This window comes from Eubalaena glacialis, chromosome 4, assembly GCF_028564815.1.
Source record: "Eubalaena glacialis isolate mEubGla1 chromosome 4, mEubGla1.1.hap2.+ XY, whole genome shotgun sequence".
NCBI lineage: Eukaryota > Metazoa > Chordata > Mammalia > Artiodactyla > Balaenidae > Eubalaena > Eubalaena glacialis.
In genome coordinates, this window is record NC_083719.1 from 31,354,078 (window position 1) to 31,498,256 (window position 144,179).

Genomic DNA, 144,179 nt, shown 5'->3' on the forward strand with positions numbered 1-144,179 from the left:
GGTCATGAGGGTGGAGTCCTCATGAATGGGATTAGTGCCCTTTAGAAGAGTCCCTAGAGAGCTCTTTGGCCATTCTGCCATGTGAGGACACAGTGAGAAGATGGCGCTCTATGAACGAGGAAGCAGGTTCTCACCAAACATCAAATCTGCAGATGCTGTGATATTGGACTTCTCAGCCTCCAGAACTGTGAGAAATAAGTGTCTGTTGTTTGAGCTGCCCAGTTTATTGTATTTCTGTTACAACAGCCTGAACAGACTAAGACAGTCCCTCAAGCTGTGACTCAGGATCTGAGCTTATCCAGCACTGTGAAGGATGGGCATTTTTTTGAGGAATTCCTAGCTAGTGAATTCCAGGTTGACTGACCAAATCTCAGCCTCAGGTGAGCAGGATATCCTCTGGAGTCTGTGACTTCCGCTTTAAGCTCCTTCCTTGTCAGTCTATGTCAAAGGAAAACTGTTGCTTGTTATACTGCTCTTTATTAGGTAGCGGTGTTTTTTTTTGTGTTGTTTTTTTGTTTTTTTTTTACTCTTGTAAATGGATGTAGAGTTCCTTGCTTGTGAATTTAACTTGTCAAATAGGAGTGCTGTCATTATAATTATTATGTTTAGTTGAGATGAGCTGCTGTGGTTCAGAGCTTCATTCCTGGAGTTTCAAAGAAAGACTGTTGTAATGATGAGTATCACCGATTTGGAGAAAGATTTATTACAATCAAACACTAACAGTAATGTGTTTTCTGCAATCTGTAAACCTTGTGTACCACGACATAGGTGGTCATTATTTTTTTCTTTCACTTAAAAAATATCTTGATCATCAGGCCCATGATTCTGATCTGGGTGAAAGGTTATAAGATTAGACTAGCTCCATGGGATAGGAGAGGGAAGAGGAGGGCCAAAGACCTATAAAAAATAACCCCAGGGTAGTAATTTTGTGAAACATTTGTATGAGTAGATGGTGATTCAGCACCAGTCTTTTTTTTTTAGCAAGTGTATATTTTATTTTTGGGTGGGTGAGTGGGAGAAAAAGAAAAAACAATTGATGAGCATGGAATTAAGACATCCTGATGCCTCCTCTGGTCTTTCTCACCTCTGGTCTTTCTTAGAAAGGATCCCTCTGCATTCATTTCCTTGAGGATGTGAATGAATAGGCTGAGATCAATAAACATTTTCCTGCTGGTTGGGAAATCTTGTTGGGTCAGTTCCCCTGAGTGGTCATGAGACAGTGTCCTGCCCAGCAGGTGTGTCCCTGAAGTGCATCTGTCATCAAAAAGGGAATTCCTCCTCATTGCAAATGAGGTGTGATTGCTTGTCAGGTGAGTGAGTGCCCGTGAGCCCTGGATCCCTGCCAAGCTTGTGCGGGTTTGGCTGTTGGAAGTATACTGGGATGTAAGGGAACATACCATTGTAAACCCAGGGAGTGAAATTCACTGTAATGTGATTACTGCCATGATGAAAGATTCATTCACTTCAAATTCTTAGGTTATGCTTTGAACATTCAGAAGAAATGTTAAATTAATTGACTAAAATATGAAAATTCAACAGAAGTTTTTAATGTTCTCCACTATGTCCTGAAGCACTGTCAGAACATGAAATTAATATGGTAAATTTCCTTCTGAGTAACAGCCAGTGAGTATCCACAAAACCGACAAACAGACTTCTTAATTTTTCACTGGTTACCAAATCAAGGTGTTTCTAGAAGAAGAGAACCAGTTTCAAGATCAATGGGTAATAGTGACTTTAGGAGATGCCATGATAATGGTGGTGATGAAGAAAAGAATGGTAATTAACATTTATGGAGTGTTCTTTACATGTATTACTACATTTAATCCTTGAACAACCCAGTGAGGTAGGTGCTATAATCTCATTTCACTGATGAGGAAATTGAGGCTTACAAAGCTTAACAAACTCGCCCAAGGTGACACAGCTAGTGAGTTTCAGAACTGAAATTCAAGCCAATCATTCTGGCTCCAGAAACTGTGCTTTATTTACTATCTCCTCATATTACCAGGAATAAGTTAATTCTTTCTCTCTCTTTCTCCAGACTTCATTCTTTTCCATTCCTGTTCATTTTCTTTATATTATTTAATTTTTCAAGCATTGAATAAGCACTTGCAAGGTGCTAGGCATGATGTTAAGAGGCAAAGATTCAAAGAGGAACAAGGCTCAGATGCTACCTGCAAGAAACTTGCAGGTATCTTGGCTTCTTTGCTGCCACTTTCTCCTCCTCCTCCTCTTCCTCTCTCTCCTTTCTCCTCCTCCTCACCTTCATCCTCAATGGCAGACATAACAGATGACTGGGGCTACTCTACCAACACTTAAGAATTTTTCCTCTGAATGAACGTTAACTGCTGAAGGTAGAAAAAGCTAGAAGGCATCTATCCCTTTGCCAGGGAATTCTGACAGGAGAAAGGCAGATCTGAAGGGAAATGGTGCTAAAAATACCACCAAGATGTGAAGGACAGACTGATAGCCAGAGTCTTCAGAATGAGAGAGTGTGAAGCTGGAGAAGGTGAAAATAACATTTGGTCCATGATCACTCCCAGAGTGATAGTGATCTGCTTGTATGTGTCTACAGGGTGTGTGCACACAGGAAATGAGATGGTTGGGCAGAGTTCTTCAGATTAATCTGCCAGAAAGATTAAGGAGGGCAGGGAGGGGAGGAAGGAAAATGATTGATTGTAATTCCTAAATACATCTTTTTTTTTTTTTGGTAGACCTTACATGCAATTTCATACTCTGGGCCTGCTCATAAAAATCAAGGGAAGGTGTTCTTACTTGAACTATTTTTGGATGTTCCCTTTGCTTTTAAAATGTAGACTTCCCAGGGGTCTAGAGAAACCCCTATGAAATCATATGGCCTCCAGTGGCAGAACACTATTTTTTTCTCCAAATGTTTTATTCCATTTGTCTCAAATGACCAGAATTTAATGAGATTTGAGTTCATGACTTTATTCCCGAGATGTACTGCCAGATCAACTGAAAGCATGCATGTAAAATCACTTTCTAAAGGATTAAAAATGGTCATGAAATCACTTTATGACACTAACCCCCAAAGCCTTACCCTTCCTGCTTGGACATTTTCTTTAAATGATCTATTCTGAGATTGTATTTGTTATTAGAAGCTTTGCAAGGGCCTCTAAAATGAGTGTTAAAATGGGGTTCCTGCATTTGTAGGTTTCTACTTTTTTGGATTGCGATGAATCACCGTGCTCCCGGCCATTTCTTCCAATGAGAGGTCTCCTGAGAATGTGGAGGTTTCTCAGTGGGCCTTGCTCCACTGGAGAGGCTGCAGTTCGCAGATGCTATATTAGTCAATGTTCTCCAGAGAAGAGAATTAATGGGATACATGTGAATCCTATTGATATATATCTCTGTGTGTGTGTGTATGTGTGTGAGAGAGAGAGAGGGATTTATTAATTTATTGTTTTACTGATTTATTAATCATGAGATTGCAGTGGCTAGCAAGTCTGAAATCTGTAGGGAGGCCACCAGGCTAGAAACTCATGCAGAATTTCTATATTGCAGTCTGGAGGCAGAATTTCTTCTTCAGGAAACCTCGATCTTTTCTCTTGAGCCCTTCAACTGATTGGATGAGGCCCACCCACATTATAGAGGGCAGTCTGCTTTACTTAAAGTCTACTGATCTTAAATGTTAATCACATTCTAAAAATACCTCCATAGCAATATCTAGATTAGTGTTTGACCAAACAGTTGGGCACCATAGTTTATTTAAGTTGACACATAAAATCAGCCATCACAGATGTCTAGGCAGAGCCCAGGGTCTCTGGGGATCATGTTCAGAGCAGGAGGATGACAGGGCTTGTCTTAGAACTAAGGTTAAACCCATGTTGTATGGTTGTGACCTCTTACCTAACTAATACACACTGTATGTCATGGCGGATCGATCTAGTTTATATACAGGGCCTGGCCTGAAAGTGAGGGAGATGGAGGATGCCAGGTGGCAGCATAGATTCATGTACCTAAATCACAGAAAGTTAAGGTGAGGGTACTCCGAGGCAGAACCTCTGGTAGCCCATTTGGCATCTTTGTCTAAGTTAGAAAAAGGTCCCCCTTCCTCTGAGTGGGTGTAGCCTCTAACCAAGATGCATGGTGAGTACTGGAAGTCACCCCTCACCAGACACCTTAGCCAGGTGTCCTTTTGTTGTAAGCAACCTTCCCAACCTTAGGTATTGGCTTTGTTCACTGTTTTATAGGTGAGAAACTGACTCCGGATATTGATGATCTTGCCAAAGGGTGTGCCCTTTCTGAATTTAGAATTCTAGATTCTAAACCCTGAATTTAGAATTCTGGATTTGGAATTCTAGATTCTAAAACTAGAGTCTGAGTGGACTGATGACATGTACTTATTCTGTGGGAGAGGGAGCCAGAGGAGGTGTGGACAGGAAAGAACCCTCTTCAAAAGTTCTGTCACCCTACCTATTAACTCACCGATTTCAGATTCACTTAAGTTGACTACAAAATAAAAATGCCCTCTGAGAGTATTGCCTTATTCATGTTTTAGCATTGAATGACTTCACTCGCATGATGATAGTGGTAATTCTTTACATCTAAAAAATACCTAATGGTTTTCAAATACACACAGTATTTTATTCCCAAGGTTGCAAGGATTTCATGGCTGCTGAGGACTTTCTTGAGGAAATTCATAGTTAATGACTCCAAGAAGCATTAAAATTTTTTTTCTAAGCATACTTTCTATTGAAGTATAACACATATCCATAAAAGTATACAAATTGTAGGTGTAGAGCTCAATGAATTTTTATAAACTGAATACAACTATGTAACCCCCACCAGATCAAGAAAGAGAATATCAGCAGTACCCCAGGAATCCCCTTTCTCTACAAATGTCATTGCTAAACTCTTCCTAAAGACCCAGTTCAAAGAGATCATAACTCTAGTATAGGTCTCCAGGTGAAGAAGAAGAATTCAGTCAAATCTGTGCCTCACCCCAGGATTAGGTTAATTTGTGCTCAGCAAGTTAAGGATGAATGAGACAAGTACTAAATAATTCCTGGCTTTAATTGCTTTTAAACCTTCTCTAAACCTTAAAAATGTTTATTTCCTTTGACCCAATGATTTTGTTTCTTGGAATCTATCAGAGACTCAGAGAGATTTCTATACAAGTTGAGAAATAGAATTCAACCTAAGCATTAGTAATAAGGGCTCAGTTAAATCAATTTGTCATTGACTGGTAAATGGAATATTATGCAATGATTAAACAAATAGGAATCTTTGCTTAAATGCTCATGATACAGTGAGAAGTGAAAAGGGCAAGATACAGGAAATGTATGTATATTAGACAATAATTATCTCAATTTTCATTAAAAATGTCTGAACTGTTGGAAGAAAATTACATGAAAACATAAACAATGGTGGTCTCTAGGTGTGAAATTGTAGGCAATTTTATTTTCATGTATTTTGTTTTATATACTTTTTTTATAAATTAAATATTTCTAAATGAGTATATTACTTTAGTAATAAAGTATTTAGAACTTTTTTATAAAACCATTTACCTTTTTAAAAAAAATTTTTATTTTTTTTATTTTTTTTATTAACATTTTCATTGGAGTATGATTGCTTTACAATGGTGTGTTAGTTTCTGCTTTATAACAAAATGAATCAGTTATACATATACATATATCCCCATATCTCTTCCTTCTTGCGTCTCCCTCCCTCCCACCCACCCTCCCTATCCCACCCTTCTAGCTGGTCACAAAGCAACGAGCTGATCTCCCTGTGCTATGTGACTGCTTCCCACTAGCTATCTATTTTACGTTTGGTAGTGTTTATATGTCCATGCCACTCTCTCACTTTGTCCCAGCTTACCCTTCCCCCTCCCTGTGTCCTCAAGTCCATTCTCTAGTAGGTCTGCATCTTTAGTCTTTATTCCTGTCTTGCCCCTAGGTTCTTCATGTCCTTTTTTTTTTTTTTTTTTTAGATTCCATATATATGTGTTAGCATACAGTATTTGTTTTTCTCTTTCTGACTTACTTCACTCTGTATGACAGACTCTAGGTCCATCCACCTCACTACAAATAACTCAATTTCGTTTCTTTTTATGGCTGAGTAATATTCCATTGTATATATATGCCACATCTTCTTTATCCATTCATCTGTGGATGGACACTTAGGTTGCTTCCATGTCCTGGCTATTGTAAATAGAGCTGCAATGAACATTGTGGTACATGACTCTTTTTGAATTATGGTTTTCTCAGGGTATATGCCCAGTAGTGGGATTGCTGGGTCATATGGTAGTTCTATTTTTAGTTTTTTAAGGAACCTCCATACTGTTCTCCATAGTGGCTGTGATACAAACCTTTTGAAAACTGAGACTATAAATGACATGGAGCCAAACCAATGGTAGGCATTCTTAATATTTTTGTCATCTTGAAACACCTTTGGAACCATTAAGAAAATATATACTTATCTGTAGTGTGGGTTTCAAAGTAGGTAGGCTTTTGTTTTCTAATTCTTCAAAAATTGATCATCTATACAGCACATGCTTGGTAATTCTCAGTCAGAATACTCTATCCCCTAACTATTTCCATTAAGTAGGAGAAAGGGTTTAAATTATTTTTCCCTTTGCCCTTGAAACCCCACACCCCATATATAACAAGTGCATGCTCAGGCGTATTTGTCCAGTTGTTCAAGTGAGGCTGGGGTGGAGGTGGGATCATGGACTTGGAATGAGTTTTGTAATTTTGCAACCTTGAGAAAGTGAGCAAATGTCTTTGTGCCTTGGTTTGCCTCTAGGAAATGAAGCCCAGAGACGTGCCGATTTTTAAGAGCTGAACTGAACTGCAAGCTTGTGGGGGTGATCAGCATTAACAGAAGAGGAGAGGGGAAGAGAGGCCTGGCACCTGGAGTGCTGCCCTGGGAGAGCATGGTTGGTTGAGAAGGGAAGAGACCCCTGGGCAGAGCAGACAGTGCTCGTGCCATGGTGGAGGGGGCATGGAAGGTGAGTGATTTTCTTTGCAATTGTAGAATGCTAGGGCTCAAAGAATCCTCAGTGATCATCCCAACCAGCAAACTCATTTTAAGATGGGCAAACTGAATATAAGCCAAGTTAGCCATCTGGCCAGGAGAGGGATCTAATTAGCAACAGAGACAGGATTTAAACCAGGTCTTTGATCTCCTGCTCCAGCATTCTTCTTCCTTTCACAGTCTTATGCCAGGTAACTATATAAATGGAGTGACTCTCCAGGGATACCTGTGGGAAAAGAGTGTCTTTTCCAAACCAGACACTTTATCAAGTGGCACAACCTTTCCTTAAGAGCTGCAGCCCATCTGCTGCCATTTTCAGAAGCCAATATCACTTGCTTATTCCTTGGGTTTCCTAGGCCAGCCCCATGGCTTATTACATAGCCAAAGGGTAGGAGAGACTGGTTGCTGAGAAATACAAGGTCTGAGGAATATTTTATGGTTTGGGTTTGGCCAGAAGCTAAACCGGAAACAGTGATTTGCGGGCAAGTAGTTGGTTTGGGAGGTGATCTGGGAAACACCATTAGGGGAGCAGGAAGTAAGACAGGGAAGGGAAGAAAGCCAGTAAATGGTGTGTGATCACACCAGCTACCACTGTGGGCAACTGGAGCACAGCTCTTTGGGAGACTGTGTAGAATATATTTCCTTAGAGTAGGCTTTCTCAACCTCAGCAGTGTTGACATTTTGGGCTGGATCATTTTTTGTTGTAGGGGGCGTGTTGTCAGATGTTTAAGCAGCATCCCTGGCCTCTACCCACTGAATGCCAGTAGCATCTTCCTGTTCCCACTACCCCCACCCCCCTCCAGGGTTGTGACAACCCAAAAGGTCTCCAGACATTGCCAAATGTCCCCTAGGGGGCAAAATTGCCCAGGGCTGAGAACCATTGCCTAAGAGTTATTCCATTCAAGGGATGAGAAAACTGGTACATATTTATCCTCTGACCCCCATCCAGCTTTGGTAGAGGGTTGTTTCTGGGGACATTATCTCTCTGAAACTCATTGACCAAACATGCTTTCTTGGTCAGAATAAAAGTCCACAGGCAGAGATTTGCCAAGTAAATAGCTCTTGGCATTTATAGTAAGTTCTGAGGGTATATGGGTGGGGCACAGGCAACACCTACTTTTTGTGGCCATCTAGGGATCTGCTTCATCATTCATTCATTTTGTCATCATTTCTTCATTCATTCTATGAACGTTAATCAAAGATCTATTATGTTCTGGGCAGCAGGCAAGACACAGGAGAGCCTATGTTCAATGGTGAGCAAAAAAATGGACACAGTTCCTGTCCTATGTCATTAGAAGTAACAGTCTAGAAGAGCAATGAGCATTAATCAGATAATACAAATGCTTTTAATAACAACTGTGATAAGTGCTAAGACAAGATACACAGCATGGAGATAAATCATAACCTGTGGCTGTTCCTCTGACACTCTACCTTTAGGAACTTGTCACTCATCTTTCCCTCTCCCTGGAACTTTCTTCTTCCAGAAAGCATTGCATGGTCCTTCACTGCATTTGGAGCTTTGTTAGTTGTCTCCTCTTTAGAAGAGAATTCCCTGACTACTTTATCTAAGATAGTGCCCCTGTTCTTTTGCCTTTTACCCTATTTATTTGTGGTCCTTGCACTTATCATACCCATAGAAGATTTATATTTATTGTTTATTGTCCCTGCTGCCATACTGCCTGTTGTGTTTCCTTTATGCTCCCAGCAAGTAGGATAATGCCTGGCACTTAGTAGGTGTTAAAAAAGATTTGTTGTATGAGTAATCTAGAGAGATTGACTTGGTTGGGGAGACCAAGGAAAACTTTCAGAAGAGAACAGCAATAAGCCAAGATCTAAAAAAGGTAGGAATTATCTGGATGAAGAGGGTAGGGAAAAGCATTCCAGAAAGTGGAAGTGGTATGTGGAATGGCTCTGTGGATGGAAGAAGCATGGTCATCTTGAGGAACTAAAGGAAAGCCAGTGTGCCTGGGGCAGAGAGAGCAGGAAACCATTAGTTAAGATTTTAATCTTTAGAGTAAAAATATGAAGAATCTATGGACGTGTGTTGATCAATGGAAAGTTGGGCATGGGAAGGTGGATGACGGGGTGGGAAAATACAACCAGATTTCTCTTTTTTAAAAAAATCTTTATTGGAGTATAATTGCTTTACAATGGTGTGTTAGTTTCTGCTGTATAACAAAGTGAATCAGCTATACATATACATATATCCCCATATCTCTTCCCTCTTGTGTCTCCCTCTCACCCTCCCTATCCCACCCCTCTAGGTGGTCACAAAGCACCGAGCTGACCTCCCTGTGCTATGAGGCTGCTTCCCACCAGCTATCCATTTTACATTTGGTAGTGTATATATGTCCATGCCACTCTCTCACTTCATCCCAGCTTACCCATCCCACTCCCCGTGTCCTCAAGTCCATTCTCTACATCTGCATCCAGATTTCTATTTTAAAAAGATCATTGTGGCTCCAGGGTCTAGAATATTGGAGAGGGACAAGACTGGACGCCATCATGGTGGTATGTTTCATCCTCACAACTTTGTACCCATCTGGTTGAATAGTTGTGTATACATGGAAAATTTCAGGTCATGTGTCAGGGGCTCATGTATGTATGTCCTTGAATTCCCAGGAATGGAAAAAGCATTCTTCTCCCCAAAGAGCTTCCAGAGAACTCTTCCTCCCTGTGCTCCTCATTGGTGTCCATGCCTTCAGGATGTCTCTAGTTTGGGTTGAGGAAGGAAGAGTTGTCATTGCCCCCATTTTAGTGGATGATTCATCTCCTGGGGTCTTAGCTCCTTAACTAGTCTGCGTGAAATCAAGCCTTGTCCTGGATCTCAGGATCTTGTGGAGGACTATCTTATTGTTAACAAATTTGATGGCTTTTCCGGGGGAGGTTAATCTATCCCTGACTATTGCAATTGGCCAGTGACTTGCTTTGTCACATGAAATGTGAGCAGAAAGGATGTGTGCCACTTCTGAGACAGGAGTTTTCAGAGTCAGAGCATGGTTGTCTGTGTTACCTTTTGCCTTTGTAGGCACGCAATAAATGTTTGTTGAGAAAAGATGAATGAAAGGAAAAAGCCCCAGTTAAACTGGGATAGCCAAGGCCTATTACCAGTTTCCACTAACAAGCTGTGGCATAGCTGTTTTGCTATTCTAGTGGCCACACATGTTTCTTAAGGTTCCTTTCATTTCTAAGACCCTGTACAGATACGGTAGAAGTTTAAAATGACAACTTTTGGATGCTTATTGGAAGTGTTGCCCTGCTGGCTAATGGGGAAAAGACTTGAGTGAGGGATGGAAGCACTGGTAGGCAAGTTATTTTGGAAAAAATCGCTCTTCAGGGTGGTCGCCTGAATAGCAGGTTTTCTCTGGAAGCTGTATTCCGTCGCTCTTTCTCAGACTTTACCCCTACTGAGATCAGAAGAAGGGCCAGCGAATATTAATTCACTGAGGAGCCTCAGGACTCTTCCCTGAGACCAGGAAAGGAGGGAAATGTTCCTTCCAATTGCTGTCAAAATTTATTCTTAATAGGTGTTCCTTGTAATCATTGTTTTGGTGACCTCAATCCCTGGAGTCACCTCCTTGGGGCAAAAGGATGCCTTAATCGGGGAGTTGACAGGCCTGGGTTGTGTCTGAGGTTGGTAGGGGGCCGTCGCTGTCTCCACTGGAGCCAGATGTTTCCCAGCCTTTAACCTATGGTGATCTTCAATAAGAGTCTCAGACAACACCCAGTGCCATCTTGCAGATGGGCCCCCATGGGTGCCCCACCTGGAAGAGTCTTGTGCAGAAGAAGAAGTAAACTTCACACTTAATTCAGGTTAAAACTGCGCTGTGGTGAAAGCAATGGGATGGAGTGAAAGGGACCTGCACATGCCCCCAGAAGACCCCAGTGCTCTCTGCCTTTCGCATCTCTTGTGCTTTCTGCAGCTCGTGTCAGATTCCTTGGACCCTCAGCTCTGTGCACATGTACCTGGGCTGCCCCTCCACTGCCAGGGGTGTGTTACCTAAAACCAGGCGCTGACCTGAGGTCAGGAGCTCTTGAGTGTTTAATCTCTCTGCTGTTCATGCCTAGCTGGGTGGCCCCTGAAATATTATTTAAGTTCTCTGGGTTCTGATTTCCCCAATTGTGTGGTACCGAGTGACCTCTCCGTGGTATTTCATTGCCTATGAAAAATGGTGTCATTTGAATGTTTAGTCTTTACCTAGAAGAATATATAGAAGTGTTTCTTGCTGGGGGATGATTCTGTGAATCTAGGGTCACAGTTTATCTTCTCAACTAGGGCAAGAATTATAACCATTGAAGATTATACCTTAAGAAAAAGGAAAGTTTCTCCCTTTCTAAAAATGAAAGTTGTGAAACTTACATTTATAATTTTGCCCTGATTACTCAGAGCCAATATAAATTTAATTGCCAATTGTGTTAACCTGATTGTTAGCGTATTTTCATTTTCCTTTTGCCCTTTAGTCCTACTTTTCTATTTTATTAACCTTATTGATTTGACAGGGTGTAAGTAAATGCAAAAACTAAATGAAATTACGCGTAACTTGAAGGGACCTTATGGATTGTTAAATCCAACTATGCAGTTTACAGACTAAGCAGTAAAGATCTGGACAGAAGGGACTGGAGCAGGTAGCCTCAGCTTGTGAGTTCCAGAGCCCTGACTTCTGATTTGAGGCAAATACTTGTTCCTCTATTCCATGATGACTGCCCTTCTTAGAGAGTGGAGTTTACCTATGACAATGGGGACAAAGCAACAGTCTTTGCTTGAGTTACAGGAGCAGGATTTTTTTTTTCCTTCAGCTAAGACAGCAAAAGAGATGATTTATTGTATACGTGTTACATTCAGCCACAACTGAGAACAGAACTAGTCCAGAAAGTCAGAGGTCCAGGGCAAAGGACCAAAAGGGACTGTTTTGATACCAGCAAGATGGTCAAGGTGATCCAAATGGCCATAGATGTTCTAGATCCATTGAGACAAGTTCTAGACAGTAGGCGTGCAATCCAGCAACTTTTACCAGCGTCCTTGGCCTCTGGCTTCCCTTGTTTCTGCTCCTGTGGCTTCCATGGGTGTACAAGTTTACTTGGACCTTTGTCTCACTTTTCTTCTTTTGTGCTTCAGGCTGTGCATTCACTTCTTCCTCCACTTTGCTCTCATGGCACGGAGGTTTCTCAGAAGATGACGCTAAGGCCCAGGAGCAGGATTTTTAGAATTAAACAGATTCTGGTACATGTTACAGAAAAATCAGTTAATTTGTGCTGATTAGGTCACACTTGGTTATACTTGTGACTCTAGGTTATAGGTTCCTCTGGAGTCTTCTGAACCTGGTGGGCCATTTCTAACTGGATGAAAATTACCAACTGTTTGTCTTCATCCTGATGAAAATTAGCAGTTCATCTTAGTTTCATAGCCACAGTGTACAGCTATGACGGTAAGTATATTTTCATTCATCTAGTTGAAATATTTAGGGAGTACCTATTATAGGTCTAGTATAGGGGCTCAATCAATTTTTACATATAATATATATGTGCTAAATATTTTTACAGGTAAGTGTAATATATTGTGTTTATGCAGGTAAATGTAATATATTCTGGTGAATGTAGAATATATAACAGAGCTATTATCTGTGTATGCATATTTTTTGGAGGAATTCTGTTGCCTGGCTTCCTCATATTCCTTATTTCCTCAATTCCCATATTCTCTTCCTTGACTCACTGTTTTCCTCTAATACTAAAGTAGAATAAAGGAAACCATGTGTGATGGAGAAAGTTGTACACAGCACAGTTCTCAAGGGCTTATTTATACCTGGTCAGCTATAACGAGCAATCTTGCAGTTCAAATCAAGTCACTACCCACCTAATGACATCTTGCCATCCTAAACTGAAGGCATCCTAAAGCTTTAGGTGAAACAAACCATCTTCTGAGTGCTGAATTTGCAAACAAATATATATGAAAAATAACAATAAGATCACAAAGATGAATCAAACAAATTGGTAATTTTTACCTCTAGTGTGGGGCAAAATGATGAGACTGACTCGTCAAGAAAGATGCTTAACTCTCTTTATTGCTGTTGTCTCCTAGGACATACTGTGATGTTGTGGCATGGGAATGCTATGTTATATTGAAATTCTTTCAGTTCTCACTGATACAGAAAGGGTTCTAAGTGTATCTCAGTAGATTATAATATAGCAAGCATCCAGAGTAATTAACTTCTCTATCATTTGGAAAATTAATTGGAAAAGATACTACTAATTTTGTAGATAATCCCTCTCAATGGTAATATTATAAATATTTAAGTATGGTTAACATAATCGTAATACCACATATTTATGTATCATCCTATCTCCAAGGAGCTCTAAGTGATTTACAAATTATTATTATTTTAAAAAAATTTTTTAAATTAATTAATTAATTTATGGCTGTGTTGGGTCTTCGTTTCTGTGCGAGGGCTTTCTCTAGTTGCGGCAAGTGGGGGCCACTCTTCGTCGCGGTGCGCGGGCCTATCACTATCGCGGCCACTCTTGTAGCGGAGCACAGGCTCCAGACGCGCAGGCTCAGTAATTGTGGCTCACGGGCCTAGCTGCTCTGCGACATGTGGGATCTTCCCAGACCAGGGCACGAACCCGTGTCCCCTGCATTGGCAGGCAGATTCTCAACCACTGCTCCACCAGGGAAGCCCTACAAATTATTTTTAAATCCACTTGTAGCTCCCAGATTCTCTGGGAAGCAAGCAGGGACAGGTTCTATGAACACTGTTTAAAGACAAGGAATTTGAGATTCATTGAGTGGCAAATCCAGACTCATCCAGGATGTCAGTGTCTGAGTTAGACCCTCTTGGCACCCATGTCCTTCCTCTTTTGTTGTTTTCAGTGGGGGCCTAGAGCCTTCATTTTTATTTGATCAACTTTCTTCCTTCTAGCTTGCTTCCTAAACACTGTCAGGCCACACTCTATTGCATGAAGTTCAAGGCAAAAATGGAATCTGTGCTCTTTAGTGAGGGATTGAGACTATTTTGTGCTCACAGGGAATTGCCAACAATCACAAACACATTGTTCTGGGTCAGTCTCTTTTTAAATATTTGGTGGATAGCAAGAATAAGGATTCACTGGATTCTAGAATTTTACCAGTGGAAGGGAGGTGATGGGGTAGAGTGGACAGAAGAACACTTACCTGGGATTCAGGGATCTGGGTTCTAGTTTCAGGAGAGATCTGTGAGTTGATCTGGAGCCATGAGAACCTTCCCCAGGAGATGGGGATTCAGGAAATGAACTTGATTTGTAAGGAAAGGCATAACTGGGCCCTTTAGCACTGGATCCTTTCTGTAAACTGATGGTTTTCCCCTCCTCTCTAGCCACTATTACAGGCTTTTGGAATTTTTAAAATACAAAAACAGACCTAGTAATAATTGCTACCATTCTTGAGGCCTTTACTCATGTGCAGTCATTATTCCCTTTTAACCTATGACCTAGGTTTTAGTTGTGTGACCTTGGGCAAGTGATGTAATCATTCTGGGTCTAAGTTCCATTAAATATAAAAAGGAGCAGTTTGACTAGATCTAGTGGTTTTTAACTGGATCCTGTGAGTCTCTAAGCATCAGGGAGACTCCTTAGGAGCTTCTGAGAGCGTCAAAGAAGAAGCTACATCAGCAGATTTCCTCAGGCCATCAATCCTTTACCTCATTTTCAATCATAGGAGCTTTGCTTTTAATTTGTGTTAAATAGGGCATTATTTGAAAAAAGACTTCTCACACAAAAAAAGTTTAGTTTTACTTCGTCAAAATGGATTAAAAGAGATTGGATTTGCCATTCTACCTGAAACAGAGGTATAACATATGAAACAATAGTTTTCAAGACAGTGGACTTCAGCCCATGCATGTGTGGAAATTACCCGAGTCCAGAGAAAGAACCATCCTAAAGGATTAGGAGGAAAAATCTCTGGTGCTGACACAGGACCAGAAATAATGCCTGTTCGCACCAGCCAGATTGGAGAGCCTTACAATTCATGGAGCATTGGGTAAAGTACTCAGAGAAGTCTTGTCTCAGTAGTGGGAAATAACTGGCCCTAGGGTAAGCACTGCTCTGGTGCTGTCTAACAAGTCTTGCAAGCAAGAATAAAAGGCCAAATTGTTTCTGTATAATTTAATTGTATCCCTGAATAAGTGCAAAAATATTTATAGGAATACAAAAATATCTAACACCAAACAAAGTAAAATTCACAATGACTGGAATCCAATAAAAAATTGCCAAGCATGCAAAAAAGCGGGAAAATGCAACCCATAATGAGGAGAAAAAAAAATCAAAACTGACCTAGAACTGGCACAAATGTCAGAACTAGCAGACAAGGACATTAAAACAATTATTATAACTACATTCCACATGTTCAAAAAGTAAACTAGAGACACAGAAGATATTTTTTAAAAGCCCAAATCAAACTTCTAGATATGAAAGCTACTATAATGTCTGAGGTGAAAAATACATTGGATGGAATTAATAGCAGGCCAGACATTGCAGAAGAAAAGACTGGTGAATTTGAAGACATAACAATAGAAACTATCAAAAATGAAACAGAAACACACAGAGAGAAAAGAATTAAAAAAATAAAGAGCATCAGTGAGCTGTGGGGCAACTTCAAGACGATGTGTGTGTGTGTGTGCGTAAGTATATTTGGAGTCTCTGAAGGAGAGGAAGGGGAAGAACAAAAAATATTTGAAGAAACAGTTTGATGAAACCTATAAACCCTAACATATTACTTTTCTCTTGTTGTAATAACTAATTACCACAAACTTAGTGGCTTAAAAATGACATAAATTATCTTATACAGGCACCTTATAGATGTTACAGGTTCAGTTCCAGACCACTGCAATAAAGCAAATATCACAATAAAGTGAGTCACACAAATTTTTCAGTTTCTCAGTGTGTATAAAAGTTATATTTATATTATACTGTCTAAAAAAACAATGTACACACCTTAATTTAAAAATAATGCTGTTAGACAAATGGTGCTGATAGACTTGATCCATCACAAATCTTCAATTTGTAAAAAATGCAGTATCTATGAAGCACAGTAAAATGAGGTATGCCTATAGTTCTAGAGGTCAGAAGTCTGAAATGGATCTTAGGGACTAAAATAGAGGTATCAGCAGAGCCACATTCCTTCTGGAGGCTCTAGAGGAGAACCTGTTACTTGTTTATTCCAGCTTCTAGAGGGTTTGCAATCCTTGGCTTGTGTTTGCATCACTGCAGCTTCTTCCATTGTCACATCTTCTCTGACTCTGGCTCTCCTGTATTCTTCTTATAAGGGCCCTTGTGATTATATCATGTCCACTTGTATCATTCAGGACAATATTCCCATATAAAATCCTTAATTTAATTACCTATGCACGTCCATTTTGCAGTTTACGATTACATAATCACAGGTATTATGGTGTGAATTGTGTCCCTGAAAAAGGTATGTTGAAGTCCTAACCCATGGTAACTCTGAATGTGACCTTATTTGGAAATAGGGTCTTTGAGGGTGTTGATAAGATACAAATTAAAATGAGGTCATACTGGAGTAGGGTGGGCTCTTAATCCAATATGACTTGTAGGTAAGAGAGAAGACAGATGTAAAGAAAGGGGGACACAATGTTAAAACAGACACAGAGGACAGATGACCATGTGAAGACAGGTAGAGATTGGAGTTAAACTGCCACAAGCCAAAGAACACCTGGGGCTACCAGAAGCTGGAAAAGGCAAAGGAGTGTCCTCCCATAGGTTTTGGAGGGAGCATGGCCCTGCCAGCATCTTGATTTTGGGCTTCTAGCCTCCAGAACTATGAAAGAATAAATTTCTGTTGTTTGAGCCACCTAGTCTGTGGCAGCCGTAACAAACTAATACAATAGGTTTCAGGGATTAGAGTGTGGATATTCTTGGGGGGCTATTATTCTACCAGCCATCCAAGAAGCTCAGGAGATCCCAAGCACAAGAAACATGAAGAAAATTACACCAAGGCATATCAGGATTGCATTGTCAAAAATCACTGATAAAGAGAAAAATCTTAAAAGCAGCCAGAGGAAAAAAGACACCTTAAGTACAGAGGAACAAAGATAAAAAAGCAGATTTCTAATCAGAAACAATGTAAGTGAGAAGACAGTGGAACAACATCTTTAAAGTACTGAAAGATAAAATCTGTCAACCTTGACTATACCCAGCAAAAATATCCTTTGACAATGAAGGCAAATAGGCATTTTCAGACCTACAAAAGCTGAAAGCATGCATCACCAGCAGACCATAACTACAAGAAATGTTTAAAGTCCTTCAAGCAGAAAGAGAAAGATCCCAGATGGAAATCCGAATCTACACTAAGGACTGAAGAACAGTAGAAATGGTAACTACATGGGTAAATAGTAAGATTTTGCTCCTTATTAGTAATCTTTTAAAAATATAATTGACTGTCAAAAATAATAGCTATGTAGTTATTACCTTATAAAATATGTAAAAGGAAAATGTGTGATGACAATACCACAAAGACCAGGAAGGGAGAAGTAGAAGCATGCCATTTTCAAGGTTCTTATACTATACATAATGAGGTATAATATAACATGAAGGTAGACTGTGATAAGTTAAAGATATACACAATATCCTAAAGCAACCACTAAAATAACAAAACAAAGAATTATAGCTGAAAGACCAATAAAGAAGATAAAATGGAATCATTAAAAATAATTAATCCAAGTCAGACAAAGAAGAATGAATAAATAAATTGTGGTTTAACTTCACAGTGGAATACTACTCAGCAGTGAACAGGAGTAAACTGGTGACACATATGGATAAATCTTAAAATAATTATGCTGAAGGAAGGACCAGAGAAAAATGTATACATAGTTATGATTCTGTTTATATAAAATTCTAGAAAATGTAAATTAATCAACAGTGACAGAAACCAGATCATCGGTTACTTGGGGATGGGAGAGTGAGGCAGGTAGGAGTGGGAGGGAGAGACTGCCAAAGGGTATTAGGAGATTTTGGGGATCGTTGGGTATGTTTACTCTCTTGATTGTGGTGATGGTTTCACAGGTGGATGCATATGTCAAAACTTATCAAACTATGTACTTTAAATATGTGCACTTTATTGTATGTCAATTAAACCTTTGTAAAGCTGTTTTAAAAAAACTAATCATCAGACTACTTGATATCTAATTTCTCTTTTTGTTCTAAACAATGAACAAAATTTCTAATGAGGGAATTACTGATGGTAGTGTAAATTATTATACTCCTTCTAGAATGCAGTTGGAAATATGTACCAAGGTCTGTAAAAATGTTCATATGCTTTGCCTCAAAATCCCATGTTTGGTAAACTGGCCTAAAGAAATAATGGAAAAGACAGAACAAGTATTATGGAAATCCTTGCAACCTCTCCTTCCCACTCCAAATCTTCAGAAATGGCAAAAATCTTGTTTTAAAAACTATGCTTGAAAACAAGAGTCTTCAACTGGCCAAAATGTACTTGTTGAATTTCAGAAAGATGGAAGATATTTGGGATCAGATTGAAGAAGGAAATTACAGCCCAAAACCTGTGCAGGAGAGAACTCCCGTAAAGGTGCGTGTGGCTCCAAGGATGCTTCTAGCTGAAAATTTGGTGACTTTCAGAGGTCTGGGAAGCAGTCTCCCGGGGCAACTGATAGGGTGATCAGTTGGGGTTCTGCAGCAGAAGCCATCAGGTCTGTTGACCATCTGCAGTCTCCCTCTCCCCTGCCTCTACCACTCCCAGGCAATGAGCAACCCATATGTCTGTCCCCTTAGGCAGGAACAGTGAGTGAGAGGCTGAGTGGGGGCTTTGGTGGCTGTGACATGCAGGTGAATCAGTGAGCTCCCACATCAGGAGATAACTGAACATCTGTCCTGAGGGACAGCACATACTGTTCCTCATCCAGGTCACAGGAGACAGGCTAGAGGTCACACTGCACAGAACGGCATGTCTGGCTCTCTCCCACAAGCAGGCTAAAGACACACAAAGGCTGAAATGAAAAGAATGGAAAAAAAATAACCAAGGTAGATATTATTAAAATAGATATTATTAAAATATTATTCAAGGTAGATATTATTAAAATAGCCAAAGAGAAAAAAAAATAGCCAAGGAGGACTATTTCAGAATAATAAAAGTTATAAAAGTTGTCAAACAAACCTTTATAACCCTGACAACATTGCTTCTAAATATATAAAACAAAAGCAAATAGAAATGATAGGATAAATAGACAGATCCACAATCACAGTAGACTTTAACATACGTTTTTTAGAAATTCAGAAATCAAATACACTAAAAATAAGTGAGGTTATAAAAGATTTGAATAACACAGTGAATAAATTTTACATATATATCTCCAATGAACAGCATTCCCTTTATTCACAAGAACATTAAACTTTCAGAAAAAAGTGACATGGATTAGAAAATGTTAACAAATTAAAAAATAGAAATCACATAGGCCACATTCACTGATCATGATGCATTAAAATTAGAAATTGAGAAGGAAAAACAGCTACCCCCCCAAACCAAAAACCAAACTATATTTCTTAAATATAAAAGCCCATGTCTTTGTAACATCTGAGTTAAAGAGGAAATAAAAACTATTTAGAAATGCAATATAACAAAATACAATGTGTTAAAGCCATTGATATGGCCAAGACAGCACTTGGATAAACATTTGTCATAATTGTACTTATTAGGAAAAACAAGGAAGACCAAAAAATGAATGAACTTATCTTTGAAATCAAGAAGCTGGATACATACGAGAAAAATAAACTCAAAGAATGTGAAGTGAAGGAATTGATAAAGATTAAGGGAGAAATTATTTACAGAGAAATTAACAAATAAGAAGTTAGTAGAGTTGCCCTGTAAAAAACAAAAGCTGATTCTTTGCAAAGGCCTGTGCATTCTGGTCTCATATCCTCATCCCATTGTTCCTCCTTCCACCTCCATCAAACCCAGTGGGCATCCTACTACATCGCTACTCAGAGGCCCTGAATATCGACTATAAAGTACTACTTTACTGTGGCAGGTGGCATTTATCTGTTTGTTCTATTGAAGTCTACAGATGATATGTTAGAAAATTTGAATACAGCCTGTAGAATTGTACACTTGGAAGTGTGTGCAAACCCCAGCACTCTTGAATGTACTGTCAAAAATCTGGTGCTTATAAACCCATGGGTTTCTTTCTTAGGGATGAAATCCTTCTTTTGTGAGCGAGCCCTGCAGGAGGAGAGGAATGTGCATTCACTTCGGAATCTATGAAGCCCTGCCCATGGGGCCGTAAGGGTTTAGGTGAGGTGGGCACTCCTGCTTTTCTTTTGATTCGTGTACTTGGCTTCTCACCTCCACTTCATGCTCTACAAAATGGGTGGCCCTGGGAAAATTTGCAAAGGTCAGTTTTTGCATATGTTGTCACATTCCTAACCCTTTTCAGCACCATCGAAGTACCTAGTGCGTTCCACTTTGGATACCACTGAGCTAGAATGGGACCCTAAATTCTAACCACTTCTTCCTCCATCCAATTTATTAGTCCCCTGTCTCATGCATGACCTTATATCTCTACTATATCCAAAAAGCAGATAACTAATTAGATAAATGATTTGAATTTAGAATTCCGGGATCTAAAAGCAGTCTGAGAAATCGTCACATTCACTGTCCTCAACACTTTAAATCCGTGCTCCCCACAGAGAGCTTTCTGACTTTCATCTTTTGAATATTTCTACCAGCCAAGTGGTTTTTGTTTGCCTTTCATTGTGTAGTATTTGCGATTAAAACAATGAGAACGTTGACTTGCCCCTACCCCCATTCTGATGTGCTTCTCCTATGGAGATGTAGTCTACTAGGGAGAATCACTGATACCTAGTGCACGATTTGGGTTTGCATTTGGCTGCATGTAACAGAAGCGTAAATGCAATGGCCTAACCCAATAAGGTTCTGCTGAATTCCCAAGTAATAAGAAGTCCAGAGGCAGAGAGCCAGGCTGGGGCTGCTGCTCAGGGAAGTCACCAGAGTCAAGTTCCTCACCTGGGTACATGGCTTCCCTGATAAGTAGGAGCTCTGCTAGTACGGGAGACGGGAAGAATAGGAATCTGCATCGGAATCAGCATAGTCCAATCCCCCCATTTCATAGATGAAGAAACTGAGATCCATACAATTTCAGTGACTTGTCCAAGGTCATGAAGCTATTCAGTAACAAAGATTAGATTAGAACTCAAAACCCAAGACTTCTTACTTGATGTTCTCAAAATTCCCCCAAATTGGACATGCTGGCACATGCTTCTGTATTTTGCAGATACCATTCCCCTTTCTTGGGACCACAGGTCAACATGCCTGCCCACTTCAACCATCCTGAAGCATCCCCACCCTCACTCGACCCTACTTATCTGATCTGATGCTTTCCTTGACTTGAAAGTAGCAATTTCAAGAACTTGGGGAAAGTGGTGTTGGGTTTGTGTTTGACCTGAGGGTTAAGTCTTCAAATCATAAAATTTTTTTTATTGAAGTATATTTGGTTTACAATGTTGTTAGTTGCTGGTGTACAGCAAAGTGATTCAGTTATATATATATATTATATATATATTCTTTTAAAGATTCTTTTCCATTATAGGTTATTGTAAGATACTGAATATAGTTCCCTGTGCTATACAGTAGGTCCTTGTTGTTCATCTATTTTATATGTAGGAGTGTGTATTTGTTAATCCCAAGCTCCTAATTTAGCCCCTTCCCCCCAATCATATAATTTTTAAGCCTCTTCATAATCTGCATTAACCTGGTGACAACTCCTCCTCACCCACCTCACTCTCTCCTTCTGTCCATCTACCATTTCCTTCACACTGCTCACCGAGATCTGCTCTGCACTTGAGCTCCATGGGGCAGGGCTGCCTTTGGAGCCCAGTTCCCACTACACTCTCTGTTCTTATACCTCAGCCTCCAGCAGGTGAATTAGAGGAGTTTTGGGGGGTCGTTATTCTTGTGGGACTCACAAGCCTCTCATGGGAATTGAGCATTGCCAGGATAAAGCCCCTCATTTTTCTCATCTTTGGATTTCTCACAGCACTTTGCACAGGTACTCACATGCAGTAATTCCTCAAAAAAAATATTTGCTTGGTGAATGGCTCCTCAGAAAACTTCTAAGAGTGAGATCTGGGGGCTTGTAGAGATGTGCCTTGCCTAGTGCCTGGTACCTGGTAAGCCTCCTGGTGTGATGTCTGCAACTTACTTTCAACTACTTCAGCATTGATATTATGGTATTTTCTGAGTGTTGGTTTAAGCTACAGTCTAGAGATGATCAGTTGCTCTAATCAGGAATATATACTCCGGGGTAGTCAGCTTGTATTTAATCAGAAAAGCCACACTTCAAAGGTCCCTTCAATAAGCCATCTCCTATTAGAAGCATTACTAATTCGCATAATGATTATTATGTTAGTAACGATAGTGGTATTCAAGAGAAGTGGGTGGCCTAAGTATTTTTGATGTATTTCCCTCTCTTGTATAAAGAGGCTATGAGAAATTAGTACGGTCTCAGGGATGGTTTTGTTGGTGTGCTGGTAAATATTTAACAACAGGCTCTTTGGGGAAATGTGTAGTGTTTGCTGATTATTGTGGTATGAATACTCCTACCATGGTCCAACTATCAACATGAAGCCATTAAACAAGGAGTTGGGAAGAGATGTGTTCATCATACATTTGTCTGTCCAGGTTTCAAACAACTGGCCACTTACAAAGACTTTTAACCCAGATATGGCAGCTCTTCAGCTATTCGCATTAACCCAGACATTAAGAGGACCAGTCCCTGAAATCTTTCAACTTCAGGTGCTGCCCCTCTTGTGATAAACTTGACTCAAAACTATGTACTACAAAACTCTGAAAAAGCAAGTCAAAGGGACATTAATGGGTACATTACCTCTGGGGACAGCTAATCCTTTTGCAGACCTTCTGAGAGGCTGGGCAGGACACACCTAAGAATTGTCTCACCAAGGGACATGAAAACTGAGGTATTCATTCATGAGTTGGTGAATGAATACCTCACTGGTTGCAAGGGCCAGGCATGCTCCTGAGTCTAGAGAAAAACCATAGGCAGAGAGAGATGCAGGTCCTTGAGGGAGGAAGGCTTCGGCATATTTGAGAACCATCTGCTGGAGCCACAGATGCCCTCCAAGTAAGCTCAGGGAGTATGGCTGGGGCTGGACTTACAGCAGGGCAGAATGGCCAGCTCGCAGCGGAAGAGCCTCCCCAACATCCTGGCAGAGCACAAGTACTCCACTCCTGCCAGGGCTGTATGGGAGGGAATGAACAGGAGGTCAGCACCCCTACTCTACCCTGTTCTCTGGTGACTGGTCTTGTACTGGAGTGGGGGTGGGAGCTGCAGCCCAGGGTGCGGGGGAACTGAAGGGAAATAGTCTTAACCATTGACTAGTCCCCTGGAATATTGACTAGTGATTTGGGAGACTGTCTGCCTATTGGGTCCTCACCACTGCCCACTTTCACTCCACGAGAAAGAGGGACCCAATTGTGTTCCCAGAAATCTCCCCAAACTCTCACACATTCTTCTTTGAAACAAGGAAGCCGTGTCTCCTCTAAATCCCAAGCATTGCCACTGTAACCCCTTACACCACATCAGCAACAGGAAAGAACGTCAAACTTTACAAGGAGCAGCTCTGTATTTCACGTATCCAGGCTCTTGTCTCTTCAAGGAATATTTGTTTGTTCTGTATCTTAGCTGGCAGTGCCCCCAGGCTGTTGAAGGGCAAGATGCCATCTTTAAAAACTCTGCAGAGTAAAGCAAGACCTCAGCAAACCCAGGAGGCGTTAGCAGTTGCCTGAGGTCAGATTATTTAAATGAACATCAGCTTCTCCATCATGAAGAAGAACCTCCAACTGAAAATTAAATCAACCTAATAATAACCATTTGTTTCTCCCACTGTACACACTAGTTGGTAAAACTGCCTTCTGCTTCCAACCAGTACATTTTACTCATTTCTGGTTGCGTTCTTGTCATCCCAGTTCAATATGGAAATTTTTGTCCTGGAGCTAATTAGTTTCAGCTGATATTTACTCAGCATCACACTTTTTGGAGATAAGTACAAGTAGAGTAGCCAGTTGGTGTGATGGAATCTTTTTTTTTTTCTGTGTAAGTTTATGCCATCCTTACTGTCTTCTTTTTCTACATTTCTTTAAAGATGAGAAAAGAAACCTTAAATCTTATGAAATCTGTCAGTGTAAGAGGACAAGAGCTTCACAGGAAAGACAAGAGGGAAAAAAATCATTTGTCAACCCCCAGGGCAGGTTCTGAAGGAAATGTACAGCTTTATTTCTATTGCAGGAATATGTGAGATAGATGAAAAAAATCCAGCCTTGGCATAATGGGCCCTGTTTGCAGCCGACAGCATGAGGTTTCTGCACCAGGGACCTGAAGAGTTGTTAATAAAAAGTTTTCCTGATAATGGCTTTGGTGCACTTTGTGCAAGCGTGTGCTATTCCTAGTGTTTGGTTAGAAAGAGACTATAATATGGAATGCATTATACAGAAGAGCCAAAAATAACATCTGTCTTGCAAATAAGGGGAACGATCTCATTTCATATCTCTTACTTGACAGCATCTTTTTTTTTCCTTTACTGGAAGATTATAGTTTTGTATAGTTTACAGAAATAGCATTTAAACATTGCATGTGATTTTAGACTGAAATGGGATCTACTTAATAAGACACACAAGCAATTAGAGAACTTGGTTGTAATTACTTCTGAAACCCCAGAAGGTTCACATCGGCTGGGCTGAGTTGCTGCCTTCCTAGGCTTTCTCGTTTCGGAAGCTGAGTAGAGGAAATCACCACTGCCCACATCATGTATACAGATCACCTTTACCTAGCAGTACAGATGTTTTTGAACTTCGTGCTGCTACTGCTTGGGCAGATTTCTCATTTCTAGAATGAAAATTATGTTCGCCGGGGATTGGAGTTTGGTGGACACAGAAGTTAAGCACACTTGGCCGTTCATCTTAGAGATCATCTTAGGGAAGAATGAATGATTAGGAAAGAAACCCCAGTTTTCTGTTTTTAATTTTATGTAGCAGAGGAGTTACCTGTCTCAGCTGTAATCTAAGCCCACCTACTTAACATTCTTAACCTTCCAAATGTAGGAACTCTTCTACAAGTCCAAAATGTGCCGATATGAAGGTACAATTCTGGCAGATGTCTCATGACAGCCATGTTACTGTCATTAGGATTTGCCTTGCTCTTGGATCTCCTTCTGTGCTTTAGCTGTTTTAATCAGTTGAACTCCATATTTCAGAAGAAGCTGGTATTCCCTGCTGTCATGACTGTGCTTGATGAACTACCAGTCTTCACTTCTTATCATCATTATTGTTTGGTTAGTGATCACAGTCTTTGATTTCAGTGCTCGTATCTATTGGCTGAATCATCTCTTGGATGCCCAGGAAGAGTCTAGTTGGATAGATAAATGATCTGTCATTTAAGTAATTCTGATGGTTTATAATGGGCAATATTATGGTGGTAGAGATGGTAGTGGTGTTAGTGATAATTGGTGATGGAGATGGTGGTGTTATTGGAGGTGGTGGTGGCGGAGATAATAGTAGAGGTGATGGTGGCAGTGATGGAGACGATGGAGTTAGTGAAGTGGTGGTGGAGGTGATGGAGAAGGTGGTGATGGGGTGGCGAGACTATTTTGCCAGGCTCAGTCTTTGGAGGGAGTTATATATAAGAGGCACTGAAGGCTTACTATTAATGATGGTGGTCAAATCGTTACTATTTAAGGTGTGGTCCACAGACTTGTGGCAGTGACCACCAGCCAGCTCTTTGTTAGAAATGTAAAAGCTTAGGTTCCATCTCAGACCAACTGAATCAGAATCTGCATTTTAGCAGTACTGCCAGGTGATTTATATGTACATTAAAGTTCCAGAAGCACTGGTCTAAAGGAGAAATAGCTACAAATACCCTTTACTCTCGTGGCCCCGTGTTCCTGCCCTGCCTCCTCCCCCTGAGGGAATCTCAGCCTTTACCTGCATATAAGATAAGAGAGGTCAATGTTTAGCTGACCAGTAGAAGGTTATTTGGCCTATACTTCAGGGTCTAGAGTCAGGTTTAAGTATGGATCCAAAAGAAAGCTGTTCATGCCCTGAAATTTGAGATACCCCGACTAAATATATCTTGTCTAAATTTGCCATGGTGCCTGGAGTGCTCACTGGCTTGACTTTTCAAGAAACACAGCCTTTTAGCAGGAATAAGACATTTGGGTACCACACTGAGGCCTTGATACATTATCTGATTACTGTATTAGAACCTGAGGATCTTGGGACCATGACCTGCTCCATATAGGTTCCTTAGGGAATTCTGTAGAGAGCTTGCCTACCTTACCTGATATATAGTGGAAACCCATGGCACAAGGCACACACACACACACACACATACACATACACACACACACACATACACAATCCAGATTAATTACATTAGCAGAGATTCCTGTGTAGCATTAGTGGGGTGTGCGTGTGTGTGTGTGTGTGTGTGTGTGTGAATTGTGTGAGGAGAGACAGGGTTGATTTCTACACATATGTTATGGTTATGTATTGCTATATAGCAGACTACCCCCAAGATTTAGTGGCTTAAAACAACAATCATTTATTTTTGCTCGTAAATCTATCATTTTAGGCTGTGTTTGGTGAGGACAGCTTGTTTCTGCTCCACATAGCACCAGCTAGGTTGGTCCAGTTGAGACTGAAAGATATGCTTCCAAAATTACTCGCTGCCTGTGAGCAAGTTGGTGCTCAGCTAGGGCTGTCAACTGGTGTCTTGGTACCTCTCCATAGGGGCCCATTTGCTTGGGCTTCCTTACAGTATGGTGTTTGGGTTCCAAGAGTAGATGTTCCCAAAGACTTAGGCAGAAGCTGTAGAACTTCTTATAATCTAGCTTCTGAAGTCTCAGATGCTATTTTTTTTATGATTGCCTTTCTTTTTTGTGGGTGTCCTTTTCATACATATATCCCAGTGCTGGTGTTTTTTTTTTTGGGGGGGGGTAGCACTGGTGTGGCATTAGCTAAATGAATAAATATATTTTTCCAACACTGATGCTATCTGAGAAATTTCTAACCTGGTCTTCCCCAGCTTGCTCAGGTACTGTAAAATGAGAAAAAAAAGCACTGTACAAATGATAAATTAATAGGCTATGTTATAGAGCACTCTAAAAGTAGGACTGGGCTGTGAAGGGCAGGTTAATCTGAGGCCAAGAGGGAAAGAGTCAAGGTGGTCTTTGGTTGAGGTTGAGCTTACGAAGATTAGGACTCTGATTGATTAAACTACACTTGGTCTCACAAGGCAACTGTATATTGAAATAGTGAGTAGAAGTAAGAGTTTAAGTAGAAGTTACCCGTGGAGGGGATCTTCCCTGAATGACGCTTTCACCAGGGCCTTCCCCAGCTTAAGAACCTATCATGGCTTCCTACTCCCATGTTTGGCTTTCAAAGTACCCCATAAATGGACCTCACAGTAACTATCCCGACCATCCTCCCACAAGCCCCCAACATTCTTGGCCTAAGCCAGCACCATCTCTTCAAGGCCCTGACTTATCAAACTGTATCAAGCTTCCTTGCCTTTGCTTAGTCTGTTCCCCCAGCCAGAAAAGCTCTCTGACTTTTTATCTAAGAAAATCATATTCCTTCAAGAAGTCCTCCTTCTCCCACAGAATCTTTTCTGACCACTCTGACCACTATGGAGTAGTTTTTTCTTGGAACTCTGATAGTCTTATCAGTGTAAAAAATAGTCTCAACTTGCCTCAACTTTCCATTTCCCCCACTCGGGGCGGGGCTCCCTTTTCCCGTACCCCTTCTTCTCAGTACTGAGTTTTCATCTCTGTCAGTCCCAATCCAAACACCATTACAAGAAACACCATGCAAATGCAGGTGTTTAATGATACAACAGGCTTATAGTATTGTCTTTCTCAGGGATATTTGCCTTTTAACTTATCTTTGTAAGCTCAACCTAAATCAAATCACTGTATATTTTTTGAGAATCTACCACGCGCAAGGCCGTGTGAGGGCCTGTGGAAGGGCCAAAGCAGTGTTAGACATGACTTGCCCCCAAGGAACTTAAAATTTAGCTGAGCACTATATATAAAATAGATAACTAATAAGGACCTACTGTATAGCACTGGGAACTCTACTCAATACTCTGTAATGGCCTATATGGGAAAAGAATCTAAAAAAGAGTAGATTTATATATATGTATAACTGACTCACTTTGCTGTACACCTGAAACTAACACAACATTGTAAATCAACTATACTCCAATAAAAAATTAGAAAAAAATTTAGCGGGGCAGAGGAGCCTAATATACATTAGAAACAATAAAATACGAGTTTAATGGTAAACTGTTGGTTTTGAACGTAGGGTATCTTATGAAGGTAAACTCACCGCCAAGATGAAATGTTAGGGGTAGCTAGAAGGGCATTTCTCTGCTGCCATGCTCGGCTCTTCCAGGTGCTTCATAAAGATGCTCCATGATTCTGCTGGATGGGGGGAGTGGTCTCAGTGAAGCTGTGACCCAGAGAGATGTGGAGGGTGGCGGAGGTAGTGGTGGTAGGTGGGGAACTCCTGTGGAAATCCTCACTCATGCTTGCAGACGCGGCCAGGGGACTGAGAAAATTATAAAGGAGACGTGAGGACACAACAATGTCGCTGCACTCCATTTTGGTTCCGCAGCCAGGGTTTTCATGTTTCTTCACCATGGTGATATACTTGCTGTCCAAATGATACTGCTGCTGTTTGGAGGAAACCGTTATCACGATTTTCAGAGAATGACAATCTGAATTTGAGCCATGCTCAGAAACCTCCAGAAAGCCTACTTCCCTTTAGCTCTTTAGAGGGAAACAGGATATTTTGTGGTAGGTCAAGAAATGAGGAAAGAAAAATAGTAGGATGGGGAATGGAAATAAGGAAAAACAGACCTACAGAAAATGGAAGAGGGTTAAGCAGGGGAGGCATGTGGCATCCATTGAAATGAGACAAGTTTCCTATCTTTTAAAACAAATTTTCCAACTTTTCATATATACAGGGAGACCACACAGTGTTTGTCATAAAAGTCAGTAGGATAGATTTCTGGACTCCCCCCACTCTCTCTATTCCCATGGACCCCACCCTCTCAAAGAAACAAAAAAGGAAGTGAATCGGGGCGGTGGGAGGCTAAGTGACTACAGAAGAATCCCACTAGCTTCACACACAACTGGAACTGAGACATTTAATGCTAGGCCAGGCTTGCCACCAAGTCCTGCAGAAAGCAAATACACACCCGGTGTCCTAGCCACAAGTTAGCCGTGAACCAGGGCCCATTAGTGACTTGTAAACCATTATTGTTGTTGGTACAGTTACTACTTCGTCTAGAACTAGGTAGAGGCAATTTTAAGGGGGCTTATTTATATCATTAGCTAACTGCTGGTTCGTTCATTCATTCCTTCATTTCATCAGCCACAGTCTTGTCCTTGTGCTAGACAGGTGGTCTGTGTGTGTTTTCCTTACACGTTGTATTGTTAGCTTCTCAAAGGATATGGATGGATGTAGTGTATTCCATATACATGCCTGGCTTATAAGAAAACTTATCACGTGAAATCATCTATGCTGGTTTCCCCTTCCAGCTGGCTGAAAGGGAGATGATGCCCAGTGAAATTTTGTAATTTTCTTTTGTTATAATGTCTTTATTTAGTTTAAGTATTTGGGTTACGCTGGCCTCATAAAATTTTTCAGAAAGTATTCCCTCCTCCTCTGTTTTCTAAAAGAGTTTGTGTAATGCTGTAATTATTACTTCCGTAAATATTTGATAGAATTCACCAGCGAAACCGTCAGGGCCTGGGGTTTTGTTTGGGGCAACGTTTTAAATAATGAATTCAATTTACTTAATAGCAATGGGGCTATTAAAATTTTTTATGTCATTTTGCCTCAGTATTGGTAAGATGTATTTTTCAAGAATTTGTTCATTTTATCTAAGTTATGGAATTTGTTGGCATAAAGTTTTTCATAATGTTCATTTCTTACCCATTTGATGTATTGGATTTGTAGTGATAACGCTTCTTTTATTCTTGATATTGGCAATTTGTGTTCTTAATGAAACTTTAGAGACCAAATGTTGATGATGCTGAAGCCACAAGATGGAATAAACCTTGGTCTTTGAATCACATATTGGTAGAGAGCTGCCAACTAATCAGAAAACCTGCATCATATTGTTACATGAGCAGGAAAGAAACATCTGTCACAGAGATTTGGCGGGTTGGTTTGTTATAGCAACTAGCATTACCTTACCTATTGCAGATCATCGTAACTAGTTTCTGTGTTCATATTCCTTGCTCTACTGTGACCGCTGGAGGATAGGGGCCATGATAATACTGCTTTTGGTATTTTTTCCAGTGCATAGTGCAGTACTTGGTGAATATTAGGTTCTCCATAAATGTTTCTTGAATATACATGAATGACTGAAATTGTTCCTTTGTGTTTGGAGCCTTGAGGTATTCTTTCCCTGGGATGGGTGACTCAACTCCAAGTTGGAGCTTCCAAAAGCACGCAGTATTGGCTGGCTGAATCTTTCCCATCATTCTTCTCCTTTCCCCTCCCTTCTTCTCACTGCTTTCTGTGTCCTGTCTTCTTTATTCCAGAACCACACCTGAGGGTCACTGTCAGAGACTGTTTACGAAGGTAAAATCTCTTCAATTCGGATCCCACTAGAGGGGAATTCAGAATAAAACAGACATGGGCTGGGCTTATGTTTGCTTTTGCTTTCTCACCAAAACATACTGAAAAAAAAATCTACCCAGCAAATAACACCACCACTTAGAACTTTATGCAAATGAATATATAAAAATTGATCCCACTGACTTTGATCTGTTTGTTTGGTGAAGTTTGTTTCAATTTGCATTTTTAATATTTTGATGTGGACCATTAAAAAAATTTTTTTTAAATTTATTTTTAGGCTGCATTGGGTCTTCGTTGCAGTGTGCAGGCTTCTCATTTTTTTTTTTTAACATCTTTATTAGAGTATAATTGCTTTACAATGGTGTGTTACTTTCTGCTGTATAACAAAGTGAATCAGCTATATGCATATTTATATCCCCATATCCCCTCCCTCTTGCATCTCCCTCCCACCCTCCTTATCCCACCCCTCTAGGTGGTCGCAAAGCACGGGAGCTGATCTCCCTGTGCTATGCAGCTGCTTCCCACTAGCTATGGAAAAGATAAAAGAAAATACTCTTAAGTTGATAAAGCCACGGGAAAATGTATACCCACATACACTGCTAGCAGAGTGTTAATTGGGATTGTTTCTTGGAGGGCCACATTATACTAGGAAAATCTTTAAAATGTTTGTACGCTTTGACCCACAATTCCACTTGTAGGAATTGATTCTAAGGAAATAAAGATGTGTATAAAGAAAAAAAAAAAAGTTCCCAGGGAGGGATGTTGAGATTACTTGAAAAAACAAATGTTTGAAGGACTCTTCCAGTGACATCTGCTTAATGCCTTTGCATATGTAATAGACTAATCATAAATTATATTTAAAGTAGATACCAGATTCATTGCTGGAAAAAGCATATTTTGCTGTATCTTAGCATATGTTCCTATAAAATAATTTTATCAAAACATTTTCTCATTCAGACTTTCACCAAATTGGACTAGCCCCTTAAACAACAAGAAGTATTGGCGAGGGGCTTTCTGTGCGAAGTAACTGTTAGCTGAAGGTTGGGTGCCTCCTGCAGATATTCTGCGGTCCTTATAAGTGAGAATGAAAACATTCCAACACATACAGTTTGCTGGGTTCTAGGTAACGTTTTGAGTGTTTTTAAAGTAATAACAAATGCTTAGAGCTACATTTCATTTCAGTGGTGCTTTTTCTTAATTACTTGCTGGCAAGTTTACTACTCTGTTCAAAGCAAATAGGTGCCATACGAATTCTCAAAATATCTTTGTTCTTTGTCTTGCCTCATTTATGCTAAAGAGTTTCTACTGTACTTCTTTTTCGTGCATCATATACATTCTTAGAAAATGTAGGCCTCCTTCAGTATACTCTGCAAAAACATTCTAGCAAACATTTATTATAAAGCAGACATTATTTTCCATTACTACCTGGAGGTTTATTCATCAGGAGAAAATCCTCCCATAGACTGAGTTGAAAAATTCTGGCAGGAAGTGTGTGGAAAGGATGAATGGCACAGGGTGGCATGGTAGGAATTGTGTGATTCCTGGAGTTTGCAGTCTCCACTTAAACCATACCCTTCCCCATTACATCACCTTTCTCAATTCTCCTATGACCCTTCAACTCCCATCCTTTCTTAGCCCATAATACCCCTAGGAATTTACACAATATCTAGAAATTCCCTGATTTCATACTCAGTTCTCTGAAACTCTGCTTCCCTTTTCCTTTAGTTTGCTTATTTAGTGTCCCCTAAAGCTGGGCTGTGATATTGTACCTCTACAGAAGATGTCTGATAAATGAAAGACTCCCATCTGTACATCTCCTTAATTGGAGGCTTTAGATTCTGTGAAATGCAAATACAATTTGGTTAGTTTAAATTCTATATATAATTTACTTAATCAGAGGGAATAATTTAAGAGCAGACAGTGGAGTAAAACCTTGCCATAAACTGTCTTGTTTTAATAATTATGATGATTAAAACTGTTAACTATTATTGAGTGCTTACTATGTTCCAGATGTTATTGGAAATACTTTACAACATATGTTAAATCATTGATCCTCATACCAGCCCTATGAAATAAGCACTATCATTACTCCCATTTTACAGATGAGAACACTAAGGTACAGAGAGGATAAGTAGTAGTTTATCCAAGCCTAAACATCTTGTAGTGGGAAATATTCAAATATTTCTTGTTGAAGAATCTTCCTCTTGCTCAGAGTATGCATATTATATCTGCTTTTGGTGTATAAGAGAAATATTATAATGGTTATTCTTGTCTTTAAATGCCATCTACATAAAAAGTTTCTACTCTGTATTTTAGAGCTATACTCATGTTAACAGCAAAACCATTCTACCTAGTATCCTAAAATACTATCTTGGTTTTTAACCCAGAAATATCAGATCTAAATTCTTAATTTGATGAAATATTTTACAAATTGAATTTGAAGCCATCACAACCATCATTGTGATCACTAGGATTGATTCTCGTTATAACCAGTTTGCTCTCTCTTATTACAAAACCTGCCAGTTTTCACTAGCATAATCTGTGCTGTAAAAGTAACTAAAGGGAACTTGTCTCCTGAAACTCTTTCTGCCCTGTCTTCTCTGTGGTGTATTATGAGGGTAACATGTAAAAATACATGTGGTGTCACTTATGTTAGAGTCCTAATCAAATGTTAATAGTTTAACTTCATATTGTATTTTATTAAGCATTCATAAAACAATTTTAGGCGTGTTTGTTCCTCATGGGTTCATGTAGGTTTCTGATAACATATTTGTTTAAAGAATTCATTTTTCAGGTTTAATTCTGCTGTCTCTATAATTCTGAGTATTTGTGCAGTGGATTAATTGCACTGAAAGCCCCAAGCTTCCACTCCTCCTACTTTGGGAGGGACATTTTTCCCCAGCTCTTGACTCTGTGGTCAGCCACATGATATGCTTTGGCCAATGGGGTCTTAATAAATGTGGTACAAAGTATGCACTCTGGACTCAGTCTTTGCTGCTATTGCATCTTTGCCATAACAATGAGAACATGACCATGCTAGCCCACTAAAAGACTGTAAAAGATGCCTATAAAAGATTCAGGTCATCTGAGGCTATCTAAGACCAGTCAACCTCTAGCCAGCCTGCCAGCTGTCCATAGACTCACAAGTGAGCCTAGCCAAGATCAGCCAAGATCAGCCAAGCATGAGCCGGGTCAGCAGAACTACCCAGCTGACATATAGACTAGGGAGAAATACTAAATTATCATTACTTTAAGACACTATGCATTGGGATGTTTTGTTATATTGCAATAGCTAACAGATTCAACCTTAATTGCAGCAATAATCATTACTATTTAGAAATATTTCCCCATTCGAGTGTATATTGAAGCTGTTCAGAATAGTGAGTTAGGCACTTGTCTTCAGAACCAGGCTGCCTGGGGTTCAAATCCCAGTTTTTAAATTTATTTCACTCATAATAGTGCCTGGCACTAGTAAATATGTTAAATAAAATGCTGTGTGGCCAGATCTGTGGCAAGTGTATGCACAGATGATCTCTTTCTATCCCTTCAGTAACTCTTATGAGGTAGATAATATTACACCCATTTAGTAGACATGGATACCAAGGCTCAGAGAAGTTAAGAAACTTGCACAGTATCACAGTAAGTGGCAGAGCCAAGATTATGAATCTCAGTCTGGCCATGTTTATAATCACTATTATAAATACATTGCCATAGCATCTTACCCATTTTGGCTTTCTTTTGGACTTTTGGTCCAAATTTCAGTCTTGTGCCTCAAGTATAATTTTTAAAAATAAATTTAGAAATCTAAATAATATTAACAGGGAAGGAGAGGATGTAACAGAGAAAATGTAAACTGTGCAAGTGCTGTGTATCCCCTTTTACTTGCCAAGGGTACCTTGACATTAAAATCCTGTTTATATACGTCAGTTTTGGTCATGGGAAATGAAGATAAATGAAAACCACATTGGGTAAATCTAATCTATTAAATACAGTAAACACTTCATTAAACCAGACTTATTGCTGAGTTTGAGGATGGAGTTGGGGAATAAACCTAAATGAACTTACAGTATTTGAATTATAGATTTATTTTTCAAAGAAGTACAGTTTTACTTAGGTAAATAGTGTTTTCATGGCAAATACTGTTGTTTATAGCTTCTGCTGTGCAGTTATATGATAATAATTAATATTTAGCTCTCACTTGTTCCCCATCCCCTGCTGAAGGCTATGGAATTGTAACGGGATAAACTGCTTAAACACAATATCCAGTCATTGCTCATTGTTAATTTCTTTGGAAAGACAATAATGATAGAATGATCCTAAATTCTGGACTCTAGGATCTATATTACTGAGATTTTATAATCCCTCATTCCTCTGGATTTTCCACACAAGTTTTTTTTTAGTTTTAATAATATATCTTCTTTACCCCAATGTCTCCAAAATATTATTACTTCAACATGTAATCAGCATAAAAATTATTAAGAATACTTTACATTTTTATACTAAATCCAGTGTGAATTTAATCTTATAGCGCATCTCGATTTGGACTAGCATTCATTTTTTTTGTTCTTGTTAATTTTATGTTTTTTTTAATTGAAGTATAGTTGATTTACAATGTTGTGTTAGTTTCAGGTGTACGGCAAAGTGATTCAGCTTATAAACAGACACACACATTTATATTCTTTTTCAGATTCTTTTCCATCACAGGTTATTACAAGATAATTGAATATAGTTCCCTATGCTATACAGTAGGTCCTTGTTGTTTATCTATTTGATATATGGTAGTGTGTATCTATTAATCCCATACCCCTAATTTGTCCCTTCCCCCCTTCCCTTTCCTCTTTGGTAACCATAAGTTTGTTTTCTATTTTGTGAGTCTATTTCTGTTTTGTAAATGAGTTCATTAGTATCATTGTTTTATATTCCACATATAAGTGATATCCTATGATATTTATCTTTCTCTGTCTGACTTACTTCACTTAGTATGATAATCTCTAGGTCAATCCATGATGCTGCAGATGGCATTATTTCATATTTTTTGACGGACATTTAGGTTGCTTCCATGTCTTGGCTATTGTGAATAGTGCTGCTATGAACACTGGGGTGCATGTAGCTTTTTGAATTAGAGTTTTCATCTTTTCTGGAAATATGCCCAGGAATAGGATTGCTGGATCATATGGTAACTCTATTTTTAGTTTTTTAGGACCCTCCATACTGTTCTCCATAGTGGCTGCATCAATTTACATTCCCATCAGTAGTGTAGGAGTGTTCCCTTTTCTCCACACCCTCTCCAGCATTTATTATTTGTTGACTTTTTGATGATGGCCATTCTGACCAGTGTGAGGTGATACCTCACTGTAGTTTTGATTTGCATTTCTCTAATAATCAGCAATGTTGAGAATCTTTTCATATGCCCATTGGCCATCTGTCCATACACTTTTGATCATTGTCACCAACAAGCAACAAAATGCTAAACTTGTCCCTTTCTTGTGCACATGCTAACAGTCATAAAAAAAAAAAAACCCACTGGAGTCAATTCTTTGGGATCAGACTTTGGACAAAATGGCCTGCGTAATCCACAGCCTGGATAATTCGCCTCTGGACTCTGGATTCTGTTCTGAATGTACTTTGCAAAGTGTTCAGTTTCTGTTTTCTTTTACTCTGTCCAGTAAAGGAGACTCAGACTGTTGTTTAACAGTTTCTGCGAGGAATCAATCTCAAAGGACCCAGGTTTTTCTGTCTTTTATCCTATACATCAGAATTATAATGCACCTCCACCGAATGTTTGAGAGCTGTAACTCACCCCGGGGAGCTCAATACCAGTCGCTTTGTGTGTATGGTGACAAGTGTGTCAGCTAAGATTGATGGGCAACCTTCTATGTCAGGAGCTTCCTTGCTGAAGATGGGCTGCTGTTACATGCACCCAAATCCCCATCCCTAGGGATAGGCCAGTGCCAAGTCCAGACTCGTGGACAGATAATTATTATCATAGTAAAGTAACTTCAAAGAAAGAGGGGAATTCTGTGGCCGTGAGATCACAGTAGATCTGAGTGCAACTTCTGCAGTGTTTCATTAGTTTTCCCTGCAACAGACCAGGAAGTGGCATGCATGAGGTTTTCTGGCTCAGAGATTTGCCGTGCTTCTGGAAAAACAACAACAACCCCCCCCCCCCCAAAACTGAAGAATTAAGAAATAGGTTTATGGTACCCATATCTTAAGAAGCTTTTACTTGATCTTGGCAGGGCAAGCCATCGTTCTAACAATGGAAAACATCTTTTTAAATGTTTCCAGGAAGCATTTGGAAACATCCCCAAGTAAGGTTACATATTTACAATTCAGCTCTAAGCCTCAATTAAACCTGTTGTTGTATAGCGTTTGCTGCCTCTGATAGCCTGACACCATAATAATATTATACAGTATCCCAAGATAATGAGATGAGTCTCTAACATCTGCTTATACTCAGAAAACAAAGGAGAATTGGAAGGCTGCATCCTGCAATGCTTGTGAAGCACCGCCTTTACTTGCTGGAGACACAGGGTGGCTTTTCCCGTGGATTGTTGTCTGCCATCCCGGGGCAAGAGCAAAATGATCCGGAAGAGGTTGGAGAAAGCTTACCATAGATAGGCTGCTCATTCTGGGGACTTAGCTAGACTGACCTCATTACCTCATTAGGGGAACCATTTGTGAGCTCCTCCAGAATAGTTCAAAATTGTGTTTTTATTTACCATTTCTTTTTTTGTGGCGAGAGCATTTAAGGTTTACTCTTTGAGCAACATTCAAGAATATAATACACTATTATCAGCTGTAATCACCATGCTGTACATTATATACCCAGAGCTTGTTAATCATATAACTGGAAGTTTGTACACTTTGGCCACTATCTCCCTGCCCTCCGCTCCCCTGCCGACTCTGATAATCACTGATCTACTCTCTGTCTCTCTGTGTTTGGCTTTTTTAGAGTCCACATATAAGTAAGATCATACAGCATTTGTCTTTCTCTGACTTATTTCACTTTGTATAATGCCCTCATGGTTCATCCAAGTTGTCGCAAACGGCAGGATTTCCTTCTTTATTGTGGCTGAAAAATATTACATTGTATATGTATACTTCATCTTCTTTATCCATTCATCCACTGATGGAGCTTTAGGTTTTTTCCATATCGTGGCTATTGAGAATAGTGCTGCAGTGAACATGGGAGTGCAGATATCTCTGTGAGATCTTGATTTCAATTTCTTTGGATATATAACCAGAAGTGGGATTGCTGGATCATATGGCAACTCAATTTTTAAATTTTTGAGGAATCTCCATACTGTTTTCCGTGGTGGTTGTACTAATTTACATTCCCACCAACAGTGCACAAGGGTTCCCTTTTCTCCACATCCTTGCCAACACTAGTTATCTCTTGTCTTTTTGATAATAGCCATTCTAACAGGTGTGAGGTGATATCTCATTGTGGTTTTGATTTGCATTTCTCTGATGATTAGTGATGTGGAGGTGTTAGTTAATGCTATGGTGGTAATCCTTTTGTAATATATAAATGTATCAAATCAACATGTCATACACCTTAAACTTACGTAATAGTATATATCAATTACATCTCAATAAAGCTGGAAAAAATCTTAAAAACTTATAAATAATACATAGTTGTATTTTTAAGTTAGTTTATTAAATAAGAGTCAATGATTTCCAAATGGTGGAGAATACTCCAGAGGTAATGCGTTTTTCTGACTTGGATCTTTGCTCTAATCTGCTCTTATCTCGAATGTTGTCCTCCGGAACCGAGTGATAGTGAATGATGTTTTTGTTTGTTTGTTTGTTTTCTTTTTTTTAAGATTTTTTTTTGAAGTGGACCATTTTTTAAAAGTCTTTATTGAATTTGTTACCATATTGCTTCTGTTTTATGTTTTGATTTTTTGTCCGTGAGGCATGAGGGATCTTAACTCCCCAACCAGGCATCGAACCTGCACCCCCTGCATTGGAAGGTGAAGTCTCAACCAGTGGACCACCAGGGAAGTCCCCGGGAATGATGTTTAATATGCCTGTCTGACACTTTTAGCAAGAGACCCACTTGGAAAGAGGTTTAAGATGGATCTACCTTATGCCATGCTCTGCTTTTCTGGGGTCATACTTTATAGGGACAAGGATCATCATTCTCGATCTTCATTAAGTAGGAACTTGAGACATGATGAAGGGAAATTACTTACGAAAAGAAACACAGCAGGTAGGGGAGGGAATAGCAAAAATGGAACCCATTGTGCGTGCTTCCTGATCTGCCAGGCTGTGCTGTGCTCTTATCTGTTTAACAGAACTGTAGGAGAAAACATAGTTGGCTTATTAATTAATTGAAAGAGAGGAAACAGTAATGACTATAGTGGGCATTCATTGGTTGACTTTCTAGTGCTTTCCAGTCTTACCCTTTCTCTTTTCTAATGGAACTCTGAATTTCCTCCCTTGCAGTTTATTGGGACTTATCGTGGTTTAGATATCCCTGCAAGCAAACCTGACACAAAGATTTAAGTAAAAGTGGTTTATTTGGGAGGGATACTCGTGGGGAAGTGGGGAAGTGTGGCAAGGAGGGGGGAAGTCAGTAAAGGGTGTATTAACCAATCACTGTGGGCACCTGGCGCTCAATGCCCCTGGGAACTCTGGAATACTCTGTAGAACACACCTCAGAATCCTTCCAACTGAAGAGTGAGGATGCTGGGATATTTGTCTGCCAATTCCCTGCTAATCCTTAGTTGAGGGCTGCTTCTGGGAGCATTAACTCTGGAGTTTCTAGCTTGTTCTCTGCATGCGCCAAACATTTTCTTGTGGTCAGGGGGGAAAAAAAGCTCTCAAGCAGAAAGTAGTGGGAGTTTGCAGTGAGCAGCCTTGGGTGAGTAGATTGAGAGTTGAGGGGGAGATGTACGGGCACCAACAGTGACTCAGCAGGACCTGACTCCACCCCCATCTCAGGTGGGGGGCCTTGATTGGCTCAAAGCAATTGACACAGTCCCTCCCCTTAGACACTGTCATTGATCTGCTGTTTGGGCACCTGACTCAAATCAGTCTATGTCAGAAATGCAACTCAAATTCCAGACTTTAGTCAGCTGTTGCAAGAGCTGACTCTCTCTTCTCTGTTAAATGTGAAGAAGCAGGAAGCCCTGGAAATTGCTGGTGGCCATCTTGGGAGCAATGAGAAGAACAACCTGAGGCTGAGGATGTGTGGCCAAGACTGGAGGAGAGAAACAGGGTCCCGATCATAGGAACTAACTGAGCCCTGCATTAAGGTTCATACAAAGCTGTATAGGCTGCTAAGGGCTGCTGTGATAAAGTATCAAAAACAAGGTGGCTTAAAACCATAGAATTCTACTATCTCACAGTTCTGGAGGCCACAAGTCTGAGGTCACGGGGTCAGCAGGGCCAAGTGCTCTTGGATTGCTCTGGGGGTGGTGGCGGGTGGGAATCTTTCCTTGCCTCTTCTAGCTTCTGGTATTTGTTGACAATCTTTGGCATTCCTTGGCTTGTAGATGCATTACTCTAGTCACATGGCCATCTTCTCTCTGTGTGTCTTCACATCTTCTTCCCTCTGTGCACCTCTGTGGCTATGTCCATATTTCCCCTTTTTATAAGGACGTCAGTCATATTGGATTAGGGCCCATCCTAATGACCTCATTTTAACTTGATTACCTCTGTAAAGACCCTGTTTCCAAATAAGGTCACATCCTGAGGTAGTGAGGGTTAGGACTTAGACATATATTTCTGGAGGGACATAAAACAACCCATAACAGAAGCCAAATCTATTCATTTATGATAGGAAATAAGTCTGTTTTGGCTTAAGGACATTTGGGTTGAGACTCTATGTTGTCTGCAATGTCATCTTACTTACCAGTTCCTTGATCTGTGGCTATGGATAAAACAAGACAGGACAACCAAAGCAAGTGGGGGACCTGCTGTCTCTGAGCTCATGTGGCTGGCATGATCAGAGGGTGGAGCAAGCAGTAGGATTAGAATATGCACTGCCGAGGTGCTCAGTAAAATGTTCAGAATGGGCCACCATTCATTCATTGATTCAACATGTATTTCCTAACATCCCCTCCTCCCCAATGTGCCAGATACTGTTCTAGGGATTGGGAATATAGCACTAAATAAAAAAGACGTGCTTTCCTGCCCTCAATGGAGTTTATATTCTAGTAAGGGAGACAGATAATAAACAAGAGAAATGGGTAAAATGTAGAGTATGTTGGATAATATTACAAGGAGAGGGAGTATCAGGAGGCCTGGAGTTTTAGATGGAGAGGGCAGACAGGGCCTCAGCAGTCAGATGACATTTGCATAAAGACCCAAAGGAAGTGATGCAGTTCTTCATGTAGTCAGTCCTAATGGGAACATGGTATCCAGTCTGGGTCTAACTGGAAGCACAAATGGGTTAAAAGCCAGAAAAGCTTACCTATAGAGGAGGCTCTCTGTTTCCTGAGGGGGTTATAGCTAGAAGCTTTTGTGTTTGAAAGGAATTTGGTTTATTTCCACCTGGTCCATCTTGGACACCTGGAGAACTCTGCGAACCACTGAATCTGTTTGCAGGAAATGAGTTGTGGCAAAGGTTGAGTCTAACTCACAACAAGCTGAATGTGTCTTTAAAAACTTTAAAAGCTGAGACATTATAAGCTTTATGAGCATTCTCTCTGACTTTGAGGTTTCAGTGCTATGAAAAAGAAAGAGCAGGACCAAGTCTAGTTGTAATGTCCCTTGGGACTTATTATTTTTAACAGCAAAACATTGATTTTCTAAAACATCCAAATATGCAAGGTGTGGCTTGAAGGCTGGATTGATTCCACAAGCACCCTATGAAAATTGGTTGTATTTCTTTTAGTTGTAGCCTCCTAAGGTCTTATGGATGGTAACAAATATTGAACAATGCTTTAGACCTCGTCAAATACACTGATTGTACAAAAGGACTCTCCGTGCTCCGAATTGATGTCGAGAAGGACAATTTGTCACTTTGCCAATTTACATCACTTAGCATGATATTTTTTTACAACTCCAAATTAAGACAGCAGCCATCAGTTAAGTAAACAAAGCATTTACTCTGGTGCAGATGGTAAACATAGTTATATTCTACTAAATTATTTATTGTTCTTAGATAGTAGCTACATGAAGAGCAGATGCTTGTGAGTTTTCAGTATCCATGGTGTTAGTGACAATAGTGCTTGGACATAGGAATAAGAAACTTCAAAAATGTCCCCTTCTCTTGAAAAATTAAGTTATAGAAATTTACAACTAATGTGAGTTATTAAAGGTTCAATTCAAGATGCTAAAAAAAGAGAGAGAGAGAGAGACCAAAATTCAGAGGCATAAACAATAGACAAGATTGCTTCTCTCTGATGTAAGTCTAGAACCAGGTGAGTGGTCCAGGGTGGATAGTGGATCTACTCTCTGAGGTCACCCAGGACTAGGTTTCTTCTGTCTTGTGGTTCTGTCATCCCTTAGGTTGTTGCCCTCATCTCCCTGGCTGAAGCTGTCTCACCACCACTATGTTTGTTTTCCAGGCTGTAGGAAGAGAAAGGAGCAATTAGAAGAGAAGCAGCTATTTTAGCATGACCTGCGTGTTGAACATGCTCTTCAGCTCACGTTCAGGTGGCCAGAGCCTAGCTGCAAGGGAAGCTGGAAACACCTCTAGCTGTGTGGCCTTGTTCCCTGGCAAAACTCCTGGGGTTCAGTTACCCCAAAAAGCAAAAATTAGGATGGCTATCAGGAAACGATTAGCTGAAGTAAAAGTGCTATGGGTTTTCTCAGGAGAAGGAATGAAATTTGGATGTTAAGGGCTGATAAACTTTAGGAGGCATTCATTTACTTAACAGCTGCCATGTACTGAGGAAATGATGTTTTCCTCATGGTCATACAGTCCAGCTGGAAAGATAGGCAATGAAATAGAAATTAATAACCTGTGAAGACATTGTGATTGGGGAGATACAAATATTGTGAGAACACAGAGAAGAAGGACCTATCCTAGTCTAGGGGCAGAAGAATCAGTGATGGTTTCCTGGGGTGATTGATGCTGGGCTGAGACTTCTGTGCAGCGTCCCATTTGGGTAGAAAGTGGATATTGTTATAAGGGTGGGAATCAGAGATACAGTGTAGCTTTAATGAATCTTCCAAAGATGGAAGTCATTTACAAGGCTGCTGCAAGGAATCTTAACCCAAGGCAGGAGCAAAGGGAAAGCTATGTAGAATTTATCCAGAAAGGAAGGAGGATTACTGAGCTTGGAAGAAATTTTCTTGGCACTGGTCTTGTAGCAAAGTATAGAATCATGATGAGCCCCAGATTCTGGGTCATCTGCAGTGGTTTGAAACATGGACCTGGTTATTGTTTGGCTGCAAGCACAAATAAATCGATTAAGCTTTTCAACAATAATTAGAATATTCCTGTAATTCCCCATTTATCACGTCTTTTGGAGAGGTAGGAAGTGGTAGGAATCACAGCTGTTTGGTTGTTTGACACCAAAGTCTAAGCTCTCCTGGTATTTATCTGGTGTTTCTTTACTGAAAAATGTTGTAAGTTTGAATCATGATGAAATCTATTTTATTTGGAGAGTTGTTTTTGAGAATGGATAGCAAATTGTCCTAAAAAAAAAAGGGGAAAAATATTACAAGATAATGGTTGGGTAGGACAGGGGAACTTAAAAGTTTTTGTTAGTTTGGAACAAAACGTCTCATTTTTTCTGTTTTGGAGCAGGATATCTCCTTTTCTCTATATCTCTTTGATTAGGTTTTGGTTTAAGTGCAGGTTCTGAGCTGCTGCATGCTTTGAATTTTACCTTTTTAAAGATCATTTATTTGCAAGCACTTACTGAGTGCCATGGTGAAGTGTTGCTAGATATTGCCAGGAATTGCAGGCTCTGAGTGTTGCTAGGGGCTAGGTGTTTAGGCTATGACAGTGAAAAAGGCAGACTTAATTCATGCCAAAATAGAGCACAGTCCTGGAAATTGAGGCACGCCACTTGTCAGCTTTACTTCTGAAATGCTGTGTGTCTTTGGCCAGTTATTCAACCTCTCTCTTCTATGAAATTCCTGACCTATAATGAGAATGATCATAGTATTGTTTTCCCCCCTTTCACTCTTCATTCCTACCCTCTGGCAAAATTCTACTGTATCCGGTTCTTTCACTGTGGCTAGGACATGATTCATCTTTGACAAAACCAAGCATGAAATATACCAAGAGCTTCTCCTTTCTGAGGCTTCTTGGAGAAGGATGACTCTGAAAGTATTTGCTAGAAGGAGAGATGGCTTCCCCATGGCAGGCACTCCATGTTTTTACTCACAGATGGAAGCTTAGGTATCCCTTAGAATTCCATGCCCAGCTGAGGTCATTTCCATCGTCTACTACACTTTAGAGACATTCTGAATGGAAGAATGGAATGTAGGGAAGTTTTTTCTCCCAGCATTTGGCAGGAGTAGTGGCAAGCAACGGGTCTTAATGAATTGAGTTACGTGCCAGGCACTGTTACATATATTACCTCATTTTGTAAAAGGAGCAAGCCAACAATGAGACATTATTATTCCCATTATAAAGATGAGTAGGTTGAGGTTGGGAGAGGCTAAGTAACAGCTGATAAAATGTAGAGGCAGGATTCAAACCCCTCTCTTAGACTGCCATGTCCATGCTGCCTTCCACCAAAATGTTTTTCCTTGAGCTGATGAAATCCAGACACTAATTAGTGCGGTTGGGTTAGCCCTGCTCCTTTCAGGAATCTAGGTGAGTCTCAGCTGTCTGGAAGAGCAAACTCCTCCAAGGCTGGGGCAAAATGGGACAGATTGGAGCTGAGAAAGGAAGTTGGCTGGAATGTTGTTGCTCAAGCTGCTGTCTTACTGGCAAGAACACACCATTTTTGTTTAGCAAATGATCAAAGTTCATCACCCTGTTTTCCCTTCAGCTGGACCTTAAAGATACCAATAAAACATTAAAAATTAAAAAGAAATTTTCTGTGGTTTTGAAAACTTGTTCCAAATTTATGTCCGGACCAAGTCTACAGAGAATGTGCGTGATTGCCTTACACACAGCAGAAGTTGTTCTTGCCCTGTGTGTTGTACTGTAATTTATCTGACTGTGGGTCTCCAGAGGGCAGGGGGGTACAACTCAGTCATTATAGGATCCCAAGCACCCAGCACAGTATCTGGCACACAGCTCAGCAAATGTCCATTGAAATTAACTGGTATCCCCATTCTTGTCCATGACTAAAGAAATTAAATTTAAATTCAAATAGACTTTCTTTGTTATAAAGCAGACACTAACACACCATTGTAAAGCAATTATACTCCAATAAAGATGTTTAAAAAAAAATTCAAATAGACTAATGCCAATCAAGTCATTTCCAACTTCCTGGGTAAAGTGTGGGCTTGGTTTACTTTGAGTTTTACTTAGTTGTACCTGGAGGGACGGCATTGTCTTTGTGCCATACATACCCCACCTTCTTTAGGGGAAAGCCCTCTAGCGGAGGTACATGGATTCCCAGTGCCATGCCTCATGGTTCACCAAAGAATTTGACAAGTGGGTAGTAACGTTTGTAACATGTTCATTTGGTCTGTGAATGTAACTGCCAAATTTGCCAAGCAAAAAAAAAAAAAAAAAGGAAATTTGGAGAGAAGTTAGGGGAAGGCCATAGCAATATTGAAATATATTGTTTGAAGAGCTGCTTGGGAAAAGGTTAACTTCTCACTAGCACAGGGAGAGCAGAGAGAAGCGCATGAGTGGAGGACAGCTGCTCTGTGGTCTGAGCGGGTCTATTTGCATTTTCGCTGGTAGGGTTCCTGTGGCCTTTTTTACTGATGTTGGTAATGCTCCGGTGGTTAGTTTCAATGATTTTCTTTATTGTGATTTGTAGATCAATCTCTTACATGGTTGTTCCATTTAACCTGTATTCCCTAGGTTATTTCTTAAAGCAATTTACTGAACATTACCTAAATTGAACTGCATTTACTATCCCTTGACCCAATTACTTAAGTGGTCCACGTCCATTTGATTTTGGTTGTCTGCTCTGCCCATTTGCTTTCCCTCTAATTTTACTATCAGTTGCAAAAGAGAATGGTTCTGCTGTCCCTTCCTTCCCACACCACTCTCTGTATGAACAGTGCAACTCATAAAGGCAGCTGTTCTAATTTGAAAAATCCTATTTCTTCCATCTGAGTATGGTTTTATTTGAACAATTCAATTCTACAAAGATTTATGGAGTGCTTACTTTGTGATAGGAATCAGCTAAGAGCTATCTGCTTGCCCCCTTTCTCCTTTGGAGTGAGTTTGCTGGGCAAAGAGGTCTCTGATCTCTGAGCAGGGTGTCTTAGCTCTGGATCCTATCAGATGGTTTTCCAACACCAGTTTCAACTCCTGGGTTCCTTTCCACACGTCTCTCACAATGCACAGCAAATGTGCATCACGTTGGTGGGCTGCCGTCATTCGTGTGTTTGTAACTTCTAATTCATGATCTAGCCCTGTTTCTTCAGGTGTTCTTCAATCATAGTCCTTAGACTAGTTTCTCCTCTTCGTCTCATAACATTTGTATAATGTGCTTGGTCCTGGTTCATGTCTTGAATTATTAAAAAAAAAAATGTCAGTATCAATACAATTTGTCACTTCCCACCCTTAGAATTTCCTCTTTAAACTTCTGAACTCAAGGAAGATTCACTATCTCCCTTCATTTCTCCTAACCCTTGTAAACCAGCACTGTGTTTTTATTGGCCTTCAAACTTGTTTAAGTAGAGCTAGTGGTGGGAATGGAGTTGTCTTTTTCTGGGAAACCTGACTATTTGTACTGCACGAGGAAAGACATCTTTAAACAGGGCTCCCTTCTGGTCTTTTCTGATTTCTCTCCTGGTGTGAAAGTGACATTTTGTTAATCTTTTCCATTATTTGTTAATTCCCATGTCCATCTTGGGAGGTCAATGCCGCTGTCACCAATTTGTTGCTTAAATCCCTTTACAACCAATTCTCCACTAACCCACAGAGAACCCATAGAGCTCTCCTCACTTGCAATGTCCTACCCTATGGAGTCCCAGGCTGTACAAACAGGATTCGACCTGTTCTCATGAGGCAGAGGGAAATCTTGTCTAAAGCCACTTAGGAGCTCAGTAGCTGAAAACCCCGAAATTCCAGATTTGGGAATATTTGATTTGATCACTCAACCATGCCATAGTTCAAGCCTCGGGTTATATTTTGAGTGACAGCAATTTGATTCAACCATGACATTGAACAGGGGATTGAATTACCAAGGTGTTGAGTTTACTGAAGGAAAAGACAAAACAAAGTAGGCGAAGTGGTAGCAATGGAGAGAGGCAGAATTTGGTAGCAGAATGGAAGGAAATGGAATTAGCCTGTTATTTGAAAGAGCCAAGACTGTGGAGGTTATGCTAAGGAACCCATGAAGTGCTTTTTAAAATTTTATGTGCAATTCAGGGCCTTTGTGAAATGCTTTCTTGTGTTACAGCAAAAATAAGGTCCTGTTTCTTAGCCAAAAAGGAAAAAATAAGGCATTTAAAAAAAGAAACTAACCGTTATGTTTTAAAATATGATCTTTATGCTTCTCCTTTTCTTTCTTCTTGGATTTATTCTATGGCAAATGGAAGAGAAGGGTCTGATTACCCTCACCTTTTATCCCTGCCCCTTTTCCTGGTGGTGTCCGGATTCCACTAGACTCTATAATTGGTGTGAGGATATGGCCATTTGGCAAATAACTGGAGGAAATATGATATTTTTTGTTTGCAGGTGTATTGTATTCCAAAAGGAAATGTGGTTCTATTACAAGCTCGATATATAATCTTAAATGTCCGGGCTCTGATACAACTGTGCACTCGTAAAAGGGGGAACCCAGGCTTGGTGTTTTGAACATTAGGTGCTAAATGTTCTTTTTACAAAATATGCTGTTTCTCTCCATTTGAGATTCAAATCTTTGTGTAAAGGATGGCTTTCCTTTCTCTCAAGAACTAAAGAGGAATATCTAATGTAAACACTTAGTCTGGTGTGAAGCATTTCATCCTTGGATATAAGAGACTTTTGAAATAGGTTCATCTGAAGGCTTTAAGTTTATTTTGTGTGCAAAATACGTTTCAGAGTTTCCCAACCCTCGTGTCTGGTAACAGTATATTTGACGATAGGAGATCAATTTTCTCTATTCACTCTGTCAACTAAACATGTTTCCCCTTCAATCTATTTGTCTCAGTAGAATGAAACAGTTACTTTTGGCATTTGGCATTTGTTATAGTAGCTTGTATTTTTTTCCAGATGACTTTAGTGTATATGTCAGCACTATGTACATAGAGCTCTATTTTTTTTTTAAATAAAGCAGAATTCAGTCTAACCCTTTTATACAGAAGAAAATAAAGCCACATGGAAAGATTTCATTTTTCAAATGTACTTTCAGCAGACAGAAAATTTAAATTCGGCTTTTGTGGAGAGCAGGTTGCGTTTGTTTCATGTCGTTCTCACTGTTGACTCTGAGTTTGAAGAGTGTTGCACTGACTCTTGGCTTTGCATCGCGTACAACATACCTCTTGCCCTAGTGTTTGGACAGATGTGAAGAGTAAGGGGGACTTGAGCAGATATTTCGGACAGCCAGACCAAGTCAGACATTCTTGGAAACTGATGCAATCTAGGTTTCAGCAGAGACTGTAAAGCCCCAACGGCATTTATCGGTTCCACAGTGAGGCGTTGGGGGCTCTCAAGCCAAGCAGTGGCATCTGCGGCCCCTGCTGGTTTGACACTTACACGCCAGCTAAAACAGAAACCCCTTTCCCAAGATAGCTGGATTGCCTTCATCTGGAGATCTGACCACTTTGTAGAATTTGAAGAAAACTCTCATAGAATCACGGAATAAAGATGTCTGCCAAGAAATGTCCTGGAAGACATCTGCCCTATGTATGCGTGTAATAATCTTCTGTTTGAAAAACAAAACTCATATACAGTGTAGCTTGTAATCTATATTTTGCTTGAGAAAGAGAATGGTTGTGAATAGAAGTACATCTGGGTCTCTTTAAAATACCAAGCACCTCACTCATTAATAAATGTGTAAACATCGATTGTAATCAGCCATGGTTGGGTGACATCTCTTCTCGCCTAAAGACGGGTTTAGAGCAGGTTGGAGATTCTGAGGACATGTTGCCAGAGATGGAAGCTCTAAGGGGAAAAACAGATTCCAATGTGAAAGGCACAGCCCTAAAGGAGAGCATTAGGGGAGATTTCCTACCCGTGGACTGCTCTTGAGTATTTCATTAAGAAGAGACTAGTGGCTTGGACAGTATGGAAAAAGCCAGGTAAGCATATTCAAAACTGTGTGTTTCTTAACAAGATGATTGGCAGCAAGTGTAGATTAATATGTAAGATTCAATAAAAATTTGAATTGAAAGCAACTGTAAAATTATTAAAAATCAAGTAAGAAGGGACAGTATTTTCTTATTTTTAGCTGTTTCATTTTTTCTGGATTCTTTTTACTTTGGTTGTATCTAGTGGTTCATAAACAAGACTTTTGAGCTTTCTATTTTATTATGAATAACATTTAAATATTTTGATATATCATTGTATGTCTTCCCTTGGTATTCTTGGTATCTAATGTAAGGTATTTTAAATTTCAGGTTGCGAGTGATTAGTGAGTGGGATAATCTAATTTAATGGTGTGTGACCAGTATTTTTTCTTAATGTTTTACGAAGTGTGATTTACATACAGAAAAGTGCACATACAGTTTGATATATCTCCACAAATTGAACACACCCATGTAACCAGCACTGAGATCAAGAGGCACCAGCTCCCTAGAAACACCACCCCCCATAGTGACTCCTTCAAAGCACTACCCCTCCAAAGGTAACCCACTGTCCTGACTTAGAACAGCGTAGATTTTCGTTTTGGCTGGTTTTGAACTTTATATAACTAGAATCATAAAGTATGAACTCTTTTGTATCTAACATTATGTGTGGGAAATTCATTTATATTATTGCAAACAACTGTAGTGCTTTATTGTATGAATACACTAACCTTTATTTATCCATTCTACTGTTGATGAGCCTTTGTGTAGTTTCCGATATTTGGCCTTATGAACATTTCTTCTGTTCATATTCACTTCATGTTCACTTCTGTGAACATTCTAAACAAGTCCAATGGTGGATACATGTATTCATTTCTCCCGAGTATGTACCTAAGAGTGAAATTGTTGGGTCATTGGATATGGTATATTCCACTTTAGTGGACCCTACCAAAGAGTTTCCCAAAGCGGTTGTCCCAACTCAGAATAGAATATCATAGAATAAATAGAAATAGAATAGAATGGAATGGAAAAGAAAATGGAAACCTGCATCACATGCTGTAGTGGTAATTATTGTTTCTTCAAAGTTTCATTTCAATTATATAGATATTTATGTTTGTACTAGATCTTAAGATGAAATGTATTCCTTCTTTTTCTGAGTTTCCATAAAGAAGTTTAAGAAGCACTTGTCTAATCTTAAGGCTCAAGTCCAAACAATTATATTGACTGTACTGCTTTAACAAGCAACAGAAATTGCCCTGGTGTCAGTGAGTAATAGAAAAGGCTCTGTGAAGAGTAGGGAAATCATAAGTTCTTTCAGGATCTGAACCAATTTTCAATAATAATAATATTGAGAAGTATGCTGTGATAAGAGCCGCACAGAGAAATGAAAGCATGAAGTTGAATAATCACTTGTGATTCGGGGGCAGTCAAAACAGCAACCTGGGTAATTTCATGTGATCATTTCTGGTCTTGGGTACTGAGAGTGCTTGTGGAGTGTCCCTTAAAAGGTCTCTCCTCACACACAGCTCCAGCTTACCCAGCTCTCAACCAGGGAAATCAATCACTCCTCAAGTCCAAGGCAAAGGGCTAATTCCATCATAAGAAGGAAGATGTGTAGTTCACATACAAAACATATTTGCCTGCGTTTCCTGATTGATCATCCAGAGTGGTTAAGACTCATTAACAGACATCATGAAGAGTATAGCGTAGTTGACTGCTTGAGATTATATCCTGCTTCTACTACTTACTACCTATGTCTCCCTCCCTCCCGCCCTCCCTCCCAGTTCTGATTACGAGGGTGGCACCTATTGCGTATTGTGGTTCTATCTTTTAGGCTTATGGTTCCATTAAAAGTACAACTCTGATCATGTCATTCCCTTGCTCAATATCCTTCAGTGTTCCCATTGCCTTCAGGGAAAATTCTTCATGTGGCTTACAAAGTCCTGTGCCCTCTGGCCACTCCTTACCTCTCCTTATGTTACCTGTCGACTAACATTGCCCCTTGCTTTCAACCACGTTGAACTCCCTTTGGTTTTCTGAAAGTGCCAAACTCTATCTGTCTTTAAGGACTTACTGTGGGAAGTTCCCTTTCCCTCTTTTGTGCCTGGCTAATTGCTGCTCTTCTTTCAGGGCTCATCTTAGATGACACTTTCTCCAGGAGGCTTTCCCAAGGTGTGAATTATTTGTCCTTGTTCCTATTGATTCTTGCTGTTTACTAAATATGCTGTATTGTATTTGCTTATTTATTTTCTTCCTCAGAGGATGTCTCTCTCATTCATCTTTGTATCTTTAAAAGTGTTCATCAAGTCAATCATGAAACACAGGGTATTCTCTGAAGGGTGGATTTGCAGATGACTTTTCATTTCTTTCTACTTATCTGTTGTGACTTACTTTTGTACAGTGAACAGGAATTATCTGTGTTGCAAAATTGTAAAAGTTTGAAATCAGTTAAATATCAAAAAGTAAATTAAAAAAAAAACCCCAGATGACTGCAGAAAAATGATAAAGTTGGTACCTATTAGTGAGTCTGTTATCTGTGGCTGGTGTTTAAAGGGTGAATGAATTCAGGACCCCTAGCCACCCCTATCCCAAGCTTATATTTGTTAGTAGGATTTAGGGTGTGGAGATTGTAGGGTCCAGCCTATTAAAGACAGGTGGAATCAGAGAGGATATGTGTATGATTAAAGAGGGGAGGGTCATTTAGGAGAAACAGATGGGAACAGCTGTGAAAGGTCTTTGGAAAACTGGAAGAAAATAAAAGGTTTGCAAGTATAAGAAAAAATAGGAGCTACAGAACCAGGAAATACGAGCAGAATCTGGAGGAATAAGAAGTACAAAGTATAATAGAGAGAGAAGAGGGAATAAAGGAAAAAAAAGAAAGGAAGAAAGGAATAGGGCTCAGTAGGGAAAAAATATATCAGAAAGATATGTAGGGAACAAGTCAGGAAGGAATAGAAGTTAAGACTGTTGACATGTCCTACCCAGTGTGGGACATCTGGTCTCCTGCTGGTGGTAGATCTGCCTCATTTTCAGCCCTCCAGGTGCAGCTGTCATAGCCACAAGGTGCTGGAGGGATTTCTGAATAGTACCCTTTGGGTCACTCTTTTCTTTGGGAGGTTTTGTCTTCCAAACTTAAGTGCACTGGGCCTCTGGTGTGAGCCATTTATTTACGTTTTGAAATGTGAGCATTGCCTGTGAACTTTCCCTACCCTGCTGTATCTGTGTGCCTGGGACAAAAGACATGACTTAGCTGTCAGTGCACTGAAGTATGCAGCCTGCCTGCAGGTCAGGTCACAAAGCAAAGCTGTTTAAAAAGTATGGGGCTCCTCTTGGGAGACAGCTGTGTGTCCATGCAGCATTTGTCAGCTGTGCTAAAGATGGAATTGAGGACAGAAAGGAACATCCAGAACACTGTATGAATGGAAGGGTGCCATAAAGTGTTTTAAACTGGTGTGAAGTCAGGTTTGAAGTGTTGAGGTCAGAGTGTAAGTTTTCTTTCCCCTGGAGCCTATGTCATTCTCTGGCAGAGTTTCAGAAAGCTAGTTGTGGTAGGTACAGAATGGCTGCACTGAGACTCATTGACCGTGAGTCTTCCTGCTAGTTTACCAAGGTGAAGCCTATGGTACAGAGTCTGGGGTGATCATATTTCCTTGGGCTTAGGAGGAGGTAATGGTCATACTGTATCATTTATTTTCTTATCCTGCCACAGATTCTGCTTTTAACCATGGACACTTGGTCTTAGAAATACACACTCTTGGCCACTGTCTAGTGAGTCTGACTAATAAAATTGATCTTGAAGCTGAAAGGGCTAAGACAGGTGGTTAAATTACCTGTTATTTGCAGGGAGGAATTTAACCTTCATGAGATGATCAAATTCAATATATGGAACAACATGGGTTGAGTAGGGCAAAACTTGTTTTACATTGTGGCCTTGAATTTATTTATGAGGCTACAGAGATGACTGTTGAGTTTGGTTGTTAAATTGGTAAACAATCACAGAAAGTAGAATTGGGCAGAGCTAGGATGGCCCACTGGCTCCAGGGACTCATCCTTTTCTGCCTTTGACATGGGCTGCAGGCAACTTTCCACTTTTTGGTGTTGCTCTGCCATCGGAATGATTCACATCTAGTACTATGTATTTCAGTCCAGAGTCTGAATGTAATGTTTAATGACCCATTATGGAAACTATTCTGTTTGTAGATACCCACACTCATATGGAAAATATTGAGACTCATTCATGTCTCTGCCTTCGGGAAACAGTTATGATATTGTGGAAATGGCATGGATTTAAGCATGAGATTGTCCTAGCTTCAAATCTGAGCCTGACCACATACTTACCAGAAAACCTTGGACCATTTATTTAACCTCGTAGCTTCAGTTTCCTTACCTGTAAGATGAGGATAATACTATCTACTCATGCAATTGTTGTGAATGTTAGATAGGAAAATGTGTATATATTAGGGTTCTTCATTGCGTACAACAGAATTTGCTTTGACTAATTTAAGAAGAAAGGTATTTGTTAAGGAATATTAGCTCACGGAATTGTTGGGAATGCAGAAAAATGGTCTTCTAGGCTGGGCTGGAACTGACCTGCTAAGAGAGATGCTGCCACATTGAGTCCCAGAACCAGGTTGCCTCTGCCCTCATCAGAACTTGATAAATCAAAAGTGGTCATTGCTGTTGCCATTCCTGGAAGAGCCAAATGCTTCCACCTTCATGCTTCCCAGAAAAGCTGGACCCACCTGAGTGGCCTCCACATCTCACTGCGCACTTCTCTTACCTCCAGTCCTAGTATGCTTTTCTTCGAAGAGTTACGGTCCTTTTACAAAGATTACTCCCAAGTGCTTTGCATTTTGCCCTCTGATTGTTGTTGCTACCTTGCTACCCAGAACGACTTTCCCTCTGCTCTCCACCCATCAAAATCCTAGTAACCTTAAAGACATATCTCAAGTTCTCCTGTTCCAAGCTTCACAGAATTAAGTCATTCCTCTATCCTTCAAATTTTAAAATGACCTCTGTCTGATTACCCTCAATTCTCAGCTGTTGTTGTCTTTACCTGTTATTTTAAAATTTTATTGTGCAAATATTTTTTTTTGCATTTTAATCTGTTCTCCTCAAGTAAATTATAAGTTTCTTGATAGCAAAGATACCTATATAAAATTGGGCAGTCTCTGTAGTAATGAGAACATGGTATATATTCAACAAATATTGTTGATAACAAACCAGCTGGACTGTTAACATACTTAAAACTGGCTCCATTAGGAACTACAGTGGGTGCTGTGAAGAGCTACAAAGATCCAACTTCAGGGCTAAAGGACTTATTCCTCCATCTGTTTTACCTTAACTTGGGATAGCTCTGAAGGACCATCTGGCTTCAGGGTTCCCTATGGGTTTGGTAGAGGTGTTTGTTAAGACTATATCACAGCCCAACTTCTCCCTCTTCTCAATCCCTGCTTCTGAGTCCCTTCTTTTCCTTAGATGCTCATCTTGGGAGCACTCCCTAATAAACTTCCTACACACTTATCTCAGGGTGTTTTCCTGGGAATTCAACCTGCAACAGGAACTGTGTGATAAGATAAAAATAATAAACGATTTGAAGGTTCTGAGCTTTGTTTGATGTGTTTGAAAGAAAAAGAAGTTGTTCAAATTTTGGCAAGTTTTTTTATGCCTGCATATTTGAAACCAGAGGCGTGTAATTATTATTATTGTTGTTGTTATTTTCAAATGAGGATCTTAAAAAGCATCAGTGACTAAGGTGTGTCTTTGCATTCAGGTAGGATCTACCACCTTATTCAGAGAGCGCTACATGAAACCACAATTAGGATAGTTTTAACATGTATGTCTTATTTTCTTACACACAAAACCTTTGAAAAATTACTGATGGGTACTGCCTGATGGAAACGGAATACACCATAATGTTGGTAAAAGACCATTACTAATTTGAGTTTTCTCAGTGAATTTGAAAAGTGGAGTAAAACTAGAAATAATAAGAGCATAAATAAATGTTTAAAAATTAATTGAATTTTCAAAGACTCGCCATCAACTTAATATAAATTGTATTTATTAACATCATTGTTTTGCAGTGAGAAATCATGCATTTGGGAAGATATTAGCTGTTATTTTACAATGATTCTATTTACAAGTGGAACTAGGTTTCTTATGGAATTTGTAATTATCCTACACGTGTGACATGGCTGTCCCCACCCTCCCCCAGATCAGAGTCATGCAGCGAGAAGCAATCTTAGATTTCAGCCAGTGAATCTATATCTCTCAATTTACATATAAAAATAAAGGAAATGAAAAAACATGTCCAGAGTCAAGATCCGTCTAATAGCCAAGCCAGGCATCTAATCCAGGATCTTCAAATTTCATCCATTGTGTGTGGTAGCCCCTTCCCTGTGTCTGTCTTTGAGAGATTATCTATGTAAATTATCTCTCACTCAGGGCTGAAGGATCATTTCTATTACTTGTATTTTTTTATGCTATGCCAAACAATTTGAGGCATTCACAGGTCAGAGTGTCTGAATTCCATAAAATAACAAAAACCCAAACAAATTTAATTCAGTTAAAAGATTGATTTTTTTTTTTTTTTGGCCTCCATGGTGCCTAGCAGGTGGGTTGACAGAAATATTTACTTCTCAAATGACTGTTGTTCCTGCTCTGATGACATCTGGTTGCTTTGGCATAAACAAATAAAAGAAGACAGAGGGGAGCAATAACCTCTATCTTATATGTAATTAAGTTCAACTCAAAGGCCAAGTAATAAAAGAAGATATATTTTTGAAGTGTCTCCCACTCCACTCTCCATAAATCAGCTTTTTTTGCATCAACCTGACCTGCTCAGAGAGACCTATGAACCTCTGGCTTGTTCCTCTCACTTGAGGTTGGGAGGCTGGCAAATATTGACTGGCCATGGGTCCTCAGTGGGGCTGTGTTTCTAGATTTGTTTAGAAACTTGGAATGGTTAATCAGTCTTCTGGTGGGGAAAGAGTGTGTCTATCATGTTAGCCTGGAACCAGAGACAGAGTCAGTGGCAGTTGGGCCCAAAGTAAATGGCGATTTTGCTTTTATTTGGCTAATTTTCTTCTCCATAGACAGTCAAATGGGCGTATAAAATAGAGTAAATATTTTGGCCATATTTGGTTGTCTTCATGAATCAAATCTACCATGTACTGTTCTGTCACCTCTAGAATGGTCAAGGCTATCCAGAGCTGTTTTCCTACAACCTGTGTAACAAACAAACACGATCTATAACCAGAAAACAAAAAGGCAAATGGAAGTATATACACCTATTCTAAGAGTAAACTTGATATTTGACTCCAATGGAGTTTAAGGTCTCAGTACCTACGTACCTTTGTTGGGGTTCTAACACATTTTGGAAAAGTAGTTTTGGGGGCTCTCTATGACTTTCTCAACCCCAAACAGATCTTGCTTGTAACTGTTATGCATCAGATAATAGAAGCTTGGTTTCCAGACCCCTACCCTTTAGTGATAACTACCTTATTAAATACAATTATTTCTTTAAGGTGAAATAAAATGTCAGCTTGAAATTGTGCAGTTGCAACCCATCTTGGGAAGGACTCATTCCCTAGTTCTCACACGATGATGTTTATAATTATTTTCATTTCCCAACAGACATTGATTACTGGCAGATAGATCATCCCTGACATGCCAGCCGGAGTGTAAGTACACGGGTCTCTCTAAATAGATATTCTTTTTTCCCAAATGCAGTCTTCAAAGTTTTAACTTTTACCAATAACACTCCATTATATTTAGGGATTATCACTATGCATGGTGAGGTTTTATATTTGTACTTGTGAGCCTCAAAGTTACACAAATCACAGAGGCCAGGTCTATATTATTGCCACTAATACTACTACAGTGGCCATTTATTGACTGTGGACCATGTGCTAGGCACTTTGTATATACTATAGTTAATCCTTTCTATAACAGAGCAAGTTAGGTGTTATTATATCTATTTTATATATGGAAAAACTGAGAGTGGAAGAAATGAAATAATCTAGCTGGGGCCTCACAGCTGACTTGTAACAGACTTGGGTTTCAATGCCAGTTCTTTCTGGGTTTAAAGATCTTAATTTTTCATTTTTTCACTCGGAAAATAATATCTGTGCAATGCAAATAATTTGGGAATGGATTAATCTAGCCATTTTCCATATTGTAGTTGAATATAGAAATATTCTGCTTTCCTCTTTCTTTTTTTGTAAATGGTGTGAGTCACTCCCTTTGTCTCTAGACCTAACGTGGTAGCTGTAATACTTAAAATCACAAGCCATCCATGGGAATGGTAAATAGTGCCTGGGTTCAAATTCCATATCAGCCACTTACTAGCTGTGTGACCCCAGGTAAGTCACTCAGCCCAATCGCACAGGGAGCTCTGTAGCCTAAATGACACTTTAGGTTTGTCCTGCCTTGAGGTAAGATTGCTGAACTTTGATACTCCCTCACTGGTCAACTATTGGCTAAGGGCCAGGAAATGGAGGAGAGAAGAGAGGATGCAAAAGTCCATGTGATCTGCACATGTGACAAAGTGGTGTTGCCGGTGTTAGTCACTAAAACATCAAGAACACAGGGACTGTGGGACACACAGAACTGGCCAACCAGGTCTGAGGGTCGCCAGAGCACAGGCAGGGTCCTGTGCAATGTGGGAATCATTTCCCCATTTATCTAATGTACTGTGGGCGTGTCCTGTGCTATAGGAATGGCTGCCTGGCAAGACTGCTCAGGGCAGACCCTCACTGTTCTAAAGCTGTGGTTCCTGCCACTTTTGAGGGCACCTGGGATCCTTTTCTCCCTCTGTCCTCTTTCTGCCTTGATAAAGCAGAACCTTGGCCTGGTGCCGAGACAGCGGGTATATGAAGAGGAGTAAGTCAAGGTCTCTGCCGTTTGCAGAGCTCACTGGCTTGTGGGAGAGGCAGCCATGTATACAGTTGGCTAAAATAATTCCTAAAGACAACAACATTGGGGCTACGAAGCACAGTGCTATGGAAACACAAGAGGAGGAGTAGAGAATTCGAAACGGAGCTTTGAGGGAAAATTCATGGCAGTGGTGGCATTTCAGCAAAACCTTGAAGGATAAATATCAGTAAGATTTTCCGATGGGAAAGAAAGGGAGGGCCCTGCAGACTGAGGGAACAGCATGAGCAAATACTGTGAGAAAGGAAGCATGTGGTTTGCTCGGGGCAATGAATAGTCCACTGGCTACCTTAGTGCCATGTAAATCAGGAGAAGCAGGGCCTTGATGCTGTGGAAACTTTCACATGAGGACAGGGCTGTCGCCGTGACCAGCTTCTATAGCTGTGGTGCTCTCACACTGGTTTCATTGCATTATAGCAAAGGTGTGCTTGGGAAACTCTCCTCATAAATGACTGAAAAAGGAGGTCCCCATGGAAGTTTCTGTTGACACCCAATGACAATGGAAATAACATTCCAAACTGAAGTGTAAGACCAGGATTTACAAAGCAGTTGCCTGAAAACTTAAGACCTTGAACCCTTCATCCATATTGAGGATGTAAAATGGTCTAGGAGAGGAGTACATTTGAAAATTTGTGGAGATCATTTTTGGGGAGAGGAAGTTCAACCCAAAAGAATCCCCCAGAGGAGTTGTTCCCCATCCTCTTCAAATAAAGAGAAATGGGCTTCTAGGACACCCGTTGGACTTGTGTGTCCCTTTAGGCTGTTCTTGTGTCTGACATCGCCCGGAAAGCCCCAAAGCTGAGATAGACAGGCTAGTTACTGTGACCTGAGGAGTGAAGGAGAGTTTGCTCTGCGGTGAGATTGATTAGCACTTTCAGAGTTGTCAGGGCAGATAACAGGGCTGCAGCAAGAGATAACAGGTGTGGTGTCTCCTTACGTCCTCTCTGAAAGGAGGGACACCCAGACCGCAGCAGGGGGAAGCTGGAGGCACAGCTGGATTTCTTAGGGCTAAGGAAGGAGTAAGCCACCACTGGCAGAGAAGCTGGCAGAGAAGTGCATTCTGCTGGTGCAGACCTACAGTTATGGAGCATTTCCAAAGAACCCAGAAAAGTGCCCATGAGAGATTTATCTTGAGACGCCTGCCAGGTCCCGAGAGTGGCAATGCTGAAGTATCACAATAAGATCAGTCAAGTAAGAACATACCTGCCTGATTTCCTCTACTTCTTCCATGACTTCTGATTCTGAGGTGTCAGAAAACACATTTAGCAAACTGAGGGAGGAGGAATAAAAGTGCTGGGCCATGGAAGAGGGAAGACATTTTCTTTAGCCCCTTTCCCTGATCTTAGGCTTCTTGTGTATAGTTAGGCCCTAGCTTGGGGTAGGGGTGACGGGGGGAGGGGGGAAAGATTTAACTTTATAGCAAGCCTGACATTTACATGGGATTAGACATTTATAATAATGGATTGAGACTATTTAAATTTCTTAAAGCTTATCAGAAAAGTTGAGAGACTGCCCAAATTTTCATCCAAGGGTATCCACCGATTAAGCTCCACTGAGTAAGTCATTTTATGGCTAAATCCTCTGAGTTATGCTTGTTTAATGTAGTGGTGACACCACTAATTATTCTTAAAATTGTTTCCATGAGAAAAACTCACCCAGTTCCCAAAAGATGGAATACAGCACATCAACACTCCCTATTTGCCCATGTTAGGTAATACTATGATGGTTATAAGCATGCAGGACAGTGAATGAATGATTCTGATATAAGAGCCAAATAAGTGATCCTGGCTCCTATTATCACCCCGAATCTACAGTGAAATGAAACACTGTCTGCAAGTGAACTGCTTAAATGGTCTCAGCATCAGATAGGTGGGATCTTGCCACCAGAGTCCAGGTCTTCACCTTCCTTCCTCCACCTTGAGCCACAGACCCTTCGTTAAGTTCACCACCTCCTACCACGCCCCTTAACAGGGCACTGACCCCACTGGTTCCCAGTCAAAGGCAAGGAGACATTAGTTTTCCCCAGTGGGGTTCTGCTAGGCCTTCAGGACTGGAATAAAAGGCAGCCCCTATGCTCACACTCAGGGAGTGACTACCTTGTCTGAGCTCTTCTAAGAACTATGTGCTAAGCACTTATAGAGCCTGTGGACCTTATTCAGTCCTGCTTAAGCATTTTGTAGAGCAAAGTTTTCTTCTAGATGGAAGTCTGCACACTTCAGCCCATTGGCCAAAATCAGCCTGTTTTTCTGCCTGTAAGCTAGTAATGGTTATTATTTTTTAAACATTTGGCGGGGGGTGGAGGGGGGGAATCAAAAGAAGAAACAGTATTTTGTGACATGTGAAATTATATGAAATTCACATTTCAGAGTCCATAAATAAAATTTTATTGGAACACAGCCACGCTCATTCATTTACATATTGTCTATGACTACAATGAAAGTTGAATACTCGCAACAGAGACCATATGGCAAAGCCTAAACTATTTACTATCTGGCCCTTTCCAGAAAAACGTTTGCCAATTCCTGATCTAAACTATGACACTATCTCCTACTTATGATTTTATCTTGATCCAAGAAGGTTCTGTTTTCCACGCATTAACCATTTTTGATTCTGATGTTTAGGCTGTAGCAATCATGGGGTTGCTGATTTAGAAAATGAATCTTCCCCTGCTAAATTATTTCAGTGTGATATAGTGGGCAGAGAACTCACAAAGTTAGGACCCCTGGAGATGAGGCTTGATTCTTTCATTAGCCTAGAGACTAGGTAAGTCAGTTCAGTGAACGCTGGGGGCTTTGAGGAGTGAACTGTTTAACAGGTTTTCAACCTGTGCTTTGAGGAATTCTGGTCAGTCTTTGAGGATCAAATAGACAAGGGGTTCCTAGTACCCCACTACTTGATCTTCAACCAGAGTCCCCTCAAGAGTATGGACTTTACATAGTGGCCATTTGCATAAGATTTTAATGGATAGAAAGAACTGGCTACTAAGCATTTTTTGAAAAGCCATAGAATCAGATCATCCCCAAGATCCCTTACTCTCCCATGAGACTGAAAGGAAGGAAGAGCTTTTGGGATCTGATACTACTCAGACGTTTAAGCCATAGACAGGAGATGCTGATCATCAAATTCTAAATCCAGCTTGTTGGCATATTATGTAATAGTCCACCTGTTTCAGTTTTTGCATCTGGACAGCAGAAGTGGCACATAACTGGGTTCTCCAAAACATATGGTAGTTATGGCAGTATTTACTATTTGGAGAAGGAATGGTAGCCTGGCTAGTTTATTCCAATTTTTGGCTTACTAAAAACTCACAGATGTGGATTCCACCAGGGAAGCTGAAAGGTGAGAAGCATCTTATTACTTTCACGTCAACTCTTGGGGTTGACAGAGCTTTGATAAGCAATTCTCTAAAAACAGTTTGAAATCAGTATTACTTAACACATTCAAGAGTAGATCAGTATGGTTTTAACTGGTGAAGTTTGTTAGAAAAGCCTAAAAAGGGTGGAAATAATAAGCCACAGTGTTTCCTGACTCCCTAATGTAGACATGACTGGCTATTTTTAGATGCATTATCTTTGAGTTGATAAACATTTTCAGTTATTATCTTAAGAAGGCAAGCTTAACTGAATTTGCAGTTCACATTCGCTGTGTTTTATGCCCGTTTACAAATGACCGTTCATCCGCCCACTCGAAAAGATTAATGATAGAAGGCAGGCAAATTGCTTAAGATACAGATTTGATTTATTTTTACTAAATAATGCTTAATAGTGGGTACATTGGAGAGATGGTACTGATAATGTTTCTACAGTTAAATTTTGGAAGTACAAGTGAGTGAAGAAGTAGAAGGGATGGTCAAAGGAATAATAGAAGAGTCCATTAAATTTTATTTTAAATAGGCATACTCAATTTATTCAATGATAGTGTATTAACCCCCATATACCAAGCACTGTGGTGGATATGACAATGAATTAATTAGACAGAGACTTGTATTCAAGGGACCCACTGTCTGGAGAGGGGTTCAGAGGCAAAGAATGGATCCTCTCTGTTTAACTCAGAAGATACCACCCTTCTCTGGCCCACCGACCATTAGCAACTTGGGGCCCAGCTAGTGGGGAGGGCTCAGCTTGATGAAAACATTGCATGAAACGGATAATTCTCTCTCATCTTTTTCAGTGCTCTTCCCCAGCTTCCAGTTTTGACAGCGTTGACTTATGTTTCAAATCATCTTCAGACAGGAGATTTGAGGAGGCTTCATGGGCTTATAGTCCTATCCATTCATCATGAGGTTTGGAGCCATGTCTGTAATGGAACATTTGAGAATAAAACTGTGGAAGCTCTGAATCCAGATCTTCCCACTGTGATGTTTTACCATCAGGGTTCCCAGGGGAAACCTGGGATCCCCAGCCCTGTTCTTCAGTTGAGACTGAATTGTTGGCTCTGCCCCCAACCGCTCTGTTACTCCTGGCCAATCACTTGATTTTCCTTCTCAGGTCCCTGGAGTGGGCAGTGAGGGCTAGCCCTTCCTCTACCTGCTCTCCCTCATGGTATTATTGTGGTACTTCACTGGAAGATAGCTCTTAATTTGCTTTCATTGGAAGCTTCCATGAAAGTATATGATCAAGATTGAGAAGGCATGGTGGAAATAAGTATCCCAAGATTTACAGTTACATTGGGGTGGCTAGGGGGACGGAGGGTGTATTTCAAAACCTGGTTCAATCTTCGGAGTTGGGGACTTGGAAAGGAACTTGGACTGTGGAGGGTTCGAATTTGTTAGTTCTTGGCCAAACATAACTTTCCATTCCTAAGGAAGAAGTCTATAAAAAGGCCATTTGGACTTCAAAGAGATGATATTTTGATGCATTAAGTGTACATATGAATCAGAAACATGTGGATTAAATTTCCCTTTCAAACACATGGCCTTGAAAATTTCAGGGGGAAGTGTTTGGCAAAGTGTGCCTGGGATTTGGATAAAGATGGAGCTTTTTTTTTCATGTTTGAGAAGTTTTATCTTCTTCCACATGCCCCTGTGTGATGTGATTGACATAGCCCTAATGTACACTCAGAGGGTGGCAGGGGAAATTTTGCCTTCTGGCGAATAGATATTGAGTTTATGAAAGGAGAGTAGGACATGGACCTTCATTGGAGGGGTCACTGCAGTTTACAAATACCCCAAACCCAACCAAACAATTTTCTCCTGGAATAAGGGCATGGGAAAGCAAGACACCAATTACACTGGCGACAAGTGCTGCGGGACAGCTGGCTCTGTTTTAATGACTAGTGTCCTACCCTCTCAGTCCAAGACCACCATCAATATTGGTGTGACCTTTGCTAGGCAGCCTGTAAAGAACTCAGAAGGAAAGCCAGCCCTTCTGAGCTTGGCTGCCAAGGCACCAGTCTCTGCATAAACTTAGGTTCATCTACAGTTCACTGCCTATAGTATGTACAGGATGCCTTTTTGGGTTCCTCTAGAAGAGACTACCTGTGTCCAAGAGGAGCTAGAAAACTTGACTAATGTCAGCTTCAGTGCAGCTCTCCAAGGTGAATGATGATGACCTTCCAATCAAATAAAAGAGGGCCTACCATCTGTCTTAGGGAAGAATATGGAGCCCAAATCATTGTTTGGTCAAAGGTTACACTCAACATTCTTTCTTTCTTTTTGTTCTATAATAGTGTGGTTTTTTCCCTGAATATAAATAATTCTTGCTCATTGTAGAAAATTTAAAAAACACAAAAAACTATGCTGCAGAAAATAAAAATCACCAGAATCCAATAACTCAGTCACCATTAACATGGACAGTTTTCCATGTCATTAAGTATTTTTCAAAAACATTACATAGCCTTTTCAAATTCCATAGTCTGGATGTTTCAGAATGCATTTGACCAATCTCCTATTGTTGATATTTTAGTTTCCAATTTTTTTGTTATGATAATGCAGAGATAAACATTCCTAAACATAAATCTGTGTTCCTATCTCTGATTATTTCCTTAAGGTAGCTTCCTAGTGAGGAGAATGCTGACTTAGAGTATGTGAACATTTTTATACATTTTGATATATTATGCCAAGTAGATTTCCAGGAAGGTGGCATTAATTTATTTTCCCACCTGCAGTGCATTTGAGGGTCTCATCCATTCTTTGAAGCCATTACAGTTTTAGAGGGCACCCTCTTTCTTCATGCACAGCCTCACAGATGGGGATATTTATGAATCCTTTGCCATGCTGAACCATCAAGTAAGAATGGCAGTGACCATGGTTGCCAACCACTGAGCCCTAGAAGAGGTGAGAGTTCTACAGAGCATTTCAAAGAATCTTGTTGGCTTTAGCGCATATTGGCTAAATTTTTCTTCTCTCCAAGTGCACCAGGGCTCCAATTATCCCTTCTTTTCTTTGAAGTGCTCTAAGAATCAGCATAGCTGCTTCCCTGGGGACTCCCTACAAAACCAGCTCTAGGTTGAAATCATGGGGTGTGGGTTCTCTTCCAAGCCTATTGAAGAGTTTATCTCCCAAAGATACAGGGACCATACTCTTGACTTCCCAACCCAGTGCGGTCCGATGGGAGCTAGGATCTGAGACAGGCAGTATATGGCCTCAAACCAGGATGTTCTTCTCTGCATTGGCCAGAGACGGTTACCCCCTCCTTGGCTCTTAGTCCAGAGTTTCCTGAACTGTATTGTCTCATCAGTCCTTCATGGCTGCAAAGCCAGTGGGTCTTCACATCAAGTGGATGACACTTTGCAAGGGAATGGCAATCCTGTCTCCGGGATTCAGTGGGGGATGCCTTCCAGAATCATGATCCCAACCCTATACCATTTAGGCACCTGGCTTAGCTCCCCTTTCCCCCATGGCTACTGTATGTTAGGAATGCAAATTAGCATCAATATTAGTTTGAGTAACACATACATAGGGAAAGTAGATTTTCTGTTAAGCAAGCCATCAATTAACAAAATGCAGCAATTTTGCTAAATCTACTCTCCTCATTAATCAAGTACTTAGTAGAGTCTGTGGAAATATTACAAAAACAATATTTTTAAAACATTTTAAAAGGAAGAAGAAAGGGAAAAAGAAATTTCCATTTACTTTAGGCCACATAGTGTTCTGACAGACATAATTAATGATATAATTTCCTGAATGTCCAAAGGACCTGCTTTTTTTCTTTAAACATGTAATGCACACATATAACAAAAAACCCAAACAGGTAATTAAAGTGTTTCCCATTTTTAACGAATAAACCCTTCAGAGACCTGTCAGGCAGCATCTGGGCTCCACCGCCCACTCTTTATTAACTGACACGTCAAAGAAGAAAGCCATATCATTTTTATGTTCCCATGGCACAGAAACTAATTTGGGGTATTTTAGGCCAGGGAGATTTATAGATCAGCATCAGAAACTTCTCTCAGGTTCCTGAGAGAGTAGTAACATTCCAGGAGTTGGATGGATTTAGTATCCGCTCTGTTTAAAATATGGGCTCCTGTCAAACCTGTGGGTATCCCTGAGTAACCTTCTATTATGGCCCAGCTGTTCCTTAAAAGAAGCTGTGGAGAATGTCAGGACACGGTGGCGGGTCTCCCCTCCTTTGCTGGGTCACCTTGGGGAGGCTTGGGTTGAGCAGAAATTCTGCAGGAGGCTTCTGAGGCTCTCAGGAGAATCGCCTGCCAAATGCTGTTGATGGTGGCCCTTGAGGTTGAGCATTTAGTGGAAAGGGAGAGAAAGGGTACCTGGGAATCAACACTTTGGAGCAAATACCACATCTTTCTTTAGATCAGCCTTCATGGGGATCCCAGGAGGAAGGAAGTTGATGTTTCAGGGCATCAATGAAAAAAAAAAATCATACAAGGCTAAATAGAGGAGGTTTTCGTTAGATTTTTAGTGTTAAAAAGAACAAATATTTGTTGCTCATTTGTTGGCCAAGGAGAAATAAAGGTATGATTGTCATTTCGCTGGATTACCTACTAAAAAAAGCTTTTAATACTTCATGTGCCACATTTCCCTTTTTATTCTAATGCAGGTGACAACAAAATGCTTCTTCCTGATACCCTTAACCTGCACAGCTAGATCTTCAAGGAATACCTCATAGAATAGGTGGCTTTGGAATCTGAGAGGCTTCGATCTCAATCCTTCCAAGCTGTGTGACCTTGGGGAAAATTTTAACCTCTCTGGGCCTGATTCCCTAAACTCAAAGTGGGGATAATCACACTGATTTTATAAGACTGATTCAAGGATTCAATGAGATAATACAAGTAAAGATTTTAGTATCGAACACATGGTAAGCCTTCAATGAATGGGAGCTTTTAGGATGATTATCAGGGAAGCACCAGGAGAAATAGAAATAGATGACTGACTGGATGGAACATATGAAGGCCAAAAGCAAGGCTGCAAGAATTGCTACTATTTGCGTTATAAAGAAATTTGATGGAAGTCCAGTCACCTCTTAGCTTGTAAACTCCATGAGAATGGGTTCTGTGTCTTATTTTGCTCAACATCGTATTTCCAGTATCTGGCATACAGTGGTGTATAGGGTGTGACCGTTTGGTGAAGGAAGGAAGGAAGGAAGGGAGAGAGGGAGGGAGGGAGGGGGAAGGAGGGAGGAAGGAAAGAAGGAAGGAAGGAAGGAAGGAAGGAAGGAAGGAAGGAAGGAAGGAAGGAAGGAAGGAAGGAAGGAAAGAAGGGAGAAACACTAAGTCCCAGTTCAAGTCTTCTAATGGATTAGAGATTTCTTAAGTTCACCACCTGAACTATTTTTGGAAACTTTATCACATTCTCCCTTGTACTGATATTTCATAGTACTCTGTGTGTGTGTGTGTGTGTGTGTGTGTGTGTGTGACAAGACTATAAACTCTGGAAGGCAGGAGCTATGCCTTACACTTTTCCTGAGTTTTTCCCTGGCCTCCCCTCACCACCCCTGACACCTCAAACAAACAGCATCCACCGGCACACATTAGTGACTAAACACATACACGCTGAATTGAATTGAAATAGTGCAGTGCCTTAGTGGAGGGAGTCAGCAAATACAGTTACAAATTTGTAACTAGAGATTTGTAACAGGAGATTCACACTGCCCACAGGACACACTGACTTTTATATTCTCTCCTGATCATTTCAGGAGTCTCAGGGCTTGGCATGTGCCCACTTGTCTTCTTTTGCAGAATATCTCCGCCAACCTAAGCAGGGTTGTCATGGGCTTAAGTTCCCTTATTGCCTTCCTGTGAAACACATACTCTCAGAAAGCTCCCGCTTTAATTTTGGTTGACACCAGTTTACAAATCTATGCCAGCAGAGAAAATCCTGCTGCTTTGCAATCACTGACTCTTTGAATAGGCGAGCTATTCATTGGTTTCTCCAGGAATTTGGTTTCCAAGTTGAACAGGTATGAGGAATATGACTCCTGTATGATCATATTTCATGGCCACCACAAGTAGCTGCTAAGAGATTTTGCTTAAGGCTGCAGCTGGGGCTAGTTGGGTGCCTGCCAAGAGCAGGGGCATGATATATTTCTGTGGTATATGTAGATGTCTGTTTTCATAGGTATGATATTTGTATATATTGCTTTGGGAATTGAGGGGAAGGGTGTGAATACTCTGTTTCCCTCCATAGTGGTTTGTAGTTCGATTCTACTTTCTGCCTATGTGGCTTCAAACAGGATCCTAAAGATTACAGATCCTCAGAAAAAGCCAGAATGGATAGTGGTGCCTTCAAGGAGGACAATTATGCATGCTATTCATGAGGCTGGTGTAGGTAGGTACTAGACATAGGGGTATTACTTGTTGATACAAGTAATATCAAGGAGGACAATTATGCATGCTATTCATGAGGCTGGGGTAGGTAGGTACTAGACATAGGGGTATTACTTGTTGATACACAGTTGTCACAAATAACCACATATGTTCCTACATTTTCTCTGGGAGCTTCAAGTTCTGTTTACATTGGTCCCCTCACTCATCAGCCTGCCTCCATCTGAATATCTGCATTAAGGGAATGGCTTGCAGAAGATTTCCAACATCACCCTCCCCACTTATTTAAGAAAGATTCTATAGAGAAGATAGATAGGATTTCAGGACCTGCTTAAATAAAGGAAAAGAGGTGTCTTGGTGACTCAAGCTCTCTATCCAACTCTATTTTCCAATTCTTTAGCATAAACTTTGAGTCCATCTTTAAAGCACCTGACATAGTGTCTAGCTCAGTAGTTTTTATGTATTGAACCCTCCTTAAATATTTTTAAGTTTTCATGGTTTATAGTAGTAAAGAATATCCTATGCTGCCTATAGGTACTTTTCAGAGAACTGGAGGTTAAAAACAGAGGAAAGAGACCACGTGTGTGTGTGTTTATATGCACACGTGCACATGTGTGTCTTAGATTCTGAGGAAACTTTGGAAAAAGAAGGCAGTAGCCGTGGTGCCTTGAGTGCTCATGATGTGCCAGGCACTCTACCATGGCTTTGCAGGCATCGTCGCATCCACCGCTCAGGTTCTCACAATAGCCATGAGGCCGGCATTATCATGACTCATTTTACAGATGAGGAACTTGATGTTTCAGAAGGGGAAGCAACTTGTTCAGGGTCACACGCTAGTAACTGGCAAAGTCAGGATTCAAATTCAGGTTTTTCTCACTCTAGAGCTGGAGCTCTTCCTAATGTTGCACTGTCTTAAGTCCTCCAATAGGTTCAAAGACACACACACACACACACGGGTGTGCATGCACACATGCCATCCCCACCCCCAGCCCCATCCCTGTCCCCGTCCCCACCCCCACCGACTCTGAGCATTGAGGACCTTCTTCTGTGCTGAGGGAACTGTTCCCTGAGCACAAGCTCCTGGTACTGAAAGCCCAAGTGAAGCACGTTTAGGGACTCGGAGGTCTTTCGGTGGAGTGGACTTGTGACTGCCCTTTCTCAGTTGTGTGGGACTTACAGAGAGGTCCATGAGCTCAAAAGCCATGTGGTTTTCTGCGGCTGCTCCGTGGCTGACCTGCAGGGACTGGTCCCATATCAGATTCCTGGATGCGGACAGTGGGCGCCTGCAGTCAGCTCAGGCGCTTCCTGGATATCTCCTGTCTGTGGATCTCCCTTTTCCTGAAGCTGCCCTCATTCTTTATTGATAGAGCGGCTGTTTACCATTGAACACCCTGTTGGCAGGATGCTGCCTCAGTGTTTTGAAAGATACGTCTCTTCTGATATGGGTGGACGGATATTTGCCCGGCAGTATTGGTGGTCTTTCTCGTCATCTCTTTCACTTTCCTTCCACAATAGCTGCAGAGCATCTTGATCTGTTCCCGAGGATTGGGTCTGTAGTCCTTAGACCACTGACCATAACTGCTTCTGCCCTAATCATCTTAGAAATGGACCTGGGATTTGGTTCTAATGTTCCACCCCGGAGCAGAAAGCCAGCTTAAATATCTCAAAGAATAGCTCATCAAGTGATTAAAGAAACACTTTGCAAACTGAGATCAATATCCTAAGCTCAACTCTCACTTAAAGTCGGACCACCAATGTAATCAATGTCAGTAGGCATTATCCTGCTTATCAGGGAGAATCAAGCCATGTTATCCTCACGTGGGCTGCATACATAAGAGGGGTTTAAGTGAGTGGAATCTCAAAGAGCAGAGGAATTCCATGAAGAGCTCGTCAGTCAAAGATGACAATACAATGTCGACTAGCTTAATGGAGTTGGTCACCTGCTGCTTCCAGGAAGCTGGTTAATTCAATGTATCAGCTCCAGGCGGTTGCTAGGGACCCAGGTCATGCCTAGAACTCATAAGGACCTATATTTAATTCTGATGTCTTTAGTTTATCACCTCCTTTCAGCGGCATGTACAACAGGATTCACTGACCCCAAAAGGCGGGTGTTACGGTGATATAAGGAGGCTGTTATGAACTGGCAAAGAATAGACTCAGTGCTCAAGAAAACTGGTTAAGCTACAATCTTGCTACCCTCCTACAGTCTTGGAGTCCAGTGCTTTGAGATGTCTCTGTATGACCGGAGCAACCAAGGCATGACATCGGACCCTGATGTTTACCTTTTTGTGTAGAATTCAAGAATCATCTTGTCTCAAATTGAAACACATTTTCTTTCTTTTTTTAAATTTTTTTAAATTGAAGTACAGTTGATTTACAATGCTGTGCCAATCTGCTGTACAGCAAAGTGACTCAGTTGTACACATAGATACATTCTTTTTTTATATTCTTTTCCATTATGGTTTATCACAGGATATTGAATATAGTTCCCTGTGCTGTACAGTAGGACCTTGTTGTTTATCCATCCTATATATAATAGTTTACATCTGCTGCACATTTTCTTTTGTGTATACGTAAATTCCTTATTAAGTCTTCCTTGATCAAGGAAGAAGCAGTAGTAAATTCCCCCTACATTACCCACTCTCAACCCAAAATTACTGTCCTAGCTCTTGATGAATATATCATCCCATGACAGATAATGTTTACTTAGAAATTTGCCTCTGCAGGGCATTGAGTTTGTATGGATGTTGTCAGAGACATTTAGAAGATATAGAAACACAAAAATCAGACAGTGTGGCTCGATTTGGAACCTAGACCCAAGAACTGGGGTTTAAGTGTTATTCACTTATAAGTGTTATTCACACTGATAATAATGCAGTCACGGCCTGATGGTTCCACCTAAAAAGCAAACGTTCAGGAGAGCAGGATTACTTTTGGGAATGACCAAGTCATTTGAGAGCACCTGCCTTTTGTGAGTGATCTAATTAGCATTCTTGAGGCTACACAGCTACAAGCAATGGTCCGAAGAAAAGTGTAGGTCTGTGTGCTTACAGCAAGCAGGTTTATTTAAGAACTTTCCCAGGGTCCTGGGGCACTATTGAATATCAATGGCCAGTTCCAGGTTGGGAGCGAGGGCAGTGTACAGTTACAGGAGGGAGTGTCGACATTTTTTGTGTCTAGCTTGCTATCTAAGCAAGCTGCTTGGGTAAACAACATCTAAATTTTACAGGCTTTGAACACGTGGCACTCCACACGTATTGGGCAGTTGAATTGACTGGTAATTTTTTTTTAATTACTTTTTTAAAATGTTATTTTTGGCTGTGTTGGGTCTTCGTTACTTCGCGCGGGCTTTCTCTAGTTGTGGTGAGCGGGGGCTACTCTGTTGGGGTGCGAGGGCTTCTCATTGCGGTGGCTTCTCTTATTGCGGAGGACGGGTTCTAGGCATGTGGGCTTCAGTAGTTGCAGCACGCAGGCTCAATACTTGAGGCTCGCGGGCTCTAGGGCACCGGGCTTCAGTAGTTGTGGCACGTGAGCTCTAGAGCACAGGCTCAGTAGTGGTAGTGCACGGGCTTAGTTGTTCTGCGGCATGTGGGATCCTCCTGGACCAGGGCTCGAACCCGTGTCCCCTGCATTGGCAGGAGGACTCTCAACCACTGCGCCACCAGGGAAGTCCCTGACTGGTAATTTTAAACGAGGAGGATTTCTTGTTGAGTTCACTAGAATTTCCCTGTCATATGTTTTAGATTTTCAAAGCAGTGAACCAGGAGGCCTGGAGCTTCCAGTATTAGGGAACTAAATGTGAACAATGCCAAACAGCAATATCTTAGAAAATTAAATAATCTTTTTAACACTGGTAATGCTTATCACTTCAGAAGGCAAACGTTCTACTGGGGGACTTTTGTGCAAAGCTAATTGGATCCAGTTGCCATCCTCCTCTGCCTGAATCTGACAGAATCTTGATATGGTTTTATTTCTTACCTTTCTGCAGCAAGATTTTTAATCTTGTTTTAGAAAAATCTATCTTGTCCCTATCCTCATGACTTTCATTCCCAAGAAGGAAGGAAGGAAGGAAGGAAGGAAGGAAGGAAGGAAGGAAGGAAGAAAGAAAGAAAGAAAGAAAGAAAGAAAGAAAGAAAGAAAGAAAGAAAGAAAGAAAGAAAGAAAGAGGGAAAAAAAGAGAAAAGAAACCAATCCAGTCTATTTTAGATTAGCAAAATGGGCCCCCTGTATGTTTGACTTTAGAGTTGGCATTAGTCAAATTTGAAGGTGAATCCAAAGGTCTGGATACCAGGTCAATGGAAAAGTGGAGGACTTAGAATTTTCCCACAGTAAATGAAATAAACAATTAGCTTAAATAACTCCTGAAGGCATTGTAGGAGAGCACTGTACAAGTGATGCCACAAGTCTTTGTCTTCTGCATCCCAGACTGTCCTGTCAGGTGCCTTTCCCTCACCTCTCCTTTCCTTACACAACTTAATTTTCCCAGCAATTTCTGTCCCCCTCTGTGGATTCAAGTAGTACTGCTGTAGTCCATGCAGTTTGGACTTTATACCATCCCTGCATTGTTCTATCCATGTCAGTTCTTCCTCTTCATTGGAATCAGAAGCTTTCCTCTGGGCTAGTTGTCTGGAGTGAGGAAGGCACCAGGTCTTCCTCTACTTTTCTGAACCTCACAGGATCCACAAAATCATGCACAATAAATAGTTATGGATTAATTCAAATTTTATATTATATAGTGAGAAGGGACTAGGACCAAAAGAGGCAAGAGTACTGGTCCCCATGCCTCAGTTTTTTCATCAGTAGGATGAGGGTAATGGATGAAATACAGTGGTTTCAATTTTTTTTTAACAGTGGAACATTTTTTCCCACATGAAGTATTGTTTTATCTAAAGTACCAGTAGGCAAGAGTTTATTAAAATTTCTATTTTAAAAGTTTACGTTTATCATGGTTATTACAAGTCACTTGGCACATGCAGTGAGGCTTTCTTTATGAACGCAAACATGGAAGTCAGGGGTTTTAACTGCAACTAGTACATCAGCACCCTATTCATTGCTGTGTTCTGCTTAGGTTATACAATACTGAGAAAGCTCCGATTCACAAAGAGACCATTTGCAAATAGGAGCAGGTTTTCTTTTTTAAACATATCACCTTGCCATTTCAGGGAATCCACCAGTTAAACACATCCAGAAGATGAGAAACATGAGAGAACATTTTTTATTCACATTTTAATCACTAATAACTTGTAATGCCTGACAATACTCATAATCTCAAAAGTCAGATGTAAAAGCACTCATATTTTATGAATGTGAAAACTGTAAGAAGTTAATAGTACATCTCACTGTATTATTTACTTTTTGTTATACAGTTGATAGAGACAATACAATAAGATATGCTTATGACATGCAATTTAACGAATATTAGTTTCATTAAAATATAAGCATAAGCAGAAGATAATTAGAAACTCATGGAATGGTACAGTTAAGATTTGTACATTTTATTTAATGTGAATTTAACCTAAAAAAGGAACAATAAACAAATAACGAACTCTGGTTTGAGATATGCATACTGAAGTTTTTAGGAGTTAAATGCTTTGATGTCTGCAACTTACTTTGAAATACATCAAAGAAATTAAATGAGTAGATGGTTGGATAGAGTTGGGTAGTTGTAGAGATACATGGTAAAACAAACATAGCAAAAATGTTACCTGTTCACTGTACAGTTCTTTCAACTTTTCTGTATGACAGTTCTCATGTTATCAGGGCAATATAACTAGAAAGGCAAATCTTTATCTGAAATGGAAGAGTGTATATCAAACATGTTACTTTAATTCACATACAATATTGAAGCTATTTTTGTAAATTGAATTCCTCAAAACTTGGATGACTTTACGCCGCTCTTGAGGGTGACAATCACCCAGCTGGTTCCAGTGATGGCAGTGTGAGTGGGGTCATATCACTGATATCAGTCCAGTGAAAAGGTTGTAAGTTACATTCTGTGGTGCCTAGAGCTTCAGACTGTGTAGGTACCAGCACAAAAATCAGAACCTGAGAGAAGACAGATAATCCCACACGGTCCCAGGTTTCATTTCTAGTCCAGCTTGGAGAATAGCACTCATAGCAGCTAAGATCTCCCCTTTACACAGTCCCATGACCCCAATTCCTCTCCTATTTCCTAGGGGATGGCAGATCTCATCCTCATCAGCACAAGGGAACAGGAGCGGCTATACATTGCTGGTAACTTACAATTTCAACCGAAGTCTCCCTTTGTGGAGGAAACTCATTACTGTTTTCCTTTTCAGGTGCCCAGGAGAGGAGAGGTTGAATGGAAGCTTTACTCAGTCCCACATCCAAACAGACAGAGATGCTGAGGATTAGGTCAAGGGTCTTCTTGATGATGCATCTTACTCCTTGGCTTCAGAATGGATAGTTCAGATGCTGAGAAGGAAAACCAGAATTTACACACAGCTAGGATGGTCTCTAAACCAGTATCCCTGTGCCTGGTTTCTTTTCCCTTCATTCTGTCCAATTTACCATATTCAGTTTAATCATCCTACACTTTCAGTTTTGCTTTTGTTCCCTTAAAACTCTTCTCTTTCAAATTCTTCAGTGGCTTCCCATTACCTACAGGATAAAATATGATCTCTTTAACCTCTCACTTAGGAACCTCACACTGAGGACTATGGCTCTAATCTGTCTTTTTTGGATTTAATTTCCTCGAACCTTTAGGAACTCCTGCCTCAGCTTGATTGGTTCCCACTGCTTCCCTCTACTCCCTGCACTTCCTAAATGTGCTGTAGAAATTCTGTGAGAGCTTTGCACGTGCTGTTTCCTTCCACCTCATTCATCCAAATCCAATTAGCTAAGGTAGTCCTTTCTTACTCTGAGTTTCTGCATCAGTTACAAATACAGGATCAGGATGCTTTGGGCTGTGAGTAATAGAAAACCAGGGGTCAAGTTATCCTAAATCAGTGGTTTTTAAGCTTTAGCATGCATCAGAGACCCCTGGAGGTGTGTTAAGCCACATATTGCTGGGTTATACTCCTGCATTTTCTGATTCACTAGGGCAGGGGTGAGACCTAAAAGTGTGCATTTCAAACCAGTTCCCAGGTGATGCTTATGCTGCTGGCTGGGGAAACACACTTTGAGACACACTGGCTTAAATAACAGGAAATGTGTTGTCACACTCAACAGGAAATCTAGAGCAGTGGTTCTCAGACTTGGCTGTACAATATAAAAAACTGGGAATATTTTTTTAAATCCTGATAATCATACCTCACCACTTACCAGTTAAATCAGATCCTCTAGTGCTGAGGCCCAGGCAACAGTAGTTTCTTTTAAATATATTTTTTATTTTTTTAATTAATTTTTATTGGAGTATAGTTGCTTTACAATGTTGTGTTAGTTTCTGCTGTACAACAAAGTGAATCAGTTATACATATACATATATCCCCTCTTTTTTGGATTTCCTTCCCATTTAGGTCACCACAGAGCATTGACTAGAATTCCCTGTGCTATACAGTAGGTTTTCATTAGTTATCTATTTTATACATAGTAGTGTACATATGACAATCCCAGTCTCCCAATTCATCTCACCCCCCTCCCTTGGTATCCATACGTTTGTTCTTTATGTCTGTGTCTCTATTTCTGCTTTGCAAATAAGTTCATCTGTATCTTTTTTCTAGACTCCACATATAAGCAATATTATATGATATTTATTTTTCTCTTTCTGACTTACTTCACTCTGTATGACATTCTCTAGGTCCATCCACGTCTCTGCAAATGGCGTGATTTAGTTCCTTTTTATGGCTAAGTAATATTCCATTGTATATATGTACCACATCTTCTTTATCCATTCCTCTGTTGATGGACATTTAGGTTGCTTCCATGTCCTGGCTATTGTAAATAGTGCTGCAGTGAACATTGGGGTGCATGTATCTTTTGGAATTATGGTTTTCTCTGGGTATATGCCTAGGAGGGGGATTTGCTGGGTCATATGGTAGTTCTATTTTAAGTCTCTTAAGGAACCTCCATACTGTTCTCCATAGTGGCTGTATCAATTTGCATTCCCACCAACAGTGTAGGAGTGTCCCCTTTTCTCCACACCCTCTCCAGCATTTGCTGTTTGTAGATTTTTTGATGATGGCCATTCTGACCAGTGTGAGGTGATACCTCATTGTAGTTTTGATTTGCATTTCTCTAATAACTAGTGATGTTGAGCATCTTTTCATGTGTTTGTTGGCCATCTGTATGTCTTCTTTGGAGAAATGTCTATTTTGGTCTTCCGCCCATTTTTTGATTGGGTTGTTTTTTTTTTGATATTGAGCTGCATGAGCTGTTTGTATATTTTGGAGATTAATCCCTTGTCAGTTGCTTTGTTTGCAAATATTTTCTCCCATTCTGAGGGTTGTCTTTTCATCTTGTTTATAGTTTCCTTTGCTGTGCAAAAGCTTTTAAGTTTAATTAGGTCCCATTTGTTTATTTTTGTTTTTATTTGCGTTACTCTAGGAGGTGAGTCAAAAAAGATCTTGCTGCAATTTATGTCAGAGTGTTCTCAGGCATCAGTAGTTTTAAGAACACTCCAGGTGTTTACAATGTGCAACCAAGGTTTAGATCCACTGGTCTAGCAGTTTTGGTTATTTCATGAGTCCAGCAGTGTTGTCATGGACCATGCTTCTTCCATCTTTCTCTTCTACCTTCCTCTGGGTGTTGGTCCTTGTTGACTCTTCCCTTCACTGTTGCAAGTTGCTTGCACCTATTCAAACCACACCTCCTTTCAAAATACTGTCCAAAGCTCAGAAAAGGAGGAGAAAGCACCTTCTTTCCTTTTGTCTTTTTAAACCTAAAGAAAAACTTCCCAGAAGCTTCCCAGCAGATACCTTCTCACATCTTTGACCTGAACTAAATCACATGATTAACCCTATGCCAATCACTAACTATGGAATAAAATAATTGGCTTGACTTAGACCAATGGTTCTCACCCTTGGCATACATTAGAATCACATGGAGGACTTTTAAGCCTATGGGATGCTGGGACCCTTGTCCAACCAATTAAATCAGAATCTTGGGATTGGGCTCAATCACTGGGATGGTTAAACCACTCCCCAGGTGATTTTATTGAGTGGGCAGAATTTAGAACCATTGGTTTTGACCAATCAAGGTTCCCTCACTAGGGCTGTGAGGAAGCTCACCCTTTAGGAAAACACATAGCCACCTGATAGGTGAACAGAGTCAAGGTTCTCTTAGCAGGGGAGGAAGGGTAATTGCTATTGGAAAGGCCACTGTCACTCATGGGATATCCATATGCTGCCATGTACGGTTAATCATAATTGCCTGGATTCACACCCTCTTTAGAGTGAGACTCTGCTCCATTTCTTTATAGCCCTGACAAGTTCTTATCTTAGTGACCTGCACAGAGTAGGCATTCAGTACATTTTTATTATCAATTTCATTGTCAATCTGCTGGGTGATTCACTAAAGGAGTAAAGTTATTTTGCCTGGACATTTAAACCTGCCAGAAGGACTGCTTCACCTCCCCCAGCATCGAAGCATTGAAAGATCCCACTCTGCTCCTTGATTGGTGTATCTGCCTCTTGACCCCGCCGTGGTTTTATATGACAGGGAAATTCCACACTCCCGGCATGAATGCTCGACCTGACAGGAGCCATGCCAGGAGCTGCCGTGGTGTTTCTGTGTGCCTGCTTTTGTCCTCAGGGTGGTGAGGGCCAAAGCTTGTCCCCTAAAGCCAACTGGGGCATGTCAGCTCTGGGGCTCTTTTGTGTGATGAGTACATTTAGATGCATAGCAGAGACATTTCCCCCCTCTGCTGAGAACTTGACATTTCCCTCTCGCGATGAGAGAATAAGCATTGGAAGAGTGGAGGGTGAAGAGACAGACTGTCAAGTCTAAATTAAAGGAATTGCTGGGGGTGAGGGAGGGCTGGTTGTGACTTCAGAAGCACAAACTCTCTTTCATTCGGCAAAAGCCCCTGCACAGCGTCTCGTTCACATCTCCTACAGAAGAGAATGTCCAGGAAGGCTTGCCCTGGGGAGGCTTCACTGGCATGTTAACCTGTACGCTGTTTCATGTGGGGCAGAAAAGCAGGCGGTTCTAAGGGCAAGGTCTGTGAAATAATCACTTGGAACATCTTTTTTTCAAGGTGGGAGGAAGGTGTCGCTCGTTAATCATTCCCTTCTCTGTAATAAAGTCTGAAATAAAGACTTTATATTCTGTTACACAAAACCCGATTCCCAGGGAATGTTGCTTCTCATTTCTTTCCTTTCCACACTCATAATTAATCTGGCCACCCCCTATTAATGACTCAGTTCTTTGTAATTGGAGACATTTACCGGTAGAGCTGCCTTTCATATACTCACCTTGGAGGGCTGTCCTACATCTAACAAGTGTTAGTATCAAATTCACTACATGATACGCAGAAAATGACCATTTCTTTCCTATCATTTTTCTCTTAATTAAAAATCTTTGCATCGCCACCACCTTGTAGATAAGAGTCTTTGCAAACTAATTTCAGGGACAGTTTTCTTCTAAGGATTTGGGGAGGAGGCTATAAACATACCGCAGTGTGGTTGAAGCCGACGCAAACTAATACCCTCTCTCTTCTTCTGAGCGGTAGGTGAACCCAGGTGGATTCACTTTGGAGGCCCACAGCTGGCAGTGGACTGAATGGTATTGATCTCTCCTTTGTTTTCAATAATGTTCCCTGAGACCTCTACAAAGACAACAGGACAGCTTTATGGGGCCAGATTAGGAGCTAACGTTTGCTCTGCCAATTGCCATTTCCTATAAATCTTACAAAGACCCTTGCCATGCTGTTTACAAAGATGCTGCATCTGAGTGCCAGAGCAAGGATCAGATTCCTTTTCTGAAACTTCATTAAGGGCAACGTTCATCCTTCTTCCATGAAGAATTATTGTAAAAAGTGAAAACTCTTCCACATGTGGCTAAAGGAGGGAGCAGTGGAGAGTGTTCCGGAGTCCAGTACAGGTGCCTTTAATTTGCCTTGTTGACGGTCATCCAGGCTCCTGAAGAGACGGCATATCCCAGCCCCCAACCCTCCTCGTTTCTTTCTGAAGAATTCTTATGGAAGTGTAAAGTGAGTATACATTTGTCTCAAATCTTAAAAAAACAAGGAAACCTCGGTTTTGCTTCCCCCAGTATATCTCGTACTGCTAATTGGTTGGCATCCAGGGTGAGGGGACACAAACTACACAAGTGAATTTCCTGGTTCCTGGACACTGATGGTGGACGGGTGACAAGGCGGAGAGCATTATGCTATGACTCCACTTCTTGGGAGGCAAGGAGAAGAGAGAATAGCCAAGTTACTCCTCCATTTCCCTCCAAAGAGCCTCCCTGCCTGCCTGTCCAATTCCTCAGGGTTTGTGGGGAGGGGTGGTTATAATAGTACCTTGGGGATTTCAGAAACTCTTAGGGATTTGCAAGCATTTCGATCGTAGCTGTTCTCTGCTCCCGGTGAGTGTCTCCTGGCGGGGCAGACAGGGGCAGTCAGTGGAGGCGAGTGGGCACCGAGCGAAGCTCTGGGAGCCCTGATGGGAGCAGACTCGTGGGTGTGGTCCTGGCAGAAGAGGCTGAGACCTGATCCCGGTACTCCCTGATGCTGCAGGTGGTGGATGGATGACTTATTCAACTTTCATCCTCATCTCTTGGTCTGGAAAATAGGGATGATGCCATCGGACTACTCAGGATTTCCAGCAAGGTGACTACCTAAGAATTTGCCAGTAGGAAATGCTGAGCGTTCTGACTGTTGATGAAGCTGGCTTCCCAGATCTGGGAGCTCACCAGAACATCTCCATCCACAGAGCTTTCACCAGGCCCTTCCAGGCCTTTTAGTCTAAATCCTGACCATGTCCTGACAAGACTTTTTGCACCTTAGCTAGTTTGTTAACTCTCAAGGGACTGTGAACGTGCAAAGTGAAAGCCAACTGTATATTTGTGGCTTTGTTCCTTGTGGCTTTCCTATTAAATAGGAAAGAAATGGAAGAGATGATTTAACTTCTCAAAAACTTGCCCTTCTCTTTGGGTATTTCTTCCCCTTTGGGTGTCAGTTGCCTTCCGACTCTGTCAGCCAAAAGAAAAGATTCAGCGTGCTAATTTGAACAACCTTAAAAAGAAAAAAATAAAGGGTGATCTTTATACATTGTTATATGCCTATGGGTCAGATATTCTTATCTTTTGGCTGACTTCAATATTTACCTTTTCTACTGCAAATGTGCTGCAGTCTTGTGTAATTCAGCCAGAAACAGCCTTCCAATCCACTGGAGCATACGCTTTGGTGTTCTCGAACCATCGTAACTCTAACAAGCCGGTATTCTATTCATCATTTTCAGCTTGGAGCAGTCTTCCTCTTGTGTTCTCAGGATTCCTGCTGGTCCCTCCTCTCTTAACCTGGAGGACAGGAGTCAACCTTACCCAGGAAATCAACAGCAGACCATTAATGCAACCTTTTTGTAATGCTTGGAGCAAGATTAACATCTATCACGTAGAAGGATGAACCCAGTGATTTCTCATTACTGTCCTTTACGTGCAGTAAGTGACATCTGCATCACCAGGCTCCTGCTGCATTTCTGGATGTGTCCTGTCCTTATACTCAGTCTACTTCTAGCTGTGTGACCTTTGCTGTCACTGTCGTTCCACCTCCAAGTCAGCTGGGGGCACTAGATGGGGGTTCAAGATAAGAAAATGTCCCATTCTGGCATCTTTCTGCTTTGTGTTCCCCCAAATAGCCGGGTGTAAGTGGGTGGCAGTTCCCAGAAGTCAGAGAGTGGGAATAATGCTAATGGCAGAAATGTCCTGAAACTCTTCAATTTCTCGTATCTTATCCAACCACCACCTCCCTACAACCACCTGTGCCAAATCCTCGTATATCAAGAGTGGCAATAGATCCTTCCAGGACTGTCTCCAAGGCTCATCACTATCCTGGATACTCAATATGTGTCTAATTCAAGGACGTTCTCTTTTAGTGTCTCAAGTAATTTATTCTCTTAGAGCAAGATCTTGGAGTCATAGAACCATGAATCCTGGAACCATAAACCATGGACTCTTGGAAGCTGAGAGTCATAGGCTTTGTGACTGTCTACCTCTAAGTAGAATGTACTGAAAGTTCTCTAAAATTTATGCAATGGATTTACATGTCTATGGTATTTCACATGCTGTGCTATTAGAATAGGCATTGTTTTTCAATTTTACTGATGAAGGGAACATTAGAAGTGAATTATTTTTCAAGCTTTTTGACCTCTCAGTGCAGGGAGGACCCTGAGAGATTGTGTAGTAAGTTTTTCAGAGGAGGAAACGGGCTCTGAGGGGGTTAAATGGATTGTACAAGGTGGATGCAGTTGTCAGGCAGGGCTGGGGCCACTTCCAGGTGGCCATGACTCTGCTCTTCCTGGCACCATGCTACCTTCCTACAAGGTTGTGCTTATGCACCAGTTACCATGAGGCAGATTCAATTCCAATCGAGACAACTCCATTTTGTTTGGTATAAGCAAACCTCATCATATTAAGAAGAGCCTAAAAATGTAAGTCTGAATCAATTTAAAATGCTAAGCAATATTGACACTTCAAAGGGACTCTATGGGACTCTTTTTATTCATTATCAAGGTCTGTAAGTCTTGCTGTATTTAAGGGAGCTAGTTGTTTTATGCCTTAAGGGTGGCATAAACTGTGTGAATCTGTACCTCTCAGTAGAATGTACTGAGAGTTGGGGGCCTTACTGGGCATAAAGTTGAAGTCTTTCTATTCCATACATCGTTTTCTTTGAGATACTATGGCAATGGGTACTCTTCCCTCCTCCCTTCCTTTCTTCCTTTTTTCCCTCCCCCCCCTTCTTCCTTTCTTTCCTTCCATCTCTTCTTCCTCCTCCTTCTCTACATCTTCTACTTCTTATCCCCTCCTCCTTCTCTGCTTTCCCTTCTTTGATAAAGAAATGGCTGGGAGTGAGTTGTCAGGATGAAGTTAGAGGATATGTTTATGGTTCAACCAATGCTAATTGCCTTCAAATAAAACACTTTATTTATTTGCCCCATAGACTAAAAACAAACAAACAAAACAAAGAAGAAAGCCCAAGCCAACTGTTAGAAAAAGAAGGTATGTAGCAAAGACATTAATAGGCATCCACCTCATATTGTGAAATCCTCAGTTCCTAATGGCATTCTTATGAAGAAAGTGTGATCATGGATGACATGATCATAAACTAGGTAAGATTTATGTGTACTTTCTCCATGCAGCCTCACAATTTTAAGACAAAATCTGGGACTCCTGAGGGTAGGAAAAGGGGCAGCAGAGTTGTTGAACTTCCCCAGATTAAAAAAACACAGATCACTCAAGGATGACATCTTCCCTGACTATCGTAAAGAGTCTAGACATGGCCTCATAGGAACAATACCACTTGTTATAGGCCGGAGGGCAGAAATCCATTTGGATTCCATTGTTAAAACCAAAACAGAATTAGTCTGGTCAGGCTGCAGTAGGAAAAGGAATTAATACTAATGAGTTGGAAGAATGTAACTAAGCTTGCAGCTAAGGAAAACAAATACATTCCGAGAGATTAAAAGACGTGAATTTTCCCCATAAAAGGAGGGGTGGGACCTAATCCCCTTTTCTACTAGGTTTATCACATACAGGTGTGTGTGTGTTTCATCTTCTCTAGATACTTCTTTCTTGTTTTTTTGAGGCTAATTTAGACCATATTTGATAATATGTAAATAGTTCCAACCATGATGGTGTTCAACAATTAAGGGCCTGTGAGTATTTCCCTGGCTCTACAGAGATTACAGGTGCCATGATCATCCTCGTCCATTTGGAAATTGTAGTGACAAACTGTGTGGTAAAGTCCTTCCTTGTGAACGTATGGTTCTCATCAGATTTGGGGACATACTGATTGCCGAGGTGAGGGCAGGGCTTTGAGCTTGACTGCTTCACTGCTCATCCATACCTTCCTTTTATTGCCTTTCCTGTTCAGGAGCTTCATAGTTTTTCAAAGCCCAACAGCATTCCTAAAAGTAGAAGGAAGAGTGTTTGTTTAGCTGAATTAGAAGTCTCCCAAGGCCAATGAAGTTTTTATTGAGCCATATCTGGAAGGACTTAAAAAATTAAGTGTGTTTCTTTATTTTGTGCTTTATTGTTTCTTTATATCCCTTTGAAAAGGTAATCTGCACTGAGGTTCAAGCTGGTTGATGTCCGTTGAGAAGTGAGACATCATTAATAGGACAAAAAGAGAGGAGGAGCCTGTGGGAGGTGACACTTGAACATGCTGGGATAGACAGATCATTTGGTTGAACTGGGAAGGGAGAGTCTGAGAATTTCATCAAGTCAATGACAGGTTTTTGTGACTCTTTCTGGGTGTATGTTGTGTCAGATGGTGAGGACTAGCTGGGGAGTCTAAAGGATTCCCGGCAAAAGGTAACAAAAATGGAAGGTGTGCCAGATGGAACAATAAGTAGGGAGAAGATGGGGGTAACCTTATCAATAGGGAAAAATTGGGAGAGAACTAAAGTGTGCCAACACCGTATCACATAGCTGAACTATGATAGGGTTACGAATATGTGTGTGTGTGCTGTGTGCATGTGTAGTCACTACAAATATAAACATTTTAAACCTAATTCTTACTGAATGCTTACTGTGTACCAGGCACTATTCTAGAGTCAGTGATTTCAATCTCACAAGACCTTTTGTCCTCTGGATTGTGCTTAGCTTTCTGTAAGCAAGCTGGACTCGCAGATGCAGGATTACCCTTGTTTGCCTACAATGGAATTAAAAAAAACCAATAAGCCACAAAGCATATAAACCTGCTTACTATTGGATTCAAGGCAAGTGTTATTATCAATCGTTTTTTATAGAAACACAAGGAAGTTAAGGAATTTGCCCAAAGTCACACTGTTAGGAGTGGAAATGGTGGGATTTGAACCCAAGGACTGTGGGACCAGAGCATGGCTGCTTCACCACTGTAGTACTTTCCTTCTTTACAGGCACTGTGTGGTCTTTTCTGTTTGTCATCATACCAAAATGCACATAAAAGGATATTCAGGGAAGTATCATTTATATAGCACATTATTGGAAAATATCTAAATGTTCTACCAGAGGAAATGGTTGAATAAATTTTGGTATGTTCCTATGAGAGAACACTATGCAGCTGTGAAAAAGAATATTCTCAAAGAACAGATATGGGTACTAGGTAATGTTAAGTGGAGAAAGCAGGCAACAAGTCTGTATGTGTAATTTGATGTCAATTCTTTTTTTAATGATGATAAAGGGAAAAAAGTGAAGACAATCTAACAGTGTATTAGTAGATGGACAATGTCTTAGTCTTCCAATGGAATACCACACCTAGTCCAACAGAGTGAGAGTGATTGCCGTGTATCAACGTGGGTAAGTCCTAAAACATGCTGCTGACTAAACAAAGCAAGGTACAAATGATGCATATGACATTATATCATTTATGCAAAAATTTAATGTGTACATAAAGAAGATATGGTACATATATACAATGGAATATTACTCAACCATAAAAAGGAATGAAACTGAGTTATTTATAGTGAGGTGGATGGACTTAGAGACTGTCATACACAGTGAAGTAAGTCAGAAAGAGAAAAACAAATAACGTGTAACATACATTGTTATGGATGTATAAATACATAGTAATAGTGTAAAAATACATACAGGATCTATACATACCAGCTTCAGGATGGCACTTCTTGGCTTCTCTTAGGAAGGAGAATTGGATGAGGTTGGGTTTTAGCTGGCCCCATTTTATTTTTAAAGAGAGAGAATTGAAGCACATATGGCAAAATGTTAACGTATGTTAAACTGAGTGGTGTATGTAGGGTGGTATATAGGTTTCTTTTATACTACTTTTCTGTACGTTTGAAATATTTTATAATTAAAATTTTACGTATATATATAAATACATACACCAATATATATAGAAGAGACTGGCAGATAGGTATCAAAATATAAACAATGATTACTGTTGGAAGATTATAAACAATTATTTTCTTCAAGTTCTGTATTTTTCAAATTTTCTATAGTAAGCATGAGATAATAAATAAAAACAGTCAATGACTTTTTAGAAAGTATCAATATTGGAGGCAAAGAGCACTGCCTTGAAATCTGCTCCTGTCACCACTTTGAAACCCAGCCCTGGTTAGATGACTTGTTTAGCTGCTTGGAGGCATAGTTTTTTTCCCCTGCATGGTGGTGGTGATTGGAGTCTGTGTAGAGGTGGGCTGCATGCTCACTAAATCTACTTATTTTTCCTGGTAACCTGGTGCCTAATTGGCCCACATGACTAACTCTCCCCAGTGCAGTGGGAGGACGCAGTTAGGACTGAGTGTACCTTCTCTGAAGTTTCCCTCTTCCCTCTGACTGCTGGCTGCATGAAGCCTAGGGTGCCTTGAAACACTTGTTTGAGATGGTGGAGCCACAGTGTGGAAGTAGCCTGGATCCCAGGTGTCACCACTTGGAGGAGGGTGGTCTAACCAGGAACATACACATTGGATTTTGTGAGAACAAGAAATAAACTTTTGGGGTTGTTTGTTACAGCAGTTAGCCTACTCTGACCAATACATCGCTAGAGTCCCTTCAAATTCTAATATTTTATGAATCCAAAGAGGCCCTTGGTTTCACGTTATTTTTCCGTTCATTTGACTCAATGAAGTTCACTAGTCTCAAGGACAAACTAACTTAAACCATAAATTTGGATGTGTCCAAAATAGTAAGTGAATAATAATAAGTGAATTGAAAAGATAAATAATAACAGAAAGAAGGCCAGGGGCAAATTCAGAACTGAGTAAGTTTGACATGTGACCAACTTGAGGCTGTTATGTGTTTTGCATTTCCTGAGGACAAGGACCTGAATATCTTTTTCTCTTTATAACCCCTATTTTTATATAGCATAGGCACTTAATCAGTACTGTTGGATGAATGAATGAATGTGTGGGAAGATGCTATCAAGTTCTGATGGTCACATACCTTGAGAAGTGGTATGTGTCTCCCCCAAATTCGTGTTGAAATCCTAATCCCTAGAGATGATGGTATTAGTAGGTGGGGGGCTTTGGGAGGTGCTTGAGTCCTGAGGGCAGAGTCCTCATGAATGGCATTAGTGCTCCTATAAAAGGCTCCGGGAGACCCCCCAGCTCCTTCCACCATGTGAGGACACAGTGAGAAGAGCCCTTACCAAAGGCTATCACCTTGATCTCAGACTTTCAGCCTCCAGAACTGTGAGAAATAAATTTCTGTTGTTTGTAAGCTACCCAGTCTGTAGTATTTTGTTCTAGCAGTCTGAATGGACTCAGGCAAGAAGCCAGTGCTGTATCATTTCTGGGGTTATAGTCACCTGAACTCAGTTCTGTCACACATGGATGATGTGCCCTTTCAGCTTGGTGAGGGGAGTCAGACACATGACTCTGGACCCAGAGGGCTCAGACAGGCTGGGTTAGAATCCTCTAGCCTCTGCCTCTGCCTTAGACCTTCCGTGCCTCAGTTTTCTTATAGGGATAAAAGTGCTACAAAACTCCTAGGGTCATTTTGAGGATGTAAGAAGTGAATGGAGATGAAGCACTTAGCATAGACCTGCCCCAAAGCTGAGTAACTTGGAGTTAGGACATGAATTCAAAGTGACCCTAGGTTATATCAAGATAAGACTTCCCCCTCCCCCCTTCTGGTCTGCCACTGCCAGTGTCTCAGCCAGCAATGTGTTGGCCTTGACAAGATGTAGCATTGCTCTATAGTGTGCGCCAAAATTGCCTTATTAAAACATCATCAAGTCATACTCACATACTCACTGATAAAGAAATCAGTGGTTCTTATGTAGCAGGAGTGTGGGTGGTGTGGGAAGTTTCCTAAAACAGACGTCCTATAGGGTAACTTCTTAGCTGAATGACTTAGAGCAAGTGACTCAAGTTCTTGAGTTCCATTTTCTCATCTGTAAAGTGGGGAGAGAAAACCTACCCACCATGCAGGTTATTGTGAGGATGAAATCAAAACAGTATCCCTGAGGCTTAGTGCCTGGCATGGAGGGGTCACTCTTACCCCTCCCTGTCACCTCTTTGAAACCCAGCCCCGGTCGATGTGCAGAAGACATTCCTCCAGTTTTTATTCAGAACACTGTGGTTTTGTTAAAACTCAGATACTTTGGGGGAAGCTTTTATTTATTTATATTTTGTGTCCCCAAACACCCATTTTCCTGAAGGGAAATGGAATCTGTCTGGTTTTGAGTCACTTACACTCAACTTGTTGGTATAGTTCTGTAAGCGCCAGCCAATATCCAAGGAGCCCTTGGAATCTTCTTTTAAAAGCTGCATTTTAAAGTCTAGGAAGTTTATTTTTCTCCCTTCCTCCCTCCCTTCCTCCCTCCCTTCCTTCCTTCCTTCCTTCCTTCCTTCCCTTTCTTTCCTTTCTCCTTTTTCAAAAAATGTTAAAAGGAAATTGGACTTTAGCGCCAGTTTGAGTTTGGGTTTATCCTCAGTGTATGACTGGCTTCCAACAAATTTGGTAAAAAGTACACTTTGCCATTCCTGGTTTGAAGATTTCAGCTCAATTTCAGTTACTCATGAAAAATGTTTTCATAGTCCAAGCCAAGAGCACGTTCGTGTGTTCTGTTGCTGTTTTAATGGATCATGAAATTGTTGCCTCTTCAAGACTTTTGGTTTGCCACTTAAAGGAAATAAATGAGGACCTTTGCTGCATATTTGCATCGTACTGGCTTTCCATTGACCCTATCTTCATTGATTTGGTAGAGGGTTTGGTGAAATTGGTAAGAAGTTTCATGTAGTCAGTCAAGAGAAATTACATGTAATTATCCTAACCTATACTCAACAGAAAAACAGAAAGGAATTGGACGCTACCCTTGGTGTAGAGGGTTTCTCAGAGATTTCTAATGAGTGGGACACCAGTCCCAGTCTCTACCGTGTCATCTTACCCACCAAGCCGGTATAGTAAACACAATCTCAAGACAATGCCATGTACTTTCCATTGTGTAGTAATAGGCTTCGTCTGCTATTTCTAGGCTAACAATTGTTCGTTGTTCATGCTGCTTCAAGGTTTAGAAATTGAATTTTCTCTCTGGTTCCCAGGGGAAACAGGGAGACTAAAAACAAACAAGGAGGTAATTTCCACATGTGTAGCAGCCATTTCATTTGCCAAACTGTATATTTGTGTATTTTAAGAGATGAGTTTTCAACAGCTTAGATTTTTGTATAAATCTCAGGAAGGAAATGAAGTCTCCTCTTGAATTTGCATTCAGCTGCGCTTTCTGGGCAGACACGGTAAGCCTTGTCAAGTTTGACTTGAGTACTCATTTCCAGGCAAGGCATGTGTATTTCTGGTTTCATAAGAGGAACAGTAAATTTCAATCTTCTAGCCTTCCACTTTGCTACTGTCTGGAGGCAGTGCATGAGATGTCACACTGGAGACTTTTTTTTTTAATACCAATCTCCAGTGACTTTATTATTATTTTTTAATAGGTCTTTATTGGAGTATAATTGTTTCACAATACTGTGTTAGTTTCTGTTGTACAACAAAGTGAATCAGCCATATGCATACATATATCCCCATATCCCCTCCCTCTTGAGCCTCCCTCCCACCCTCCCTATCCCACGTCTCTAGGTCATTGCAAAGCTGATCTCCCTGTGCTATGCTGCTGCTTCCCACTAGCTATTTTACATCTCCACCTAGACTGTGAGCATTTTAAGGTAGACAAGGGAGTCTTATAAGTATCAAATTGTTTTCTTTGCACCTGTACCTAAATTTTCATATAGCCAAAATAGCCACAGAAGATTTGGGTAGAGGGATTAAACAACCCTTGAAACTCTTCCTTGTTTAATTTAACTAGGTCGGTGGAGCCCATTGAGGGCCTGCCCACCCAAGGCAAAAAGATGGGCATGAAACCCCCCCAAATATTGTACTAACAAAGGTGGCGTGTGAGAGGAGCGGAGTTATGTTTATGGTTTGTCTGTTTCCTTTTTCTTTTCTGAATTCTTATACAATGAATGTATGTGTGTATCTATAGATCTTAAGGTTGTGTTTACCAAAATGATGAGCATATGTATTTGTTTTTTTTAGAAATCAAACTATAGACAAATGTATAGAATGCAATGTACAAGTTCTTATCATTCGACCCTAATCATTCTGATCTCTAGAGATCACAGTTGGTTTTGTAGGTAAACTTCCAGACTTTTCTCAGGTTATCTATGTGTAATTATCAACATTGTATTGAAGGAGTGGGACTCGATAAAGTATAGGTAGAAAACAGATTCCCTTTGCTGTCTCCATCAATGTGATAAGCAGGTTCACTTCAACTTCCTTGGATACTCATCTAGATAACAATTCCTCCAGTCCTTTCAAGTCCCAAGCAAAATCCCCAGGCTCTCTGGCTCTCTGCACATGAGGGGTTCTGACAGCTTGAGGGCATCCTCTGACAAAAGATGCAGGTGTTGCCGGGGAGAATGAAAGCTAACCCCTGGAGCAGGTGTGTGAATATCATCAAGAGATCAGAAGGATATGAGCAGGGAGTGCTGACAGCACCTCTACAGGTGGGGCCCCTTTTAAAATGATCCTGGCTGGCTCCCTCACATGTGGTCCAGAGGGAACATACATGCAATTTGGCTGCTGCTCTTAAGAGGAGGGCAGTCTGCTTCAATGCAGTGCCTTCAGTGCCTGGCCCTCCCTGGGCCACTAGATCCAGTCTCTTGCCAGTAGATGAATTTTGATCATAGATTAGTCTGTACTCCTATACACTCCAGTGTTCTGAGCAATCTCCTTGAAGCGCCCCTTATCTAGACTGAAGTAAAGATGGAAGTACTACCCCAACATATCATTCTAAAGAAATTCTTTCTCAACCTTGTCAATTTCAGTCCTTTTATACTCTTGAGGTGGGTGATGGGCTAACGGTTGTAGTGGATGCCTCCTTTGCAAGTCCTGTCTAGGTGATCTAGCAGCTCATTTTGAAATGTGAGAGCCCTAATCACCTATTGCTTTGTTCTGAGTCTCTTGGAGCCTTAGACAAAGCTGAAAAAGAGTTTCATTTTAACCTCTTGTTACAGACCTAGAAATTTTATCGTTTTCCATAAATTGGAACATATTAATGTTCTGCAAATTGCTGTCTTAATTACTTAGCAATCTTTTCACGTCAGATGATGTTGAACTGCCTCATTCATTTTAATGAAAGCAAAAGACTCCATCAGGTAGATCAGCTGTAGTTTAACCATTTCCCTATTGATAGGTTGTTTTCAATTTTTGGATCTTTTAAACAATGCTGCTATCAATATTTCTGTACTCACATTTTTTTTGCATGCGTGTACACATGCTAGTAATTTCTCTAGAATAGAGACTTAAAAGTAAAGCTAAAGGTATGAAAGGTATGAACCAGGAAGTTTTTGCTAGATTCTTCCAGAGTGCCTCTGCGAGGGTTGTAAAAACTCTACTTTCTCCAGCAGTGCCTAAGAGTACCCATTTCCCCGCAGCCTCACTAAATGTTTTCACTGTTTTTAATCTTTGCCATTTTGGGGAGCCAACAGTAATCTCATTATTATTTTATTCTGTATTCCTTTGGTTACTAATGATGTGAGTTATCTCTTCTCATTTGTTTGTCCATGTGTATCTGTGCTCTTTGAATCAACATATCCTTCTCTAGTTTGGAGTTCTAAGGTCTTTACCAACCTCTTGTAGTTCTAAACAAGGGGGAAATGGCAAAATGATAAAGGAGAGATAAATTGAAGAGATTTGGTGAGAACCTGGCCCAGCTCCACAAGGACAAGAATGGCGGAATTTTTACCACTCAGATTTTATCACCTTTTTTTCTAAAACTCTTGGCAAGTCTGAATCTGAAACATAGGCTACCTTTTTTTCTCAAATTGACACGTGTAATTTATTAGTAAAATTTCAACTGATTTTTTGTATTCAAGAGCACGTGCAAAATTACTTTGAATCTTAAACCCAAGTAGTTGCATGCATGCCTTTTGTCTCTTGGCCCTTATTTTACACATATTAAAAATTACTAAAGGCATATTGGGTTTAGAGGGAGAACCAAAGGAGATTATTTAGGAACACCTAGCAGCCATGGCAACATAGAAGGGGCATGTACTCTCCTCAAAAATATTCCACTTACAGGTAATGACATACATTTGCTAAACAGCCCCAAGCTAACCCAAGAAAGAATAGACAGATGGTTTGAGGTGTGTCAGGAATAGGATTTACAGAATAAGATTATAGTTATGCTGGAAAGTAACAGCAATCATTGTAAAAAGATGGAACAGACTCACTTTTTGCCATGGGGCAGAGGAAGAAGGGGGGTTTTAAATTGCTGCATGTGAATTAGAGTTGGGTCACCAAGGTACATAGCTCTCTGGGTTTTATAGATTTCGCTAGGCACTTGTATAGACTATATGACGGGCCTCTAGTTGGGTTTCTTCAGATCTGAAGCAGAGGAATTGCATTCTAGTTATAGACATCCCTGATAGTGTTGGCCCTATTTTACTTGTGTTTGGCATGCTAATCTACAACCTTTACTACCCAAACATCACTATCATACCACTTGAACTGTCAGTTGAGAAGACATTGGAAAGAGCCAGCCTGTTTATTCCTGAATGTGTATTTTTGGCTGCTTGAAATAGATTTTCAGCAAAGGAGGGTACAGAATACCTCCCATGTATGATTGGCCTATTTTCTCATTAGCCCAAAACATAGCCTTTGAAGGTGTAATGAACGAGTCTGCCTCTGCCATGAATTTTATTTTATTTTATTTATTTATTTTTATTATTTTTTTTATTTTTTAACATCTTTATTAGAGTATAATTGCTTTACAATGGTGTGTCATTTTCTGCTTTATAACAAAGTGAATCAGTTATATATATACATATGCCCCCATATCTCTTCCCTCTTGCATCTCCCTCCCTCCCACCCTCCCTATCCCACCCCTCTAGGTGGTCACAAAGCACCAAGCTGATCTCCCTGTGCTATGCGGCTGCTTCCCACTAGCTATCTATTTTACGTTTGGTAGTGTATATATGTCCATGCCACTCTCTCACTTTGTCCCAGCTTACCCTTCCCCCTCCCTGTATCCTTAAGTCCATTCTCTAGCAGGTCTGCATCTTTATTCCCGTCTTGCCCCTAGGTTCTTCTGACCATTTTCTTTTTTTTTTTTAGATTCCATATATATGTGTTAGCATACGGTATTTGTTTTTCTCTTTCTGACTTACTTCACTCTGTATGACAGACTCTAGGATCATCCACCTCACTACAAATAATTCAATTTCGTTTCTTTTTATGGCTGAGTAATATTCCATTGTATATATGTGCCATATCTTCCTTATCCATTCATCTGTCGATGGACACTTAGGTTGCTTCCAAGTCCTGGCTATTGTAAATAGAGCTGCAATGAACATTTTGGTACATGACTCTTTTTGAATTATGGTTTTCTCTGGGTATATGCCCAGTAGTGGGATTGCTGGGTCATATGGTAGTTCTATTTTTAGTTTTTTAAGGAACTTCCATACTGTTCTCCATAGTGGCTGTATCAATTTACATTCCCACCAACAGTGCAAGAGGGTTCCGTTTTCTCCACACCTTCTCCAGCATTTATCGTTTGTAGATTTTTTGATGATGGCCATTCTGACCAGTGTGAGATGATATCTCATTGTAGTTTTGATTTACATTTCTCTAATGATTATTGATGTTGAGCATTCTTTCATGTGTTTGTTGGCAATCTGTATATCTTCTTTGGAGAAATGTCTATTTAGGTCTTCTGCCCATTTTTGGATTGGGTTGTTTGTTTATTTTTGATATTCAGCTGCATGAGTTGCTTGTATGTTTTGGAGATTAATCCTTTGTCAGTTGCTTCATTTGCAAATATTTTCTCCGATTCTGAGGGTTGTCTTTTCGTCTTGTTTATGGTTTCCTTTCCTGTGCAAAAGCTTTGAAGTTTCATTAGGTCCCATTTGTTTATTTTTGTTTTTATTTCCATTTCTCTATGAGGTGGGTCAAAAAGGATCTTGCTGTGATTTATGTCATACAGTGTTCTGCCTATGTTTTCCTCTAAGAGTTTGATGGTGTCTGGCCTTACATTTAGGTCTTTAATCCATTTTGAGTTTATTTTTGTGTATGGTGCTAGGGAGTGTTCTAATTTCATTCTTTTACATGTAGCTGTCCAGTTTTCCCAGCACCACTTATTGAAGAGGCTGTCTTTTCTCCATTGTATATTCTTGCCTCCTTTATCAAAGATAAGTTGACCATATGTGCATGGGTTTATCTCTGGGCTTTCTATCCTGTTCCATTGATCTATATTTCTGCTTTTGTACCAGTACCATACTGTCTTGATTACTGTAGCTTTGTAGTATAGTCTGAAGTCAGGGAGCCTGATTCCTCCAGCTCCGTTTTTCTTTCTCAAGATTGCTTTGGCTATTCAGGGTCTTTTGTGTTTCCATACAAATTGTGAAATTTTTTGTTCTAGTTCTGTGAAAAATGCCAGTGGTAGTTTGATAGGGATTTCATTGAATCTGTAGATTGCTTTGGATAGTAGAGTCATTTTCACAATGTTGATTCTTCCAATCCAAGAACATGGTATATCTCTCCATCTATTTGTATCATCTTTAATTTCTTTCATCAGTGTCTTATAATTTTCTGCATACAGGTCTTTTGTCTCCTTAGGTAAGTTTATTCCTAGATATTTTATTCTTTTGGTTGCAATGGTAAATGGGAGTGTTTTCTTAACTTCACTTTCAGATTTTTCATCATTAGTGTATAGGAATGCAAGAGATTTCTGTGCATTAATTTTGTATCCTGCAACTTTACCAAATTCATTGATTAGCTCTAGTAGTTTTCTGGTAGCATCTTTAGGATTCTCTATGTATAGTATCATGTCATCTGCAAACAGTGACATCTTTACTTCTTCTTTTCTGATTTGGATTCTTTTTATTTCTTTTTCTTCTCTTATTGCTGTGGCTAAAACTTCCAAAACTATGTTGAAAAATAGTGGTGAGAGTGGGCAACCTTGTCTTGTTCCTGATCTTAGTGGAAATGGTTTCAGTTTTTTACCATTGAGGATGATGTTGACTGTGGGTTTGTCATATATGGCCTTTATTATGTTGAGGAAATTTCCCTCTATGCCTACTTTCTGGAGGGTTTTTATCATAAATGGGTGTTGAATTTTTGTTGAAAGCTTTCTCTGCCTCTATTGAGATGATCATATGGTTTTTCTCCTTCAATTTCTTAATATGGTGTATCACGTTGATTGATTTATGTATATTGAAGAATTCTTGCATTCCTGGGATAAACCCCACTTGATCATAATGTATGATCCTTTTAATGTGTTGTTGGATTCTGTTTGCTAGTATTTTGTTGAGGATTTTTGCATCTATGTTCATCAGTGATATTGGCCTGTAGTTTTCTTTCCTTGTGACATCGTTGTCTCATTTTGGTATCAGGGTGATGGTGGCCTCGTAGAATGAGTTTGGGAGTGTTCCTCCCTCTGCAATATTTTGGAAGAGTTTGAGAAGGGTAGGTGTTAGCTCTTCTCTGAATGTTTGATAGAATTCGCCTGTGAAGCCATCTGGTCCTGGGCTTTTGTTTGTTGGAAGATTTTAAATCACAGTTTCAATTTCAGTGCTTGTGATTAGTCTGTTCATATTTTCTATTTCTTCCTGGTTCAGTCTCGGAAGGTTGTGCATTTCTAAGAATCTGTCCATTTCTTCTAGGTTGTACATTTTATTGGCATAGAGTTGCTTGTAGTAATCTCTCATGATCCTTTGTATTTCTGCAGTGTCAGTTGTTACTTCTCCTTTTTCATTTCTAAATCTATTGATTTGAGTCTTCTCCCTTTTTTTCTTGATAAGTCTGGCTAATGGTTTATCAATTTTGTTTATCTTCTCAAAGAACCAGCTTTTAGTTTTATTGATCTTTGCTATCGTTTCCTTCATTTCTTTTTCATTTATTTCTGATCTGATCTGTATGATTTCTTTCCTTCTGCTAACTTTGGGGTTTTTTTGTTCTTCTTTCTCTAATTGCTTTAAGTTTAAGGTTAGGTTGTTTATTTGAGATGTTTCTCATTTCTTAAGGTAGGCTTGTATAGCTATAAACTTCCTTCTTAGAACTGCTTTTGCTGCATCCCATAGGTTTTGGGTTGTTGTGTTTTCATTGTCATTTGTTTCTAGGTATTTTTTGATTTCCTCTTTGATTTCTTCAGTGATCTCTTGGTTATTAAGTAGTGTGCTGTTTAGACTCAATGTGTTTGTATTTCTTACAGATTATTTCCTGTAATTGATATCTAGTCTCATAGCATTGTGGTCGGAAAAGATACTTGACATGATTTCAATTTTCTTAAATTTACCAAGGCTTGATTTGTGACCCAAGATATGATATCTCCTGGAGAATGTTCCATGAGCACTTGAGAAGAATGTGTATTCTGTTGTTTTTGGATGGAATGTGCTATAAATATCAATTAATCCATCTTGTTTAATGTATCATTTAAAGCTTGTGTTTCCTTATTTATTTTCATTTTGAATGATCTAGCCATTGGTGAAAGTGGGGTGTTAAAGTCCCCTACTATGATTGTGTTACTGTCGATTTCCCCTTTTATGGCTGTTAGTATTTGCCTTATGTATTGAGGTGCTCCTATGTTGGGTGCATAAATATTTACAATTGTTATATCTTCCTCTTGGATTGATCCCTTGATCATTATGTAGTGTCCTTTTTTGTCTCTTGTAATAGTCTTTGTTTTAAAGTCTATTTTGTCTGATATGAGAATTGCTACTCCAGCTTTCTTTTGATTTCCATTTGCATGGACTATCTTTTTCCATTCCCTCACTTTCAGTCTGTATGTGTCCCTAGGTCTGAAGTGGGTCTCTTGTAGACAGCATATATATGGGTCTTGTTTTTGTATCCATTCAGCCAGTCTATGTCTTTTGGTTGGAGCATTTAATCCATTTACATTTAAGGTAATTATCGATATGTATGTTCCTATTCCCATTTTCTTAATTATTTTGGGTTTATTATTGTAGGTCTTTTCCTTCTCTTGTGTTTCCTGCCTAGAGAAGTTCCTTTAGCATTTGTTGTAAAGCTGTTTTGGTGGTGCTGACTTCTCTTAGCTTTTGCTTGTGTGTAAAGCTTTTAATTTCTCTGTCAAATCTGAATGAGAGCCTTGCTGGGTAGAGTAATCTTGGTTGTAGGTTTTTGTCTTTCATCACTTTAAATATGTCCTGCCACTCCCTTCTGGCTTGCAGAGTTTCTGCTGAAAGATCAGCTGTTAACCTTATGGGGATTCCCTTGTATGTTATTTGTTGTTTTTCCCTTGCTGCTTTTAATATTTTTTCTTTGTATTTAATTTTTGATAGTTTGATTAATATGTGTCTTGGCATGTTTCCCCTTGGATTTGTCCTGTATAGGACTCTTTGCACTTCCTGGACTTGATTAACTATTTCCTTTCCCATATTAGGGAAGTTTTCAACTATAATCTCTTCAAATATTTTCTCAGTCCCTTTCTTTTTCTCTTCTTCTTCTGGGACCTCTATAATTCGAATGTTGTTGCGTTTAATGTTTTCCCGAGGTCTCTGAGACTGTCCTCAATTCTTTTCATTCTTTTTTCTTTATTCTGCTCTGCAGTAGTTATTTCCACTATTTTATCTTCCAGGTCACTTATCCGTTCTTCTGCTTTAGTTATTCTGCTATTGATCCTTTCTAGAGAATTTTTAATTTCATTTATTGTGTTGTTCATCTCTGTTTGTTTGCTCTTTAGTTCTTCTAGATCCTTGTTAAACGTTTCTTGTATTTTCTCCATTCTATTTCCAAGATTTTGGATCATCTTTACTATCATTATTCTGAATTCTTTTTCAGGTAGACTACCTATTTCCTCTTCATTTGTTAGGTCTGGTGGGTTTTTACCTTGCTCCTTCATCTGCTGTGTGGTTTCTCTGTCTTCTCATTTTGCTTAACTTACTGTGTTTGGGGTCTCCTTTTCGCAGGCTGCAGGTTCGTAGTTTCCATTGTTTTTGGTGTCTGTCCCCAGTGGCTAAGGTTGGTTCAGTGGTTTGTGTAGGCTTCCTGGTGGAGGGGACTAGTGCCTGTGTTCTGGTGGATGAGGCTGGGTCTTGTCTTTGTGGTGGGCAGGACTGCGTCCAGTGGTGTGTTTTGGGGTGTCTGTGGCCTTAGTATGATTTTAGGCAGCCGCTGTGCTAATGGATGGGGTTGTGTTCCTGTCTTGCTAGTTGTTTGGCATAGGGTGTCCAGCACTGTAGCTTGCTGGTCATTGAGTGAAACTGGGTCTTGGCGTTGAGATGGAGATCTCTGGGAGATTTTCGCCGTTTGATATTACGTGGATCTGGGAGGTCTCTTGTGGACCAGTGTCCTGAACTTGGCTCTCCCACCTCAGTGGCACAGCCCTGACGCCTGGCCGGAGCTCCAAGAGCCTGTCCTCCACACGGCTGGCCCACGGTCCCAAAGATTGTCGTGGCTTTGGCTGGTGGGGCCCCTCCAGAGCTGGCAGCGTCAGTGAGGCTGCCCTCCCCTCGGGCTCCGTGGCAGTTCAGTGATGGCGGAGGGAAGAGACCCCGAGCCAGGAGTTCCAGCTCTGTGGAAACGCAGGCTCCATTCTGGGCACCTGCCATGAATTTTAAATCTCAAATCTCTCCTTTCCAATTCAACTAATAATTTAGAAAGATAGTATTTCCTCTTGGGAGTATTTTGGCATTTTCCAAGGGAAAAGAGAGAGAGATTGTCAGTGGGGATTTGCTGATGATGAGAAGAAGGTGGCCACAAAGAAAAGACTGGAGATCTCAGAACTTGGGATGCAGTTGAAGCTTCCTTGTGTGGTTAGGAACTGTCCCCATGTAAGCAAAGGATGGATTTGGCCTTTAGACTATATTTCCGTTAGTCCTAGAGTTTGACAGCCAGTTCCCAATGGCAGCCCACCACAAATCATGTGAGACCTCCAAGTTGGCATGGCTGATCTCTGACTAATGCGGAAAACTACCCAATGAGAATTAGCAATCTTGCATCACCAATCAAAATTCTTACATTACCTTTCATGTGGGTAACATAACAAGACTTCCAAAAGGAGTTAGGACTGGTTTTAACATGGCCTGTTGGTCACTGAGGCAGGAAATATTTAACATGAATCAGACTCATTTGGAATATTTTTGATTTGTCTTGATCCTAATGTTTCCCAGTGTTAGTATTATTGAGCACTCATTTAGCCCTTTAATGTATCAAAAAAAATGTGCCCTCTCATCATTCCTGGATAGATACAATTGGCCTGATTTGACTCTATCATGGTTTTTATTTGTAACAGATTTTTCAACCTAACACTTTTGGAGAAGTGGGTCTCTTAAATGTTAAACTGAGAAAACCAGTCCTGGCCAACTATTTCAAAGAACAGTGTTGCTATCATAGGCTGAATTGATCCCAGATGGATTCTGGAGTGGGAGGACTAACAGTTACGTAAAATGGCCTAAATCTGAATTACACAGTGGTGACCCTCTGGAAGAGGGCTAACCCACAACCACGTGTCCTCAGAGTTGGGGCATAGATACTATTTCTTTTGGACTTTGGATGGCATGAGGTGGTCAAAATGATTTGAAAAATATTAAGTTAAGCTGGCATTGGAAGATGGCATAGTTTGAGAACAAATGCAGCAACTGAGGCAGTAAACTTGCCTTCCTTGTCTTTGATGTCAGAAATTACAAGCTAAGGGTCCAGGATGGAGGTGATTTATCCTCTTTACCTTGCCTCTTTCGACTGTGTTGAGAAATCCTGCTTTTGTACGTTTGCTGCCATATCTTTTGGTCATAATGACATCTGAGCAGAGGAAGACATGGTTGTGGCTTTCTGACTCCTCTCTAACCAGGACGATAAATATAATGACAATAATGAAAACACCCAGAGTGCTTCTTTATTTATCTCTCCATGGGAACTCATAAGATTGAAGGAGCTCTCATTTAGTGGATTCCCCTGGTAGGAATATACACAAACAACACCAAACCCACAGGATCTATCCTGGACCAGAGGACCCATGTCTGATCCCAGGTAACTGGAGGATCCTGAGCAGATTGTGGGATTAGATGGGACTATCTCTTCATTATTCTGTTCTTAAGGGGCATATGAACTGTGTACTGAGAATGGATTTTTCAGGACACAGGCTATAAAATGCATAGGAATGTATAAGAAATGACCAAGAACTGATCTCAGGTGGCCTCGGCCTGCAGAGGCTTGAAGCAGGGTTTCAGTTCCCAGCCACTGACTGAGGTCAGGTCGCGGGGGTGAGAGCACCGAATCCTAGCCACTAAGCTAGTGGTCAGTGACAAGGCCCTGGCCCTACAGCTTTGCAGAAAAAGAATTCCCGCAAAGACAGAAAGTAGTGAAACAAGTAAAGATTTTATTAGGAGAAAAAAAAGAAGTACAGTATGTGTGGATAGACACACGGGTGGGCTCAGAGAGAGAGTCGTGCCCTTGTGGCAGTTTGAATCACTTCTATGGGGCATTTCTTCCGGGTTTCCTTTGACCAATCATTTCGATTTGCCCAGTTCAGAGTCCATATTTGGTGTATCTCAGGATTTTCCCATGTATGCGCGCACATCTCTTAGCCAAGATGGAGTCTGCTGAAGAGGCCTATGGATAGGTTTGACCACTTGGCGTCACTCCCCTTTTGACCTCCAAGGAGCCTTTCTACACATGTGTAGTTGGGGAGGTCTCCTGACTTTGAGAATGAGGAATATGTGGTCTCTTATCTTCTATCTGGACAGGGCCCAGCCTTCTCTCTCAGTTGTCCTGTTATTCCCATCTTAGAGTATCAGTACACAAGGAACGAACTCAAACTGTTTGCCCTGAGGGCCCATCTATCTCCTGCCTCAGAACCAACGTCAGAATAGGGGGATCAGATGAATTCCTAGTTTCACCAAACATTAACTTAATACTGTAGAGTCAGGAAAGCATTCAAGGGAGGTGTGCTCTGTAAGGTCACCAGAGGGAAATTTGAAGAGTTTTTGGACCAAAACTGAAATTGTGTGAATTTTACAATATAGTCAACAGGAGAAATATTAACATGTGATTGTGTAAAAAATGAGGGTTGTAATATCTCACAGATACTGCCATTTTCTGTGATTTTCACGGCAAAGTTAACAGGAAAATAGAGGTTGTTGAATCTACTAGATTTTTTCTCTGTTCTCCAGTCTGCCTTCCCTCCTTCACCTAGAAGCACTTAGGGAGCGAGCACTTTCTGATTACTCTCCTTATTCAGATTGCATCCTTGGTGGACAATTTAATTCTCAACTTCCTCCTTGGCTTTCCCCCTCCTTGGCTTCCCCCCTCCTTGGTGTTTCTTGGAATCAAACACCATAGTAGGCTGCAACAAATCCTACTCTGAAACAGATTCTAGTCCTTGCTGTTTTGTTTTATTTTAGTACCTGTACTTCTAACAAATTCTACTCCAGAAAACATGATTATACAACAGTAATGCTAAGCCTTGTGCCAGACATTTTATATGTATGATCTCGTTTACTCTTCAGAACAATCTTATGAAGTAGGCATAATTACTTTCAATTAACAGATGAGAATTCTGAGTTCAATGGAAGTTGAACACTGTCCCCAAGACCACACGGGTGGTAAGGGGCACCTGTAGAATTTGGACCCAGGGCTGTGGATTTCTTGACCACTGTGTTACAGTAAGATCTCAGTTTTATAGTAAAAGTGACATAGTTTATTAAAGAATAATGATGATTATTCTTATGGTAACACTTATTTAAATTTCAAATCACGCTCAGTTCTTCCTAAATATCAGCCCGCTCTATGGAATCAATTGGTATTTTAATTCAGAAATCTGAGCCTTAGTCCAACTCTACATGTTCTTATGATAGATCTGAAATATGATAGAGCTAATGACTGTTTCACCTCTTCTCTCCCCATTTACAGGGCCCTCCACTAATACATATGGTCTCTTGGTACAAACTCAAAAAGGGGCCTCTCCCTCCAAGCAGAAGATGCTTTGTGCCAGGATGCTCATTGGACAAACCTGAGCTGGATCTCAACCTCTAGTTATCCTCTTGGCTGGGGCCAAAAGTAAAATGTGGAGTGAGGTGAGTCAAGGATCCAAAACAATTGCATTTCAGATAAATTGAGATATGGATATGTGCATTTCATATGTTCATATTTTATGAGAAGCAGGGTGTTAATTGACAAAGAAGAACTAAAACAAATATCAAAGAACAAAGCAATTAGGCCTGAACTGCCAGAGAAAGAGAAAGACTTTCTTGGGATCAATAAAAGCTCTAATCTGCTTCTGAAGCCCCAAGTTTTAACCTTCTGGTTAAACTCTTGATAAGGTGTTCAACTTGTCTGTAATTCCTATAGAAAGTCATTCAGTAATCTGCATGACTCAGCTTACATCTCCCTCAAATGAGGCTCAGTGCATAGCAAAGTGTTCAAGTAAGGCCAACTAATAAACCCTCATCTGATTTCTCCCTGGACTCTCATGTGAATAGAACATATATGACTCCAAAATATGAGTATAACTATGGCACCAAAGTAGGGTTCTGATTGGCCATTATACTTGGATCTGGAAGAACTCGTAAAACAAGTTAGGGTATTTTCCTGCTTCAACCAGGTTTATAAAGAATAGCCCAACACCCCGGGCAAGGGTGTTACAGGGAAGAAGTATTGCACTTTTTTAGGGCCTTTCGGTCGCTCTAATTTTGGACACATACCTTACAACATACAGGAGGCATGCACGAATCAACACTCAGAAATGCCCTGGCTGACATGTCTCGTGGCTTAATTATAGCAGTGCACATCCGCAGCACAGCACCAATATCTTGAATGATTCCCATAGCAATATCCACACTCTGGTCTCCCTCAGGTTTCTAGCTATTCAGCCCAGACATGGGTATTGATATGCTGTACCATAATTACAGTTGTCCTACCAGTAAATTCCATTTCAACTTTTCGGAGTTCTCAATAAAATTATCCAGAAGTCCTATACCTTAATTCTAATCCAGTGTTTTTCAAATTGTAGGTTGCCACCCATTAATGGATTTGAAATCAATTGAATGAGCCATTACCAGTGTTTTGGGGAGAAATGACATTAAATAGAATAGAAGAGAGTAGTAAATATCAAAGTGGACTACACATAATAAAGATTAGTATTGATGCTTGAAATGTTCTCTATATTCCATCCAAGACGTAGCATTCCATATAGGATATACATTTTTTCAACATAAATCTCTTAAATCAGGATGAGTTTTGTTATAGACAACATTTTTTTCTTTCTCAGTGGTAAAATTATGGTTTATCTTGCAATTGATGACAACTCAGATTTGTGTATGTGTATATTGGGTTTCAATGTAAAATGTGTTTCTCTTTGTGGGTCATGGCTGAAAGAGCTAGAAGCGGACTTGATTTAACCCAGCCTTTCCAGGTTGCCTTCTCCACCGGAAGTTGGACAGTTAGTCTCTTGCTGCCTGTAGACTGTACACAGAATTTCTGAGCCTCCAATGTCACCCCGTTTCCTGATGAGGAATGGCTGTCCTCCCTCCACAGGGAAGTATGCATTCCAAAACTAGTCATCTCTATTTGGATGTTGAAGATGATTCAGCCAGGATGGTAATAGTGTCAGAGATCTTGGGTAATGGGGCTTCTCTGGTCTGACCCTCCTGTCTACTGTTCATGCCAATGCCTCCCCAAAGAGACTTCTTGGTGGTAAAGCAGGCTTGCAGGTGGAAGAGAGAGATGCTTCTAGATTTTTCTTTTGCGAACACCACCCGCTAAGCCTACCTGTGGTTTCTCCTGTTAGCCAAGGCTTCCTGTGGCCAACAGTGAGGGTTCACTAGAGCAGCGGACTTTTAAGGTCCTTGGGATTTCTCATATCTCAGGTGATTTCTGCCTCTTTCTCAGGCTGACAACTCAATAGGATTCCCAGCATCACTTACAGAGGGCAAGTCACAGGGCGCTGCTGAGCCCTCTGGCTCAGATACTGTCCTTTATAGATATGTAAGGGAAACAGGTCTGCATTACACCAGGGACCATAACCCGACCTCTCTTTTGCTCTGTCCGGAAAGGGAAGTTCTTAACCCAAAGGAATGAGCCACTTAATGGGAATTTTTAGATTCTGTGGCTATTGAGAGGAGAGGTGTAATTTCCTGTCATTCCTTGGGCCCTGTCCCTACCCCAAATCCTCCCCCTCAGATAGTCATCTTATCAATGTCCCCAAACACTGCAAGCTAGAATCTTAAATGCTGTATAAAACCCTAAAACCTCTTGTGTTTGACTCCAAATTTGTTCTGTCTACAAATCCTGCCCACTTTCCTCAAGTTCAAGTGCTACCCTCCCCAACAATGTCTATCTTGACTCCAACCACATAGAATCACCTTGTCTCTTTTTACACTTTATGTAAGTGGAACTGTACAGGATGTGCTTTTCTGTATCTAGCTCCTTTTATTCATCATTATGTTCATGAAATTCATCCATATTTTTGCATGTTCCTGTAGATCATTTGTTCTCATTGCTGTAAAGTATCACATTTTTGTGAATATACCACAAATTAATCCTCCATTCAACTACTGAGGGTATTCGGGTAGTTTTTATGGTTTACCTATTGCAAATAGTGCTGCTATGAACATCCTATTACCTTCTAGGATGTATACCTAGGAGTAGAATTAATGAGTCATAGGGAATATATATTCAGCTTTAGTAGATTCTGAAAATGGACTTTTTCATTTCAGCCATTCTGGTGAATGTGTAATAGCATTTAATGTGGTTTTAATTTGCATTTCCCTGATGGCTAATGGAGTTGAGAATCTTTCCTGTGCTTATTGGTTATTTGGATAGCTTATTTTGTGAATCGTCTATACATTTTTCTATTGGGTTATCTGTCATTTTCTTATTGATTTATGAAAGTTATTCTGGATGTGAGTCCCTTATCTGATGTATGCAATTGCAAATATCCTTTCCACTGTGGAGTTGCCTTTTAATTCTCTTAATAATGTCTTTTGATGAACAGGTGCTCTTAGATTTAATATTGTCTAATTTATCAATTTTATGTTTAATGTTTTCTGTGTCCTCTTTAAGAGCTTTTTGCCTACTCCAAAGTCATGAAAATATTCTCCTATGTTTTAACAATTTTTAAAAAAGGTCCAATTCCTTCTTTTCTGCCTTTTCTTCTTGCCTTTACTTTCCTTACTTTTCTTGTTTTCTATGACTCTCCCTTTTCCTGTTTCTCCTTTCCTTACTTCTTTTTTCCCCTCTGTTTCTCTGTCCAAATAAGCAGCATAAGAAAACCTTACATCTTTTCATTATGAAAATCAGATTCGTCCTCAGCCTAAAATATTCCATGATCTACCAAAGCTTTCCGGATAAAGTTGGAATTTCTTAGCTTAGGAATTAAGGTTTATAATGATCTTTCTCCTGCCTACCTCTCTAGCCTCCCCTGATTACTGTCTCCACCTGAAACATACTCTTCATTCCAATCATATTGTGATATTAAAGTTCCTAAAGATATCTGCTTTTTTATGCTTCCATGCCTTTGCATATGCTGTTCTGTCGCCTGGTACACTCTTCCTCCTTTTCTTTTTAACTAATTACCATTCATCCTTCAAAACTCAGCCCAACCAAGTTTTCTCTGGTGATCTTTCTGCTCCACACATCTGGTTTAGCTGTGCTTCCTTTGCTCCCTCAGCATCCTGGGCATATCTGGGTTATGACACTTATCACACTCTATCATTTTGCCTGTCTTTCTCCCTCACTGGAGTCACTAGATGCTTGAGAGCAAGGACAGTGTCTTATTTGCCTTTATGTGTCTAATGTCGATATGCCTGGATTGTAGAAGATGCTCTAAGTGTTGAGTAAGTACATTTGGAGATCAATGCAGCCCTGCTTTTTGGCTGAGGAAAACAGTGGATGCGAAGTGATAACCAGACCAAACTAGAGAAAAGAGATGGAATTTATTGAGGATACATGCATCAGCATTTTCTGTTATTGGGACCTCTTGATTGAGAATTCTGTGTGGAGCTTTCCCATAGCATATTTGTTTTGCTAGTAAGCTCTGCACTAGTTCTTTTTCTTATCTGTTCTCTCTGGAAGTTTGTGGTTCATTTTGAGAGAACTGGCAAATATTTAAATGCTCTGGTAACATCATTACATCAGTTCCCTTTCTGTACACCCTGTCAAGAGATTTCCTAGCCATTCATCTATCTTAAGAAAAAATAAATGAAATCACTTTTGCTAGCTCATGTCTTTCATTTTTTGTTAAGTGTTCATGTTACATTTTTATTTAATTAATTATGAATAAGCAATGTGTGCATATGGTTTAAAATCAAAAGGTGAGAAGGATATATAGTGAAAAGATTCTTCCTAAAAGCCTCACTTTAACAATACCAAATGTTGGCGGAGATCGGTTCAAGATGGCAGAGTAGAAGGATGTGCTCTCACTCCCTCTTGCGAGAGCACCGGAATCACAACTAACTGCTGAACAATCATCGACAAGAAGACACTGGAACTTACCAAAAAGATACCGCACATCAAAAGACAGAGGAGAAACCGCAATGAGATGGTAGGAGAGGCACAATCACAATAAAATCAAATCCCATAACTGCTGGGTGGGTGACTCACAAACTGGAGAACAATTATACCACAGAAGTCCACCCACTGGAGTGAAGGTTCTGAGCCCCATATCAGGCTTCCCAACCTGAGGGTCTGGCAACAGGAGTAGGAATTCCCAGAGAATCAGACTTTGAAATCTAGCAGGATTTGCTTGCAGGACTTCGACAGGACTGAGGGAAACAGAGACTCTTCTCTTGGAGGGCACACACAAAGTAGTGTGCGCATCAGGACACGGGGGAAGAAGCAGTGACCCCATAGGAGACTGAACCAGACTTACCTGCTAGTGTTGGAGGGTCTCCTGCAGAGGCGGGAGGTGGCTGTGGCTCACCACAGGGACAAGGACACTGGCAGCAGAAGTTCTGGGAAGTACTCCTTGGCATGAGCCCTCCTGGAGTCCACCATTAACCCCACCAAAGAGCCTGTAGCCTCCAGTGCTGGGTTGCCTCAGGCCAAATACCCAACAGGGAGGGAACCCAGCCCCACCCATCAGCAGACAAGCGGATTAAAGTTTTACTGAGCTCTGTCCACCAGATCAACACCCAGCTCTACCCACCAGCAGTCCCTTCCATCAGGAACCTTGCACAAACCTCTTAGATAGCCTCATCCACCAGAGGGCAGACATCAGAAGCAAGAAGTACTGCAATCCTGCAGCCTGTGGAACAAAAAACACATTCACAGAAAGACAGACAAAATGAAAAGGCAGAGGACTATGTCCAAGAGGAAGGAACAAGATAAAACCCCAGAAAAACAACTAAATGAAGTGGAGATAGGCAACCTTCCAGAAAAAAAAATTCAGAATAATGATAGTGAGGATGATCCAGGACCCTGGAAAAAGAATGGAGGCAAAGATTGAAAATATGCAACAAATGTTTAACAAAGACCTAGAAGAGTTAAAGAACAAACACCTAGAAGAATTAAAGAACAAATAAACAAAAGAATTAAAGAGATGAACAATACAATAACTGAAATGAAAAATACACTAGAAGGAATCAATAGCAGAATAACTGAGGCAGAAGAACAGATAAGTGACCTGGAAGACAGAATGGTGGAATTCACTGCTGTGTAACAGAATAAAAAAAGAAGAATGAAAAGAAATGAAGACACCGTAAGAGACCTCTGGGACAACATTAAATGCACCAACATTCACATTATAGGGGTTCCAGAAAAAGAAGAGAAAGGGAAAGGACCTGAAAAAATATTTGAAGGGATTATAGTTGAAAACTTCTCTAACATGGGAAAGGAAATAGCCACCCAAGTCCAGGAAGCACAGAGAGGAGAGTCTCAGGAAGGATAAACACAAGAAGAAACACACTGACACACATAGTAATCAAATTGACAAAAATTAGACAAAGAAAAATTATAAAAAGCAACAAGGGAAAAATGACAGATAATATACAAGGAAACTCCCATAAAGTTAACAGCTGATCTTTTAGCAGTAACTACAAGCCAGAAGAGAGTGGCACGATATATTTAAAGTGATGAGAGGGAGGAACCTACAGCCAAGATTATTCTACCCAGCAAAGATCTCATTCAGATTCAATGGAGAACTCAATAACTTCACAGAGAAGCAAAAGCTTAGAGAATTCAGCATCACCAAACCAGCTCTACAACAAATGCTAAAGGAACTTCTCTAAGTGGGAAACACAAGAGAAGAAAAGGACCTACAAAAACAAACCCAAAACAATTAAGAAAATGGTAATAGGAACATACATATCGATAATTACCTTAAATGTGAATGGATTAAATGCTCCAACCAAAAGACACAGTCTTGCTGAATGGATAAAAAACAAGACCCATATATATGCTGTCTACAAGAGACCCACTTCAGACCTAGGGACACATAGAGACTGAAAGTGAGGGGATGGAAAAAGATATTCCATGCAAATGGAAATCAAAAGAAAGCTGGAGTAGCAATACTCATATCAGATAAAATAGACTTTAAAATAAAGACTATTACAAGAGACAAAGAAGGACACTACATAATGATCAAGGGATCAATCCAAAAAGAAGATATAACAATTATATATGCATCCAACATAGGAGCACGTCAATACATAAGGCAACTGCTAACAGCTATAAAAGAGGAAATCAACAGTAACACAATAATAGTGGGGGACTTTAACACCTCACTTACACCAATGGACAGATCATCCAGAAAGAAAATTAATAAGGAAACACAAGCTTTAAATGACACAATAGACCAGAAAGATTTAATTGATATTTATAGGATATTCCATCTGAAAACAGCAGATTACACTTTCTTCTGAAGTGCATATGGAACATTCTGCAGGATAGATCACATCTTGGGTCACAAATCCAGCCTCGGTAAATTTAAGAAAACTGAAATCATAGCAAGCATCTTTTCTGACCACAGCGCTATGAGATTAGAAATCAATTACAGGGAAAAAAACGTAAAAAACACAAACACATGGAGGCTAAACAATACGTTACTACATAACCAAGAGATCCTTGAAGAAATCAAAAATACCTAGAAACAAATGACAATGAACACACGACGATCCAAAACCTATGGGATGCAAGAAAAGCAGTTCCAAGAGGGAAGTGTACAGCAATACAATCCTATATCAAGAAACAAGAAAAATCTCAAATAAACAATCTAACCTTACACCTAAAGGAACTAGAGAAAGAAGAACAAACAAACCCCAAAGTTAGTAGAAGGAAAGAAATCATAAAGATCAGAGCAGAAATAAATGAAATAGAAACAAAGAAAACAGTAGCAAAGATCAATAAAACTAAAAGTTGGTTCTTAGAGGAGATAAGCAAAATTGATAAATCATTAGCCAGACTCATCAAGAAAAAGAGGGAGAGGACTCAAATCAATAAAATTAGAAATGAAAAAGGAGAAGTTACAACAGACACCGCAGAAATACAAAGCATCATAAGAGACTACTACAAGAAACTCTATGCCAATAAAATGGACAACTTGAAAGAAATGCAGAAATTCTTAGAAAGGTATAACCTTCCAAGACTGAACCATGAAGAAATAGAAAATATGAACAGACCAATCACAAGTAATGAAATTGAAACTGTGATTAAAAATCTTCCAACAAACAAAAATCCAGGACCAGATGACTTCATAGGTGAATTCTATAAAACATTTCGAGAAGAGCTAACACCCATCCTTCTCAAACTCTTCCAAAAAATTGTAGAGGAAGGAATGCTCCCAAACTCATTCTATGAGGCCACCATCACCCTGATACCAAAACCAAAGATACTACAAAAATAGACAGTTACAGACGAATATCACTGATGAATACAGATGCAAAAATCCTCAACAAAATACTAGCAAACAGAATCCAACAACACATTAAAAGGATCATAACCATGATCAAGTGGGGTTTATCCCAGGGATGCAAGGATTCTTCAATATACGCAAATCAATCAATGTGATACATCATATTAAAAAATTGAAGAATAAAAACCATATAATCATCTCAGTAGATGCAGAAAAAGCTCTTGACAAAATTCAACACCCATTTATGATAAAAAAAAAAACTCTCCAGGAAGTGGGCATAGAGGGAACCTACCTCAACATAATAAAGGCCATATACGACAAACCCACAGCAAACCTCATTCTCAATGGTGAAAAACTGAAACCATTTCCTCTAAGATCAGGAACAAGACAAGGATGTCCACTCTCACCACTATTATTCAACATAGTTTTGGAAGTCCTAGGCATGGCAATCAGAGAAGAAAAAGAAATAAAAGGAATACAAATTGGAAAAGAAGAAGTAAAACTGTCACTGTTTACAGATGACATGATACTATACATAGAGAATCCTGAAGACTCTACCAGAAAACTACTATAGCTAATCAATGAATCTGGTAAAGTTGCAGCATACAAAATTAATGCACAGAAATCTCTGGCATTCCTATACACTAACAATGAAAGATCAGAAAGAGAAATGAAGGAAACAATCCCATTCACCACTGCAACAAAAAGAATAAATTACCTAGGAATAAACCCACCTAAGGAGGTAAAAACCTGTACTCAGAAAACTATAAGACCCTGATGAAGGAAATCAAAGATGACACTAACAGATGGAGAGATATGCCATGTTCTTGGATTGGAAGAATCAATATTGTGAAAATGACTATACTACACAAAGCAATCTATAGATTCAATGCAATCCCTATCAATTTACCAATGGCATTTTTCACAGAACTAGAACAAAAAATTTTTAAATTTGTATGGAGACACAAAAGACCCCAAATAGCCAAAGAAATCTTGAGGGAAAAAAACGTAGCTGGAGGAATCAGACTCCCTGACTTCAGCCTATACTACAAAGCTACAGTAATCAAGACAATATGGTACTGGCACAGAAACAGAAATACACATCAATGGAACAGGTTTAGAAAGCTCAGAGATCAACCCACGCACCTATGGTCAACTAATCTATGACAAAGGAAGCAGGGATAAACAATGGAGAAAAGACAGTCTCTTCAATAAGTGGTGCTGGGAAAACTGGACAGCTACATGTAAAAGTATGAAATTACAACACTCCCTAACACCATACACAAAAATAAACTCAAAATGGATTTAAGACCTAAATGTAAGACCGGATACTATAAAACTCTTAGAGGAAAACATAGGAAGAACACTCTTTGACATAAATCACAGCAAGATCTTTTTTGACCCACCTCCTAGAGTAATGGAAATAAAAACAAAAATAAACAAATGAGACCTAATGAAACTTAAAAGCTTTTGCACAGCAAAAGAAACTATAAACAAGATGAAAAAACAACCCTCAGAATAGGAGAAAATATTTGCCAATGATTCATCGGACAAAGGATTAATGTCCAAAATATATAAACAGCTCATGTACCTCAATATTAAAAAAACAAACAACCCAATCCAAAAATGGGCAGAAGACCTAAATAGACACTTCTCCAAAGAAGACTTACAGATGACCAAGAGGCACATGAAAAACTGCTCAACATCACTAATTATTAGAGAAATGCAAATCAAAACTACAATGAGGTATCAGTTCACACTGGTTAGAATGGGCATCATCAGAAAATCTACAAACAACAAATGCTGGAGAGGGTGTGGAGAAAAGGGAACCCTCTTGCACTGTTGGTGGGAATGTAAATTGATACAGCCACTATGGAGAACAGTATGGAGGTTCCTTAAAAACTAAAAATAGAATTACCCTATGACCCAGCAATCCCAATACTGGGCATATACCCAGAGAAAACCATAATTCAAAAACACACATGCACCCCAATGTTCATTGCAGCACTATTTACAATAGTCAGGTCATGGAAGCAACCTAAATGCCCATTGACAGACGAATGGATAAAGAAGATGTGATACATATATACAGTGGAATATTACCCAGCCTTAAAAAGGAACGAAATTGGGTCATTTGTAGAGATGTGGATGGATCTAGAGACTTGTCATACAGGGTGAAGTAAGTTCAAAAGAGAGAAACAAATATCATATATTAACACGTATATGTGGAACCTAGAAGAATGGTACAGATGAACCAGTTTGCAGGGCAGAAATAGAAACACAGATGTAGAGAACAAACGTATGGACACCAAGGGGGGAAGCCGCGGGGGTGGTGGTGGTGGGATGAATTGGGAGATTGGGATTGACATGTATACACTAATATGTATAAAATGGATAACTAATAAGAACCTGCTGTATAAAAAATAAATTAAATAAAATTCAAAAAAAAAGACACGTGCACCCCAATGTTCATTGCAGCACTATTTACAATAGCCAGGTCATGGAAGCAACCTAAATGCCCATCGACAGATGAATGGATAAAGAAGATGTGGTACATATATACAATGGAATATTACTCAGCCATAAAAAGGACCGAAATTGGGTCATTTGTAGAGATGTGGATGGACCTAGAAACTGTCATACAGAGTGAAGTAAGTCAGAAAGAGAAAAACAAATATCATGTATTAATGCATATATGTGGAATCTAGAAAAATGGTACAGGTGAACCAGTTTGCAAGGCAGAAATAGAGACACAGATGTAGAGAACAAACATATGGACACCAAGGGGGAAAAGCAGGGGGAGGGGTTGGGTGGTGGTGGTGGGATGAATTGGGAGATTGGGATTGACACAGATACACTAATATGTATAAAATAGATAACTAATAAGAACCTGCTGTATAAAAAAATAAATTAAAAAAAACAATACCAAATGTTGGCCATGATGTGGAGCAACTAACTGGAACTCTCATGTACTCTCATGTACATGGGAGTGTAAATTGGTACAAACACTTGGAAAAGCTGCTTGGAAATATCTACTAAAACTTAAATACTTTTACCTGTGGATCTAACAATTCCTCAGAAATGAGTTTTTGTAAGTCCTCCAAAAGACTCCTGGAATACTAGCAGAATACTCCTAGCAAATTTTATTCATTATGTCTCTAAACTGAAACAATGCAATGTTCACCATAAGTAGTGGATATACAAACTGGTATATTGATACATCATTTATTCATATGCAATGGAATACTACATGGTAATGAAAAAGGACTGCCACATGCAAGAACATGGTTGAATCTCATAGCCATAATGTCCAATGAAAGAAGCCAGACATGAGAGATTAGATACTGTACGAATCCATCTATATTGTGATCTAGGTCAGAAGCTAGTTGTCTTTTGGGTCTGGGTATTGACTGGATAGGAGCAGGGGGTGGTGTCCTCTGGGATTCTGGAAATGTTCTGTATTTGACCAAGGTTGTGGTTATAAGGGTGAATACTTATGTAAAAATTCATTGAGCTGTTCACTTAAGATTTTCACACTTTACCTCAATGGAATAGTAAACAATAATGTTAAAAACACACCCACAAAAACATTTTAAAAAGTTTCTTCCTATTTTCCAAGTTCTCCTCCCTACAGATAACCAGTATTATCACTGTTTTTGGTGAACCCTTTCAAGGATATTTTGTGCAAGTATAGACAAATGCATATATATGTACATGCATGGATATTTAAATGTGTGCATGTAATTTTTTTTGCTGTTTTATAAATAGATGGTAGCTTTTTATACCGACTGTTTTGTTCCTTTAGGGTTTTTTCCTCAACAATCTTGGAGGTTGTTAGATGTTTTGGTATATAAGTTTTATGTATTATAACATAAGTGATAGCCTGAATTATTCTCTACCCTGATCAAAGAAGAATGTGGTAAAAAATAAATAGAAGGAATGATGGTAGATGTTGTAAACCCGTGAAGTCTGCTTTCTATTGATTATCTCAGTGTTAATGGCAGTGCTACCCTGGAACTAACATTAAAGCAAGTTTAGACTTAAAATTGGTAGGTAATTTAAAAAATAACCATCCCAGAGACTTGTAATTTTCCAGTTCTAGTTGAATGGTTTATGTCTTTTCTTCAAATTGAAGTATGGAGTGACGTCTTCATTAAGTAATAGTAGATTTAAAACTATTTTCAAACTTCCTGAGCCCAGAGACTGTTTGGAGGTTCAGTTCACTCTTCAGGTCCAAATGAATGTCCTGAAGCCATCAGTCAAGCATAATTTTTGAGCACGTGCTGTGCCAGGTGCTGTCTCACTGTGTGCTCCCCGGCCTTCCTTCTGTGCATGTGACGGGGGAAGGGCTCTCCCTCTTCTTATAAGGCCACTGGTCCTAGGGGATTAGGGTTCTACCCTCTTGACCTCGTTTAACCTTAATTACCTCCTAAAGACCCTATATCCAAATACAGTCACATTGAGGGTTAGGGCTTCAATTTATGAACTTGGGGAGGACATAGGTCAGTCCATAGCAGTTACTAAACCTACCCGAAAGCTTGTTTCCTCGTCTGTAAAATGAGGATAATAATATTTGTCTCATTGCGTTAGTGGTAGGATTGAAAGGTATATGGCACACCAAAGGTATCTGATGTTTGTTTTCTTTTGTTTTTTAACTTTCTTCCTTTGGAGAGAAAATAGTGAAAGTGAGGACTGTCCTGACTCTGTGGTAATGTGTGGGTTTGTTGATAGAATCCTAAAGCCAGAAGGTCCCACAGCATTTAAATGACTTGTCCAAGGTCACCTGTTAAGCGAGTTATAGAAATCGGACTGAACCCTAGGTCTTAGGACCATCGGGGCTGTATTACACTGCACTGGATGACTTATTTTGCTCAGGGTTGACAGGAGTGGGAGGACTTCTCAGCAGGCTTAGATTTGTCTTGGGTATTTCACAGCAATGCCGCCCCCAGACACAGGCAGGCATTATGGGCGGAGGGGAACACTATGTGCCCTGTGGAAAGCTACCCTTTCATTGGATTAGTGAACTAGGCTGGCCTCTTCTGCTATGCACCGCTCTGGCCTCACAGTATCTAGTTTCAGAAGAGCATGACTGGCCCACATGCAGGTCAGGGAGACAAGGTTGTGGGGGGGGGGGTCACCAGTGTCCTTGGGGAAAGGGGATCGTGCTTCTCGCCGGACAGGAGGCATACACCAACTGCGTTGTAAAGCACACCAGCTCAGGCAGCTGAAATAATTTGCCCTCTAAGGGCTTTGGGTTTTGAGGGACAACATCTGTGATTGAATGACTCTCTCCTCTGAACTCCGCATGGCTCCTGTTACCCCATCATTCCAGCCTGCATAAATATTCTCTCTCTAGCCATGGGCGGCTGGGTACAGAATCCCAGGCTGACTGGTGAGAGGGTGGAGAGTGTGATGCTTCCCAACTGGTAGGATTTAAGGGGCAACTGTCCTCAAAGAATCCTCCAATATGGTGGTTCTATGCCTGAACTCCCACCATTAGCAAGGAATTCTTTTGTGTGCTGAAGGCTTTGGGGTTGGTCACTATCATCCCCCTTGGAGACTTCAGGACCACTGGGTAGGATGAGAGGAAGCTGGTGAGTCTCTGTTATCAGGCAGCTGACAATGAGATCCCCTGAAGGGGTGACACAGAGTAGGCTGAGGAACGGTGAGGTTGAAAGGCAACCTGCCATGAGTTTATCTAAGCCCTCTGACTTACAGTCAAGGGAATCAAAGTAAAAAGACTTGTCTGAGGTCACACAACTGGTTAGGACAGAGCCGAGCCCGATACCCAGGCTTTTGACTTCTGCTTCTGTCTTATTTATTTGGTATAAGCAATGCTGAAGAACACAGATGCTGCAGAAGGGTGAGGCCTGGAACACAGGGGCTGGAAGGGCACCAAAGACAAACTCTGACTGCTTCCCAGCTGCACCTTAGGCCAGTCCTGGTGTCAGCGCTCATGCAGGAAATCCATGCGTATAAACCGAGTCCTACTCCAAAAGTTCATTCTTAGGTTTATTTCTTGAATCATGGGGCTTGTGTTCCTGTGGAAATACTAATTTAAATGTTTTAAATGGTGAATTAGGTTCCCAAGATCTTTCTACGGAAACCTGTTTAATTCATGCAGTACCTGAAGGGAAGTATTAATAAGAGTATTTCAATTAATCCTGCTGTTCCCAGTGAATTTAAGGTTCTTGCCTCATCACAGAAAGAATTCAGAAATGAGACAGGGAGGTCAAGAAAGTAAAGTGAGGATTTATTTAAATAAGAATACACTCAGAGGGAGAGCAGGCAGACAGGTGAGAAACTGCTGCCCTGGGCTTCTTTGGCAAGCTGGTTATGAGGGGCTTACAAATGAGGGCGGAATATTCTCTGGGGAAGGAGGAGTTTGGGGGTCGTAGTCCCTGATTTTCATCCCAGCTCCATCTTCCCAAGGGGAGGAGGGATTTTTCTCCTTATTTAGCTTAGATCAGAAGTGTCATGGTGTCGGTGCATGATGGGTACTTCTTATCTGCAAGTCTAATTTTATTGTAATGAGAGCATAGTGAGCACCAGGTTACATTTGGATGCAGGAGATTCCCGCCTTTCCCCACCTTTCTTTGTCCGCCTTCAGGACACTTATCACCCAAAATGTGTGGTTTCCTATCGGGGTTCCTGCTTTTCTTTGTCTGCCCATGGACCCCTGCTGTTTACAAGATGCATGATTTCCTGCCACCTGGCCCCTGCCCCCCTTTCTCTGCTCATGTCTAGCTACCTGCCTGCTGTAACACTACCTGACAATTGTTACATTATTAGTTCTATGGGAATATAATATATAGTGAATTTTAAATCAGGTTAGAAGAAAGGTATCTCCCGTACAGGACAGGGGTGGCTCTCCTAGAACAGAATCTGGAGGATGGGACGGGGCACAGATTAGGAAGGGGTGGGGAGGGAGGGCAGCCATACTCTCTGAACTCAGCTGTAAAATAAAAAATAGTAGGAATAATGTTGCCCTGCCCACTTCATAGGATTGACTGAAGGCCTGAGTGAGATAGTAAATGGAAAAGTGCTTTGAATAAAATAATGAGAACACTTGTCTAAGGTAAGACTTTTCTAGGTCAATCACTCCCTAGATGGTTCGATGGGGTGGTGGTGCTATGGGGCTGTGTTCAGGCCTCAATTAGTAGTAGTACTGATGGTAATAACAACTCCAGTAGTGACAGTAAACTAATTTGTACAGAGAGATTTCTAGTTGCCAGCTATGGTGCTGGTGCTTTATACTATTAACTTATCATACCCATTGTAATGGTTAATTTTATGTATTAACTTGGCTGGGCCACAGTACCCAGATATTTGGTCACACAGTAGTCCAGAAGTTGCTATGAAGGTATTTTTCAGATGAGATTAACATTGAAATCAGTAGACTTTGAGGAAAGCAGAGTACCTCCCTAATGTGATGGGCCTCATCTAATCAGTCGAAGGCCTTAAAATTCTGAGATTTCCTAAGGAAGAAGGAATTGAGCCTCCAGACTGCCTTCAGACTCAGACTTGAACTGTAAAACTCTTGCCTGCCAGTCTGCTCTGATTTCAGACTTGGCAGCTTGAACAATCCCGTGAGCTAATTCCTTAAAATCAATCCATCTTTCTGTCTCTGTCTCTGTCTCTGTCTCTCTCTCTTTCTCCACACACACACAGACACACACACACACACACATACACACACACTCGTATGTCATGTGTTGTTTCTCTGGAGGACCCTGACTAGTATACCCAATTAACAGGGGAAGAAACAACATAAACACGTGAAAATAGAAAACTTAAAACACAGGAATTTTCCTAAGTAAGCAGATATGGCAGAGACTGGGTTTGTTCACCATGCCGGTTTCCTTTTCCCTCTGGGCCGAGCTAGACTACACTTCCCAGCCTCCCTTGCCGATAGGTGAGATCATATAACCGAGTCCGGTCCATGGCTGGTGGGTGAGAGTGAAATACACATCTCCAGACCATGCTCACTCTTCCCAGCTCTGCTGACTCCAAGGCTCTGGGTACAGGCAGGGCCATGGATGGAATGAGCCTGAGTCCCTGAATAACTTCATGGAGCCAGGCCTCTTAGCCAAAAGCACACTGTACAGCGACCTGAGTGAGCAGTACCTGTGTTATGTTTAGTCACTGAGATTTGGGGGTTTACTTGTTAATTATAGCACTTTCCCTGACAAATATAGTAATGGAGCTAGACTCAAATCTAGGCCATCAGTATCCGGAGTCTGGACGCCTCATCTCTGTGCTGATCAAACATCCTCTGTGTTCACTAATCAAGAACTCAGAGTAGGAAGTATCTCCTTCACTTTTCCCTGCCTGCTCCAAAAACTGAGGATACCTCAAAGGTACAGAACACCACATCCTGGAGCAGGATCCTGAACACCATCTGTCAGGTGCCCGAAGCTAGGCAGAGGCAAGTGAGCCCCAGGTATGAGGGGAGGGAGAGGAGGAGGAAGGGGACCAAGTATGCACTGGATCAGTCCGTTTCCTTATTTCCCTGGATGTGGCCTTTGTCTTCCCAAGCAGGGGAGTTCCTGGCTCATCACTAACTAATAAGCGAGGTCCGTTTATGCTGGAGTAGACTGTGGAAACACACAGCGCGTTCTGCCCATTGCCAGCCATTCTTCACAACTTGGTGCTTTTTGCCCAAGCTCAGTTCAACAGTGGAGGAATGAACTGTCACAGGGCTGTCCAAGGAGGCAGGCACAAACGCGTTTTTCCACATAAAGTTTGCCATCTATAAACAAAATCAAGGTTCAGGGGAATGAGGGCTGCTTTGGTTTCCCTTTTCTGTGCATTGTGGACTGCTCATCCACTCTTACCTAGGACAGTCACCCTGTCCCGCCCAGGGCAGTTATACTCCTTGGATTTGTCCAGGGTCAGAAAACCTAGGTGGGCAGGTAGCAGATTAGGCTCTTGCGGCCAAATGTGATTCAAAGGAGCTGACCGAGTCCCTTTACCCCATAGAACAAAGAAATCTCTGCAAGGAAACTTTGAACTAGAAAGGGATACGGTGGGATGTGTATGCTTCTACTGAGGCCACCCCAGAAACCCTGCCCGTGTTTGTGTGGAAAGGTGACCTTGCACACAAGCTCAGGGACAAAATCTGAATCTTGAGGCATGTGTGGTCTGGCTGAGTCTGTGGGAAGAAGTTGTTCAGTTTAGGAAAACGTGAAGTTAAAAATTTAGTATAACAACTATATGAGGTCAAAAGACTTTCTGACAGACTTTTCACTTTTCAGCTAGTATTAAACTTCAGCTTCTCTCTCTCTAGTCCACTTTTTTGAAATTAAAAGAAAATTAGAGTAAGTCTTTGTTTAAATTGACCAGTTAATTTGTTTCTACCACAATGACCACTGACTACCTTTGTTTAAATAAGACAACGGTTTATTTCCTATGGCATAGTAGAATTCAAGTATTTCAAATCAGCATGCCAGATTTGGGGGCATGAGGTATGTGGTTTCACAAAGCTTTCCATGTACCTCTGATCTTTCCAATTCTACAACCCTGGATTTTGTTTTTGTTTTTGTTTTCTGGTGAATTGCTGGATATTTATTGAAGCTTGAGACAACCAAGTTTCTTGATTGTAAGCAACAGAAGTAGGCTTTGGTCAATGTCAGGTAAATGGAGATTTGTTTGTTTATGTTAGGAGTCATCAGCTTTTTTTTTTTTTTTTGGCCACGCCACATTGCATATGGGATCTTAGTTCCCTGACCACCAGGGATCGAACCTGTGCCCCCTATTGTGGAAGCATGTAACCTTAACCACTGGACCGCCAGGGAAGTCCCAGGAGTCATCAGCTTTGATGAGAGGCTGGGAGACCAAGTTTGAAAATGATAGGAACCACCATAGACCCAGAAAGCAGGAAGTGGGAAAAACAGCAACTGTCTCTGTCTCCTAGCAGGAACCAAGTGTCTGAGATGCTATCACCACTGCTGCCTTTGAAATGAAGGTGACCTCCAGATGTCCCTAGCTGTGGTAGGTAGAATTCTACAGAGGATCCAAGATTCCCATCCCATGGTTATTCACTGGCACACTAATCTAGATACTGATGTGAAAGGATTTTGCAGATAAGAAGTCCAAAGTCAGTTGACCTTAAGATATGGAGATTATCAGGATCGGCCTGATCTAATCATAAGATCCCTTTAAAGCAGAAGAGGAAGGCAGAAGGGGAAGTCAGATTCAAAGCGTCAAAAGGGTGCTGTGTGCTACTGCTGACTTTGAAGATGGAAGGTGTCATATGCCAGGACCATAAAATGACTTCAAGGAGCTGAGAGTGACCCCTGGCCAACAGCCAAAAAGGAAACAAGGAACTCAGTCCTACAACTGAAAGGAACTGAGTTCTGCTAGTAACAGAAAGAGCTTGGAAGAGGTCAGATGAGAACATAGCTGGGCAATATCTTGTAAGATCCTGTATAAGCCAGGGTTCTCCAGAGGAACAGAACAAACAGGATATACATAGTTACAGTTGACACTTGAATGACTCGAAAGTTGGGGCACCCGCCAACCCTCCGAATAGTTGAAAATCAGCATATATTATAACTTTACGGTAGGTCCTCCATATCTGCATTCCCACATCTGCAGATTCAAACAACCTCGGATCGTGTAGTGCCGTATTACATATTTATTGAAAAAAATGTGCATATCTTACCTGAATTTGAACTGTGAACTCATACAGTTCAAAACCATGTTGTTCAAGGGTTAACTGTGTATATAAGAGGATATTTACTGTAGGAATTGGCTCACATGATGATGGAGGCTGAGAGGCAGATCATGTCACGTGATCTGTAAGCCAGAGACCCAGGAAAGCTGGGGTGTAATTCAGCCTGTGTCCAAAGTGTAAGTCCTAGTCCAAGTCTGAAGGCCCAAGAACCAGGACTACCGACGTCCAAGGGCAGGAGAAGACAGATGTCCCAGCTCAAGCAGAAAGCAAATTTGCCCTTCCTCCATCTTTTTTTCTTTTCTTTTTTTTTAACATCTTTATTGGAGTATAATTGCTTGACAATGTTGTGTTAGTTTCTGCTGTATAACAAAGTGAATCAGCTATACATAAACATATAACCTCATATCCCCTCCCTCTTGCGTCTCCCTCCCACCCTCCCTATCCCACCCCTCTGGGTGGTCACAAAGCACCGAGCTGATCTCCCTGTGCTATGCGGCTGCTTCCCACTAGCTATCTATTTTGCATTTCATAGTGTATATATGTCAATGCTACTCTCTCACTTCGTCCCAGCTTACCCTTCCCCTTCCCCATGTCCTCAAGTTCATTCTCTACAACTGTGTCTTTATTCCTGTCCTGCCCCTAGGTTCATCAGAAACATTTTTTTTTCTTTTAGATTCCATATATATGTGTTAGCATACGGTATTTGTTTTTCTCTTTCTGACTTACTTCACTCTGTATGACAGACTCTATGTCCATCCACCTCACTACAAATAACTCAATTTCATTTCTTTTTATGGCTGAGTAATATTCCATTGTATATATGTGCCACATCTTCTTTATCCATTCATCTGTCGATGGACACTTAGGTTGCTTCTGTGTCCTGGCTATTGTAAATAGTGCTGCGATGAACATTGTGGTACGTGACTCTTTTTGAATTATGGTTTTCTCAGGGTATATGTCCAGTAGTGGGATTGCTGGGTCATATGGTAGCTCCATTTTTAGTTTTTTAAGGAACTTCCATACTGTTCTCCATAGTGGCTGTATCACTTTACATTCCCACCAACGGTGCAAGAGGGTTCCCTTTTCTCCACACCTTCTCCAGAATTTATTGTTTGTAGATTTTTTTGATGATGGCCATTCTGACCGGTGTGAGGTGATACCTCATTGTAGCTTTAATGTGCGTTTCTCTAATGATTAGTGATGTTGAGCATCCTTTCATGTGTTTGTTGGCAATCTGTACATCTTCTTTGGAGAAATGTCTATTTAGGTCTTCTGCCCATTTTTGGATTGGATTGTTTGTTTTTTTGATATTGAGCTGCATGAGCTGCTTGTATATTTTGGAGATTAAACCTTTGTCAGTTGCTTCGTTTGCAAATATTTTCTCCCATTGTGAGGGTTGTCTTTTGGTCTTGTTTATGGTTTCCTTGGCTGTGCCAAAGCTTTCAAGTTTCATTAGGTCCCATTTGTTTATTTTTGTTTTTATTTCCATTTCTCTAGGAGGTGGGTCACAAAGGATCTTGTGGTGATTTATGTCCTAGAGTGTTCTGCCTATGTTTTCCTCGAAGAGTTTTATAGTGTCTGGCCTTACATTTAGGTCTTTAATCCATTTTGTGTTTATTTTTGTGTATGGTGTTAGAAAGTGTTCTAATTTCATTCTTTTACATGTAGCTGTCCAGTTTTCCCAGCACTGCTTATTGAAGAGGCTGTCTTTTCTCCATTGTATATTCTTTTCTCCTTTATCAAAAATAAGGCGACCATATGTGCATGAGTTTATCTCTGGGCTTTCTATCCTGTTCCATTGATCTATATTTCTGTTTTTGTGCCAGTACCATATTGTCTCCATTACTGTAGCTTTGTAGTATTGTCTGAAGTCAGGGAGCCTGATTCCTCCAGCTCTGTTTTTTTCCCCTCAAGATTGCTTTGGCTATTCAGGGTCTTTTGTGTTTCCATACAAATTGTGAAATTTTTTTGTTCTAGTTCTGTGAAAAATGCCATTGGTAGTTTGATAGGGATTGCATTGAATCTGTAGATATTGCTTTGGGTAGTATAGTCATTTTCACAATGTTGATTCTTCCAATCTAAGACATTGGTACATCTCTCCATCTGTCTGTATCATCTTTAATTTCTTTCATCAGTGTCTTATAGTTTTCTGAATACAGGTCTTTTGTCTCCTTAGGTAGGTTTGTCCCTAGGTATTTTATTCTTTTTATTGCAGTGGTAAATGGGAGTGTTTCCTTAATTTCTCATTCAGATTTTTCATCATTAGTGTATAGGAATGCAAGAGATTTCTGTGCATTAATTTTGTATCCTGCTACTTTACCAAATTCATTGATTAGCTCTAGTAGTTTTCTGGTAGCATCTTTAGGATTCTCTATGTATAGTATCATGTCATCTGCAAATAATGACAGTTTTATTTCTTCTTTTCTTATTTGTATTCCTTTTATTTCTCTTACTTCTCTGATTGCTGTGGCTAAAACTTCCAAAACTATGTTGAATAATAGTGGTGAGAGTGAGCAACCTTGTCTTGTTGCTGATCTTAGAGGAAATGGTTTCAGTTTTTTACCATTGAGGATGATGTTGGCTGTGGGTTTGTCATATATGGCCTTTATTATGTTGAGGTAGGTTCCCTCTACGCCTACTTTCTGGAGAGTTTTTGTCATAAATGGGTGTTGGATTTTGTCAGAATATTTTTCTGCATCTATTGAGATTATCATATGGTTTTTCTCCTTCAATTTGTTAATACGGTGTATCACATTGTTTGATTTACATATATTGAAGAATCCTTGCATTCCTGGGATAAACACCACTTGATCATGGTGTATGATCCTTTTAATGTGCTGTTGGATTCTGTTTGCTGGTATTTTGTTGAGGATTTTTGCATCTATGTTCATCAGTGATATTGGCCTGTAGTTTCCCTTTTTTGTGACATCTTTGTCTGGTTTTGGTATCAGGGTGATGGTGGCCTTGTAGAATGAGTTTGGGAGTGTTCCTTTCTCTGCAATATTTTGGAAGAGTTTGAGAGGGATAGGTGTTAGCTCTTCCCTAAATGTTTGATAGAATTTGCCTGTGAAGCCATCTGGTCCTGGGCTTTTGTTTGTTGGAAGATATTTAATCACAGTTTCAATTTCAGTGCTTGTGATTAGTCTGTTTATATTTTCTATTTCTTCCTGGTTCAGTCTCGGATGGTTATGCATTTCTAAGAATTTGTCCATTTCTTCCAGGTTGTCCATTTTATTGACATATAATTGCTTGTAGTAATCTCTCATGATCCATTGTATTTCTTCAGTGTCATTTGTTACTTCTCTTTTTTCATTTCTAATTCTGTTAATTTGAGTCTTCTCCCTTTTTTTCCTGATGAGTCTGGCTAATGGTTTATCAGTTTTGTTTATCTTCTCAAAGAACCAGCTTTTAGTTTTATTGATCTTTGCTACTGTTTTCTTTGTTTCTATTTCATTTATTTCTGCTATGATCTTTATGATTTCTTTCCTTCTACTAACTTTGGGTTTTGTTCTTCTTTCTCTAGTTCCTTTAGGGGTAAGGTTAGATTGTTTATTTGAGATTTTTCTTGTTTCTTGACATAGGATTGTATTGCTATAAACTTCCTTGTTGGAACTGCTTTTCTTGCATCCCATAGGTTTTGGATCATCGTGTTTTCATTGTCATTTGTCGCTAGGTATTTTTTGATTTCCTCTTTGATTTCTTCAATGATCTCTTGGTTACTTAGTAAAGTATTGTTTAGCCTCCATGTGTTAGTGTTTTTTACGTTTTTTTCCCTGTAATTGTTTTCTAATCTCATAGCATTGTGGTCAGAAAAGATGCTTGGTATGATTTCAGTTTTCTTAAATTTACCGAGGCTTGATTTGTGACCGAAGATGTGATCTATCCTGCAGAATATTCCATGTGCACTTCAGAAGAAAGTGTAATCTGCTGTTTTTGGATGGAGTGTCCTATAAATATCAATTAAATCTTTCTGGTCTATTGTGTCATTTAAAGCTTGTGTTTCCTTATTAATTTTCTGTTTGGATGATCTGTCCATTGGTGTAAGTGAGGTGTTAAAGTCCCCCACTATTATTGTGTTACTGTCAATTTCCTCTTTTATAGCTGTTAACATTTGCCTTATGTATTGAGGTGCTCCTATGTTGGGTGCATGTATATTTATAATTGTTATATCTTCTTCTTGGATTGATCCCTTGATCATTATGTAGTGTCCTTCCTTGTCTCTTGTAATAGTCTTCATTTTAAAGTCTGTTTTATCTGATATGAGTATTGCTACTACAGCTTTGTTTTGATTTCCATTTGCATGGAATATCTTTTTCCATCCCCTCACTTTCAGTCTGTTTGTGTCCCTAGGTCTGAAGTGGGTCTCTTGTAGACAGCATATATATGGGTCTTGTTTTCGTATCCGTTCAGCCAATCTATGTCTTTTGGTTGGAGTATTTAATCCATTTACATTTAAGGTAATTATTGATATGTATGTTGCTATTCCCATTTTCTTAATTGTTTTGGGTGTGTTTTTGTAGGTCTTTTCCTTCTGTTGTGTTTCCTGCCTAGAGAAGTTCCTTTAGCATTTGTTGTAAAGCTGGTTTGGTGGTGCTGAATTCTCTTAACTTTTGCTTGTTTGTAAAGGTTTTAATTTCTCTGTTGAATCTGAATGAGATCCTTGCTAGCTAGAGTAATCTTGGTTGTAGGTTTTCCCCTTTCATCACTTTAAATATGTCCTGCTGCTCCCTTCTGGCCTGCAGAGTTTCTGCTGAAAGGTCAGCTGTTAACCTGATAGAGATTCCCTTGTATGTTATTTGTTGCTTTTCCTTTGCTGCTTTTAATATTTCTTCTTTGTATTTAATTTTTGATAGTTTGATTAATATGTGTCTTGGCGTGTTTCTCCTTAGATTTATCCTGCCTGGGACTCTCTGCACTTCCTGGACTTGATTAACTATTTCCTTTCCCATGTTAAGGATGTTTTCCACTATAATGTCTTCCAATATTTTCTCAGACCTTTTCTCTTTTTCTTCTTCTGGGACCCCTATAATTCAAATGTTGGTGTGTTTAATGTTGTCCCAGAGGTCTCTGAGACTGTCCTCAATTCTTTTCATTCTTTTTTCTTTATTCTGCTCTGCAGTAGTTATTTCCACTATTTTATCTTCCAGGTCACTTATCCTTTCTTCTGCCTCAGTTATTCTGCTATTGATTCCTTCTAGAGAAATTTTAATTTCATTTATTGTGTTGTTCATCATTGTTTGTTTGCTCTTTAGTTCTTCTAGGTCCTTTTTAGATGTTTCTTGTATTTCTTCCATTCTATTTTCAAGATTTTTCATCATCTTTACTATCATTATTCTGAAATCTTTTTCAGGTAGACTGCCTATTTCCTCTTCATTTGTTTGCTCTGGTGGGTTTTTGCCTTGCTCCTTCATCTGCTGCATATTTCTGTCTTCTCATTTTGTTTAACTTACCATGTTTGGGGTCTCCTTTTCTCAAGCTGCAAGTTCATAGTTCCCATTGTTTTTGTTGTCTGCCCCCAGTGAGTGAGGTTGGTTCAGTGGCTTGTGTAGGCTTCTTGGTCCCTTCCTCCATCTTTTTGTTCTATTTGGCCCCTCAGTTGGATGATGCCCACCCACTCTGGGAAGAGTCATCTTCTTTACTGATTCAAATGCTAATCTCTTCCAGGTACACCCTCAGAGATGCACCCAGAGATCATGTTTTGCCATCTATATGCACATCCCTTACCCCAGTCAAGCTGGCATAGAAAATTAATCATCACAGACCCTGAGCTAAGAGCCCAGCCAAAACATCCCAGAATTCTGACCTATAGAACTATGAATAAATAAACTTGTGTTGTTCTAAGACACTAAGTTTGTGGTCACTTGCTATACAGCAATCGGTAACAAATACACTTGTCCCGTGTCACTTGGGACTTACAGAGTCTGGGAGATAGTGTCCCATTAAGGGAGCTTAGGGCACATACAGGTCCCTGACTGTACCCTTGTGTGGATATTGTGCAGAAGGGTCGTTCTCTTTGTAGTTGGAAGGTAGGCTCTAAGAATTACCTTCTTCCATGGTTACACACTGTGGGAAAGTGCTGATTTCCCAAAATGAAATTGGGATGTGGTTACCAAAAAAGGGATGGCAACTAGGTAGCCCAGGTAAACGTCTACCACAGAGTTTTCCTCAGTGAATGTTCTGGTGTACCTCCTGCTCACCCTGCCTTTGGCTGCTTTATGGCCAGTTTGCTAACCACACCTATGTTCCTAACACATCGCTTCTTATTTACAAGTCTGTCGTGTAAAAATGGGGATAAAGTGTTGTGTCGTAAGTGTTAATGTTTCAGGATAGGTGGTGCGAGGATGGGGCTTTAAGTTTGGGAGTCTAGACAAGTGGGTTTTAATCCCGGGTTTTCTGCCATGTTACTTTGGGCAGTCACTGACACACTGTAGATTTAAGCTGCCTCTCTGAAAACTGAAGGACTGTGATGAATGAAATCTACAGTCTCTTCTAGCTGGAAGTGCTTCTGATTATCTGTCTTAAATTCATTCATTGAATAATTATTGAAAGTTGATACGTTTCAGGTTCTAAGGATAGAGCAGTGAGCAAGGCTGGCAAGGCTTCTGAAGTACAGGGTCAACATCACATAGAGGTTATGGAAAACCACTCCAAAGAGATAATATCTGAGTGGTACTTGGGGACCTAAGACTGGGTCTACTATGAGATTATGAACAATGGATTGATTACCAGGATGTTGAGCCAATATGGTAGGGCACAGCCTAGATACAGCCCATGGGTCTTATTTAGCCTGCTGCTTGCCTGTTTTTGTATGGCCCTTGAGCTAAGAATTGTTTTACATTTTAAATGGGGTATTAGTTTTCTAGAACTGCCATAATAAAGTATCACAAACCGAGTGGCTTAAACAACTGATTTATTATCTCACAGTTATGGAGGGTTAGTCCAAAATCAAGGTGTCAGCAGGGTTGGTTCCTCCTGAGGGCTGTGAGGGAGGATCTGTTCCTAGTTTATTGTAGCCTCAGGCATTCCTTGGCTTGTAGGCAGTGGTCTCCTGTGTCTCACATCTTCCCTCTATGTGTTTGTCTCTGTGTACAAATTTCCCCTTTTTATAAGGACACCGGTCACATTGAATTAGGGTCCATTCTAATGACCTCATCTTAACTTGATGACCTCTGTGAAGCCCCTATTTCCAAACAGGGCCACACTCTGAGGTACCAGAAATTAGGACATCTATCTTTTCTGAGGAGGAGGAGGATGGGACATGGTTTAACACCCAACAACTGTAAATTTTAAACAGTTATATATAAGTACCAACAAAATATCCTCAATTTTGCCTCTTGGCCCACAAAGCCTAAAATATTTGCTGTCTGACTCTTCGGTAAAAAGCTTGTCAACCTTGATCTAAATCATTGTGCTCTCAAATTTTAGGATACATCTGCCACTTAGAAGGCCTCAGTTCCAGAGTTTTGAGAATTGTGATGCTGATGCTGCTAGTCTAGAGGGTGGTTCCCCAGTTCTGGTCCTTGGATGTGCCACATCATCTGGGGAACTTGTTGATAGTACAGATTCCTTGTGCCCCAGACTTCGTCCGTCAGAATCTCCAGGGATGGGGCCAGAGATGATCCTAGTATACATCAGGACGTGGAAAATATTGGTCTAGTGTAATTACCTTGGTCAGGAAGAGCAACCAATTAGATTATTCCTTTGTGGTTGGATTGGTTGCTTGGGCCTCATCTGTCTGTGGGAAATCAGGGCATTGGGGAATCCTGTTCTTCTTGTCAAGACTTGTGCTGAAGGAAAACATCATCAAGAAATGTCTGAATTCTTCCAAGGCCAGAGATCTTTGTTTAGGCTGTTTCATAAATATTATTAAGTGGCTTGTCATCAGCTCATGGTAGAAAAAAAGACATATTGACTGCAAACTCAATTGGAGCCAACAACAACGTAGGACATCTGCTGAGAGACCCCAGGCCTTCTGGGCTGCTCAGAGAACCGTTTACTATCCAGACCACAGAAGATAACAGTCCCATGTATCCTGGGCTCCACATGCTGTGACTCCTGGTCTATTAAGCAAACTTCAAGAGCAACACTGACACACTGGAATATTTCCAGGGGAGGGAGGTAAGGGATCTGGAAACTATGTTCAGGAAGGGAGGATTGAAAGAGGGCTTGTAAAATGTTTGCCTGCAAGCCCAATCCACTCACAGACATGTTATGCTCGACAATTCTAGTGATGCTGAAAACCCAGCCTCTGTACACTGGTGCTGAATCAAATCTCAGAGTATTGGGCTAAGTAGAAAAGAATAGCTTTATTACTTTGTCAGGCAAAGGGGGACACAGAAGGCTAATTCCCTCAAAACTGTGTGTCCCAACCCGGGGGGATTTCGTGAGGAGTTTTATAACAATGGTTTAAGGGTGGGGTTGCTGATAAGGAGCAGGGTGTGTGCAGGACCTGCATTCCTTTAATCTGGACTTAGGTGGTCTCCTGATGAGTGTCTGTGGTTCTAGAAGTTATCAAACTGTGACTTTCTCTCTGGAATAAGGAATGCTTCATCAAGTAATTAACATCTTCCATTTGTTGGGGGTTTTAGTTCTGCAGAAGAGCTCAAAGATATTGTTATGTGTATTCCCCAAGGCAGAACCAGGATCTTGTCCCAAGGCTGCACTATTGTTTCTTGACTGCTCCTCCCTTGTCTCTGCATCCCCTCCCTTCCCTGATTACCAACTGTTTGAATCTGCCCTTTGCAACTCAGGGAAGGTCATGGAGGCTGAAGCCTATTCCCTACAAACAAGAAATGGGGAGCACACAAAGGCTTCCATGCCCAGGAGGCCCATAGGGTCCTGCTTGGTTTTCACTAGTGGTTAAAAGTTTTTTGAATTGGAGTGCCTTTGGGCCAAGCACTTACTCTGGCCAGATCCACAACCTTTCCACTTCTTATTTCTTTATGCCAGCCCCACTCAGAGAGATTTGTTACCTGCTGCTCTCTGGGCTCGGCAATTTGAAAAATCTCAGAAGAAATAAAGATAGATGGTCAAGTCACAGAAGGCTGAGAGACTAGAGCTATTTAAAAATGTCTAAAGACATGGACTCATGTACCCAGTATCTGTTGAGCACCCACAATGTGCCAGATGCTGGGGGTCCAGCCATAAGTAAGACAGCTCAGTGTGGCCCCTCTAAGAGCTAAGATTCTCTTATAAAAAAGACATACAAAAAACAATGGCAAATTGTGATGAGTGCCTTGAAGGAAACAGCAAGGGCGTAAGTAGAGAACAATAAGGAACATCTTAGTTTGGATGGTGTGGTCAGGGAAGTTCCTGGCCACTCCGAAAGTGGGGGAAGACTGCCATGGGAAGGGGAAATGTGTTAATCCTGGTTTTCTTCTAAGAATGAATAAGGAATCCTGGGGGGAATAGTTGAAAGGGAGATTTTATTTCATCCTAAGAACAAATTTTCCAATTTGAGCTCTCCATTGATGCATTAAGAGGCCTTTTGAGGTAATGAGGTTTAAGACAATGGAAATGGTGGAGCTGGACACAGATTCTCAATAGGTGAAGTTGTAAAGGTGGTGGAATGAGAGGATTTCGTTATCTCCAAAGCGATTCCTTGCAGTTCTGAGATTCTTTGAAGTGGTGTGATGACAATAGTATAAAACCAGAGAAATCCTGTTTTGGGCTCAGATTACACATAATCTCTAGTGGGATTATCTTCACATTTCACAGGCAAACATAATGAAGATATGTCTGGTTCCACAGAGAACCGAGTACATAGACTGTACAAATTGGACCTTGACATGGAAAAATCCTGAGGCACTAAACTGATGTTTAGAAAAGTGATTTGAAATAGTCAATCCATTGTTACTCTAATTATGTTCTTCTGAAGGAATGGATTTGAACTGATCTGGTGGTGCAGTCTCTGTGATCCTTAAAAACTATATATTGAACCATGTCCAGATTATGGAAAACCCAGGTAGCCATTCTGAGCCCTGTTGTTTTTGTTACAAGCGTGTTTGCTTTGTGGGTGATGCTGAAAACATGGCCTCTGTGCACCTGTGCCGAATTGAATCTCAGAGTTTTGGGTGAAGTAGAAAAGAATAGCTTTATTGCTTTGCCAGGCAAAGTGGGACACAGCAGACTCCTGCCCTCAAAAACTGTGTGTCCCAACCCAGGAGGATTTGGTGAGAAGTTTTATAGCAGTAGTTCAAGGATGGGGTTGCTGATAAGATGCCAGACCTGCATTCCTTTAATCTGGCTTCAGGTGATCTCCTAATCTTGATGAGCTTCTCTGGCTCCTTTAAACTGGAATGAAGAATACTAACACCTTTCATTTGTTGGTTTATTTATTATTACTATTTTTTTTAGTTTTGCAAAGAACTCAAAGATATTGTTATGTGTATCTCTTGAGGCGGAACCAGGACCCTGCCCCAAGGCTGCACTATTGTTTCTTGACTGCTCCTCCCTTGTCTCTGCGTCCCCTCCCTTCCCTGATTAGCAACTGTTTGAACCTGCCCTTTGTAACTCAGGGAAGGTCAGGAAGGCTGAACAGAAAGGCTTCCGTGCCCAGAGCCCCATAGGGTCCTGCTTGGTTTCATGGGTGTTAAGGGGCCAACCTAGAATCAGACCCCTGGAGCCATCAACTGAGGGAGGATGTGCTAGTTCCATTAATACAAAGAATACCTCCTGGGGGTATTCAACCATCAGTAAAGGTGACACTGGGGTTGGTTGCTCAGAAAACAAACACCTCCCTCCTGACAACTTCAGCTCCTGCCTACCTCCACCATCTTTCTCTCAGGCTATCTTCTCTGCATTAATAATAATCAGTAACTACTTATATGAGAATTGCTGATATGCCAGACACTATGTGCTTCCCATAGATTGTCTTCTTTAACATTCATAACAATCCTTTCTCCATTTTACTGATGAAGAAATTGAGGCCCAGAGAGGCAGGGATTCCAGCCTAAGTCATAGAGCAACTCACAGGCACAGACAAGCTTTGTGAATTTAGGTTTGCTTGGCTCCAGAGCCCAGCTCTTTCCATCAGGCTGCCACTCATTATCTTTGAGGGATATCACTGACACTAAATTTTTTTTGTCATTTTTTATGATAAAAATGTTAAGAAATTCCCCTTGGGCAGACTCTGATAGCAAACATAGTCAGATTGCTGGAGGGGGAATATCTCAGATTGTGTAAAAACTTATCTCTTGGAGAATCTTGTTCTATGTGTGTCTGTTTTTTAAAGTAAAACTTTGAGCATTTGCTTAATTTTATATTATTACTTTTTTTGTGCTTTTCCCTTGCATTGTGAAGCCATGTTTTATAATAGATTCAATATTCTGGCTAGAGAATAGAATCTACAGTTTAGTGTATCTGTGTGTTTTTCATGTGGTTAAGTGTGCTTGCTTTCATGATCCTTTTCTTTTTTTCTCCTTCCTATATTGATAACTTACATACTACAGCAAAATGCACAGATCTAAGTATAATGGGTCTTGATGAATGCAGCTACTCCTGTGTTGCCATTAATATTCATTATCTTGAAAGGTCTTTAGTGCCACTTTCTAGTCCATTTCTTCATTCCCCCAGAGGCAACCCCTGTTCTGATTTCTATCATCATATATTTGTTTTGCCTGTTCTTGGACATAATATAAATGAAATCGGACAGTCCATAGTCTTTTGTGTCTAGCTTCTCTTACTCAGTATAGTCACCTATATTGTTGCGTGTGTCTTTAGTTCTTTTTCATTCCTGATGAGAAACCCATTGTATGAATGTAACACCATTGACTTATTCATTCTTTTTGATGGACATCTGGTTCATTGACAGTTTTCAGTGATTATGAATAAAGCTACTATGAACATTTGTATACAAGTCTTTCTGTAGGCATCAGCTTTCATTTCTCTTAAGTATATTCGTAGGAGTGGAATTGTCATATCATAGGTAGGGTATGTAGAACTATATAAAACCCTGCCAAACTGTTCTCCAAAGTCGTGGTATCTTTACACTCCCACAAGCAACGTATGGGAGTTCCAGCTGCTTCATATTCTCACTAACACTTGATATGGTCACTCCATGATCATCCCCATATAATTGTTTTTTGCATGCTATAATGTAAAGAATCAACATTCGTTTTTTTCTACACACATATTCATTTGGTCTAGCACCATTTGACATTATAACACCATTGCTATTTCTCCATCAAGTTCACTGAATTTTGTTGAAAATCTATTGATCACATCTCTGTGGGCCTATAATGGACTCTATTCTTTTCCATTTTCTATTTGCTTTTCCTCCTGCCAACACAATATCTTAATTAATGCAAATTTATAATGTCTTACTATCTGCATAAAAAACCTACTAAGATTTTGCTTGGGATTATTTTAATCTATAGATTAATTTAGGGAGAATAGATATCTTAACAGTAATGAATTTTTCAGTCCTTGAACATTGAACATAGTATATCTCTCCATTTATTTTGAATTTTTCTCAGCAATGTTTTTGTAGTTTGCAATAATAGAGGACTTAAACATATATTAAAAAAATATGTTTAGGTATTTGCTGCTATTATAAATGATATTTTTAAAATTTTATTTTCAAGGTTTTTTTGTTGCTAGGATATAGAAAAGAAATACAGTTGATTTTTATATATTGCTATTTTATCCTATGACCTTGCAAATGCACTCAGTAATTCTAGTAGTTTTTTTCATTCCTTCGCATTTTCTACATCCATAATTATATTGCCTGAAACAAAGATTATTTCTTCCTCGCCAATCTTTATGCCTTTTTTTCTTTGTTTTAAATCTTTCTTTTTTTCAGGCACATGCATTTAAAGCTACCACTTTTCTTCTAAGCATTGCTTTACCTACATCTCACAAATTTTGATATTTGTGTTTTCATTATCATTCAGTACCAAATATTTTATATACTCTATTTCATTTCTTCTTTGACCCAAAGATTATTTAGAAGTGTGTGGCTTAATTTCTAAATATTTGAGGGTTTTTCTAGTTATCAATTTATTATTGACTTCTAATTGAGTTCCATTTTGGAAAAAAAATATACTCTCAGAATTTTAATTTCATGTACATCAGATTATTTGATATTTACCCACTTATCTCTGACATTTTAATTCTTTTTCTTTGTGTACTTAACTTTGGCTATTTTCTATTGACTTATCTTTGAGTTCACTGATCTTTCTTTTGTTCCACTCTGCTTTTAAACTTATTCATTACATTTTTTTTTTTTTTTAGCTATCACATTTTTCTATTCTAGAATTTCTCTTTGGGTCTTCTTTAGAGCTTGAGTCTCTCTGGTGAAATTCCTTTCTGTTCACCCATCTTGTCCATCTTTATATATTTAACATAATTCTTAAGCATATTCAAAATAGTTATTTTAGAGACCTCATCTACTGATTGTAATATCTGGTCATCAGTAGGTCTGCCTCTATTGACTCTTTTATTGATTGTGGGTCAAATTTTCATTCTTCTTTGTATGTCTCATAATTTTTAATTATATATCAGACATTTTGCCTAAAAGAACAATAGGGACTAAACTGGATTGTATCTTTTTGTTTTGTTTTTCCCAGAGAGGGCTTCTGCTTTCCTTTGTCTAGAAGCTGGGGAAGGGAATTTTATCCAGATCCTATCATGAGTTTAGCTGAGCTGGGGTTGGGATATAACTTTAATTAGTTTTAGTTTACCTCTTGCCAATGAGATTATGATTATGATTATGATTTCTCTTGGCCTTTTAGTCTAACTCCTAGCTTCTTGCTTCGTATCTCAGGGGCTGATGAATTCGGGATTTTCAATATTTGAACTAGAAGGGGATTTGTTTGCAGTTTTAGTTAGTTTGATTTCACCTACAGATTCAACTCTAGGAGGCCTCTGGATCCTAAGTAGCACAAGGGACTGGGAGATCACTCTCTACCTCCGGCTCAGCCCCAACTGCTGCTGGCTCAGCAGAATTCCCAGGGGGGAGAACTGCTGTTTTGAGAGATGTATTTTTGTGTTTGGGACTCATCCAGATTTCAGTATTTCATGCTAGCCCACACTGTTGTTAAAAGTTCAGGTGCTTTCTCCTCATTCCAGCAAAACTTGCCATGTCTATGTCCAGTTTACTTTTCCATCCCCCTGTACTCGGGCTATGCAATTTGCCCCAAGTATGAAAAGAATCACCATTTTTTTGCTCTTCTTCCAAGGCATGTCCCTCTTTGGAATTAGTTTACTTAGACTTATGTGCGTGTCTAGTAGACTTTGAAGGCTTTTAAGAAGAAAAGAAAAATAGAATTTTTAGTTTATCTATTTTCTTTTGTTATGATGAAAGTGATAATCTTTACAGCTTTCTATATCATAACCAGAAGTAGCATGCCCATGGTTTCTTAGAATTTTGTCTTAGATTAGCTCTGGGAAGCAAGTGTAAGGCCTCAGAGTAACATAAAGTAATCACAATCCTGGATTTAGACTTATTTAGATTTTGAATGCCAGTTGCCTGAGTCATGAGCAGTATTTGGCCTTGTAAAGTATTACTGTTGTTTTAACCCTCCCTCCCTGCACCAAAAGCAATTAGTTTTACTGCATATGCTTATTCTGTATGCCCCTTTCCTTCTTCAAATCTAATTGAAATCCTAGTGAATTTTCCTTCAATCCAGCTCCACTGGTACAATTTGATCTACGCTACCATCATTGCCAGATAATAGCCACAGCTTCTTCCTGATATTCTAGCTGGTTTCCCCATAGCCCCTCTGGGTCCCCTCTAATCCAGTCTTCACACTGAATTCAGACTAATTGTTACAAAGAAGTAATTCTGACCACATCACCCTCCTGCTTAAATTCTTTCAATGACTTCCCATTGCTCTTAAGGTACAGACAAAACTCCTCAGCATGGGCTCACTGGCTCTGTCTTGTATCCTACCCCCTGTTTTCCAGTGTTCCACTGGCTTTCACTTAATCCCTACTCTCTTTGCTTTCTCCCACCTCACAGCCTTTCTTTGCACATGCTGATCTCCCTCCTTGGGATAGCCTTCATTCCTGTTTTTACCTAGTCATTGCCTGTCGTTTTTTCCTTTCAGATATCTCCTCAATGATCACTTCTCAGAGAAGACTTCTCTGACCGCTCTGACTTTTTCAAATCCTCCTATCTCTTTTCCTCTCACTTGTGGTTACTTGACCCAGTGATTAATTTTGTATTTGTTTGTAAGATTATCTATTTATTGACAATATCCTCCATTAGACTAGAAGGTCCAATGAGGGCAGAGAAAAATATTTGTTTTCTGGATCACCATTTCATTTTCAATGCCTAGAACAGGGACCCGCATTAAATAAAGTGTGTAGAATGAATGGATAACACATTAATGAATTTGGAGAAAATTGTAATTTTTTTTAACCTGGGGTCTATTCTGTAGATGGTTCCTATGTCCTATCTATCTATCTATCTATCTATCTTCTTATCTACCTACTACCTACCTACCTATCATCTTCTTCATCATCATCCTCTATCTATTTATTTTGCTTTCTAAAGTCTTTAGAACAAAGCCCTTGGACTCCAGGAATTTGTCTTAAATCAGATTTAAAACATAAGGCTACATATAAAGTAGGAAGTACACCTACTTCTAAACTGTGAGTTGACCATGCTAAGCGTTATTTGGTTCACTATAGCAAAGGAATATGTCTTACAGAGTGATGAAGGAGTTCTCTAATTCTTTCTTTGCAGACTACATTGACATGTTTTTTTCTCTTGACCTAGATCACTAGAGTGGATGGGAATTGAACATTTGCCAATTAATTAGTGACTTAAATCACTTGTGAAAATGCCTGTAAAAATTAACTCAAGATGACATAGCTGAATTTTCAAATGCCATGTAAACATAAGTGGTGTTTTCTTTTTCTGTGGTGGTGTCCAAGGAATTGTGGTCAAGACTTAATATCATTGAAGACCTCCCCCTTCGAGTTCTTCTTCAAAGACTGGGTCTAGTTACCTAAGCTATTCTTAAATTATCTCCAGGTTTCCAATTCCATTCCTCATCAGTCTTTTAATCCAGTGTGCAATTATTGGCACTGAAAATGGTGGAATTGTAAAGGAAACATCTCTCCTTCAAAAGTCAAGAAGATTGAGTTTCACACTCACATGGGAGTGATTTTAATGTTTTGCTTCCTAATAATTTTTTGGCGTAACATCTCAAATGCTACTGGCACCCCCAAGATGACTCAGAGATGAGAAACTCACAAGTGTCTCTCTCAGTGGCCTTGCCCTAGCATTTTAAACCTCAGGGAAAAATAGCACACATGGCCACACTTTCTCATATAAGTTTGAGATCCTCCACCTCTCCATCTTTTTATACATGATAAAATATATTGCTTGAGTAAAGGCAAGAAGACATAATTAGACTGTCTGCTGAAAGGAAGGAAGCAGTCAGCTGCTCCCTGCCATATCTTTTTTTTTTTTTTTTGAAGAACAAGTAAATAAGTTCAAGACGGACCAGATTGTATCTTTAATACTTAATTTTCTTGACAGTTTAATATGAGTAACTGAAATTGGGCCAATCTGGAATGGTTTAAAATGTCAAGAAATGCCTATTGTATGTGTGTATGCACACACACAGATGCATGTTACATAGATTATAAAAGAGGATAATTACTCTGTGATAGGACATGTTTCTAAAGAACACAGATCTCAAGAAAATGGAATTATGGCTCTGACTACTAATCCCTAAGCATGTTTCCTCTTTTTATTATTTCTCTTTTCTGTATGTGTGTAAACATGTGGTGATCATAGGGAGAAAGCTGTACCAGAAGCCTTGAACAAGAATCTTAATACTATTTTATTTTTTCACACTTCTTAAGGAACATTATTAGGGAAGCTCTTCTTTCTCAGTATTCACTTCACATAAAATCCTTAGCACTGCATTGGTAGAAAAACAATATGATTTTCTTTATATTTACTAGTTCAACATTTTTTTTTGAGCACCTGATATGTACAAGGTGTTATTTTGGGTGCTATTAATTATATATAAATTTGGAAAAAATTACAACTTTACTTGAAAAATACCATTGGTCTACTTTTCTCTGTATCTCATATCCTGATGTCTCATATCAGTGGTTGCTAGGAGAGACTTAATGAAAGAGAGGGTTTTGTGTCTTATGATATAGCAAAGATAATAATAAAAATAAATTAATAACTAACACTTATTTGGGGATTAGTCTATTTACTGTACTATGTACTTTACATGTATTATCTCATTTAATCCTCACAGAAGCCCTATGAGGTCATAAGAATTATTATCCCCACTTTACAAATGAAGCAACTGAGGCAGAGAGTTTAGGTAAGTTGCCCAAGGTTACACAGCTAGTAAGTGGCAGAACTGAGACCGAATAAGCTAAAGAAACACAAAATGATATCCATAGAGCTTGGTGATGAGAGCTAATTTGTGCAAAATAGACATGACCCATAGGAAAAAAATGATTCCTAGCACTTTTATGGACAAGAAACCAAGGCATCTTAAGAAGTCCCAAGTTCATTCTGCACTTTTCAGAAATATTTATATGACCCTTTTAAAACTCAGCAGAGAGGCAAAAGTAAACAGACTAGCCAGAAGAAAACAAAAATTCTGGAAACAGATCCACATATAGATAAATAATTAGTCCTTCACAATGTAGTATAACAAGAGAAGAAATGATAGATCTTTCAATAAATAGTGGTAACAACAAAGTCTAACGTTTGCTATGTTCCAGGCAATGTTCTAATTCTTTATGTGTTTTAACACGTTTCATTGTCAAAACCACCCTGTAAAGTAGGACTGTTATTTTCATCTCTATTTTGTAGATGAGACATAGAAAAGATGCCTAACTTTCAGAGGTCAAAAAGCTACCAGTCTGGCTCCAGAGCCAGCCCTTTTAATCACCAGACTTATAATGTCTACATTAGGAATTCTGTTTAGCCAGTTAGAAAATAGTAAGGTTATGGTCTGACTTCATATCTTAAAACAAAGTAAATTCTAGATGAATTAAGGATTTAAAAGTAAAATATGAAACAATAAATATACTAGAAGAAAATATAAAACAAAAATTGAAATAATTGGTGTGGGAAAGGTTATTTCTCAAAAGGACATTTAAGACAACAATCCAAAAAGAAATATTTTATAGTTTTGATTACATCAAAATGTAGAAAATTTACATAGCAAAACAACAAAGAAACAACTAAACACCACCATAAACAAAGTATACAAGAAAATGACAAATGAGAAAAAAATTACAACATATGACAGATACAATTTTAGTATGTAAAGATGAACAGCCAATTGAGAAATGAGCCAGGATATCAACAGGTACTTAATTAAATCTTAACATAAAAAATTAAATATCAGTGGATAACTGATGTCAGAATAATTTCATTCTTGGTAGTGCTCAGAAAGATACTTATTTAAACAATGAGATGTTAATTTTGCCTGTTGAAATGGTGAATGTTACTATTTGTTGTTGAGGTAGGTTGTGAGAAGCTGGCATTGCTATATACCACTGCTGGAAGTATAACTGTTGGGGAAGGCAATTTGGCAAGATGTCTAAAAACCTTAAATTGTGATTTTTTTCGACTCAACCATTCAATTTTTTGGAATTTATTCTAAGAATATCATTTTACACACATGTAAGAATGTATGTACAATTGTGCTAGTTGAAGTATCGATTTTAACAGTGAAATGGTGCAAACAACTATAAAACCAGTAAGAGGGGATTGGTTAAATAAATGAAGACAAAAGTTTTCATTGAAATCTGTACATCAAAATTGGAACCATGCTCTGTATATCATTTCATAATCATATTTTAACAATGGAAAACATGGTTCCATGTTGTGGTTAACACTTATTGTTTGCTGGCTAACATCAATTTCTCCTAATTCTTGGTAATAGCATCCCATAATTCCTTTGGGAAAGCACCACTTTGGTTTGATTTTTTTCCTCCACCTCCAGGGTTGGAAGCTGGTTGATTTAAGTAACTAATCATGTGGTGTTCTCCTAGCCACAGTGATGTTGCAGAGCTGAATACATCATGTAAGCATACATCTAGCAGGGTGTACTTCATGACTTTTGCTGGGAACTGTTGGGACAAAGACTGGCTTAATTCTTATTTTGTGTTTGCTAATGAAGAGGCAAGCGGCTTTGGGAGCTGTTGGCAGCCATCTTTGCACCATAAAGAGGGAGACCAAGGCTGGACCTAATGGAGAGATGGGAAACGGTGAGAGAAAAACCAGGTCCTCTTCACATCCTTGAGCCCTGATAAAGCCTGGTTTGAAGTAAGTATTATGTACCACCTTGGACTCTTCAGGTATGTGAGCCAATAATTTCTTTTCCCCTTCCAAATTTTAAAAGCCAGTTTGGATAGGGATGTCTGTTTCATGCAATTGAAAGCATCCTAACAAATGCACATCTCTCTGTTTCAAACATATAATATACTATATACTTGGGACACACTGATTATAATTCTAAATAGCAAGTGGTGAGGATGAAAATATGTATTCTATTGAAGCAGAGGCTATAGCCAAATGTCAGAATCATTGAAAGAATGTCTGGACTATAAGAATACATCTGAAATTGTATGCAAACATGTCAATTATTATCATAGTCTCATTATTAATATTTAATAGTCCAAAATTTTAAAAATTATTATACTCTAGGAACATTACAGTAGCCTCTCAGAGCTGGCAACTGCTAGATGGTTCTTTCAGCCACTATTCTGCACATTTTAATACTGAAGAGAGGGCTACTTTCAACTGAGACATTTACTAATGTCACCAATCATTTGTGCACAGCAGAATATAATTCAGGCACAGGTTTCAACAGTGTGTTTTCTAGAAGGAACTTTTCTCCAACATTCATAAGTTTAGCAAATCTCAAAAATTCTTTAACTTTTTATACTGGTAGCTATAGCAATAATTTCAACAAACTTTTTATTTAAAATAGCTTCTATAAGTTTAAAGACTGTAAAGAATTGCCTTTTTAGAGAATTCTTATAAAGTTTATAATTTTAAAATTGAATCAGTGAAAACAAAATGTATCATATAGACCATTTTTCTTTAACCCAACTTGTTCTGTGATTTATACTCTTTATAGTTATTATTATGTATGGAAAAAATGGTATATTATGGATGTTATGGTCCATGGTTTAGGAATTTTTTCTCCTTGTGAAATTTTAAGGTGACAGAGTTTACATAATAGTTTCAATTCATCTTTAAAAACATGAAGAATTCCAAAACAGAATTTTTTCCTAAAAAAATCATGGCCAAATAGAATGAAATAGCTGAATATTAGTCTGCCTTATATTATTATTTAACTTTTTACTAACATGCTTTGTTCAGGAAGGATAGCATGATCTTCCTAAGTTATCTGGCTAATTCATTCTCTATTAATATTTGCATTATTTATTCTATATTAATGTTGTATTAGTACTTCAATATTTATAAAATATTCCCTTATTTAAGCTTTTGAAAGTTTCCAATAATCATTTCAGTGCATAAAATTAATAACTTTTCTAACCATTCTTAATTATTATGGTATTTTTCTCTCTCTCTCTACACACACACACACACACACACTTGCAATATTTGTACTCCAGCTGTTAGAATTCCAATATATAAAGCATATATAGAGATTTCCCCCTCCTGGTTACATCTAAAATGCTTATGTATAATTTTAGGTGAATATTCAGATATCAACTGGAAATTTGATTATGTCTTATTCAAGTTACTGACATTATTGTCATCTAGATGTAATGGTAATCTGTTCTATCACACAGTCACTGAACATGCAGGACTTCAAGGTTGTCTTCAAGGCCAAGGCCAGAGATGAAACCAAAGAGCAGATTTTGAACAAATACTGAGTGAGGCCAAGGTCCAAAGTTGGTGTATCATGTATGTATCATTCTTAGTAGCTACATTTTATGACTGTACCAGCATTTACTTAACCAGTGTCCCAGAGAAAAATGTCTGAAAACACATGCCCCGGAATAACAGTGTTTGTCTCTGGGTGGTGGAATTACAGATAATTTTTTTCTCATTGCTTATCAGTATTTTCCACCTTTTTTCTACAATAAACATGCGTTACTTGAGTAATGATGAAAAAACATAGAAGTCTAAAACTTCTACAATTTAGAATGAATAATAAAACAAAAACCCAATTTATAAAAACAACATCACACTAAAAAAACAAAACAAAACAAACAAAAACCCCAGAGGTACACTGGGCAATCCCTTTTGGTAAGACATTGCCAGGACTTATAATAGGAAGTTTTTTCTTAAGATGTATCCTCAGTTCTTGCTGTTAGTTAAGCCCTTCATCAAAGGAGACAGGGCAGCTGCTAAATCTCATCTAAATCTACCTCCAGATTATATTTCCTTCCCTCTATCTTCTCATTTTTAAGCTAAACTTTCTTTTTAATGTCCTTTCACCACACCCTTATTCTGAACAATTAAAGCATTAAGAGTATAGGAGCAAATTCCGCCTTCAAGGACGCATTCCTACTCTGTTTTATTGCTTTGAACCTCATTGGCAGAATAACTAAAAAAGCTTGTTGAAAATAGGCTTTGAAACACCAATTTGAAAATGAATCCTAGGACCTAGCAAATAAACAGAGCTGGATTGGTTAGTACTGTTCTACCCTGGAGGCTCAAAGATAGAAAAATCATTTGAGAAAAAAACCCCATTACACACACACACACATGCACGCACGCACATGTGTGCACACACACACATTTTCCATATATATTCTTTTTCATATTTCCTGCCAGAAAATGCAGGAAAAGTCATTGCCACATTGTGTTAGGCCGCTCACTGGAAGGAAGCACAGCCTTTTCTTGGGGTGGAAGCAGAGAACAAGGATCTGGCACATCTTCCCAGTCAAGGCATTTAGTTATTCATGGTCTGATCCAGGCAATGCAGGTTCAAATTTTGGCCATGTCTGTAGAATTGAAAAAACAAAGCAAAGCAAAACGAAAAAAAGTTCACAATGAAGAGTCACCAGCTCCCTGTTTTTCAATATTGGTCCCATTTTCCTGTGGACCTTAGAGCTAGTTTACAGCTGGGCCTCCGTAAAGAATTGTGGACATGTTGCTTGATCCATTCCACCAGGCAGTTGCTTGCGAAGGAGTCTTTGTGTTGACATACATAGACATACATAGCCTTTGAGAATTTAATAAATGATATTTTCTGGGTTTACTTGGAATTTTCCTCTTTTATGAGCCCCTAAACTTATGGATTCAGATCAAAGTTTGGGTAGGAGGTAAGGGGCTGACTACAGACACGCCGCTATATTCCTGGCTTAACCAATAACGGATAAAGTAATGAAGTGAACACCTAGAGGAACAACTCCTTGGATCAGTTACTCACCCCATAACTGTGAAAATGTTGAATATGAATATGAATATTGAACTCTGACAATAGATGATATGCTTTCTCTGATGGGGTTATTGAATGGCTGCAGATTGAACTCCAAGTTATAACTTTATTTTATGCAGTAGAGTAAATAATTCTAGTTGGGAGAATCTAAAGCACAACTATTATATCAGAGAACCCAATGAATTTGCTTGGCATACACACTCAATGACTCGAGACCAAGATCCTTTCCTTTTTCAAAACTGGAATTAGAAACCTTTAGGCACAATTTAAAAGAACTCAGAAACCTTTCCAGTTCTTTGGTACATTGTTGTTTTCCTTGGTTTATGGGGGAAGTATAGAGTATATTAATTTAAAACTGTAATTTAATAGATATAAGCCAGCTGTTCAGTCTTGGAAAATATCATATCCCAAGTATTCCACTTTCCTGTAAGTTCTAGACTTGGTACAGAAACAGGCGGGGACGGGAGGAAAGACGAGGCTCATCCAAGTCATTGAAATTTGATTACCATCTTGCTCAGAACATTCCAGCCAAATGAATGCATCAGGTTGTCATCGGCCAGTGGGCCCAAGATGGGCTATGCCCAAAGATGGAGCTATACCACCAAGGCCTCTAATCCAAAAAACACAGTGGGATTGTGTCCAGGAACTGAGCTCCTGCTGCCCCTCGAGCTGGCCTCAGACAGCTCTGTGGTGACTGCTGTTGTCTAGGACCCTGAGCTTATTAATGCAACTAACGTTGCCAGGGTTGAGTAGAGCAAACTGTTAGTGCCTTTGCCTAGAGTGAGGCGGTTGCTATGGAGAGGTAGTCTAAGAGGGGCTCCTGGACCCAGCTTCCCCAGAATCTTCTGAGGGCAGGCTAATTAGAGTTGACATACCATGGTCCTCTAGAAACCTAATAGGACACACATTTTTTTCCAGTAAGTGAGACAATTGCAGAATCCGTATTTCATAAATGCTCAAAAGGAGATCTCACACACACAAGAAAATAAACTCATAACTAATAGCCCTTTGGGGGGAAAATTGTATTTTCAATTACCATGCTCACATGGCCTTCCACTTAATCTTGAACACTGTTGTCGGAACTGGGCTAGAAGCCAGTTCTCAAAATAGTATAAATGGGAAATATTTAGACAAGCCTTGGGATATACACTAGGTGTGTTTGGTTATTGTAACACATTTCCCTTTAGTACTTTCAAAGTACATGTGATGGATTATGGAGTTTGAGATTATTATAGGAAGTGTCACTTCCCTGGTATGACATAGCTGGGCTAGAGGTCACAGGAGTCGGAACTCACGGTTAACAAAATCAGGGTACATGTGCCTTATTTGGGGAATATGTTCAAAAATGACAAAATCTTCCAGTGGAGTAGAACACATAAACATATTTACTTCATCTGTAAAATGGGGAGGATTGATCTCTGAAGTTATTTGCAGCTCCACCATTGTATGACAGAGATCTATTTTTTTTTTAAACATCTTTATTGAAGTATAATTGCTTTACAATGTTGTGTTAGTTTCTGCTTTATAACAAAGTGAATCAGTTATACATATACATATGTTCCCATATCTCTTCCCTCTTGCATCTCCCTCCCTCCCACCCTCCCTATCCCACCCCTCTAGGTGGTCACAAAGCACCGAGCTGATCTCCCTGTGCTATGCGGCTGCTTCCCACTAGCTATCTATTTTACATTTGGTAGTGTATATATGTCCATGACACTCTCTCACCCTGTCACATCTCACCCCTCCCCCTCCCCATATCCTCAAGTCCATTCTCTAGTAGGTCTGTGTCTTTATTCCCGTCTTGCCACTAGGTTCTTCATGACCTTTTTTTTTTTTTTTCCCTTAGATTCCATATATATGTGTTAGCATACTGTATTTCTTTTTCTCTTTCTGACTTACTTCACTCTGTATGACAGACTCTAATTCCATCCACCTCATTACAAATACCTCCATTTCATTTCTTTTTATGGCTGAGTAATATTCCATTGTATATATGTGCCACATCTTCTTTATCCATTCATCCGATGATGGACACCTAGGTTGCTTCCATGTCCTGGCTATTGTAAACAGAGCTGCAATGAATATTTTGGTACATGACTCTTTCTGAATTATGGTTTTCTCAGGGTATATGCCCAGTAGTGGGATTGCTGGGTCGTATGGTAGTTCTATTTTTAGTTTTTTAAGGAACCTCCATACTGTTCTCCATAGTGGCTGTATCAATTTACATTCCCACCAACAGTGCAAGAGTGTTCCCTTTTCTCCACACCCTCTCCAGCATTTATTGTTTCTAGATTTTTTGATGATGGCCATTCTGACCGGTGTGAGATGATACCTCATTGTAGTTTTGATTTGCATTTCTCTAATGATTAATGATGTTGAGCATTCTTTCATGTGTCTGTTGGCAATCTGTATGTCTTCTTTGGAGAAATGTCTATTTAGGTCTTCTGCCCATTTTTGGATTGGGTTGTTCGTTTTTAACCTGTTAATTTCACATTGTCTGTAAAACAGGGAAAATAATAGTAGGTACCTTGGGTATCAACCTAAGCATTGACATGAGGATTAAATGAGTTAATATATGAAAATTACCTACACTGGTACCTGGCACATAGGATGTTCTCAGGAAGTATTAGAGGCTGTGATTGTTCTTTTTATTGGTATGTGTTTAGAGACCTCTTTAAAACCAAT

General features: G+C 39.9%; 1 long non-coding RNA gene across 1 annotated transcript; it reads left to right on the forward strand.

Annotated features, from left to right (window-relative positions):
- The first annotated feature begins 6,912 nt into the window (after positions 1-6,912).
- On the forward strand, positions 6,913-62,125 carry LOC133089637 (uncharacterized). The gene is made up of 3 exons (XR_009700726.1): positions 6,913-6,973; positions 56,579-56,625; positions 62,048-62,125. It is a non-coding gene; the product is annotated as an uncharacterized LOC133089637 (long non-coding RNA).
- The last annotated feature ends 82,054 nt before the right edge of the window (positions 62,126-144,179 follow it).